Source organism: Pavona decussata, unplaced genomic scaffold, assembly GCF_977016875.1.
Source record: "Pavona decussata unplaced genomic scaffold, jaPavDecu1.1 SCAFFOLD_19, whole genome shotgun sequence".
Taxonomy (NCBI): Eukaryota; Metazoa; Cnidaria; class Anthozoa; order Scleractinia; family Agariciidae; genus Pavona; species Pavona decussata.
In genome coordinates, this window is record NW_028145442.1 from 2,631,541 (window position 1) to 2,741,668 (window position 110,128).

The window sequence follows — 110,128 nt, forward strand, 5'->3', positions numbered from 1 at the left end:
TCACTATTAAATTTGCATAAAGTTGTTTTCAATGTTGTTGACAATGGGTTTTCTTCTTCCTCACAATAAGAGTTTGAAATAGTTAATACTAGGTATTCGTAATGTGGTAATTGAAACCACAAGTTTTCTCTTGATATCGCCTGGAATCACAGATACAATTTAATTGAATTTTTGGTTCAGAAACTGAAGCCGACTGAAGCATGCGAGGAGTCCTTGGATCCCAGACATTCTATGGATTGTGTGCGTGTATAAAACAAGGGGTGAAAAGAAATAATTTTTGTTTTCATCCAATGCGTTGTTCTAGTTTCCTACTTTTCCTAAAGGAGTTGAATGGCACAAGAAAACAAAGAGGAGTAAAACTGCCGTAAATGGTGTTTATTATTATAGCCAAATTCGGACTTAAAAATAAAATTTCACAGCCTGGCCACTAGCGGTAGGTTTTTCTTGTCGCTGAAGAGTAAAGCGCCGCTACATCACAGCCCTGAGGAGGCATAAATTCATGTTCGTTTGTTCATATAGGCGTTGCTAAAGTCGAAAATGTACTTCCCAGAAAAACTGAAAATTCTGAAGGGGAGGGGGGGGGGGGGTTCACGATTATGGAATTCTGAGGGCATGGGGGGGTAACGCATTTTGGAATTTCCGAAGGCAAGGGGGGGTTAAAACATGGAAGCCGTCCGTTGTTGGGTATGGATATTTTCTGGAATTGCCCAATCCCAGGTAATCACACTGGAATATTGCTTAGTAATCAAATCATGGGCTATGTTAGGATTTAAGTGTAAAAAGCAATGAAAAAGTGATTATTATTTCAACACACTTGCACTCTCTATTCCCACGGCTCACAGCTTTTATCATGTCACTTATTAGGTAATTTAAGCAACAACAACAACAACAGGAACAAGAATTTCACAAAATAATAGGTCTACTAAGCTCAAAAATAATGTAATTATCCCTTTCACCTTGTCTTGTAAAGTTCTCTGACATTCTCCACAAAAAAAATGTGAAATGACCAAAATTTCTGTTGAACGAGGGGAAATTAAGCCAGTGCAGTTCAAATGACATGCCCTTCTGTTTTCAAGGGGCATTTTCGCTGGCATATTGCCATTGCCGTTGCTCAAGGTTTCTATTAATTTTGTTGAGAAGGATAAGAGTAGACAACATGGAAATGACTCAATAAACCATAACACCAGTTTATGTAGGTTAACCACAAGATTAAACAATTTCCATATACCACTGTTCCTCATTATGAAGTAGCAAGAAGAGAGAAGAAGCAAGCAAGTCCATTAGTCGTGATAAAAACATGCAAACTTGAAGAAATGGCAGACAAAATCTAAGCCTGGTCTCGGTTTAATAGTCACAAAAATTAGTTTCTTTCAGTTTTAAGCATCTTGAACGTCTTGACGATGGCATTAATAAAGATAATTATCTACACTGTAAAAATATTTAGCTGCCACTATGTGACGTTTACTATCGAAACGTGGTAGACTGCCACAGCAATATGAAGAAGTGTTGCCAAGTTGCAAAACACAAACAGGCATCGTGGAATTTACATTGCATGAACCTACTACGGCACATGTACATATATTAGCATTAAAATTATACACGTGTTTAGAAGCACAGCTAGTACAGTCAACATGATTTCTTGAACATTTGTTACTCCAGGTTGCTACTGTACAAATTACACATGCTGTCCTGTTAACGACAACAGAATGGAGATGAGTGATAATTTCGATTCTGCCAAGATAAAGGTAACTACGTTAGCCTGGGAGGATCGGGAGAGAGCCATATACTGGTCGTCTGGAAAAGCCTCAATATATCAGAAAAAGCTTAAAAGCTTTGATCAGCCAATTATTATCTCAAGTATACTTAATGTCCTCTTTAGCTGCTAAAAACTGAGAGACGCAGGTAAATGAATAAAATACGCCATTTCAAAGTAACTAATAAGTTTGACGGTCTTTTCGCTGTGCTTGCTGAAAAGAAGCGATACTTACACGACTTGTAACACCAAAATACGCCCTTAGCAAACGCTAGCTTGGATCAGAATCCAGTTTGAATGTGAACTCGAACTTTTCCTTCTTCAGGAAATCGGCTTCTGGGCAGTTGGAGTAGATCTTCGCGGTGTGGCCGCCCTAGAATTAGAAGACGTTACAGAAAGCAATTCAATGTACCGCCATATTGTTTTCAATCAACGTGGCTAGACAATGTCTGAATTAATTCTCCTGAAAACTCGCTATTCCTTGGTTCAAAACAGCTTACCTTTACAGCCGACTCGCAGCAGACAATTCTTCCCTCTTTTAAACGCGGAATGATGGCTGTTATAGGGTAAACTTTTCCGAAAAATAACTAACGACGGACGAACGTTTCGACAGGAACACGCTCGCACATCAGAAACCTGCGCTGCTGGGTCGCGGGTCAACCATGTGAGAGCTCCATTCTGATTGGCTCATTGGTGTGTCGCCATGATTTCGTAAGCGCGGGCCGCGGGAAGAAGAGAAAAGATGGAGAATGAAGCAAATGTAAGAATGAACAACACAGGAGACTTTTATTTTGTACCCAAGTGGTTCCCGCGAAATGAAAGTTCAAGAAATGTAAAAATAAAGAGATAAAAATGACAGGCTGACCCCAACGGTGGAGGTGGCGAAAAATAAACAAAATGACTAGAATAACTGTTATTTCACCGTTAGGGTCAGCCTGCCGTCTGTATTTTGCATTGGAAATAATTTACTGATAAAGGTCTACAACAGATCCGGCACCACCCATCAGTTTGTCGCTGTGGTCCTATAGACTTTAATTGTACAATATACTGGGGTCAATTTACCCCATAATCGTTTGCAATATTCGCTTTCAAAAATGAGTTTACATCAGAACTCATAAGAACGTCATAGATGAATGTATGAACCATAATCGGCAATTAAAGATAAATTTCTTGGCAGGGAAGCACAGTACAATATGAAGTAGCATCGACCAAAAACGTTTGTGGCGTGCGAGTTCTCAGTATCACTATTTTGTTTTTTGTTCGGGTGGGCAAGCTCGTCTTTCTGCCAATAGCTCATTCGATTATAGCTAAGCTAAAAAAAACTAGACGAAAAGATAGGTCACGGTGCTCGTTTAGGAGAAAATAACCAGTTAGTAATAGACTGGGCGGCAGCATCAAGAAAAACACACCTTGTTTTCAACGAGGCGCGCTGAACGTAACAGACAGAGGGTGTTAATTATGAGGTTAATAGTTTCAATGAGCAAAACTAATTACCTCATAATTAACACTCCCTGCATATCACACTGCATGTATTTTTAATCACATGCAACTAAACTTTCGCATGCTTTTCACTATATAACTACCCGCATTATCGGACCTACACGAATTTGAAAATGATGACATGGAGTCATCGAAACGTCATTCAACATTGCTGCCGTTTTTTTTAAAATTTTAAACAGTTTTCTTTCCTGTGAAAATTTGCCTATATTTGTCCGCTACTCTCCAAAAGGTGTCCAAAACAGTTTGCAAAACTTTGTTGATCACATGAGCCGGTCACACCACTCGATAACGTCAATCGTGCGTGTATACTCCAATCACTAACTCCCCTACACCAATCAAAACGCGAGGTTTAGGGTCTCCACAGACTAGGCAAATGGTTATCGACGTCGAACTGAAAATACGTTTCCACACACGAAAAGTTTAGTTGTCTAAAACCTGTATGTTTGAGGGAGCCTGGAAACTTGCTGGTAATGCGCATGTGTACATCGTGCAGAAAATGGGTAAATAGACTTTAACTTACACACGGGAGAAAGTGAGTTATCGATAACAAAAATCATTTTCACACGAAAAGCTTTGAGGTTCGAAGCAACTCGGAAATGGCCTAGAACAACTCTACCTTTGGGCGCAAAAAAGCAACGGTTTAACTTGGATGGTCAAGATAATCAAGCTAATGTCCTTGTTAATATTTGCAATTTATTTCAGGACACTTTTGACACTTTTGGCCGGAGAAATTGTCGTTTCGTATTTTTCCACTGATGATGATTCTGTAGGCGTTGTCATAGCAGATGATAATTTTTTCGGATTAATTTATCGGGTTGTTTTTCTTTGTGTGTGCTGGTGAAGAGTCCAAATGATCTGACATCACAAATCCTCAAAAAAACTTGGCCAAAGATAAAAAAAACTCTCCCTGAGTTTACTTTGAGCAGCCACTTACATGTGTTGATCTCACTTTCCATGCAGTGCAAAGTGAAATTGAACTAGTTGTTTGTCAAGTTTTACTGCCTAGCAGTTTTTTAATTTCCTAAAAATATGCATTTTTACAACAAAGGATCGCAATTTTATGGAGGTAAATCTATTAACACGTCACTTCTCATATTTGTACATCCCTCGGAATCAGTGGCCGTATTGATAACGGCGTCAGAGAATAGCCCGGGCCGTCGAGATTTCAAAAAGTGGCCATTGGCCGCATCAACGGTGTTTTCAGATAAAAAAATAACTCGACGTTAGATCAGGGTTAGAGACGGTTTCGGTCAAGTCTTTCAGTCTTCGCCGCTCGTGGGTTCGGCCTTCGGCCGAAAAAGTGTTCCCCGGCGCCGCGCGCGAGAAAAAACCTCTGGTACCCAAGGTAGGATTTAAGCAAATGGTCAGTATAAACACAGGAGTGTCGAAAGAAACTTTCGTTTGCTTTGGTTTTGCTTAACTTCCCTCTGTGATTGGTTTTCAAAACTCGCGCCACTTTCTCAACTAACGAGAAGATGACAAAGAACAAACATAATCGAAGAAGTTCCTCACGAAACCTAATGTAGAACACTGACATCGCTTGCTGGTTCATAGCTCAAGAGTGAAGTCGAAACATCCAATCGCTCTCTCTTCACTGAACGCATAATTTACGACCAGATATATAAATATCTAACTAAGAATAGCCTCCTTACACGTCATCAATCTGGTTTCCGCTCTCTACACTCCACGGTTACGGGACTACTTGAGGCTACTGATAGCTGGGCTTTGAATATTGATCGTGGTTTTGTCAACGCTGTTGTCTTTTTAGACCTTAAAAAAGGCCTTTGATACAGTTGATCACGGTTTGACCTGGTTTGCAGCAAACCGGCTCTCCTTGAATTTAGCCAAGACTAATTTTATGGTATTCAAGCCCTGGCAAAAGAAGCAATCCTTTGAATTTCAAGTTTTCATAAATGAGCAGCCTATCCTTCGTGTTTCTGAGACCATGTTCTTGGGTGTTTTACTAGATGACAATTTGACCTGGAAATCTCATATATCCTTAACAGCAAATAAATTATCCAAATCTATAGGTATTATTCATAAATCTAGGTTTTTTCTCTCTACTCACTCCCTTCGTACTTTATACAATTCTATGATCCTTCCATATTTATATTATTGCAATTTAGCTTGGGCTGGTACCTATAAGTCAAACCTTCAAAGAATTGTAACCTTACAGAAACGTGCGTTAAGAATAGTAAGCAATTCCACATACATTGCCCATACTGGCCCTATCTTTAAGGAACTTAAACTCTTAAAATTTCATGATATCCATTCGTTTCAATTAGGCTTTTTTATGTTTTCATTCAAGAACTCTACACTCCCTTCCAAATTCAATAACCTTTTTTTTACTGAATAGTCAAATCCATAATTATAATACTAGGAATGCTCAGTCCTTCCGCTTGCCACTGTGCAGAACGAACACCAGGAAGTTTTCAATTTACTTTCAAGGTCCAAACTTTTATAATTCGCTAACTTCTGACATAACTAGTTCTCCCTCCTCCGCTTCTTTTAAAAGAAAGCTTAAAGAATTTCTTCTTTCTAGGTATTAACTTCTGTAAGGCTGTAATTCTTAACTAACTAACTTACTTAATATGTGTATGTGTACGTGTGCGCGGTCAAAGTTAATTTACCATAAGTCCATATTGTAATTCTAATATAAGATTAGTTAAGTGAGGAAGCCTGACTTGTTATAAGCCTCGTGGTTTCTTTCAGGTTTCCTCGCCATTTATTTTCTTTCTTCAATTTTTTTTCTTCATTTTTTCTTCCCATCTGTAAATGTTGTGTATATGGCGAAATAAATATTGTATTGTATTGTATTGTATATTTTGTTACCGTAAATTATAATACTATGGAATACGACGGACAAGTCTTAAATGGTTTGCTTCAACCCCGAAATTATTGTCATGCGGTGTTCCTCAAGGAACAATTCTAGGACCTCTTTTTTTTTTTTTTTTTTTTTGTTATATATCAATTACTAACCGAATTGTTTGCAGTTTTCACAGACTAGGATGTATGCTGACGATACCAGCTTGACGTTTGTTAGTACTGACGTTAACCAATTAAATAATTGTCTTTATTATGATCTAAGCAAAGTGTAAACTTGGTTATCAGCCAACAAGCTTACTTTAAACCTAGCAAAAACGGAATTTATGCTAATTGCATCTAGGCTGAAGTTATCGAATATTTCAGAGAGACCCTCTCTAACTATAAATGACATGGCCGTGGAGCAGGTAGCATCAGCGAAATCTTTAAATTGGGAATGTCATATTGAAAATATCTCTAAAAAGATTGCTTCCGCCATTGGTGCAATTAAGCCCATAATAATATGTTTACTATAGCCTTTTTCAACCTCACTTTGATTATTGTAATGAGGTGTGGGGGAAACTGTAACAAAGGCCTTTCTGATAAGCTTCAGAAGCTTCAAAATCGTGCAGCCCGCATTTTGATGTCCGCTGGTTATGATAGTAATTTGGATGATTTGCTGGGCACTAGGGTGGCGAAAACTCTGTCATCAAAGATTAGATAAGAAATCAATTATGATGTATAAAACGTTAAATGGGATGACACCAGAATATTTAAGATCGACCTTTGTTTTTCGCGATAATTTGAATTCTTATCATTTGGAATACTGAAAACACGCTAACTCTTCCACAACCGCGTACTGACTATTTGAAGAAAAGTTTCTCATACAGTGGAGCTCAGTTGTGGAACAGTTTACCAATAGAATTACGGCAAGCAACTTCCTCGAATGATTTTAAGACTAAATTGAGACCGGCGCCACAGTTATAAGTAAGATTTTAAACACGGCCTCCAAGAAAATCAGTATTTATTGTTTTATTATTTTTTAACTTTTTATAATCCTAGTTAGGTAGATAGATAGTTGATAATGATGATTATGTAGCTGATGGAAAAACCGTGTATAAATAAAGTTATCCTATCCTATCCTATCAAGAGAGGATGCATCCTCTCTTGATCCTATCCTATCGTTTCCTGATCAGAAGAAACCCCAGACGAGAACACATGCAAAAAGAAGCAACTGCTCTAGATGTCCAGAGCCAAATAGCGGCATAAACTTGATTTACCGGTGCATGATTACTAAAATGAACAAATATTGCAGGAGCTCTTCTAAACAAGAGTACGCGATGACCGCGCGCGCAGACTTCGAACTCAATGAAAACCTGAATAAGCGCGGACTTTTGAATTAATTTTCCCGCGTTGGTAATGTCCCAGAATGTCTACTAGTCATGCCACAAATTTCAAGCAATACATTTGACTCGATTTTATTGACAGACGACCGAGAGAGAAAAAATATCTTGGCTAGCAACCGTCACGGATGGTCATGACAAAATGCTCTTCTGAAGCCTCTTTCGAGTATTAAACCCGATCGGTTCGGTTCAGTTTCCCCAGACCACGAAAAAATCTACGTGCGGAATAAGAAAAAGGGGGCTGGATCCGGGAGGGGGGAAGGGTTGGGGTTCTGCAGTTTGCCCTAGGCAACACTGCTGGAATTCCATGTTTCCCACTGCTCGTGCGCAGACTATAAGATCACCGGCCACGGCAGGTTTTCCGCTCATCACGCGGTCCAATCCAAGGCTTACTGCACTGCCATCCACTCTTCCACTTGTCGAGTAAGTGAGGGCAGGGCAAGATTCCATAGAGCGCTGAGCAATAATTCCAAATTTCGAGAGATTCCGGAATGTTCCAGGTTCAAAGATTATTAGCGCACATCAGGAGCCATAATCAGGGGTCCATCCCTGATTGTGGCTCCTGCGTACATCCTAAACGGACTTTCAAACAAATCAGACTTTCACAGACCTCACCAGGAACATTCGCTCCTGCCATAGACCATCTGGGCCACGACAAATCCAATCAATTCCTACGTAAATATTTTCCGAAACATTACCTTGGGCAACATGGATATTCTTTCGCAAACCTAGCGGCTAGTCGATTTAGAGAGGTAGAATTTAGAATTTTTCTGAGTTCCTGCAAAATTCCCTGACTTTTCCGTGACCGAGAATTTGAAAAAAAGAATGTTTTCCTCTGACTTTTCCCGTAGCCTTAAAAATTTAGAGGGAGTTAAGCGGGTTGGAAAATGGCGGGAAACAGAACGCGCTTTGTTTGGTAGGCTTGAACTGAGAACGTTTTGAAATATCCTTCTGGTTGGCATAGTACTGAGTACGATAAGGATCACCAGCAAAAAGGATTTGACTGGCGCGTAGACTTTCCTATAAGTCGAGTTTGAAACACATAAACACGAAAACAACCCAAGCGCAAAGTTGAGGGCCAAACACATTCAGGGGGGGAGGGGAGGGTGGTGCATATTCCTTGTTCCCTATAATTTGGAGTTTCTTACTTGATCTTACTTGTTCCCCCAAAATGTTTCAGATGTTCCCCATAATTCAATTTTATCAAGTTCCCCTAGCTGTTCCAAGAAATTCTGCCCCATGTTCCCTTGATCCCCAAAACTATTCCTCAATGTTTCCCACAGTTTCTATTAAATTTTCCTTCCTCAGAATGATCATTTTCATAACCCGTATATCGATTTTACCTCAATATAGTAAAGATTACCCTCAACGAAAGGCCTTTCTTTTTCTTGTTAAATACCGTGTAACCTCAGGTTTATCAGCGGAGAAGTTAAAATGGGGTTGACAAACCGTGAACAAAAGCCTTTACAGTTTTGCTTTTAGAAGCATGCCTTAGGCGATTTTCCTTTTCTGTAAGAGGTCAAGGAGGTTCCTTGAATGTCTCTCTGAGTAATGGCTGGTTTTGTACTTTGCCATTTGTCCATTAGAAGTGTTTTTCGTGTAATAAGGGTCCAATAACACAAGTATAGGGATGGCATATTCTTCCAAGCTAGAAAATCAATGTTCAACTGTCCCCTAAAAAGACCCAACAGTTCCTTTATTCTCTGAAAGTGATTTCAATATATCCCTTGTTCTCCACCTCCTTGAATGTCTCTCTGAGTAATGGCTGGTTTTGTATTTGGTCATTTGTCCATTAGAAGTGTTGCTCGTGTAACAAGGGTCCAATAACACGGGTATAGGGATGGTATATTCTTCCAAGCTAGAAAATCAATGTTCCACTGTCCCCTAAAAAGACCCAACAGTTCCTTTATTCCCTGAAAGTGAGTTCAAGATATCCCTTGTTCTCCAAAAGTAAATGGCTATGTTCCCTTGTTCCCCAAAACCCCTGGGAGGTTCTCAAAAGTTTTCGACGGGAGCTCGAGGACCTTTTATAATGAGCAAAAAAAGCAAACAAAGGGCGACGGACAAAAACAAAAAATTGCACCCATAAGAGGAGGGCGTTGGTCTAGTAGGTCTAGAGATCAGTATTCGCCTTAGTAGTTTCCTTGTGGGTGACACTAGGGGTAAATTCCGGGCGACCGTTCGGTAAACTTTCAACGTCAAATGCAAATTTCTTCTGATAAAGCATTTTATTTCTGTACAACATTGCTAAGCATATCGAACTTTTAAAAATGTATAAATTAATTTGAATTCTCCACAGGGCAATGTACGTTGCGAGTCCAAACATTGACTCTGAGCAAGCCGTGTCTCTAAATAATTTACATGAATGAAAAATCGTACATAAATACTCAGAATGTTAGCGCAAATGAAGTGCTTTCTGATTGCAACAAAATTTGGCAGTTTGTAGATGATTGAGACAATTCTCTTATCTTTAAATGGCATAGTAGCGTTAATTTTTTTTTACATAAAATAAATCTTACAAAACGACTATGAAACACCTACACATATTTTACAACCTGTCTGTACTCAAGACGACAATGTGTAGTAACTATTTTCAACATAAAATTTATACTCTCGCCTTTTTAGCCTTTTACACTGTATAGTTTTTAACTCTTGTCTTATTTTCACTCATATCTCTCCTATTGATCAAAGCAGTGCAATCACATTTAACACTTAACATTATTTTTGTCTTATTGGGCAGAAAAGCAAAAACTGCACAGTTGAATGTAAAACTTCATAATATTATTTACAATGAATAAATTAATTGTATCTTCTTGGAAATTTAACACAAAACTGGAATGCTAACAAAACATATTATCAGGGCTTATATGGGCAAGACCAAGACTTATTTTGACTTCCTCATGCCCCACAAAAAGAAACTAAACAAAACAAAAATAACTGCAACACATGGGCAACATGGCTGAACTTGATATGTAGAAAAATTGTTGAATGATGGCCAAGAGAGGCTTACAACTTTGAAGTGAAGACTTCACTCTTCTGAGCGAGCCCGCATGAAAAAGGTATTGTTGTCTGAGTGACTTATTTTGCCCTATTAGCCATCTTAACAAGCTTGATCAAAGTCACATTAATATTGAGCAACCTATCAAAATGGCATAGTTCTAGCAGGGTAGCTTTCTCAGTTGTCTTTCACAGTTCATTAGGAGAACTGGCCAGATGGCACTATTCATTGGCATAATGCCCAGCTATTCACAGCATCACCCTTCTTCGATATCAAGTTACTATGAACTGGTGGGAGACGCGGCGGCTGCATTTGGACCAGCCAACACCATACTTGGCATATTTAATGATGACGGCTGCATACTTGTAGCAACCTGGTTCAGTTTGTTCATTTCCAGTTGCCAGCCTGGAACCTTTTTTGCTGTCATGTGTCTTCTTGCATGCTTGGTCAAATGATCTGACCTCATGAAACGCCGCCCACAAAGAGGGCAAGCAAACCGTTTTTCCCCAGTGTGGGTTCTTCTGTGCCTTGCCAGCTCATCAGACCTCGCAAAACGTCTGTCACAGTTTTCCCAAGTGCATGGAAAGGGTTTCTCTCCTGAAAAGAACAAATGAAACAGTCTATTAACACTTACATGTAAAGTCCCAGAACTTAAGTAGTTTATTATAGCTTAAATCATTAGCTCTGAGAATGAAATTCCTTAGTGTGACCATTTAAAAAAGCTATGAAGAAGCTTTTTCAGCACTGTATATTATTGCAGTCAATTTTTTTTGATAGGTGAAAGACCATCAAAAATTATGATCCCAACTTCAGAAGCTTCAAAAAGATAAAATAATCAAAATTCACGCTTGCAAGGGAGAGATGTATATAATAATATTTAAGTTTTAAAAATATGCACTTGCATCTCGCTGGGAGGTAAAGAGGTATGATCATGCTGATGGGGTTTATACAAAAATGTGAGAAATGGAGAACCACCGCGAAATTCGACACTAAACCGATCGCGCTCAACGAGGTCAAAACACTGTCAAATTAAGCGACTCTTCTTTTTATTCCTGACCATCGGAAAATCGAAACTTGCGATTTTCTCTTTTCAAGAAACAAAAACATGAAGTTGATGACCTTGTAGAGTGAGGGCGGATTTCGCGCGAACAATCCATAGCATTGCATCACGCACTGGTTCCGACTTTCACGTGATAGGTGGGTGTAATGCAGGCGTGTGTGCAGGCTTGTCATGCGACGTAAATAGCAAAAATAATTCCCGCGAGATCATAAAAGCAAAACACGATAAATGTTCACGAAATGAAACTAAAATATCACCAAAAAAATCTTTCCTTGACCAAAAGGAAAACAATAATTCTCCTATTGTCTGATTTTAGAAGGAAAAGAAACATTTTGTTATGACATAAGAGGCTTACGTACCTGTATGCGTTCTCATATGTGCCTTTAAGTGGGAACTTTTGAAGTATGTTTTGCCGCAATTTTCAAAGGAACAAACGTGGTTTCTTCGTCTATTCGACTGGTTCTTTCCACTGTCGTTAGATTCCTGTTGATTTTGGGTTTGTAGCTGTGGAATAAACCCTGCCTGTGTAACGACAAAATTCCTTTGTAACTGGGAAAGGTTAGCCACTGTTGCCGGTGTAGTTCCGTTTGTAGCTAGGGGGCAAAGTACAACTACAGCACCGGCTGGTAAATTTCCTCCGCCATTGGCCATCAGAACTTGGTTCATATTTACTCCTCCTGGAAAAACTTTAAGAGGCAAGCCAGCTACAGAAGTTGTTTGGGTAGTTGTGTTGGAAAGCGCTCCCAAGGATCCCGCGACTGACGTACAAAGTACAGTGCTATCCCCATGCGTTGGTGATAGAACAGGTGCCGCTGTTATGGTACGGAAGCAGTTGCTTTCAGGCTGTAGAATTGAACAAAAATCCTTATTAGGAAACTGAATACGATAAAATTATTTAAGATCTTTAATGTAGCAGCAAATTTTATTTGGTAGTTCGCTGGTTTTGTCAAACGAATCTTCTCACCTTCTCTTGTTCGTCCTCAGCGGAAACGGTACTGCTCAAAGAAGCGCTCGACGAATTTCTGCTTATGGATGAAACACCAGAATCCGGGCTAGGACTTCTTTCATGACGAGGAGGCGACCACTGACTCATTGCCAGAAGTGATTGTACAGCATCCAAGTCCACGTTCTCTTTCGTTTCGTAGTCACAACTCTCGCAGTCTGAAGCGACATTTGGATCGTCCTGTCAAATTGTAAACACAAAGAGCGTAAAACAATCAGTTACTAAAATACCTTCTTCGTTGAAAGATTCTCTTCCGATTTTCACTTACATCCATCTCTTTACAAGACGACGAAGGCGTTGTAGGTGGAGACAGAGGAAGCGTACATTACTTATACTCGTGTAAAAACTCTGAGCATAACTGGATGAGTACGAGATTTTTGTTATCGTTGTGTAGAGTGAACTTAGGTCAGCAATGGTGATCATGCAGTACAGAGGGCGTCGAAGGGGTTGGACCAATCATAGGAGACTTCCGGTAAAATTGACCAATCAAAGCGCTACTTTCATGTGAACGGCGCGTGAATCAAACCGTTCTCACGTGGAGTCAGAAGCCGAAAACGAACTTTGTCCCGCGAAAACTAACAGCGTTTGTTTACGTCTTACATCGCTGGCCAAGGCCAAAATAGAAGACACGTGATTACACAAAGGCTGGTGCAGCCATTTTCGTGACCAAAACAAACGGAGAGACAATTCTCTTTTGATCGGAGTCACGCACAAAATAAACGGGCAGCCAGGAAAATATTTTGAACTAGTAAAGCTAATTTTTCTGGTAGATCGTAACGAATGTTCGTAGGATTACCATCGCGGAAAGTTGAAAACGTGCGTTATTGTCTCGCCTACATAAAAAGGCGTCGAATTTTGACCAAACCCAAACTTACCCAGCCCTTCCCTTAGATCACTCACTTTTACGGGGGTTTGACTCAACTCACAACCAAACACACCCTGGATTAAAGGATTTAACTTACAACATCTGCAATGAAAATGAAAGCGGAATCGGAAGTGTAAAAAACTAAAGTGAATTTTACGGTTGTGGTGTTTCCCCGGGTACACGTTTTCAATTTTTGATAGTTTCCGAAAGTCTTTTCTTAATTTGACGGATGTGTTTTGTTATTGACAAAGAAAATTTCCTCGTTGTGATATTGCTTCGCTAATTCAAGGCTGTCCTTTACAAAGTTGCCGTTTCATTTTAAGATTGAGATAGAAATTCTCCTTGCTCAGCGCAACATTCCTTGTCGATTATTTATGAGAATTGATATAGACATCAAGGTCAGGGCAAGGTCCCAGGTTTTTGTGCTCGAAAGATTTCACTTTAATTCTCCTCACTGGTGTGGTTCAATGGCTTTCAAGAGTGAGATGGAAAACCGTCAGTTCTCTTCGTCAAGAAGAAATAAACGGGGTGAAAAACAAAATATGTAAGAAGTGGCTCACTTTCACAGCGCTGAAAGTCGGCGTAAACGCTTAATATTTTTCGTAGCGCTTGAAACAAAGAAATACAAAGTACCCCTGCTTGTTCTCGCCGAGAATTGAAAGAAGAAAACGTTCTGTTCATTGTCTTCGGTGCCATTTTGTCGCTTTTAACTTTCAAAAACCCCTTAGCAGTTTCAAGCGAAGTAAAATTTCAGATTGATATACGATTCAGTACTGCGCTCGAGCTCGTAGTCAAACAAAAGAATCACTAATTAATGATTTTATTTACGTCGACTTTTGTGAATCTTTTGTTCAACTGTGTGGAATAAATTATGCCTGTCTGAACCCGCACGAAGTCTAATTTGGCTAAAAAGGCAGGTTTTGTGAATTGCAGTGGTGGAAAAGTAAATGCTTCCCGCGGATCTTTGGAACATTCTCGACGGCAGCTTTAAATTTTCGCGAATTAGTCCCTTTTTAAAGAGTAGACGGTGTAAATGAGTCCAAACGGTGACTTCAGTCATATACTTACTGAAGTTTTCAATGAGAACTTGAACTACGGAATCGACAAGAATTCAAACCCTCGCTTGGTCAGCCGTGATCAGCAAGCAACCACGTCGTCCCTGAGAGCTCTTATGAGCACTGAGCGTCGAGTTCGATCGAATTTGCCTCCCAACGAGAGCGTAAAAGCTCGCCATAATTTATCTCAGTACTTGTAATTTTTTTCTGTGGCCTGTTGTGGAAGTTACAGTTTAGCCTTCTTATGCAAGAACTGAATCGGTTAGAAAAGTATCAAAACAGCTCTAATCGAAATTATCACAGTACGGTAACGATTGTAAAAAATATTGTCTTCGGCAGTAAACTCTTCGCCTGCGAGAGAATTACGGACAAAAAGCCAGATAGGAAAATACTGAAACTGCTGTAGTAAGCAAATAAATTTGCTCAAAAGACGCGAACGAAATTCAGTTATGCTTTCAGATTTATAGGTTATGGAAAAATTCCACATTTTCTTTGTCTTCGCATGTTGGAAGTTCAGTATTATATGGAGTGAAAAGATTCGAGCTAAAAGAGGAGAAGGAGGCTTTGGAAACTTCCGCCCCAATGCAAATTATACACTGTTGCATTGTATTCCGAACGACTGATATTCGCGGTACAAAGTACAACTCACCACAGTGTTAGATCGCCTCAACGTAGACGTCTTGTCTGCGTTGGAAACTGTTCTCGTTTGGCTCGCATTTCTCTGGTTTCGTCTCATTTTGGCTTCTCAGGTAAAACACCGAGTCGACAGAGCTCCTGAATCCAAGAAAACAATGCGCAAATGAAGAAACAGGAAGGGGCTTGCTTTGTTTTCTGTCCGCTTGCTTATCCGTTTGCTCTCGGAATCAGTCCTAATGGGCGTTTCCTTGGTAATGACGGGGGTGTGTACAGGGCTGGTGCCAAAGGTCGTGATTATTCGCTTGCCTGATCTGACTGAATACTTACACTTTGAAAAGGCGGATACTGGACGTCTGAGAAGCTTACAGTATTGCAGTGAAAATACAAACACGCGTCAGTTGAATGGTTCTTCTCCTTTTCTACGTTCGCGAATTAGTTTTGCTTTTTCTTGCGTCGAAATTGTACTTTGTTCTCGACGATACACCTACAATTAAAAGAAAATTTGTTACGTAACGAGTTTGAAAACGAAAGCAGAGTAAATAATCTAGCCAGTTAAGTACTTTTACCTAGAAAACTAGCGTCAAAGCTGACACAGTTTTTTGTTTGATAACTCTTGAACAAACTTTTCTCTGTCTATGACCAGATTTGAAAACAATTTGCTAAGGAGTATAAAATTATCCTAGCCGTCGGCTACCCTCACGCTGAATTATTGGACAATTATAAACAATAAGACTATATCTTTAAACGGCGGAAATTGGAATTTCGAGCATGAATGCGTTTTTTTACCAGGAGACGTCTAATTTCATCAGGAATCTCGGTTTCACATGCACAGCATGCCGCCGCGACTCACTTTGTTGAAACTTTTGCATTGCTTTCTGATTCACGCTATTAAAACTTATGTAATTTGAAAACCATAAAAACTGTTTAATATTTGAGCAGTCCAACCATCTAGGTGAGTTTAAATGCAACTTTTTATTTTTATTAAATTGTCTAAATTGTCAGGTTGTAAAGAGTTGCGCAATCTTCTTACTTCTTTTCCGGTCAAGGACACGTGAAGTTTGGACCTTTGAACACAGTAGACAGAATCACCTGATGTAACTGTCTACTTCTGTCATTCTATTACATAACAATTCGTGTAGGCTCATTGACAGGTATTCTCACTGTCTGTGGTAGTGTAAATATTTATTGCTGACACTTGTTTGGACCCCGCGCTGACTTAATACTACACGGCGTCTATCTGTGAACCCTTTTGATAGTGCTGTGCACAAAGATACTGAAAGCGCTCAGTTTTAAACTTTACAGCAAAGTATCTAAACCTATATGTTGTTTAAAAGCTTATAAAATGGTAAAACGTAGGAAATTTCATTCATAAATTAAAAACTAAAGCAAAACTCAAAATCCTAACACGGTAGAACGAGGTTTTGTTCAACCACTGAAGAAAGTTTAAGCTTTAAAATGGTGTCTTTGCGAGCAACGTGGTAAACTGATTTATTCAATGTCAATAACACGGGGAGTGCTTGCGCAATCTCCCGAGCCAGAGGCTCATGATAACGTGCTTGGCAATACTGATCCACATCGAATGGAAACGTCGGTTTTTGAGGAGAGGAGAAAACCAGCGCACCCGGAGAAAAACCTCTCGGAGCAAGGAAGAGAATCAACAACAAACTCAACCCACATATGACGCCGAGTCCGGGAATCGAACCCGAGCCACATTGGTGGGAGGCGAGTGCTCTCACCACTGCGCCATCCCTGCTTTCCCGACGAGAGTGAAAAAATGGTCAAACTGAGAGATCTAGTGTATAAACCTTAAGAAACACTTGTTCGGACTCTGTAGCTAGCTCCTGGTGGCCCATCCACTAGTGGCGAAGCTTTTGTCCCGGTTTCTGTCGCATGAAGCAGCTGGGGTATTGTTACACCCTCTGGATGAGATGCTAGTCCATCGCAGGTTCTCTCCCTAGCACTTAGTCGAGTTTTTTGGCCTGGCAGTTCGCCAGTACCATTTATATCAGTTCCTGGGTGGAGAGGGGCCGCCGGGCAATGTAAGAGTAAAGTGTCTTGCCCAAGAACACAGCACAATAACCTCAAACCGGTCTCGAAATTGGACCGCTTGTTCCTCTCGCACTCTGTATTACATCATGGTTAAATGTTGCGGGCGAAGTTCTGTTGAATTTTGTCTCTGTGGCTATACAAGTCTTATCCGTCCCTCATTTTCAGTATAACGGTAGCCCCCGGTAGCTACTTAGACGTGTTGTATCCGGTTTCTAGCTGGCTCAACAGGTTCAGGACCTTACTTAACCTTGCTGTTATATAATTTGTCAGAATGAAGAGTGCGTTTCAAAATTACTGCCTTCTTCAGAGTACACACCCTTCTCCAAACCAAACAAATAAATACGAAATGGCTTGGTTAACGGGGAGGCGATCAGTTTGACGCATGTTTGTGTTTCGCTCGCTCTGCTCCCCCCAGGAAAATTCGCAATCTAGCCGCTTGGGCCTGTCGATCTTATCAATGTTGGCAGTTTCACCTTGGGGCTGTCAATCATATTATGTTGGCAGTTGTGAACCGCAAGAACCATATATAATTGGGAATAGTCTAAAGGTCAGAACAAGAAGAATTTGAGTAATATTGGAGCCGACTCGGAGACTTGGACCATTGGACTGTAATTGGAACAAAAATGGACTGGCAAGTGTTACTGCTACCATTTGGAGTTTTCGTATGGCTTTACGAGTGTCCATGCCTTAGCTTATCAAAGGGGCTTGAAACTTCGCCATAAGACCCCATAAGACTGAGATGTGATGTGGCCGTACGTACAGAGCTCGTCACTACTTTAAAAACTGGAAACTGAGCCGTGAACGAAGATCCTGCTTGCTTGTACTTTGGATCTCACAGGAGATCTAATCAGCCAAACTTGAAAAATAGACGATGAGAGGTCCAAAGACTACTGCAAAGCTGACACAACGTAGTTTTAAAACAATATTTCGGCTGGCCAAACCAGCCTTCTTCAGGTTTAGATGTTACCAAGAGAGGATGCTCTTACTCTCTTGATGTTACTAAAGTACTGCTGGCACTCCCCACTTGCTTACTTGCTTTCCATCCTTACACTACCCACTAACAAATAAACAGAATTTTTTTTAAATTTAAACTTCACGTTAATTTAACTAGTCAAGTAAATTTCTTTGAGTATTGACTTCCGAGACCTTACATTCAGGAAAGCGGCTCTATTTTCTATCACTCCTATACTGGCCAAACAGGAGGCTTTCTAAAAATACATCTAGTATATTTTAGTTTAAGGATATTTCAAGTGGACAATCAATCTCATAAGTATCTTTCTCGTCATCAGTTCTTGAATGTGGGGCAAAATATCTGTGGCATCATCAAACGTTTCGTCCTCCATAGGAGCCCATGTCCTCGAAATAAAAAGATATCCCCGCAACTGCGTAAAATTTCCTCATTTGAAATTATTTTCTCTTAAAGATTCGCGCCGATTTCCTTTATTCGTTCAATTGGCGCGTTAATTTCAAATATTGAATGCCGCAAGCGTTGATTTTCTATATAAGCAAGGTTTACGTGGTTTACGTGAGAGAGATTTTAAGACTGAAACGATTCCGCCTTAATGAATAAATCGATTTCTGCTTATTTTGAGCACGCATTGTGATGTTGTTAACTAAGGGGCTGGATCATTTTGCAGAAATAAAAGGATTCCCTCCCTTCTTTGCTTGGCACGGACTATCAGCTGTTTTTACGAGTTTTCACGCTCGTTCAGTTTCATGACCCCGCGAGGGTATGCTTCGCTTCAGTTTCCACTCGTGCGTTTGGAGAGGACCGACTTAAAACCGTAAGTACAAGGGCCAATATGGTTATCTTCGAAATGCCTACGAAAACATTGAACTGGGTTTAAAACTAACCAATTTTGCGGTTTCCCCTGGTAGCAGAGACCTCCATCCGCTAGCAGGAATTTGCGGTTTCGCAAATTTCCATTCTTGAGGATAGGTCATGTCAAATTCTACAGAAAGACCAGGGAGTTTTCTTAAACCATGATTCGTAAGAAAAAATTAATTCTTTAAGCTTTCAATTAATCCTATCCTTCGTGAAATCAAAACACTTCAACTGTGGTATCCTTTGTTTGCAAAACCTTTGTTGGCGTTTTGAAGAGACTAATACAGTATGATCTGCTCGGAATGTTCGTTTTAGACTTTCTCAAAGTCCATTTTTGTGGGAGTCGCTCGTTTGTCTCTCTTTTCGGCGCGCGTAAAAAGACGACTTGGGGCAAATCTAACTTCAGGTAGACTTTCTCAAAGTCCGCTTTTGTGGGAGTCCAGTCGCTCGCTCGCGACTTCTTCGCTTGTTTGTCTCTCTTTTCGGCGCGCATAAAAAGACTACTTGGGGCAAGTCTAGGAATGTTTTAGCTGACAATTTTAAAAGTCGCAGGAAGTTTTGGGATACGAAAGTAATCTTATTTCCTGAATTAAGTTATAACGAGTTGTTGTTGGCGAGATATAGGCCCCTCAGAAAATGAAAGTTTTTCCGGTGTTACGAAATTTTGAGCCGCGACATGTTACCGAAGAACAGTCTAGACTTGCTTTAAAACTAAATCCGAATTTCCGGACAGATCGCCACCGAAATCAACCGTTTGGTTCTCCTGTTTCAAACTCAGTTGCGTCTCAGTGTACTGTTTACGAATTACTAATTACGACTTGATAAAATATGATAGGTTGATAAGTTTCAAAGCACGCTTATCGAGCTACCGTATTTCTCAAACAAGCACTCTTGGTGGCCATTGAAAATTTCAGTATGTTTGCTTTTCTAACATTGTAAATCTTATCATTACTTGAGTTTTGGAGAACTTTATTGAGCGGTTTTCAATTAAGTGTCGAAAGTTTGCCTGTGTTTTTGGTTTATGCTTTACTGCGATCTGTTATTGAATGCCTAGAAATCTCACGCCACTTTTTCAACCAGTAAGAAAATACACCAAAACCAATCGTGATTTGCCAGCACGCATTTTCCCGCGCTTAGTGCCGACTACATGCTAGCATTTGATTCAAGTTCTGATTGGTTCATTCAGCTGTTTATGTCTGTTGTGATTGGCCAGAATAATTAAATTACTTTGGATTTTGTTTCACGACGCGCAATTGAAATCCGCTCTAAAACTGGCTTGAGTGAATTCAACCTTTCCTTACCTCGTGCATTGCTAAGCTTGTGACTAGCCTTCAGTGGGAAGCGACTGGTCGATATTTTAGTTTACACGGCACCAACCCTGGTGGCCGTTCCCTGTTTGACCATAGGAAGTACGTCAGTGAATCGACAGAACCAAAGTAATTACTCACTGGCCAATCACGACATGCAGAGAGCGCAATGAACCAATCAGAACGCGAAGCAAATACATGTCGTTGGTGCTAAGGGCGGGAAAAAGCGTGCGAGCAAGTAGTAGTTTTGCTTCTCATTGCGGTTGAAGAAGTTGCGCGAGTTTTGCTAACCAATTACAGAGCGAAGTAAAGCAAAACCAAACCAAACGCGAAATTACTTTCGACACTCAAATGAAAACCGCTCTAGAGTGCAAATGACTGTTTATCCTGTCGGTGTGGCAGACGCGATAAAGAAATGGAAAAGGAGCTTAGCTCGGATCCCACTTCCTGATGTGGTTTTCTACGTATGTCACGTTTATCAATAATTGGATTTCTCATGGTTACACAATACGCTTTAAACGGGAACTGGTTTTAGATGTGCATTTTCCCCATTCTTGCGTAGCATCCGACGCAGTCGTTTTTAGGGGACCAGGGTAAAAATACATAAAACGATGGCATTGTTTGGAATTGAAGCTAACTTATCTCTGAAAAGTGCGTGCGTGATCTCCCCAATTTTTTCAGTACTGTTCCAATGTAACCCTGGCTAAGATCTGCTTTTCCCGCATAGTTATAAATCGTGCAAAAATGCCTTTGTACTTGTAGGAAACACCCGAGTGTCTTGGACCATCTCGTAATGCGCAGAACGCATGTGCACTAACGGAGTAGGCACTGTCCTTAAACGTTCGTCAACTCAGTTCGTGTCGTTCGTGTCGGGTTTCAAATTGGTGGGAGTTCATATATTTGTCGCTCTCGTTTAACCACTAACTCTCCTGAGCGCTCATTGACTGCTCCCGCGCCTTCAAAGAGTATGAATTCTTTCCAAATCTCGCTGGGGCTATGGGCAATAGCATGAACTGAGAGGCAACAAAAATAAGCTCGCGTAGCTTCGCGTGACAAACGGTCAAGCTGTCACGATATTCAGCTGCAAGAGTTCTTCAAATACTGCGGTAGAGCTGAGGTGTGGAAACTCTCGTTTAACAAAACAGTTTGTTTTGGCTTTCTCACCACATAACGGCAATAAGAGGTAGTGTAAAGAAGGGCAGGTGTATTTTGAACAAACGTGTAATTAAAGTTGATACTCTTCCTTTTCAGAACAAACTTCAAGTCAAGGTTCCGGTGTCTTGGCGCAAGACAAGCACTACTATGGCACTTCATATGTGTTATTAGAGGAATCATCGATTATGTGAAAAATCTGTGTAATATCCAGAGCAACAAGGAACAAAATAAATTACTTTTTAACGGAAGAGGGAAAAACTGAAGCAATATGCCAAGATGGTTTTTCTTTTTTGTCAATAGAAATTTCAGTTAATTAGTCTCCATCAGGGGGCATTTTATTGCCAGCAAAATTATTTTTGTAGGTGGGTTAAAAACGTCAGGCTGAATTTTTTTGCAATTGCAACTCTTCGACGGTTCGTAATATTAAATATACTTTAAGAAGAAGGCCTTGAAAAACTGGCGCAATTACTTGAGAATTTCAGTGGGGACGAAGGAGCCGCGAGGCGTTGAAACTCTTGCTATATAGCAGTAATGTTATTCAGAGGCAGATGTTCCTCACAGTGAGCCTAGCCCAGCATTATTAAAACTTATTGATACATTCTGGAAAATTTCATCTAGACTCTAAGAAACTAGTGTCAGTTTGTTAATTACATCGCAAACGTTTTAGCTTGATCTTTTCCGGTTAGCTTCTGTTTGTACTTGGCTGTGAAAACAACTTCGTCATCTGTCCCGGCCATTGCGGCTAAAAGATGCAAAGATGTAAAATCGAAAGAAAGGGCAGCTTTAAGAAAACTAATCTTAAATCTTGAAGTGCCTCCACGATTTCAGTTTCGAAGGCTGGGAAACTGCGCTGTTGGGCGAGTTTTAGGGTATGTATACAAGTTGCCTATTTGAAACTAGCGAATCTTTTGTCTTTTTGCAACATTTGTCATTGATTAGAGCTAGCTTTGACAATTTCATCATGCCTTGTGAGAAACTCGCATCGTGGAACATGTTAAGCGCAGTTGCGTTGTGTCAGCTACATTCTCTTTGCTGCTAAGAATTTTTTTGCTGAACTGTGAACTATATGGTAAATGTCTTAGAGTTTTGGGGTATGTATAAAAGTTGACCCTCTAAAATCTAGCGAATTGTGTCTTGTCAGTACAAGATTTCTCATCGATCAGAACTACGCTTTGACAGTATCATCAAACTGTGTGAAAATCATCTCCTGGAACATGTTTAGCGCACTTGCATTGTGTCAGCTCTTCTCTTTGTTGCTAAGACGTTTTATTCTCGAACAGTAACTATATATAGTATATGCCTTAGAGCTGGTTTAATAACACTCTCAGCAACCGAGGAAACGAACCAAAACCTCAATTTGCTGGCTTTATCGGTGAGGTTGTGTTAAGAACCCAAACCAGTCTTAATGCCTACTGTTCTCGCCGGGTTTAGATTCAGAGAAAATCGTCCAAAGTTGGCCGTAAGATTTTTGCTGTTTATTCTTGCGATCATTCGATAGGTCACTAGTTCGCAAAGAGAAAAAAATCCTGAGAAGGTGCAAAGCTTCAAGGATCTCCCAGCCCCAAATTAGCAAGAACAATTTCATCTTTTCGTATTCTTTAATTTATCGTGAAAGGTACACCAAAGATTTCCAATACGTCAACGGCGTGACAGTGCATTTGGATTCCTACGAAACCGCTAACTGGCCGCTTCGATTTTAGAGGATTGTCAGGCAGGTTACAGGGAATGCAGAATACTAAAAGTAATCTATTATAACTAGAGACTCTACCTCAAAAAAGAGTGATTTCCAAAACATGAAAATACAGAAACACGAAGAATGCTTCGACGTTTGTGGCTCTGTAGCTTATTTTGATACATTGAGTATCGTCGATAGGGAAATATCATTTCAGAGAAAACAATTTTCCTCGCCACTTTCGTCAGTACCTGCTACAAGAGCTAACAAAGGTAGGCTAAGCAGTGTTTGTTTCCGAGGACAATTAAAATTGGTTAAGTACAGAAAGGCAAAAGAATCGGATTGAATCACGATCTGCAATTAGCAGAAATAGACAAAGATAGAACAACAGGGTTACCAAAACCGATTTTAACTAAGAATGAGATCAAGACCTATCCAGTGTCTATCTTACCGAAAACTGAAGACAATTAGCGAAAATAAACTAAAAAAACAACGGTGTTCTGTTAATTGGGTATAATGAGCCCAAGAACCGCCAGAAATCAGTTCGTTTTGAAAAATGTAAAATATTTCTAGTAACGTTACACTGAATCAGTTCATCAAACATGAGTCCGTTATTCTTTCGTATCGCCGGCAACGAAAATACTCAATTCCAATGACACGCCGAAACCGACTAGTGATTCTTCAAGGTAGTATTTGGTTCTAAAGACTGCATCTTGATTACATTGAGCAATCTAGTAACTCGGTAACTTGAATCCAAATCGCTCCCCGCGCTGTGTTGAAACACAGTAGAATATTTGAAATCAGAATCGCCGGCGATTAGGGCGAGTATTTGGGGTTATTGTGTGCAGGGAAAATGAATTATTTTTGTAGGTTGCTTTGTTGCCTGTTTGAGAGATTTAAGGAAATATAAAAACGTCAGTGTATGTATCACCTTGGGTGGGCTAAGAATTTCACTACCTTCCTTACGACACAAAATTTTTGCCATACCAAGTTTTTCCCTTTTACAAAATGAAGAAAATCCGACGAGACGAAAACAGCCAAAGTCGTATAAGAAGACACTTCGCGAGAAACTTATTGTCGTTAAATATCTTCCCACAAAAATCAACAAATTCATTTAATTTGACGCGAAATTTCTTTAACACGCAGGATTTGGGATCCGAGAACGCATGAATTTTTCGCACGACATGAGGAAGCCAGGCAGGCGAAGAAAGACCACAAATTTTATACAAATACTGCAAGCGGTGTTTGATTAACCTTTCTTCAGTAAACACTTGTTTGAATTGATTAGCTTTGAGGATGTTCCCTAGAGAGGAGCTTTCATTTCGGCGGAAGAACGGAATCAGGAAATGAACTTTCAGTGAGTCAGTTTCTAAAGTAAATACGACCAGTTACTGCATGACCGATGATGGAAATATTGAAATGAGCAATGTGTGAATTTAATTATCCCATTTAAGTTTCAGCAAATATGAGGCCACTTTATTCAATCACATTCTATAAGGTTCAAAAGACCAAATACGTTTGACAGTTTTAATCTGTTGCCAAATTCGTAGGACGTAATTTATTAATGAAAAAAAAAAGTCCTATCAAACTTCATTTTACAAAATTGACACCGAAAACCAACTAAATACTACTCAGAGCTTTCATTTTAAACCGTCTCATCGGCTTTAGAGCTTCATGTCAACATTTATGTGTTTTAAAACTCTCCGTTTTAGCGAACTTAACACAAACCTTTTCTTTCACAAAAGCGTTTTCGTATCGTTTTCGCTTATTCATTAAAACTATCGAAAAGCCGCGCAGTGTTGCTTTCAGAAGTCTTCGGTCGTTTTCTTCCGTTCACACACAAACTGTGAACTGATCAACGTGTCTACTGATCAATACTTACGATGCGTTTTTGTAAGTCCGCTATGTTTCCGAAAGTGTTCTCTTATCGTGCTGTGTTGTTATTAACTAGCCAGGTAGCTCTTTAGTAGAAACCTTTAAATCTGTCTTAATTTTCTCACCTCTATATATCCTTTTGTTTATTCTAAGTGAAGTCTTTTACTTGTATGCTATTTTCTATACTCTGCCTTTCACATTTTATGTGTATGCCACATATGTCTAACTCATGTTTCATGTAAGTTATTTCACTCATTTGTATGCATGTGTCGAAAGTAATTTCGCGTTTGCTTTGGTTTTGCTTTACTACCCTCTGTGATTGGTTGGCAAAACACGGGCCACTTTTTCAACCAATGAAAAACAAAGCAAAATCAATCATGCCTCGCTCGCACGTGTTTTCCCGCGCTTGGCGCCGGCGACATGAATTTGCTTTGAATTCTGATTGGTTGATTGTGTTGTTTGTGTCTGTTGTGATTGGCCAAAGAAACTGCATTGGCTTTGTTTTTACGGTGGCATTTACACTTATATTCACTTCAGTTCCTGCACTTCGTTTAGCCTTTGCTACCTGCAGATTGGGTGAAATTTTGTACTAGGCAATTTGTTTCCCTCAGAATTTCAGTAAGGAAAGTTATTCTACTGTTGTACTGAGTTCTGTATTACTTTAGTTAATTTACCGGATTTTGACGGTTTTTGATGTAAGGACAATTTATTTAAGTTTTAGTAAATTGATATTTGTTCTTGTTTTCGTTTTTCTAAAGAAAATGGGTTGAACATTTTAACTTAATGCCTTAGCTGAAACTTCGGGGACCGAGATAGATATACCAAGATACAGATCATAGTAGATACAGATACTGAGCACAAGAATAACTCGGGATCATAATTTCTCGTTTTCCTAAAAACTGTATTATTGGATAATAATCCTCGAACTTTGATTGGCTTAGCGCCCATCTGATTTCGGCCATTATACTATGACCGAGAAATAGCGGCCATTAAATCCTCTCCTGGTCGTTTTGCAGAAAGAAATCAACAAGATCTAGCAATATATTTTTGGCTGTTTTTAATAAAACAATTACTCACACGCGCATGTTGGTTGATAGATAATTGTACCCAAGTCGGCGCGTTTCTTTTCATATCCAACGCGCGCTAATGGGATAATTGTTAAATTATTCTTGCAGTAGCAGCTTTTCAATGACAAACATCTGTTCATCTGGGGCTGCTATCTATAATTGTTTATTTTGATATTATTACGATATTCCAATTAATTCATTCGATATCAAAGCGGCGTGTGAAAAGACAAGTGAATTTTCTTTGCGGATTAAAACTAAAATGTTCATTATTTCTTGACAAGTGAATTTTCTTAGCAGATTAAAACTAAAATGTCTTTCTTATTTCTTGAGTAAAAGAGGCGCGGGCAAACAATCTACGTATGTTAAATGTCGTGCCATTTATACTTAACAGAAATTGAATTCCCGCCTTAAGCGAATAGGAAAGTACTGCTGAAATTAACGGGTTTCCTTTGAACGATAGCTCTGAAAAGCTAGAAGCAGATTACATGAAGCAAGCTTTAGCTCGAGCAGTAAGATAATTTATCCAGAATGTTAATAAAATTCAAGCAACTTTGGTACGCCTACTCTCTTCAGTACAAAAGAGAGTCAATTCGATGGCTGATGACCTTTTAAATTAAATAAAGTCTTTAATAGGCCTGTGCACAAGATGATCATTTAGTCCAAAGAGGTGAATCTCGATGAAGAAAATTGAACTACGACAATAAGGGGTGATCTTCGATACAAGTTTGCTTAACAAACTTTCAAAAACACAAGCGCAAAGATACGCGTGCGATGGCTGAAAATATTCTGTCTTTTCGATACAGTGGCAGGTCGATCTTTTGTTTTCTTTTTTCCGAATACTGATCGGCTACAAGCGACATCTGTTTTATTGTTTTAATAGAAAAAGCAAACAAAATAAACCAAATACGAGCCAAATTAATTCAAACCGCACGGAAGGCTTCAGACTTGAAGTCCGGAATAAATATCGATTGAATAATCTTTTTCTTTTCAGATCCGGAGGTGGATATTAAACTCCTATATTACTTTGATGCTTTTTTTTGCTCTGCAAATACGGTTTTTGTTCGTATCCGTGGGAAAAACGAATGATACCGATTTTCCCACTGGAAAACCTAACATTCTATTTCTCTTCTTTGCTTTCATTGAAACTGTTTGTTTGACAAGCAAAAATTTATATCAGTTGTACTGAGCTGGCCGGAAAGAAAGGGAAAAAATTAAGGGAATATTGTGTCCGAATCATTTCTTTGAAAGGGACTACGTAAAGTTTCTAATTAGTTTTGAAACTAATAAAAGTACCTGTACTTTGGGCCGAATTATTATTGTTGTTATTATCATTATCAAGTTATTATTATTATTATTATTATTATTATTATTATTATTATTATTATTATTATTACTATTATTATTATTATTATTATTATTATTATTATTATTATTATTATTCCGCTTTAATCTCTGTTTTCGGTGATGCGGGTATTACATTAAGAACTGGCAGATTTCAAAATCGCTAAGTCGCGATGCTCTCCATTCGCTTCTGACTTGTGATCCTTTATGAAAGAAAAACCCAAAGATTGGGAACTACGGCCTTCTCAATGCTTTTTGCTTCTATTTGCACTTATTTCACAAGAGAGATTAACCCGTGCAGCATTGCGCAAGCATGTCATCTTGTTTTCTCTGCTCAGAGATGGAGAGCTCTTTTTTTTTTGTCTCTGGCGCGATGTTGCGTTAAAGATCGTTTTGTGGAATATCACCTATAATAAAGGCACTCCCGCATAACTCGTGGCTTTGCGGAAGAGTAAGCCAGTCGCTCGAGACCCAAGCTCTGTAGCTAGTTCACAAACGTGTACAACGTGCTGTTATCATTCAGACAAACATGCTTTTCTCTCACCCAATCAGAAGCAATCAGAAACCAGTAACGAATTGGCTCAGAGGCATTTTTCCCGCGCTTTGGAATGGTGTCACGCTTTCCCACGCTTGTGCCTTGCAAGTTCCGATTGGTGCATTAGAATATTTTAACGAGTTTTTAATCAGCTAATACTTCAATTCTGGTTTTACATCAGCCATTACAAAAGCCGCACTCTATCAGGTAATAATTACATAAGACGCTTATTAATAAATACGACATTCAAAGAGCCTTAATTTTCACTTTGAATTTACAGTGGTGGGAGGCTACCTGACCACTGCAATGAAAGATCTTGTCATGTTTGATTGCTGTGATCTGGTTACCTCGACTGCTAAACTCCAATTATAACGATTATCAATTTACTTTAAACTAGAAAGTCCTGTCACAGTTTTTGCCACGGGTTGTTTGGACGAAGTGGCACCTGACATTTCAGGTTGATAACAGTTGCTGAGGCACCCCACCCTCTCTACCCCTATCCATCCCTTCTAAAGTGGGGGGAAGGGGGGTGGGGGAGAGGTGCAGATGACAGGAACCGACGAAAGGCACAGAAGACGGTCGGTTGGAGAAAATAACATTTGCAAAACAGCGGGAAAATGGATGAAATTCAAACACATTGCTTTAGTATTGCATAAAATGTTCTAATACCAATGATATAGATACTTGGACAGCTAAGGTTGTTCAATAAACTGGACACTCGTAAGTACTCGTAGCCTTAATATTTCTACCTACAATTTCTAATGCTGAAAATAACAGACGTCTGCGTAAATGAAATCCGACTTTCATTTCGTACGCTAGGATGATCCTAGTGATAACATTATTTTTCTACAATCAGGGACAACCAACGACAATAGGGAATTTAAGAAACGAGGACGGCAACGGTAACGAGAACGCCACAAAACAATGGGCTTAATGAGCAAAAACAATCGCTTTGCACGTGCGTTTTACATTTTGGTATATTTCTTTACCGTCCTCTGCAAAACAACAACGTGGAATGACCAAATTTTAGGTTTTCTCGAGAACGGGAGCGTATGACGCAAAATCTTCTTTGTTTTTCCTTACTTTGGCGTCATTCATACTAATTTAGTTCCTGGAGAGTTCGCCAGCATTTTCCAAGTTAAACAAATTTTAATGATTGCGAAGGAGTTACAAAAACGAGAAGTTAAATTTTTAAATGACGTTCTCGTTAACGTTTTCGTCCTCGTTTCTTAAACTCCCTAATATTTTTGAAAGCAAATACTAAAAATATTGTTCTCTGTGTCCTCAAATTGTTCTAGTATGTTCTATGGCCCCTCTAAAGACATACAGTTGTATAAAGGGAGGGGTTCACATTTCAGCGCATGTGCATGAATCTAAATGCTTTTTTCTCTTTCTTATCAACTTTATGGCCTTTAAAATCTCACTCACGTGTACAGTGGAACCTCGATTTAACGAACTTCTATTTAACGAAGTCCTCGATATAACGAACGATATCCTATGTCCCGGCCAAAGTTACAGTAAAATGTATGGAATAGAACCTCGATATAACGAACCACGTTATAACGAATTCTTCGATATAACGAACATAATCCGGAATCCCAACCGTAAAATCTACCTCGATATAACGAATTACAATGTCAACACTTTTAAATCGCTACTCTGAAAGTGTCGTTTCTTTGTAAACAAAAGCTGCGCGTCTGCTCAAAAGTGAAAATAATTGCTACTGAAAGCCACCATGCTTAATGGATTGCATCTCAAAACGCGGCACTTCTGGGTGACGAAAATTGCATTGAATTGCGTGAGAGAAGTCACCTGTTTTGCAAATCAATTATTAACTATGACCTCGATATAACGAACATTTTGGTCATTTCCCCTCAAGTTCGTTATATCGAGGTTTTCGATATAACGAACCCTCGATTTAACGAACAAATTTGGCCGGTCCCCAGCGACTTCGTTAAATCGAGGTTCCACTGTACTTCAGTAATCACATTCTATGATTAGTCCAAGCAAAATGACTGATGACCAAAATTCACAGAAAATGCTAGTGGATTGTACCCATATTGTCGATATTGAATTTAGCGTTGACCCGTAGGATTTATTCCACGGTTTATGTGTTTACAGTTATTTGCATGCGAAATAACGCAATCATATGAAAAATTAAACCACCCGAGTTACCTATTCCCTTCCGAATGGTTCATAAACAACGAATTAAATGAAACAGGCTTGGGTCATAACGAGCAAAGGCGAAAAAGTATTTTGATTCATGGACATGCGCAGAACCGTGAACCCCTCTCTCTAAGGTAAAAAATAATCTGCTCGGATTCTTAAACCTAAAGTTCAAGTCGCAGAAAGTTTTAGGGAAGGGAATCTTAGTCCTCTGATTTCCGAGCTGTCGTTGGCTTCCGAAAATGCTGTCTTCACTTATTTCGTACTCTAAGTAACGTATTTGTCGTCGGAAAACAAAACGAAATACTTTTTCCGTTGTTTAGAAATTATGAGGTAACATTTCCTTAAAGAAAACTTCAGTTTCTCATCACATTTTAATCTGAGTTTTGGGGGCGGGTGTTCGGAAGAACAAGTTTTCCAGCGAAGCGAACTGTTAGATGTCGTACCATGTAAAAAATCCTTAAAGGAAGAGCGGGAAGCGTGATCAGGAGCAAAGACCTGGTTCATTGGCGGTGAGACAGTTATCACATGACACTCTCCACAATCTTGGAACCAGGTGGGTTGTTATCATCCATATGAGGGGAGTTTATCTGCCTCTCCCACCAAAGTAGGCCTCTTAATAAGCGGCCTCTTTAACGTCGACACCTCTTGAAAACAAACACCTCTGTATTTCTAGTTCGCATCTGTCATAGGTGGACACCTTTTAAAGGTGGACATGCACCGTTAAGAGGCAACTCTATGGCGCGGAAGTCTTTGAAAGACGCACATCTCTCCTTACACGCAGATCATGAATCTTACAATAGTCGCAGATGATCTTGATCAAGTTCGTTTAAAGAATCAACTGGACGAGCTGTGGGTGCGCATGAGCATAGCGCCTTCGGATGCCGTGGTGGGTTGATAGACAGAGTGTGCTGTGGTGACGTCGTCTTTGAGTGGGCGGCAGAAAATAAATCTAAGAATGTTCTTGAATTCGTGGTTGAATCTCTGGTTGAGGAAAATGTAAAGACACGGATTAATGGCGCTGTTGGCGTGCGACAAGAAGAAGAAACTCGATTCCACGTGTCCGACAGCGACCAGCTTTTTATAAGTGTCCGTGAAAAAATAGACCAAGAAATGCATGATGTGCGATGGTAACCAACACAGTGCAAACGTCACTACGACGATGATGAGCATGCGCAAAACCTTCCGCTTTGACACCTGACTTTGGCGTTTTTGATGAGCGGTTGTTTCCCCAGGGATCTTACGTGACCAGAGCCGACGGCCAATAGGAATGTAGAGCCCCGCTATGGCAGCCAGTGGGATCAAATAGAGGACAACAAACGTGGTCATGAAATAGGCCCTGGCGATTTGGAACCTCGTATTACGATCGTCTGACAGATAGCTCCAGACCATTCTGCATTCCCACCTTCCGTCTACAGCCGGAACGCTGTCAAAAAGAACGAAATACAGAGAGAAGTAGAGGGAGGAAGAGATCCAGATTACAGCCGTGACTAATTTGGTGTTGCGAATGACGGGGATGTGCACAAATGGATGGAGGATGGCGAAATAGCGGTCCAATGAGATGAACACGAGGGTGATGATGGTCGCAGCTATTGACAGAACTCCGGAGAAATTGACAAACTTGCATGTGACTGCACCAAAACCACCTGAAAACCAGGTCGTCCCAGCGTAGAGAAATTTCACCTACAAAAAAGAGCGCAGACATTAGAGAGGTTTCCAATTGAGTGTCGTAAAACCAAAACCAAAGTAATTACTTTGGCCAATCGCAACAGATGTAAACAACACAACGAGCAAACCAGAATTCGAAGCAAATACATGTAACCGGCGCCAAGCGCAGGAAAACGCGTGCGGCGAAAACACGATTGGTTTTGGTTTGGATTCCCATTGGTTTAGAAAGTGGTGCGAGTTCGGTAACCGCTCTCTTACTTTCCACACGTAAACATTAAAAAACATAACGGTGCATTCTTGTGGGACAATTCTGGATACTGATCGGTTCATTCCAGTTCAGGAATAACAGAATAATATCAAAATTTCCCAAAAGCCGAAAAGTCCTTCTCAAAGACATTGCAGATTCAAAACAAACATGGCGACCAACTGATGAACTAGTTTTGTAGTCGCATATGTAAATTGTGTGTTGAAAGTAAATGCAAATTAGGTTTTTCGGGAACAAGGTGATGTTGAGCAATACTTTCTTGGCTTCGATAAACAGAATTTCACAGAAAAAAAAATCAATCCCCCAAAAACGCAAGTCCGCTTATTCCCATTGACTTAAAAACCATCCCAAAAGAAAGAAATTCCTTTTATTCTGAGAAAACTATATTCTGTTCACTCTATTATTAGGGCCAGAAAGAATCGAACACTATTTCATTCCGAATAGAGAACAGGTCCCATATCGTCTGTTCCCTGTATTCCTATTTTGGAATAGTCCCAAACAACGCGCTCTAAGTTTTTGAAAACAACGACCTGACAGCATCGGAGTAAGTTCGTTTTGAATTGTTTGTTTGTGCAAAGGGTAAACAATTGAGACGCCTCTGTGCAGACGGAAAATCTTCTTGAAAAAGTGTTTTTAAAACTGATCCCCGCGGCCTAAGATATAGCTGGAGGGGCAGTCATCAGCTTTGAAAAACATGGCTCTTTAAGAGGAGGGAAGGCCAAACCGTATAAAATAATAATGACTAACCATTTGTTCCGTCCAGACAAAAGATAAACCACGATCCCCTCAACCTTGGACAATATTCTATTTACTATTTGTGCACTCTTCGGTTGTTTAGGCGTGAATCATCGCCTCCCCGTATAAAAATCTTCACTCTAAACAAAAGCTACCGAAAACGGTCAGGGGTGTCGTGCAACGCCACAGATCACGAGTTCGATCAAGCCGACAAGAAAAGTGAGACATCTTTGAATATCACACCGACAAATCATTTTTTTTTTTTTTTTTTTGCGGTAAACTTTGAACTGATGGCCAAAAGGGTAGCAGGTGTACGATAATTAACGTCTCCAATTCTGTTACTATTAGTTTTCACCTTTGGCTATTTAAGGCAGTAAACGGCATGAGTGCGGGACAGATATCGCTGCTAACCTTAGTCATGGAAATTAATAACACACGAGGATCAAAAACCCCAAAAAGAAAAAAAAAAATGGAAAACGGTGACAGGCGTTTTCTCCGCTTCAAACGTTTTGGTTTCAAATCTCTTGCCAAGGTAGAAATAAAACACCGTAAAATATAACTTGTAATGTTTTTTTGCAAGCATTATTTGACAATCGCTGCCTCGATGGGATTACCATTGTGTACATATTTTTTATTAAAAAAGTCAGCCGTTTACTTGTTAAAATATATATTAGGAAACAGGAGTTTTTTTCTGTACGATAAGGAATATCAAGTCAAGATAATAACTACATGTATAAAATATTGTGTTTTAATTAATACAGTTTGGAATAAACAACTAACTGGGTACCTCCTTTGTTCGGCAGCTGGGAAAAATAAATGTCGTGTAAAGGTTTCAATCCTTTTCTTTTTTTCGATTAAAATTAGTTTTTTCAAGCAGATATCAAAGAACGCTTTTGATATTTGATATTTTTCGCAATTTCCTAGGAGGAAATTTTCAAGAAAGCTAATAAAACTGGAATTATTCAAAACTTGTCAGCTTTGTGCGGCCTTAATTATCAATCGCGAAATACTGGTGACAGCTTTGGGTTATTTAATTTCAGTCATGGTAATAAAATTAGTAAAAAAAAAAAAAAAAAATTGTGGTGGAAAAGTCCACTGATCGAAATAAATCGGAATTGATCTAGTGAATATTTTCCATTCTTGTCACAGTTTTTAAACTTCAACTTCGCAAAACGACAAAGAATAAAAGTAATGGAAACTCAGCAGGTTTACTGTGTATTTTTTCGCCACACGACGCAACTTTAATTTAAAATTTAAATACAATACTTACTATTGGAAACAATGAGACAGTTTCAACGACAGACTTGAAAAAAAAGGATCGGCTGTTTCAAATTAAACTAAAATTTCTCAGAAAAATCGGCAAAATGTCTGGAAAATTAAAATAGTTTCTTTTGTGAATAAAAGACTCGATTTAAATCCTTTGTGAAACGCAACAAACTGAGACTTACAAGCTGGGGTTTTTTTTCTCAGAGGAAAGGATTCTAGTTTTAATTAAAGGGAACACCAACGTCATTGACTATCTTAAGTACCTTAAGTTGAGAAGAGGAACGAGACTCGATCCAGAAAGAAGAGAAATTAATTTTTTTAAGAGAACTTCAATCTGACATCAGTTGAAGGAACTTCTTTAATCTAAACTCTGTGCAACAGCTCAAGATCTTCTCTAGCGCCAGTTAACTGCCTAGAAGTACATTAGTTTAGACTAGATACTTGTTCTGTCTACTGAAGCAATTTTTGCTGTTTTCATATCAAATGAGACTTTTCGCGGGAATTTGCAAAACAGAAGGGGTTCTCTAAATATACACTGAACTACACAAAGTTATGCAGAGAAAAGAAAACGTTTTCAGCGTGGGAACAACGCCAAGAAATAGCGAATTTAAATTTTTATCAAAGGGTATGTTGAAACCTGACGTACCTTCGTAAGACGTGTTATTTGTCGCCATGTTGATTAATGTCGACCTCCTTCTTGAATTTCCGAACACTTGCCCCAATGTTTCGCTTCTGGTTGTTGTGATCTAAAACAGAACAAGGACGATTACTGCCCGGATATGAACGACAAGCGACACAGCAAAGAGCTAAGCACATTTGAAGTAGACAAGCCCCTCTGTGGAAGATTAATGCTACGTCTTCCAGTAGTCATTAATCATTTTTACAGCTGAGCTAACACTGAATCGTGAGTTGCTAGCTAAATGTCCTCCTACACAGTAAACAAGATTGTCATTTGCTCTTACGCTTGTCAGCATCAATGGCTTCTTACTCGCTAGTTCTGTTTTTAGCCAACACGAGCTTGCGACAGTAAATATCAACATAACTTTCTGCTCCCGTAGTTTGGAACGATACCTTCAAGGCATTTTAATTCAACGGGGACGATGAATTATGGCATTTAAGCATCCAGACAGAATAAATTAGTTTCAAAATGACCAAGGAAAGCGAGGGTAAATGACTTACAGGGAGCATAATTGAAGACGACAGCTTATCAAAGCGGGTAATATATTTTGCGTAAGTTAAGTTGTTTTCTGACTCGTGAATGTGCCTGAATACCTGTAAATGCTGCTAAAACGTTCTGCATAACAAAGAAAATCTCAGTTAAGTTGAAATAACGAGATCATAATGCAAACGAAATAATCAGTTATTTTCTCGTGTTATTAGAAAGTGATTTATGCAAATAAGAGATTAAATGCTGTTTTAAAAGACAATTTACCGCCAAAACAGCAGGGGACTATCATTACTAAGGTTATATCTTTGGGAACAAGTAACGACATCTCCTGCTAACTTGTCAAAACTGAGATCATGGGATAACATCTATCCATACAGCCCTTTTTAAAGGCGCAAAGCAAGTCAGATTTAACAAGATAACAACATGGACACAACTTAGCTGGTTTCGACAATGGATTAAGTTCGTAGGAATCGCTAACCCGTCGTAAATTAATTGAAAACATAAACGTTTATTGATGTCCAGACTGGTGATCGATGCAAAATTGATGTAAACCCATTTGTAGATTAGTCGGAGGCCTTGAATCACCCTTATAACTCCACGTCCAATAAGAAAATAACTCGAAATCCCTTGTAGTCAGTTTTCGCCTGAAATCAGTTAGGTTTTAATAATCAAATCTTTATTGAAAAAAAAATTATTAAGAGGTGGTTCGGTTTACACGAAAGTCCTACTGAAAAATTAAATAAAGCCTAAAACTAGATAGGCTTTTAAAGACGTGCCCAGCATGGAAAGACAATTTTACCTTGAGGACAAAGAGGAAAAGATACATTAGTAACAACGAAGCCTAAGGCGGTACAACACCCTGATATAAAGTAATCAAAATGGGGCAAATTTATCATGATGTCCACATATGTTGTGAAATACACGTATATAGAATTTTCGAAAAAGTAGGAAATTTCACCAGCGGAACAATTTAACCATTTTGTATGACAGTAAACGCGAAACAGAGTAGCTAGTCAGCTAAACTAACGCCAAAAGCTGTGAAAGTTAATTGAAACTACACGAAGAACACTTCAACCCTGACTACTGTCAGGCTTTTCTTTCCTTTCACCCTCCCCTCCCCCGCCTGATACTCAGGTAATACCGGCCGCTAATGGGAAGCGGTTGTAATTGCAGGCCAGTGTAAACTGTGATCAACGTTTTAAATTTACCTGCTTAAAAAAGGCAAAGATTGATGAGAAAAAGAGATAAAAGAAATCCTTTGGATAGCCCACAGACAAAAGCACTTATGTAAATAATCAAGAGCAGATTTGACAACGAAAATGCAAATAAAATAAATTAGTTTGCAATTTCTTATAAGCGACGATAATTTATTGTCTGTCAACGCTATATTTAGAAGGGCGACCTGCGCCATTTGCAACGTCTTACATGGTTGATCGCAAGGACAAAAAAACGAAAAACAGAACAATATTTCCAGCCCTAAAACACAATGCAGCTGCAGGTTATCAGAGTGAGCTGTGCAGGTCTACTGATTTTAGAAAGCGCGCCTGTAGCTAATATAGTGACATAAAGGGGAAAGTAGAAGATAAGGTAAAATGGTATTAAACTCAAGGGTAAGGCAGCGTTAATTCCAGCTGCGAACTTGTACGAAAAAAAGCCGAATAACAAGAAGAAAAAAAGTAAAGCGTAATATTCCAGGAATAGTGCTATACTGGTTAAATAAAAACTAGTACACACGAAAAAAGCACAGTAAGATCTTCCAGTAATTTCGTAATGTGTCTCATTCAAAGATCAACTAAAGAATTGTAACGCAATGACCAATTTCTGCATCTTTTATATCCAACAAGGCATCAGATAAAGCATTGCCGGACGTACGAAAGTAAGGTAATATGTGCCCCATGAGTTGAGCTGGGTTGAGACTGGCCTATAGCCGATACTCGATGCAAACTGCACCAAAGAACGATTTCCGTCCCTTCGCAAAATCTTCAATACGCTATTAAAAATCTTGGCAGTTCAACTATATCTACATACGCAATGTAAAACGCCTTTGAATTCTGTTGTGTTGCTGCTGTGTGATGGAAGTCTCTTACGATCCGTAAAACGTTTAAGAAGCCAAGTGCTAATTATTTCATCTCCTCCTTTATTTCCCTCTACGTCAACCTTGTTCCCAGGCGTGGTCAACACGGTATGACGTAAGACGGGAAATTACACTATAGTTAGGTAAGCACGTTTCGTAACAAAACTAAATTTAGTTACTTATATCCAAGAGGAGAAGGGGCGGGGAGGAAGGAAGAAGAGTTTGGGCATTTATGGAAAGGAGCAACGCTTTTCAGTGAAAATCAGGGGAACTTTTTTTATTAGCTTCACTTAGGGGGTCTCAAATACTGGTAGCATACCCCAAACAAGCTGTGAGCTGAGTGAAGATGCGACGCTGAGTACGACAGAAAAAGAATAGCTAAGTTTAAATAGTACCTAGCTCTTTTCCATTAAAAGGTGGTTCCGTAAAAAACGCCAAATGGTCTTTTCGCGTGTTCCCTTGCGGTAAAACGTTTGCTAGTAACCACAACTTCGGGGGGTGGGGGAGGGAGGGGGCGGGGCGGGGAGAAATACTTTTATAAGCTATACAGGTATGTGCGGCGTGCCGACTCAAGTGTGGAGCGAGTATGGATTTTAACTATCTTTATACAGGGTTCTGAAAAAATTTGAAAACGGGTTTGGATAATATTATAGAGGCCAGCTCTAGCTCCTTAAACGGTTATTGGAAAACTAGCCGCATTGAAAAAGGCTCCGGGCGGCACTCCCCCATCAAAAATTTGGAGCCCCCCCCCCGGAGCAACAGGGTCTTTTCGTTTTTACATATTTGTAAATTTTTTGCTCTTTCTAATTGCCAGGCAAAAACACATTTAAATATATAAAAGTAGACGACCGTTTGATAAATCCGGGTTACATTTCAAAACGTAAAACCAAATGCAAAGCTGATCGAGGGAAAAGCGAGTTTTAGATTACGCGCATGCAACGTTTGGATGACAAGAGGAAGGTCTGGTCTTGTCTTGTGTCATTCATCGCCGACAAAGAGGCAGTTCATTTCATTTTCAGGTTTCCGTGTTGTGACATTTAAGTAGGTTGTAACCTTCGTCGGCTACAAACCACCTTGTTAGGACTGACCTGGTTTTTCACTTAGGGGAGCAAAATGGTTACCGCCCCCTCTAAACGTTTGCTCCGGATGTCGTCTGAGGAGTTTCTCTTTGTTCCCGGCACGATCCTTGAGAAGGAGGAACTCGAATATACGTATGCGTAAAGGTAATTAATTTTTGTTCCCGTTAGAACAAATGAATGCACCTAGATATTTACTCGCACGCGGGCGTGCCAAAAGCAACAACGTAGACGATGATTCTTGCCAAAAAAGCCGAACGACAAAAGTCGCCACAGGAATCGGTCGTGAATGAATGGCCAATCTCGCTTTAATCTAAATCTCGCATCTTAAACCACTTTAAACCAAAAGTACCTATACCCCTTTGACTTGATGAGCTACGGTTTCAGATCAAACCTGCACAGTGCAGCGTCATGAACTCAGTAATATATGAAAGTATTGCTCAATGGCTTTCACAGAAGGATTCGGGAGGCTACAAACTCAAAAGCTAGAACCACCATCAGTTCTTTTATACCACAGAACGCACTACTCAGTAGCTTTTATTTGAATGGTACATCAGATATAACAGATAAACAAACAGAAACTGATTACTCATTGGTTCTGGAAGAAGGGGATAAACAAATATGAAAGATGACTCTGATTGTCAAATAATAACGGGGTCCGGGACATAATGACTAATGGTCTTTCGTGTGCGTTTCAGGGGCAGTCAGTTTCATTAAGAAAACAAAACAAACATATTATAATCTGTTCGCGGATAAAATATTGTTAAACTGTGAAGATAAACAATTACAAACAAAAAGTGTTTACTCATGGGCAACATACCTATAAACGATTATCCGAAATCTCCAAAGATTGTAAAAAGATTCCCGTTTGTGCTTGCACCTTTGAAGTACCTTGGAGCTCAGGGACGTAAAGCAAACCGTTCCTCGATGCTTACAGCTTATGCGAGGGCCAGTTAAATTCAACACTGAATGTTCTCTACTGAAACACGTTCCTTCTAGAAGCTTTATCACAACTGTCTGCTATGTAGTGAAGTGGATCGTGGTAGAGCTGTCAGGAGATTATAACTACGTCAACTGTGCGTCACTTATCGCAGCATGTGTGTTTTCCTAATTGCCCGTCATCAAGAAAGCCTTCAAAACAACAAAGTCTGCCGAATAATCTGCAGACAAAAAATCTTCGAAACTATCCCGCACACAGCTGAAATTTGAATCAACACTTCAAACTGCGGACGGCAAACGGTGCTCACCCGTCTGATCTGATTTGGCAGGGATGCAAACAGACGATACAATGTACGCTATCTGCCCGTAGAGAGATCTTTATCAGATAAGATCATTGGTCATTTTCCAGGATCTAAAAACACTCTGGATTAAATTCGTAATAACGTTAAGTGATGACTGACAGTTTCCTCGTGTCAGTAGCTCTGAAGAATAGTAACCTCGTTATTTCAGTCTTCCCATGGGGAGTGTGGTAGGGGTTGTTTTTGGCCTGTTTAATGGGCATCAACAGCGGTAGCCTGTGAACAGGCTCCCGTAGCCGGATAGGGCGAAGGAAACGGCGAAGGAAAAGGCCGCGACCGAAGCGAGCCGAGTGAAGCTGGCCAGTTCCTCCTCGGCCAGCTCCCCTCTCGGCACAGTTTCCCCCCGGCTCGCTTCGCTCGAGGTGCTTTCTTTCGTCCTATCCCTAACCGTAGCCTGTTCACAGGCTACAACAGCGGAAAAATTTAAGGGGCTCCCTTTCTGGAATAGGGTATGAAACTTAATTCCAGGAACCCTTTAACAACGCTGGTAATTTCCTATTGTTCCTTCTGTTATCTGTTAAAATCATCATCATCATCATCATCATCAGTCATCATTATTCCTAGTATTATTTTTATGATGATGGCGATGATGATGACGATAGTAGTTGAGCGCAATAGCCGCCATCTTGGATGTTAAAAGCAGAGGAAAATTGGAGAGAGTCGGAAAGTGCGACCAACTCCCCAAGATTTTGAAAATCCAACACGGCGACTACGACTAACGTCTCACCGAGATCTGGCTTTTCGCGCGCCGCCCGAAGACGCCTGCATTGCAGGCTAGTCACTGGTGGAAAGGAAAAGGGTTTGTGGATATATCGAGAGGTCATCAAATAGCTATAATGATAATTGCTACTGGCCTCAAGTGGCGAACAAAACCATTATTAGCAAATGAAAATTATCTTGACGAAGTTGCCAATTATTCTTGACGGTTCTCGGCTGTTGAGTTTGATAAGCATCCGTTCCTGACTCAGATGACCCACATATTTCTGAGTCGCGAGCAGTACTGCCAGTCAATCGCTCATTTTCGGTCATCTCTTTGTACAATCAAAACAATTTTTTCTTTGTTCACAATTGCAATCAAAGGGAACAAGCTAGAGTCTCCCATGGTTAGGGAAACTCCTGGTCTATCAAAGTCGTTTGCCTCCCTGACAGCATTCAATTGCTATTCCTATTGTGTCCTGCTTCACTTCAATAACCCAAAGTCGTATAAGATTATTTTGTTTTAACCTTTTGAAATCCTAAAGTGTGATCATTCAATGAAAGCTACCACCGAATCGATCTGTTCCTTAGCTTTTTGTTTATTTGTTTTGTGTACAAATCTCTTACAACATGAACATAATTTGTTTTTGCAGTATTCATTTGAGTGTTTTGGGTCTAAACAGAAAGGATAATACCTTCCTCAAAGTGAACCGGAGATTTCATTTTTTTTTTATTCTTATTCAGCCTTCTTCTTCCACCCCGTCTTTTACCCAATGACCTTTTTTCATATCAGGTTGTCTTTTTTCAGGCCCTGGTCTTGAAAGCACCGACATTGAAGGAGGAAGGGCAAAGAGACATTGTAACACGTCGCAGCCGCTATTTGGAAATGGTTGGGAGTGGATTTCAGTAATCGTCGAATTTTTTAACAAAAGTTCCTAACCTCCATGTGTGACCACCTCTCGTAAGCGACCACTTATCCAAAACACCAAATCTCTCCCAATCAAAAGCCTATAGTTGGAACCTCTTGTAAGCGACCACGACCACTTTTTGAGGTGACACTATTATTTTTCATTGTTTTTAACCTCTTGTAAGCGATCAATTGACACATGGTCTGATCTCCACGTTCGCTGTATGTACTACGCTACTCAGAGTTTACGAGGAACTTTTAGTGACAACCTAGCACTGCTCGTATTGTCAGACTAGGAAATATATGCAATAAATTATCTTCGAATAAGTAGATGTGTCAGACCAGTACCTGGAAGAGACCCCCTCTTGTTCGACTCTCGTGAGTGACCACCTCCCGTAAGCGACAACTACTGACATCTTGGTGTTTTGGGTGGTCGCTTACGGGAGGTTCAACTGTACAAAACTGCATGGACGTCCGCGTCCCACGCGCCACATACCTACTGACACGGGAGGGGAGGAATAACTATATGCCTCTTCTTAATCTTTCAATTGCTTTTGGTCTTAGAGATAACTTGAGAACAGAAAAATGTCGTTCATAGTCTGATCTTGCGCCATAAAAAGCCATATTGATAGGGATATCGCGCACGTCATCAAGCTTGATCAGTAAAATGTTTGTTTTTGAAATACAAAACGTGTATAACATAACTTATCTGCTTTTCCATGCGCTTTTAATTTTCTTAAAGACCTTAATATCCCTGCCAACGAAAACCGCGATCTTGTAATCTGGGAATCATGCACAGTTATTTTCAACCTGTTCCATTTTTAGTCTGTTTTTCGTCCGCAGAAGACATCAAAATTTCCCGCTCAATTATGTTTTCAGTTTGCGTGCGTTTACAGTGATATGTTAAATCTGATATCATTGGGATGAACTTACTGTTAAGCATTTGTTTATGTATTAAAGGGGAATACTTTACAGTTTTCTTCCGTTTAAGTTAATTTATCAACACCGCTTATGCATGTCGAAACGGCGTCACTCAAGCCGTTAGTATCGCAGTTTTCCAGAGAGAATGTAAACTTCAAATGTAAATGTCATTCTAACGTGTTTTCAGCTTTTGAGTCCAATAACAACCACAACAACCACACTTTTCTATGGAACGATGACATCCTTAAGTATGACCATTGATATGAAAGCTACTGAGCAGCAATTTCCTGTAATGCTGATAACAACGCGATATATTAAAGGCGGCTTTAGAAATCAACGTGTCACCTTTCACAAATTAAATCTCTTCTTCGCAGTGACACTGGTCAGGCGCGTCGATAAGCACTTGCCTATAATAACATTGTTTTTTCTTTTTTTAATTTTTGACAATCACAAATCTGACAAATTCACATAATTCAGTGTAAAAAAAGGCATTTAAATGAAAACCTAAAAATCATGAACTCGTGCTTGGACCGTCTTTCGCTGTTAACAATATTGAAACCTATTTGCGCCTCCGTCTTGCCAAAATCTGCGTCGAATGGGTTATAGTTTGATGAAAGTGAACCGAAAACAATCCTGGAAATAAGCTGACGCACGTCTATGCTTCTTCTGCAGAAAATGGAGACTTGATTGAGCATACCAACAGTGGAAAACTACTCAGGATTTCAAACGGTAGTTCCGGAATGTACGCCTTTCCACGCTTGCAATGAGTTCAAATGGACGTTCATATCGGCAAAACTGACTCGTGCAAAAAGGTGATAACACGTTTTATGTATTTTCATAAGATACAAGCTTTGATTTCACCCTTCATTCCATGTCATTAAAAAAATAAATTAACTGTAATGCGCGAAAACGTGCGAAAAGAGTATCGCTGTAAATAAATAAATGATCGCATTGCATTCATTAAATTTCTTTGGCCGAACTTTGCGTACTTTATAACGAAAAGTACAACGCACTCATGTACTCACCAACTTGAACGGGATCCGTGCGAGGACTTTTTCCTGTATTGGAGAGTGATGAAGTCTGTCGGGCTTGTCGCTTGCTGTTCAGGCGTCAATACAGTGCGTGGACGAAATAAAACACAAGTTAGAAGGGTCGACGCTTCGGGAAGGTGATATCACTCGTCAAAATGGTTCTCTTGGAAACCTCAGTCTTAAAAAAATGCTAATACGACACTAGGCGCATTATTGAATTCATGCCCTCTGCCAACTCCTGCCACCTTAAATCAACACCATGTCGTCGAAAAGTGCTTTAGTCTCTTTGGAATCTGGCTATTGACTTTGAAAATTGATTAATCAATGGAAAATGCCGTAATGACTTGCTTCTGGGGACATTTGGACAAACTCTCATTCTTTTTTAATGGCCGTTGGGTCAGTTTGATAAACTTTAACGATTATTTTATTTGATTTCAGATCCTGACCGATCGTATCACGCAACAATAGTTTTGGAAAGAGTGACTGCCATATGTTTTATAAGCCGTTTCTGATGGAAATATTCTATTATCCCAGAGCCAGATTCCAACTAACCGCCGTCGAAATTCTTAACTGGAGAGAAACTTTATTCCACAGTCTATTTTGCGAAATACTCAGAAACACACCATAGGCAGATACGGAAATAATTCCGGCGTGAATGGCTGTCGTTAAGGAATTTTTTCAAAGTTTCAGAAGTTAGATTCACCGGTTTCACTTCAAGAGTAAACTGGCTGGGACCACAAATTTTCATCGTTAGATTTTAACTGTTTCGATTTAAGCTGAAAATGCTTTGTGGTAATTTACACTAGTTGAAACACTTTTGACTTTCGAGTACAATTAAATTGTCATTTTAAACATGGATTCTTTTTCAGGCCGGATGAAATGCAAAACATGCGTTTCGGATGCACGTTTAAACAAATTTAGATCAGGGTCAACCAACGGTCTGATTTCGGTGGGTATCTGTTCGGAGGACGGGCCTTAATCGCCTTAGGAATTCGGATTACGTTGTAAAGAAAATCTTCAGTTTTCTTCGAGAAAATGTCCACTCAAAATTTCGCAACATTGGAAATTAATTCCCTTCGTTTTCCTAACTTTTCCAGGGGTCAAAACGGTCGTTAAAAATCGGCGAGAAAAGGTCAGCTACTAGTATTTTCGTAAACCAGCAACATTGGAAAGGTCTCAAGTTGTGTTTTAACGCATAATAGTCAGCGCCAGTATTGTTACAACAGAAGAAATGATGCCAGGAAAACAAAGCTGCGTTAGCAATTTCACTGACACTTCCTTTAACTAGTTAAGTAAACAGAGAACAAAAACTATTCTTTAAAGAGTAATTATAAAGTGCGTTTTGAACAAATATCAATAAAGGGTTTCAATTCCGGATTTAAAGCTTGTTGAAAGCTTGCTGACAAATGTGTCGGTGGGATAAAAAGGTTCTATTTTATCAACAGTCTCCACAGTTTTAAGTAAAGTTTAAGTGAGATTTTAAACCGCACCACCTCCAAGAAAAGCAGCCTTTGTTGTTTTTATTTTTTTCTTTAACAATTGTAGTTAGGTAGATAGATAGTTGATAATGATTGATTTATAAGCTGATAAAATTACCGTGTTAAAATATAAAGTTATCGTATCGAATCGTATCCGATCGTATCGTACATTGCGGAAAGGCTCGCAGAGTCGCAGAGCAAAAATACTGTGAGATTTTCCCATTTCATTTTTCAGCTTGCAGCATCTTTTCCTTCTGTAGCTATTTTGAAATATCTAACATCTTTTGGCTTTTAGTGAAAGAAAAATGATTGAAGGGCTTTTTCATCAACTTTATTAACTTAAATGCCGCTAATATAGCTTTTTTGGCCCAGAAGCCCCGAAGAGGCATCCTTGTAGTCCTTGCGTAAAAGTATAGTACGTACTTACAGTGGGAACAAATAGTTCGTAAACCGTCTCACAGAGACAGTACCTGAGACTTTTTCTATGCAGTCATTGAAGGCTGTTTTGGTCCAACTTCGAGTATTATTGGCTCTCTTTAACGAATGACAAGATCCAATTATCACTTCAAGATGTAGTAGTTAGAATAATTTCCTCTCAAAACTCTTCCCTTGTAAACCTTCTAAATTTTTTTATTATCATCGGAAAATTGTATCTATGGGACTGCAGGAGAGATCACATGCACCCTGACTTACAGAGATTTAAGGTCAGATTGAAATTGAAGTATGAAATTGAACGTTTCATAAGTTTAAAAACGCAAAAAATATAGTTCGGAAACCAGAAAAAAATCTTGATTTTGCTAAATTGGGATCGCAGGGTGGTACATGGTATCGGGAAAAATGTTTGTAGGGCCGCAAGTGGTATTGGGGGCTGCAGTTCATTGGTTAAAAATGACTTGGTCTTACATGCGTGTGATTGGCTACTGATGGCGTATGACACACCAAGAGCGGGCTCTCCCCCTTGGAAATATTCATATTAAAGCCATAAGCGTTTCGCGTCATGCTATTTCGATTGCAGTGGAGAGATTTTGAAGGTTTCAGATACAGAAGTTCAGAAGAAGAGGTAAGAGGTCTTAGGTTTTATCTGTTGCCTTTCCGTCTCACAAATTGAAAAATTTCAGGAAGGGATGTAGGTACTGGAGACGATCTTTTGAACATATGTTTTGAAAGCCTCAGTTCAAACTACAAAATTATCGCGAGATAAAAAATTATCTCGTGATAAAATTTTCACGAGATGAGATGACTGGTCCGGAAACATAATTGCGAGGAAAATTACCACGGGAGTAAAAATTATTGCAAGATACAAAATTATAATGTGTGTGTTTAGGGATGGCACCTATGGGTTACCGTAAAAATATATTTTTAATGAAGATTAATTGGTTCTTCGTTCTTCGCTTAGCTCTCCTAACAACTTTCTTGAAAGGCTTTTCGTAACAGCAAAATTTTTGAAAAACCCGCATTTTCAAAACTGGAAAGTGTTGCACCGCAAAAAAACTGCGAAAACTGAGCTTAAAATGCCTGTTTTTATCGATTTCATGGACAAGAGACGAAAATACTGATTGCCATCTTGCTATTTCAACAGCGCAACATGATAGGGGCAAGTAGGATAAAAATATATTTTTTGTATTTTTATAGTAGTCCTTGCAACTCGAACTGACTGAAGGTCTGAAGTCCAACTCGCTCTCAGCTCGAACTAGAATCCAAACTAGATGATTCCCTTCCTTCTGTGCCGCGTTCTCTGGTTCACAATAGTTCTGTTTTGGGGCGGATTCCAGTCTGTTAATTGTCATATTTTGATTTCAAAAAGGAGTTATTAAAACCAACTAAAAAGAAACGTCTACATTCATTAGAATGATTTGAAGCTTGAGGTAAGGTCAAGGTAATCACAAGTTAGGCAAAATACTCGTGATTGGTGTAGCGGAGTCTGTGATCAGATCACAGACGCACGAATGACGTCATTGAGTGGTTTTACCAGAAACTAATGAAAGTTCCCCTCAATCGATCCTTTAAATTAAATAAATAAATCGTATAGTTAAAGATTTACTGAAAAACTTCAGTACAAATATTAAAACTAAAGCTGCCCGACGTTTCGATGATGCTATAATTGTTATGAAGGCAAAGTGGCTTGATAATGGCTCAAATAAGTCTGTCCAGTTCAGTTCTGTTTATTGTTTCTTGACATAACTGGCTTACAAGAAATGTGCACTGCCTGCAGTTAGCAAAAGCGAGCAGTGGTTACAAGCAATATTTAAGGAACAAGACAAAGAAAAAATTAAATCAAGTTAAGTATATAGATATGTTTACAGTCAATATAATGTATAATATAATGTATTATGTGAAATAAGGCTATAAGGAGCTTGTATCAATGAAAGCAAACACTAGAAACCGAGGCTTCATAATATTTTCGCTGATAAATTGGGTAAATCATATAGTTATTTTCTACTGAAAGTCTTTGGAGTAAAGCATTGTGAATGTTGGTTTTAAAATTATATTTGGACAGCTGACGCGTTTCAATAAAATAAATAAATAAATAAATAAATAAATAAATAAATAAATAAATAAATAAATAAATAAATCACTTCATTTAAGCGTCAATCAGTATTTAGCGCAGAGTACTAATTGGGGACACTTTCCAGATCGAATTGGAATTTGGAAATGTTGGTTTTTGAGGAGAGGGGAAAACCGGAGTACCCGGAGAAAAACCTCTCGAAGCAAGGACGAGAACCAACAACAAACTCAACCCACATATGACGCCGAGTCCGGGAATCGAACCCGAGCCAAATTGGTGGGAGGCGAGTGCTCTCACCACTGCGCCATCCCTTCCATACCGCTTGACATGTATGAAGTTTCCTTGCTTTTTTAATTCATTTTCTTCGGCGCGGACCGACTGGGGACGCGCCCCCCGAATATCGTGCTTGCTCAGTTTTTTTGCGCTCTCAGTCTTCCCCGCGCATTTTCGAGCAAAAGAGATACTGCTCTTAGTCTACGGTTATTCGGGCCACATTTCGTGTTTGGATCGTTTGGATTCTCTGGTTTGGATTTAAATTTTGTTCCATTTCTTCGCACGGTAAACGTTTGACGCTACAAAGCCCCACAAATTTCAAATTACTGCTTGAATTTAAATTCTATTTGCAATTCTTTCGGTAATCTTGTCTCTTAAAAGTAATCAACACATGTCTGACAGACGTTTTACCCGTCAAAAGCTAGTTTCCAAACAACAGAGGGACAATTAAATACAACTGAGATACCCACCGCATTTCCCGCGTCAATAGTTTGGGAACAAGCTTTCAAGGGGTTTGCCATTTCATTAAAATCTCAAACGCTAATTTGCTCTTTGCAAATTTTAATCGAACTTTGCACAGTCCTGCTTAATCATAAAAAAACTTGACAAAAGAGGGTTGATCTTCTTGAAAAGTAATACACAAATGACAAGTTTCTATCAGTTCACAGTGAACTACCATGGTAGAAAATTGATTTAAAAATGCGCTGGTCGGAGAACGGTGAAAAAGCGAACCATTTTCGAGAAGGTTTGCAATTCGCTAACATCCGAAACTTTTCTTGAAAACATATTGATGCATGGAATTCTCCTTTTCTTACAAAAAAGTCTATATTAAAGTTCCATTTGTTCAATAATTTCAATTCGTAAGTCGGAGTACGTTTCATGTAATTGACAATGTTCAACTTTGTTTCCATATTTAAACATATCAGTCTCAGATAAGACTAAGCGATTGTGAATTTTAGCGCTGATGACGAACGGCGAAAAACAAATGTTAGAAATGATTTTTAGAGTCAAAGAACTCATTTTAATTAAAAAAAAATGTAGTCGGCTTTGAGTTAATGTTAGTTTCGAATTTGAAGTACATTAATGACATTCTTACTGGTACATATTTTCATAAAATCCGCGAGCAGGTGCCTGTTTGTATGAAAGCTTTTAGCAAGGAGTGTTTTTATGCTGTTTCGTGTTTTACTAATATTTTTGCCAAAAAGCTGTTTTGAAGTTTCAAAACAAAGGAAACCCTTTAAAGAAACTAATTAATGTATTTAAAAAACACTCAATGTACACAATTCCAAAATGCTTTTAGCTCGAGATATTTGTGTTATTTCACAAACAAAAATCATTGGAACAGCATTATTTATTATAATCATGAATAGAAAAGACAGTTACACACTTTTGACAATCCCTTCCGAGTTAGGAATTCACGGGAAACCTCAAGAACATAATAGTTATCTTTTATAGCATTTTATCACTTCTTTTTAAAATTGCCTGTGGTATTCGCCAAAGCAAAACAAACAACCCACTACAATTTTAAACAGGAAAGCACATAGTAGATTTGCAATTTCGGTATTTTTTCCGGCGAGAAATTGCCTAAGGGCACCGTGTTTTTGTTTTCAATTTTGGCAAGTACTTTGCTGGTCGACTGCTCACGATTTCAAAACAAACTGCCCACAAAAGGTGGATTTTTATCTTTTTGATTATGCAACGAGATGGTAGAGATAATGAATAAAACGTTATGTCATATGTGGCCTTTCGATTTAAACTTTTATTTTGGGCTTCATGTTTCGTTCACGGCACTGAAAAGGCAAAGAATCATAGCAAAGTATCGGCGCTCATAAATGACCAACAACATGGTCTTGCGAAATTCTGATATTACTCCGTAGAAACTATTGTTCGAACCAGCTAACTTTTGAGAGACTCTTAATAGGATTTCTTAAATGATTAAATAGTATTTGAGCACCAAGATAACATCATTTTATTGCAGAACTGAGACGATATTATTGAAACAGTTGAGTTGAAGAATTAAACCTACCACGCCTGATGAATTACTGTCAAAATTGAAATTTGTGACGATCAGATAAATCATTGAAAATTTGAAAAGGCATCTATTCTCAATCCGCATTGGTTCTTATGAGCGAGATTTCTGATTAAGGCTGTCGGTTCCAATAACAGCGCCTTTCCGTCATTTCAATAACAACACATGAGCGTGCAGTGAAACCTTGCCTAGATCATGGCAACATTTGATCCGCGTTGGAAACAAGGCGAAACATACCTGGAGTATTCGGCTAGGAGACAAAAGTCTGTTTCAATGTTGATTTCCTAAAACAGTCTAAACCCTCAGTTCCATCGACAGCAACTCAGCAAGACTTAACTAACGTAGATCTAAATAAATTGACAAAGTTGTCGATAGTAAAGCCGATTTATCAGTGTCAGCCCAGGGGTTGGGCTACCAGACCCCTTGATTGCGGAAACTTGATTGTAAACAAAAAAGAATAACACCCTAAGTGTGGAACAGTTTCTTAGTGAAAAAAATCGTCAGCTCTAAGCTCTAAGGATATATAAAGGAACTGTGGGGTTCTTAAACATTCATTTCTTGTCAATGTTTGAATCGGTCAAACTACACAGAATTCAGAATGATCCACTTACCAGATTCTTGGCTTTTCTGACCACAAACCAGATCTTTTAGCCAAAAGCCTGTGACAGCAGGCAATACAGACCACTTTCGCTAAGATCGTGGTACAAAATGTTTGCCTGACTTACAAAAGAGACGTCAATGAAGTGCCGTAAACATTACACACCCCAATTCACATTGAATTTAGTGCCAAGGGGCATTTATGCAAAATTTACCGTATGATATTAGTCAGAATGCTTCCTAGGTCTTCACCTGAGTTTTGTCTGGACTGTTTGATCAGCTTATCTAAAGCAGCGCCCGAGACAAATTGGCGAAGCCAAAAGCAATGAATTAATGTAATGAAATGTGAATTAATGAAATTAACCACACATTAATTATTTACATCATATATTAGCAGCTCGGCCCAGGGTGAATAGTTTTCACTGAATTCTAAACCAAAAGATTTGAACCGTCAGAAAATGAGGGAAAGGATATTACCGCGGTGAGGACAATGATTTTTCCCGTGACGGTTAATGGGCGACCGCATTAAGGTTCTTTGATGGGTAAATTACAGGCTAACGAAAAAGTAGGCCCGTGTCGTCATTTGACAGGTTTAGTGCAGTCATTCTGTGCAGGGAAGAAAAAATTGTAATTAAAAGTCTGGTGCTGAGTTGTTAATTGCATGTCCCACTGAATGGGCATTTGATCTAAGCGATAAACACTTTGCAGAGTCTACCATTAAAAGCTGCTTTACGGCTGATATGATTAAATTTGACCTTAATAGGCTCGAATAATTATCAAGCAGTATTTGACCATGGTGTCACGTATTTTTTAAAAGGGCCTAGAAATGCTCTTGAAAGTGCCCTTGACTTGACCTCACTGTAGGGATATAAATATAGTTCTGTTTCGGAACGAAATGCGGCACGAACGTGTTGATCTTGAGGAGAGGGCCTGGGGCTGTCAGGTCACTGCACTCTGACCTGATGATTGTTTAGACCAACACACCGAATTCTATTAAAAATTTACTTTTTCCTGCGAATCTCTCCACCTGTGTGTGTATTTACAGCCCGTGGATGAGACTACAAAGTGTGACCATTCAAGAAAGAGTTCATTGAGAAGTTATTTCCCGTTGTCATGATTTTTATAGCCGTGCAAAACGTTTCAATAATTTTTGGATATGTCAGTGTCCCTGTGATGTAAAACCCTACAATCTACCTAAAACATTGCTTTCCTTTTTTTTCTTTTTATTGTTATTTTTAACGTTGCAATCTACTTTAAAGCACACCTGGCTTGTAAACAAACTTACTATTCAATGGAAATTAGAAAAATGTGCTTAAATGGAATTTCTGCTCTCAATCAAAATGAATGATGTGATGCATTTTTTCTCTTAACTCACATATGTAAGCTAATGCAGAGGCTCGATTTTGTAGTTTTTTTTTTGTTTAACTTCTTTCTTTTGTTATCTTAATAATTTTTTTCTTCTTTTCTTTTCTTTTTCTCGATTACATGGCAGTTGTCTTTTTTTTTTCTCTTTTAACTTAACAGAAAAGTACTTTATAAAATTCAAATACTGTATACGGTGTAAGTAATTTATATAAGTGTAAGCAACCTAAGTGTATTTGCGTATTTAAATAAAGCGTGTTAATGAAAAAAAAATAAAACAACAAAAAAAAAAAAAGTGCAAAATACATGTCTAAAGTAGGTAAAAACTGGATCATTGTATAATGCAATTCAAGGGATTTGATTGGCTGAGCGGCCATGGTATATGAGCAATTATACCATAGCCAAGAAATGGCGGCCATTAAATTGTCTGCTGGTTCTTCTCTCACAGCGAAATCAGTTAGATCTAGCAATATTTCTTGATTGTTTTTAATAAAACAATTATTCCACTTGCGCTTGTTGGATATGAGATGATTATAGCCAACTCGGCGCTACGCGCCTCGTTGGCTACCTATCATCTCATATCCAACGCGCGCTCGTGGAATAATTGTTAAATAGCAAATTCCCCAGCTCCCGCGCAGCCTCATCTTGAGAATGAGACTAAAGACTACAAAAAGGACTCGGGCAAGGCGGGCAATATGGCGGAAGAAGAGCTTCTCGATTGTCATTACCATTTTTCACCGTATTCACAAGAAAAACAAGAAAACAGCTGCAACTAGAACACTTGAAACGAAAACGGTGACTCTTAATGGTGACTCTTATGTTGTGAATGGGTGAAATTTTTGGCGGCATGGAGCCTTCGACACTTGATGACATTGGAGAGTATTACGTCGGTGGGAGAGATACAAGTGAGAATTAACTGTACTGCATTCTACTGCATTCATACTGAATTCTATACTTGGCATCATATGTGGTTTGAGTTTGTTGTTGGTTTTAATAATTGATTTGACTCCCTTGCTTCTAGATTTTTTCCCTCCGGTATTCCAGTGTTCCCCGTTCCTCCAAAACCAACATTTCCAAAAGTCCAATTTGATCTGGATAGATTCCCCAGTTAGTGCAAATTAAATAACATTTGAGCAATAAAATATTCTTTAATTATTTATTTAGTCCAAAAAACGAGCAGTCTTTAAGCATCTTTTAATGATGTCTGTTGGTGTTAATGGTATTAGTCTAAATGAGGTCCCTGATTTAACAAAAGTCTTCTGACTGAACAGGGAGTGAACAAGGTAATGTTAATGTGGCATCAACTAATTAACAACCAGCCAGGGTGTATATGAGATAATTTTTTTTATTTGCTTGATAAAATCTTCATGTTGTTCTTGTATAAAAAGCGAAAAAAACAAAAACAAAAACAAATCTTAATCAATTTTGTCTTCCCCGTGTTTGAGGTGTATAAAAGAGTCAAATCTCACTTCCAGTTGGGTACAATACCGTGCAAGATGGAGGAGTGGGGATAGTAGGGCTGCGATGTCAATACAGGAAAGCCAGTCTCGCGATTCCTCTGCTTATAATAAATTTAAGCAGTACAAGGGTTGAGATGTGTTATGTAGTAGCGTGCAACAGCCTTTACTCTTTCTATATGTTGTTTATTTTCAGTAATATTTTAGATTTGTAACAATGCATTTTGAAGATGTTTATCAGTAGCTTGCAATACAGGTTTAAAATGATTAATGTGTTGTAACAGGGGGATTGGAAAACCACTATGAATTTTTAACTTAAAATGAATTAGTGTGCATTCGTACACATATCTTTTGGTGGAGAGTGTCAGATTTGTAGTACCAGTTCTTTGGCTTGTACATAGCTTCCTAGACATCCTCTGTCAATCCATCAGGCAGTTTCTATTTCATAAACTTTGTTCAGGGGTTGGCTGAGGGTAAGGGAGGAGGAGGAAAGAGATTATAATGATTATCTCTAAATTATAAAAAAAATTGTGTTGTGAAAATCAATTAAATCTGATGGAAAATTAATGATTTTTTTGTTTGTTTACAGCAAGTCTCTTGGATCCAGAAACATCTGATTATGCGAGCAATCATTTGATAGAACAACTTCAACTGGTTCAACCTCAGTTCGTTGAGAGGTATGTTACCCTGACAGACATAACTATGAAGTAAACTCAGCATATTATATCAATAATATACAGAGGGGGGTGAATAGGGGTATGTAAATCCGCCGATCCGCTAAAATTAATAGCTGCATCCGTCGATCCGCTCAAAAAATCAACTTAATCCGAATCCGCAAATTGTTTGCCGCGTTAGATGATACGCGAGATACAAAGCGACTTCAGTTGTTGGATTTGCCTTGCGTGATATTGTGTTTTAGCGCTGAGGATGACTATCAACAAAATATTTATGTAACCAATGTCTGTATTGAAACAAAATCTTGCAGATACGAGAAAAAAGAGCAAACTTGAACTTCTTAACAACCAAAATCCAAAATCCGGGCCCCAAAACTGGATAAAACCGCGATCCGCTGTGATCATAGGATCCGCAAATCCGTTAAAATTTCGTTCTGAATCCAGAATCCGGGCTAAAATATTTACCAAATCCGCCGATCCGTGGGCCTATTCACCCCCCTCTATACAGCAGAACAGAGTAGTGTCGCTCAGTGTCTTTTGGCATTTGAACAATCACACGTTAGGATTTCATCCAGTCTCAAAAGGGAGAAGCACCTTGTACAGCATAATAAACAGTATCACAGGAAAGTACTGCTCAGTAGCTCTTATTTGAATGATCACATGTTAGAATTTCATCCACAGTCTCAAAATTAGAACCACCTTGTGCAGCATTATAACCAGCACCACAGGGAATTGTTGCTCAGAAGCTTTCATTTGAATGGTCACACTTTAGGATTTCATCAACAAACTCAAAAGTTAGAACCACCTTGTACAGCATAATAAATAGCACCACAGGGAATTGCTTCTCAGAAGCTTTCATTCAATTTGTTACATGGAGTTTTTGTGTTTTTACTTTTGGCAGTTCCTGTTGTCCACAAATGGCATCATTGTACCTAATCATGGCTGCTTGTATGGCTGCATTAGGTGGTGTGCTATTTGGCTATGACATTGGTGAGTTATAATCTTACAGATATCTTTACTTTAACTTTAATCATTGACACAGTGAAAGCTTTAATGGCACTGAGTCACTGCACACTCACTGCAAGTGGAGCACCATGTTCACAGCCCTATCAAAAAATTATGTATTGGCAGACAGTGATTTTTCCATCATTCTACAGACAATGATTTGCTGCCTATGAATGTTTGGTTTGATCAACGGAGTTGATAAGGTAATTTGGCCACTGTAAAGAGATTTGAGTGGTGTACATGTATTTGGGCTAACTGAATATGTCAGCACTTAAAGCTCTTTACTGTGTTCAAATGAATTACCTTAAAACCACACATTATTTTGTTTCCACTCCTCACTGACGCAGCAGCACAATTTTTTAGAAACTAAACCCCCTTTCTCCAAGACCCCTTCAGACTTAAGGTAATTCTGTGCGCTACTCGCATTATGCTATCTACTACTTCAAAAGATTTGTACTCATGATTAATGGGTAAGTTACCCTGGGTGCTATAGACTTTCCATGCGCAGTTTCTGGTTTTGGTCAAGTCTTTGTTTCGGTCGTTATTGTGTGTTCCCACCTCATGCGAGAAAAAACCTCTGGTACTCAGGGTAATTGGGTAGATAACTGTACTCATGTGAGTTGCCCTGAATGGCATGCTGTGTCTTCCTGTACATATATACATACATATGTACATTAATTTTGTATATATAGCCACAGTCAACCCTCTAGCATCTGAATTAAGATTGTGCTGTGAGTAGCTTGCTTGCACAGTGGCTTGCGTTAAAGTTTCACAATGTAAGGGTGGTGAATGGCCTTTCAAAAAATCTGTGTATCATAAACATTGAGTCACATTTTTTCCGAATTCGAAGCCAAATTGCTTTCACAAAGTTGTCTTGGGATCTCAATTTGGGATCTCAATTTGGAGGCTAAGATAATGCCAGTCTTGCTGTCTTGCAAAGTCTTGAGGTTACCATGAATTTGCAAGCCCTAATGTCTTGTGGATTATGTCTTTGCAGGGTTTTGATTCTGGAGTTAGTCTTTTTAGAGTTCTTCTTGCTTATGCTTAAATAGCTACATGTTCTTGTCACCCTTTCTCAATTTGTTCATTAACTGGTGATAATTTTATACTGCAATATATTTTTTGCAGGCATTGTATCAGGTGCCATTCTTCAATTAAGGGGAGAGTTTCAGCTGGACTGTATTAAACAGGAAATGGTCGTCAGTTCCATGCTAATGGGTGCAGTACTGGCATCACTTACTGGAGGTATCTAATACTTTGTTTGTGTAGAAAATGTGCCTGCTGGCAAGATCATTAGTATGTAAATTTATAGTGAAAAGAATAGGTTTAGGTTGTTTCCAAAGGGTCTTGATACTAAGAGGCTAGTCAAAAGTTTAAAGAAAACGACAAAAGTTTAAGTTTAAAAGAGATCACGTTTCGACAGAAACTTCTGTCATCTTCAGTTAATTAACGCTTCGTACGTTAACTCAAGATGACAAAAGTTTCTGTCAAAACATGTCTTTTAAACTTAAAAGTTTTGTTGTTTTCTTTAAACGTTTAAGTTGTTATTTTATATTCTGCTTGATTAGTCCCAACAGTTTAGTTTCTCACATATTTGGTTTTTTTGTATATGCATAAATTTACCACCCCAATATAGGAATACAAAAATTATCTGAATTGAATAAATTGAGCTTTAATTTCAAGTACACCTTTACATCACCTTCAAGATAATTTGATTGTATGACATGTGTAGGTATTAATAGCTCCACACTTTTGTTGAATGCAGCCTTAATCTTGTAAATTTGTGTTCAATTTGTGCACTGTACTACCAGAATTTTTTAACATTCCTGTAATAAGTGGAAAATAAAAATGGACAGTCAAATTGAAATGAATATGAAACTGCACTCCATATAGCTAAATTTGTAAAACTTGAAGTGTGTCAAACACCCCCAATAATCTTTGATTACTGCTACTACTATTAATATTATTTTATTCTCCCTTCTAGGATTTATTGTAGATTTTTTTGGAAGGCGTACATCAATCATCATCAACTCTGTTGTGTTTCTTGTGGGAGCCATTATTTTGGCAATTGCACCTTCATTTGCAGTATTGGTTTGTACAATCATATTATTATTTTTTGCCCTTTATTCTAATTTCCCTGAACACAAACTGTATTTCCTCAAACAACTACCCTCACTGTCTATTTCAAATTTCATATTGTTCCCTTGCTATGACATCAGCTTGAATTTGTGACATTGAGTAAATTAATGTGGATGGAATTAACTTTTATTACATTTGCTTACCCATCAATTCATTTTGTATTTTTGACTCTTTATTGTCAATAAACCGACTTGGACATGTATTTTGTCAAGTTATTTTTCTTGGTCGTGTGGAGTAAATTATATCAAAATATGCACAATTTGTAACCTCTTTGTATTGGTGAGGGGAAGGTGGTTTCATGTATTTTGTGACCCATTCATGATCATAATCATGATCATGATCATGATCATGATCATGATCATCAATATCATCACTTCCATCATCATCATCATCATCATCATCATCATCATCATCATCATCATCATCATCATCATCATCATCATCATCATCATCATCATCATCATCATTATCATCATCATCATATCATCAATATCATCACTGCTGTCATCATCATCATCATCATCATCTTCCATATTCTCCAGTGAAGGGCTGGGCTGGCCATCCTCTCTCCTTCCAGGCTCTTGTTTTGTCGGCTGACGTGACCTGTTGGGAGATATGTTATTCAAGGGAGGGGTCCCTGCATGATTGCCAGAGGATAATACTGCCTTTATCAAAAGAATATTGACAATAGAATGTACCGTACTAGAGTTAATGCCCGGCCTCTTTTGATATATGCTTCAACAACCCCTACTGAATGGTCAAAGGGTATAGAAATAGAAGCCCTATGGGATTATATGGAGGAATTGTCTTAATTCAAGGAATTTAGATTGATAAATTAAGGATGAATCATTTTTTTCTGGCCATATAACTCAATTGGCCTTTTTGTCTTCATAATAAGTTATTACGTCTTTGAATAATCTCCCTTGATGAACCCAGGTTTTGATAAAATTATGTCCTGGGCCATTTGTTCAAGTCAATGAAGTACATTCAAATCTCATTTACTTTGCAGTTTGTTGGTCGTTTTGTAGTTGGATTTGGTGTCTCATTGTCTGCCATTGCTGAATGCATTTACATCTCAGAGATTGCTCCTGCAGTGAGTAGATTCAGTCTGAGAAATCTTCATTGAAAATAATCCCTTTACCTCAAGTAGAAATTGTATGTTAATTTCCTTACAAGTCTACACTTTATATTTTGTAAGGAATGTAGAGGTATTAAGCTTGAGTTAGATCAAGTTAAAAATAAAATACATGAAGTGGCACTAAGGGGGCGCCTTGCACCATTTACAACATCTTACATGGTTGGTCAAGAAGTACAAACAAATGAACAACAGAAAAATGCTCCCAACCCTAAAAAACAATGCAGCTGCAGGTTATAACGGATTAGGGAAAACAGAGCTTTTGAAGGGTGCAGGTTACTGGTACTAAGCACTGATGCTTTGACACTTTGTGGTCTGTGTTAAACGGTAGAGTAGTTTGCAACCCGCTGTTGTTAAACTACAACCAATGTAATTTCTCTGACCTCACCTTTCACAACAGACCAACAACACAGTCAACCAAATTATCAGAGTTTGAAGTAAATACAATGTCACTGACACCAAAACTGGTAAAGCACTTGTATGCAAGTCACAGTTGGCCTTGTTTTTGCTTCTTATTGGTTGATAAATTGGTGTAGATTTTTCTAACCGCACAGACTGCAGTAAGGTAAAACCAAAGCAAACATGAAATTGCTTTTGACACTCAGTTGAGAACTGCTCTATTAGAAATAAGCTGTTAGACTTTTTTAGTTATTAGTTAGATATTTTATTGATAAAATACTTGGCTGCCCGAAAGCTGAATTGCATATTTACATATAGAAAACTAGATATGCGAGTATCAGAATAGATAAAAGTCTAAAATATTAAATGTATAATTAATTAAAATGTAGAATCGATCGAAAAATACTAAAAATCTACAAATATGCATTATCGATACAGGATCTTATAATGAAGCTATTTTAAGACTGTTGTTGCTGTTGACTTGACACTTAAATTTTTTGGTACAGAATAGACGAGGATTGTTAGTGTCCTTCAATGAAGTTGGTATCTGCATTGGAATCCTGTTGGCATATGCAGTTAATGTCATTTTCATTGATTTGCCGTCTGGTTGGTGAGTCTTGCTTACTGTTGTCAAGTCTCCATATAATTATTGTTATGCTAGTTTCTCAGTCACTGTCTTTAGAAGCTTTGAGTCAGGGACGTGCACAGTCAGACTGTCATTGGATATCCCACAGATATCCTATGGTGCTTGCTTAATACTCAAATCATAAAGGGGAGCAGGGATGGGACACTACAGCATGGTGAGAGCAGCTGCCTCCCACCTGTGTGGCCCGGGTTTGATTGCTAGACTCGGCGTCATATGTGGGTTGAGTTTGCTGTTGGTTCTCATCCTTGCTCCGAGAGGTTTTTCTCTGGGTACTTCAGTTTTCCCCTCTCCTCAAAAACCAACTTTTCCAAATTTTAATTCGATCTGGAGAGTGTCCCCATGCTGTAAAGCACATTTGATCATTTCGTCATGGAATTATGTGCTAAACAGATTAAAAAAAAAATTATGATGTTTTTGTGATCTGTGTTCAGAAGTTTTCTTTTGGTTGTTGTAGTTCCCCAGGTCTCGTTAGACCACTCGCTGGTACATGTATTCATTACGTGTATGTGAATGACGTCTTTAAATAAACAAAAATAAATACAAATTAGCATAAAAAGGGTTCTATGAACTAGACCGGTTAAGACAACCAGTCAACATCAACTTTGGAGTTATACTCAAAAACTGTACAAGTATTGTGTCAGCAGTCATTCCTGTGTGAAATTGTGAATGTCTCGGAGGCCTGAATATCCACAAGGAGGGGAGGGGGTACTCCCCTATATAAGCTATTTAGGTATGTACGCTGTAAGGCACCAAAGAGTATGAAATAGAAATAGGGTATAAATTTTAACCATTTTGGTTTGAAAGTCTTAAAATGGGTATGGATTCTAGAAACCAGGTCTGAAAATGGGTATGAATTTTGGAGGCTAGGTCTGAAAAAGGGTGCAAAAAAATTGCATATTTTGGTCTAAAATAGGGTGAGGGTTTGAGAAACAGAGCTGCACACCCCCAACAAAATTCTGAGGAGTAATCCCTGCCCTCCCACCAAGGCCCAAAGAAGATATTAAGCTTGACTGGCAAGACACACCCTCAACTTTCATACTTGCATCCTTAACTCTCTTTATTACGTAACCTTATGCAAAATAAAAAAACAATAATTATTTGTCTGATTTGTTGTAGGCGCTACATGTTTGGTTTATCAGCTGTCCCAGCCTTCATTCAAGGTGTCGGCACATTCTTTTTGCCTCACAGTCCTAGGTGGCTTATAGTGAATGGACAAGATGAAAAGGTACCGTTTAGTCTTAATTAATAGTCCTGAAGAAAATACCTGTTAGAGATATGGTGGTCTTGAGGTTAGAAAGAACAGTGAAGTTATGGTCAAATGGTTAAAGTCCTGGTTGCAGTCCTTGGCCCTGTTGTCTAAAGCAGAGTTAAGGCTACTTAGGGATAAATACCAAGTTTATTTTAAGTTTTATATTTTATGATAACTGTCAAAATGCCTGCACGCTGATTAGCTTGTAGGTATTATCTGTAAGAGTACAGACAATAAAAAATGATGTCAGATGTAATGTGTGTGCGCTTTCTCAATGGAAAATAAAGCCAATTCTGCTCATACTTTTACCATGTTATTGTAAAAAATCAAATCAACAGCAGTTTTTTATGGTCTATACTCTTATACACCATAGATAAAAACTTGGCAATGACAACTAACTGTGGTAAAAAGTATGGGTGTGTGGGATCTGTTCAAGATCATGTAAAAACTACAGAGAAAATAGTTTGCCTTGGTACATGAAGTTATGTTTAACCAATACAAATGGTCATTTTAAATTGGGATTCACTGTACTTCTGTTGGTGTACATTACATATACAGTACAGATATACTGCCTTTCTTTTGTGTCTGTCTAGGCTTGTAGGATGATTCAGAAGCTGCGCTGGTCAGGTGATCCATATGAGGAGCTTACAAAAATCAAATCTGGACTTAAAGTGGAATATGTACGTACAGTATAACCATGTACAGGCAAAGGCCACTTTATGGACATTCATCGTTGTGCATGGCGTTCGTGGTCCTGACTGGCCCATACCTTTCCCTTGGAATAAACGTGCTTAACCCTTTAACCCCTAATATCAAAGAACAAATTCTCCTATCTTGTCCCCCTACTTTTGTTATAAAAGTACTGGGGAGAAGGTATTAAAATATCAAGAAAATTCACCTTGGGTGATCATGTCCTCAATTCTCGTGACCTCTGTGGTTGAATAAGCATTGATATTACAAGGAGAAATTTGATGCTGATCACTGTTAGGGGTTAAAGGTTTAAAAGGGCCACCCTGGTTATGTGGACACTTTTCTAGTCCCAACGGTGTACCACACCGCATCGCTTTTGATTTGCTTTTCCCCTCCTCCACCCGCTCCCTCCATTAAGTAACCTTTCTACTGTAGCTAGGAAGGACCCATTGCACATACGTTAACGTAGCCTGCAGAGCGGGTGTTATTTTTAGGGAGGGAAGCGAGAGGGAAGCCCGAGGCAAGAGCGTAAGAGCGCTCGCTTCTCGTTCGAAAAGCGCGCAAAAAAAAAAAAAACAAAACAAACAAACAACGCCTGTTCTGCAGGCTAAGTGGGGCATCCCATTGTAGTTCAAATGAAAGCTGTGTCAACGTTTGGTTTCTTTTTTTTTGTTTGTTTTTCATAGCGCTACAAGTTCACAGACCTGCTGAGCCGCATGGATAACATGAGAAGTAGAATGTTTGTTGGGGGCGGAATAGTCTTTCTACAACAGGTTAGACTTGAAAGTGCGTGGTAAGTCTAGAAATGGACGAAATGCTAAACGTTTTAGCCCCACCTGAAAGAATTGTTCAATAGTATTCCGATTTGAATGGCCACACTTTAGGATCAAGCGTTAGAACAACGTTACAGGACTCTACTCTAGATGTATAGTTGACTTTGAAGTCGCATAAGGGGACACAACTTCTGTTGTTGCAGATGGGATGAACTCTCATGATTGTCAGTCAGTTTTATCTGGTATTTCTATTCAGTTCACAGGTCAACCGACGATTGTGTTTTACGCTTCAACAATCTTCCAAGCGCTTGGTTTTCAGAGCGGTGAGAAGGCCACGCTCGCTAGTTTAGGGATCGGTTTTGCTAAGGTATGTAATCTTTATTGCCTGTGTGTCAAGCATTGTTTCCGTTTTTCGCTTCTTACCAGTTATTCAGTGGGAAATAAAACGCTTACTGAAAACCCCAAAACTTAGGCCCCATCCACACTAATGCGTTTTCGTTTGAAAACGCATACTTTTTGATACGTTTTCGCCTATCATCCAAACTAAAACTCCCGAAAATGCCGATGAAAACGGAGACTTTCGAAAACGGTTTCAAAAGTAAAGACGTTTGAAAACGCATCCTTTTTTGTGATGTATCGTAATTTCCGTTTCTAGTAAACTATTGAAATAGTGCATAAATAAAAAAATCTGCATCTGAATCTGAAGCGCTCTGTTTCTAGTGCGGTGGGCAGGTGAAAACGAAGACTTTGAAAAGGGTGACGTAAAAAGCATCACATGCCATCGGTTCCAGTCCAAATTGGAGCATCTACCCAAGATGGCGGATGGTCTTGTGATGTTAACGCATGCGCAAGTCTCAGTCGTTTTCCTTGTTTTCGAGCGTTTTAGTGTGGATAGGTGAAAACGATACGAAAACACTAGTGTGGATAAAAATATTTTGCTTCGTTTTCGCCGCGATGAAAACGGCTACTTTTGAAAATGCATTAGTATGGATGGGGCCTTTAAATTGCTTTTCTTAGAGGCATTTTCCGGCGCTTGGTACGGGTCGCACGTTTTTCCCGCGCTTGGCACCAGTTGCATTTTTTTTTTCTGTGCTTGGCACAGGTCGCACATTTTTCCCGCGCTTGGCACCAGTTGCATTTTTTTTTTCTGTGCTTGGCACAGGTCGCACATTTTTCCCGCGCTTGGCGCCAGTTGCATTTTTTTTTTCTGCGCTTGGCACAGGTCGCACATTTTTCCCGCGCTTGGCACCCGTTGCATTTTTTTTTCTGCGCTTAGCACCGGTCGCACATTTTCCCCGCGCTTGGCACCAGTTGCATGTTTTTCCGCTTTTAGCGCCAGTTACATGTTTTTTCTGAGCTTGCACCGGTTGCATCACGGTTTTCTCGCTCTTAGCACTGGTGGCACATTTTCTTTCTGCTTTCGTTCCTACAGCTTGTTAGTACAGTAATCTGTCTCAGCACTGTGGACAAGGGCGGTAAGACTGATTTTCAGTATTTCCGTTTAATGATTCTTTGTCTTTCTTCCTTGACTGCTTATCAACTGAATTTACTTTCCCAGGTCGTCGCCGTTTCCTCCTCATAGGCGTGTCAATAATGACCGTCAGCATACTTACGTTAGGAATTATTGCTAATTACACATCGCTCGGACAACCTGCAAGGAAATGCCAGTTCAATTCCACCACGACACTGCAATTTGCAAATTCACCTTCTTCGCCAAGCATACTTTACACCTCTACAGCTATGACTCCACCGAGCTTCTTTACGAATTCAGCAAATTCTAGTTCCAGTTTGTCCCTCATAAACTCAACTGCATCTGCATTAAACACGACGGAATCCAAATCTACCTTAGCTAGCAAAGGACTGCGGTATTTTACGCTCAGTGCCTTGGTTCTGTTTGTTGGTGCCTACTCGTTCAGTTTTGGACCAGGTGAGCTTTTCAACACTTTGCTAATTATCATGACAATTCAGACCATATTCGTATTATCATTGTTATTATGATTATCGGTATTGAACTGGATGTAACTTGCAATGGAGGCTCTTGCGGGGGAATACATTAAAAAAATAGCGTGAGAAAAGATTTCTACGCTTAAGCCTGGTGTGTAGGCTAGTTCCGGTTCAATACGGTAGGTACGAATACGGTCTTTTTAAAACTTTAATACCCCTCGGGTATTTCAAATGCCCTACCCCTAGGTGTTCAAAATCAATCGCTGTTCATTTTTTGCATAAAGAAATTTATGAATGACCAATTTAAAATTGTTTTGAAGACCCTTTTGAGTCATTCGCTTAAAAAGGCGAAATACTGTCTCTGAAATACTCACCAACTCCTCAAAAAACAGGAAAAAACCCCGCGCGAATTCCGCAGAACAAAAGATAAATCCGTTTCAAATTCCTCACCACAGGCAAGGTGCACAGAATTGAAAGATGGCAGCGTGGTGGTGGTGAAAGCAAAAACGATTTGCTTTTTGTTATTGTAGCTCTGTTATTTGCTATAGAGCGGAATGCAATTTAGAGTCAAAAAACCTAGATCGAAGTAATTATTGTGGGCAATCACAACAGACGCAAATAGCGCAACGTAACCGACGCCAAGCCCCGGAAAACGCGTGCAAGCAAATCAAGATTGGTTTTGCTTCTCATTGGTTGATTAAGTTGCTCGATTTTTGCTAGCCAATCACAGCGCAGAGTAAACGCAAAACCAAAGCAAACGCGACATGATTTTTTGTTTTGTACACTCATATTGGAAACCGCTCTAAAACTCAAATTGAACTTTTCTTAGTTTTTGTATCTGGCCCATCGTAAATCGCGAAAATTTAACCGCCAAACCTTAACCTGCCAACAGTTCCAGATTTAGATAAAAGGCCTTGGGATAGGTCCTGATTTTCTGTTCCTCTTCTTTAATTCGCAGTATCCTGGTTGTTGTTGAGTGAAATCTTTCCAGCCGGTATAAAAGGCAGAGCCTTCTCCATCGCTACCATACTCAACTGGGGTACAAACCTTGTGGTATCCTTGACATTTCTAGACATGCTCAGTAAGTGCCTTCTTGATTTTCCAAGCCCCTGTTGTTCAAAGAGCTGATAACTCTATCCAGTGGATAAATCGCTATCCAGCGGATAAAACGTACTCCAACCAATACATTTTATCCGTTTGATAGCGACTTATCTGCTGTATAAAGTTATCCACTCTTTGAACAACTGGAGACTGGCCTGCGATTTTTACTGAGTAGATATCAGCGGTACCTGTTTGGCTCCCGGTTGGCCAATCTCGTCCCCAGAGCCCGCGCGCGTTTTAGGCCAGCGGCGGCCACACGTTGCTTCCTTGGTGCTGATCAAGAAAGATGGTGATGTTTAACTATTTTTCTTGACTTTTTACTTTTATGGTACATATTCAAGATGTGTTATTGATACCAGCCTTCTGCTGAAAGGGCCGCGCCAAGAGACTATGAGGTAAGAGAGCGAATCCCCCATACATGCTCCTCTTCCTATAAAAATTTTTTTTTCAATCTATTTTTGTTTGCGTTGCTATTTTAATGTCGACATCTTATTGGTCAGTTAGAGTGACGTCATTTAATTTTAAACTCAATGGCGGATTATAATTTCCCAAAATAACATGGCGCGAACTAAAAAAAGATTGAAAATAATTATCACGGGGCACAGGGATTCGCTCTCTTACCTCATAGTCTCTTGGCCGCGCTGCTTGACTTGGCTTGGGCCTCTCATTCCCATCCCCACCCCTCTGAGGACGTGTATGCACCCTCAGCCGTTTTGTTATGTTGCAGCCTCCTTCGGACCCTCATGGACCTTTACTTTCTACACGATAATTTGTGTTGTAGCAGTAATTTTCATCTACAAATACGTCCCGGAGACGAAAACTAGGACTTTGGAGCAAATCTCGGAAGAGTTTAACACAAGGTATTCTTGTAACGATCCTTTTTTGTTTCTCACTTCAATTCAATTCAATTCATTTGTTTTGCCATTAACCAAAAATACAACATAAATACATTAAAGATGATACACAATATTCCTACTATTACCTACCTATCCTATTATTCCTACTAAACTATTTTCAAGATTAAATGTGTTAAAGGCTAGGAAGCCTATATAGAAGCCGGGGGCTTTTTTTCCCGTTCAGCTCCCGAGGAAGGTTTGTGTTGCAAACCAAAATATCGGGCTAGTTTGTTATTTACATATATATCAATTGCTCTAAACATTTTGTTTATTTTTCGCCACCTCCGCCATGTGAATTAGTCTACCGACTGTATTTTGTATTCTTCACAAGCTTTGTCTTAATTTTCGTAAAAATCCGAACTTGATTCGTGCCTTCTTTAGTGATAAGATGTTAAGAAAACGAACAGAAAGGCATCAAGGGTGTGTGAAATCCTAAAGTGTGACCACTGAAAGCTGTCGACGAGGGGCGATGTAACAGCTCTCATAAGGTCTCACGTGATTGGCTTTCAACCCTTCTAGAAAACAATTGAAAAACGGCAGAACAATACCCCCAACACTAAAACCAATAGCAGCTTCTACACAATTAAAACAATTACAAGCTTATGAGAGCTGCTATACCGCTGTTCTCATGTTAATTTGCGATATAAGTAATAAATGATGATGATGATGACGATTATTATTATGATTATTATAATTATGATTATGATTATGATTATGATTATGATTATGATTATGATTATGATTATTATTATTATTATTATTATTATTATTATTATTATTATTATTATTATTAATTGTCCAATGGTGCCGTCCATAATGATTATGATGTTGGCGATCGGTGATTTTACCTTTGAGTGTTTGGATAAAGTGTTAAGATTCAAATACAGGCTATTTAGTGGTCCTTCTTACTGATTCTTTTTGACAGAAAACCTCGACAAATATTACCAAAGAAATTTGATTGCTGTGCGAAGAAAGGGAGGCGCAGGTTGAGGGAAACAAGGCTTGCACCAAGTGGATCCAGCACCGACATGCTGCTTGCTACTTCGTGTTAGGATTTGTTCTTATCAAGACTCACAGACGCGTCTGTCCAACTGTGAGAGTGGCTTGCACACTCTTCTATGCCGTTCCGGGTTTTTGAACTTCATGATGATGAGTTGGCGGCCGGGGGTGTCCGCCTTCCCCACCGCTCGAGCAAGTAATAAGTAATGATGGAGTTTTGTCGCGCCTAGGGATACATCAGGTTTGGTTGGTGAAACACTGTCCATTTTTAAAAGTAGACTCAAGACGTTTCTTTTGAAGAAGTGTTATCCTTAATTTTTTAACCTTATAGTGTATATTAGATATTTTTATCACTATTTTTAATTTGTGAGCGTGTTGAGATTGTTGAACGCGCCAGAACTTTATTATTATTATTATTATTATGATTATGATTATGATTATGATTATGATTATGATTGATTATGATTATGATTATGATTATGATTATGATTATGATGATTATTATTATTATTATTATTATTATTATTATTATTACTTGCATTTCGAGTATTCTCTAAAATGAGTAGACTCTAAAACGTAACTTGTTGCCATTGTCGAGCACCTAAAACTTTTCAAAGGTCTGAAGTAAAAATATCGGCGATTTTAACAATTTGCAATTTGATTTCTGATTTTGTAATATGTCCTTTCTGTGTACTCTAATATTAAAGTATCGTATTTGCCTCACTTTACCAAGATACCCGAGTACACCCCCTCCCTCCCCTCCCCTCCCCTTCCCTGTTGAGATCGGATGAGCATATTAAAAGCCTTGGGCCCAGTTGTTCAAAGGCCGATTAAGCTAATCCTGGGTTAACGTAAACTTTGATTCTAGTATATTTAGTAATCGATAAAGATTTGTCCAAAAGATTTTTGTCCCGAAGTTTTGTCTTAGATTTTCCTTTACCATTAGCTTAAAATGAGCCTTTAAAATCATCCTTAATGAGCGAGATGCAAACCTCGGTTAACTTTTAATCGTGGATAAGCGTTAATCGGCTTTCGAACCACCCGACCCTGGGGCCCGTTTCTCGAAAGTCCAAGTAACTTGCCGGGCCCGATAAGTGTCTTTGGTGAAAAATGTTTCATAACAAAAGTCATTTTTTGTTAGCTTTGAATACTAAATTTTAAAATCTTATAATTCTGTGAAAACATTGGCCAAGTACCATGTCTCTAATCACTGTGTAATCGGCGAAAAAACGTTTTAAAATATACTTATCGGGCCCGGTAAGTTACCGGGACTTTCGAGAAACGGGCCCCTGATCTCGGACAACCCGGCGGATAACAAAATGCGTGTGTACGGGCATAACAATCTATTATAGAAACTTCATGAATTCACAGAGATAAAAATACTACCATTAGGATATTGTTCAGCACAAATGATCCCGTTTATGTCGTCGTTCGTCGGAGAGTGAAAGAAACGCATGTTATGGGACATTTTTCAGTGAAAATAAATTTCACTCAGTTTAGAAAATATCGCAGCCTTTGTAACTGTCAAGTAAAACACATAGGTATTTAACACCTGCGGTTCTTTCGAATAAGAAATGAACTTCAGTTTGTAAAGGCGCGAAAACTAACATCTTTAGAATTTCCTCCATTTCCTAACTTTACGCAAGTGAAATCGAGTTGTCGAAATACTATTGGCTGTGAGTCGTATATGACAAATGTTCTTCAGTAAAAGCTCTTGAGTTCTCCCTTTAACTGAATAAGTCAAGATCTGAAATAACCACTACGTTCCTTGAAGAAGATTTGGTGTAAAAAGATCTCGGAAGGTAGTAGGGGAACTCTCGCATAGCCACGGAGCCAAATTCTTCAAAAGCCCCTGTTACACACAGCCTCTCAACTTGAGTTGTGACACGAACATTAAGTCTGCCTGGCCGCTTTATATATACAAACTCCCTCGAGTTTAGTTCGTGTTTTGCCTGATTCAGCACGACAGCATGTCTGTTCTTTATCAAAGGCGAATAGGTTTACAGCAACATATTCCGAATTTCGGAGCGATGAGATTCCCATAAAAGGATTTACAAAAAACCGATCACTTAAAACTTAAACGGAATCCAAGGACACGAGTCACACACAGTACACAGAAACGAGACTGCACGAGAGAACATGCCTGAAAGCGAAGCCGCATGTTCCCAGCCATAAAGTCTACTTGAAGTGAAAGGTCAGCCCCTGAAAACCGACGAGAGTCTCAAATTGTCCTGGCTGGTAAGACACGGTAGCAGTAATCCCAAGACCAGCAACCAGATTAGAATGGCGTTCTCCTACGTTCAAAGTAATTAGGTAGGCACTGTCCTTAAGTTATCCCGTATGTTGCACGCATCAACATTTCATCTTATTGGTCAGCAGGATGCACGTTTTGGGCTGCCGAAAATCTGCTGAATACGAATTTTCTGATTTCTCGTTGTCTCCAGCAGTAAATCAATGGATTAAGAAACGAATTCAACACACCACAAGAGCGAATCGTCGGCACAAAGACATCTTGCATGTTTGACAGCCATGAGTCCGCCCAGGTGTTGGACACCATCATTAAACTTGCGACCAAAAGTAATACAACCGCGGGTATGAAGCAGATCACAACAGCTCCGACAACGTACACAGTCGTCTTGAGGGCTTTGCTTTCTTTAGCGAATCTTTCCACCTCATCTTGCTGTAGCTGATGGGCTTTGATCATCTTTACGTGGCGACGTGTTTCGCGATACAGCATAATGTAGGAAAACGAAACGAAAACGATGCACAAAATCAAAACAGAACCTGTTACTGCGTTAGAAAATACTGCTAGGTTTGGTGCAACTTTCAACACCATGGACAAAAGAGCAATGACCCAAAATGTTGTCATTGCCACCTTAATGTTTTTGCTTGTGACTATACCATAGTAGTGATTAGTAAACTTGATCGCTACAAGCCTCTCAAACGTTACTAACGTCAGGTGAAGCGAGGAAGAAACAAGCATCGCACGGAACAAGTTGCTCTTCATGAACTCTGAAACTGCCCTGGTTTGGTTGTCTAAACCAAGTAATTTCAGTATCATCCAGAGGATGAATGCTGGTTGCACTATCAGACCAGTTGCAGCATCAGTAACCGCTAGACAGGCCAGCAAGATGTTGGCATTGCTTTGGAGTCTTGGTCTGCTTTTCACTGCCATTATCATCAACAAGTTTAGCACAACCGTGAAGGGACAAGTGACGCTGTTAACGATGATATTCAAGGTAAAACTAATCCAAACTGGGCTAGTTAGTTGCATTTCTTCTCCCGTTGAAGTGTTGGAAAAATTTGAGCCTGAGAAATTGGTCATGTTGAGATGAAAACACTGTGGACAGAGCTCTTTGTGACTTAATGCTGCCGTAGTCTTTTTTAAAGGTGTTGTCCTGCCACAATTGTGCAAATGTTTTCCACTTAACTACAGAACTGTTATAAGCCTTACGGTTTCCTTTCAGGCTTCCTTGCCACTTTCTTTCTTTTGTGTAAACATGTATTTTTTATTCTTTTGTTTTGTTTTGTTTTGTGGTAAAATGTAATAAGTGGTTGATTGATTGGGTGCTAATAAAGAAAGTATTCATTTTAACTCAAGTGCTATTTAAAAATTTTCTCGTTATCTGTCAATGTTGCATAATGTGGTGTTATATACCGTGCATAGATGTTACATGACTGTAGCGAAAGAGTATTTTTGCGACTCTGATGGATCAAGAGTTGAGTGGAAGTCTGTCACCGTTTAGAATAAAACGAAAATTAAACGAGAAGTATTCACCGGAGTAAACTGACTTCGATTCGCCCTTGACATACAGTCACTAAACACTAGTGTTTTTCAGTATTTTTTCCCCCATGTTTCAATTGTTCAGGCTCGATAGTTAATAAACATCCTTCCGGATTGATTTGCAGTTCAATGAAAAGTTGGCAATTTGTTTTGTGATGTAAAATATTATTAATTCTTCTCTTTTTGTCCCATTGGAGGAAAAGGCACATCCCTTACGGCTCTTTCGCACAGGCTTCCTGCCTAATAGCACTTCACAAGAAGAGCTTTCTGATTGGCTAAAAGGTCTTCTTTTATTATGCCGCTCGCTGACTCTCAAATTTTCGTTTGCTTTATATATTTTGGATGTTTCCATGCTTTAAAGAAGCTAAGTCATCAATATTGCGCATCGTTTTGAAATGACCAATTAAATGCTTTAGTGTTAGCGGAAAGCTAGAAAGCGAGACAGCAGTCTTAAAAAAAAAAAAATCGATTTTGCGGATATCTGCTAACATTCAGATGGTACGCGTGCGTTCGTCTCACGTGTTCAACATGAGAAGTTACATGTCGTGACCAGTTGTTCGTTGGGCTGGAGTTGTGTTTAACGGTATACATCTTCTTTTACATTGGGTCAAATTGTGAATCACCCATTGAGCCGGGCAAACCATTTGACCATTGAATCAAACCGCTTTTAAGGCTAAACGTTCGACCATTGCGTCAAACTATGAATCACCCGGTCAGGCAAACCATTTATGTAAATTTCGTAATTTGTACTATAATTAGAATATTGCTATCAGGCATTTTTCTTCTCTATACTATAGTGTTAGAAATTGTAATAGTGTTGTTTCTACAGTTAGTGTTGTATTGTAAGTCTATAATAGGTTAAAATAATAAAATACAAAAAAAAAAAAAAAAATCTTGGTTTAACGGTGCACACTGGTCGGCAATAGTCTTTCGATTTTGCAGTTTTTACCTGGAAAAACGGGGAGGGGGATTGTAAATAATAAAAACCACCCAAATCAAATTTTCACTACAAAGCCAAATATTAGCTACAGCTATAGCCTGAATTCAACACCAGGACCAGTAGCAATGCCAAGGTCAAGAACCAAAAGACATGCGAACTCTTTTATGGCGCGGCCCGCAAGGCTCCTTTGTTTATGATTGTGGATTTTTAACTTTAGATCCAATTATGTAAATCCATTGTATATTTATTTTTAAGATGGATGAATAAAGCTTATTATTAATATTAGAGGCGGGGGAAATAACAAAAAAAAAAAAAATGAAATCATAAATTTGGTTCTGATAGGGAAAAAGGCATGTAACTTATTTCCTAGTTTTTATATCATGTTTAAGTAATTTCGAGACTGTTTTTAATCATATGTGACGTTTAAGTATTTTCTTTACTTTTTACTTTTATGGTACATATTTAAGATATGCTTTTCTTATTTTGTAGTAGTAAAAAATTGCGAAGAACCTCTGTTGATACCAGCCTTCATCTGAAAGAAGTACGCTGCTTAAATAAAGATGGCTTGACTTGACTTGGGCCTCTCATTCCCATCCCCACCCCTCTGAGGACGTGTATGCACTCTCAACCGTTTTGTTAGTAAACTTGATCGCTACAAGCCTACTAACGTCAGGTGAAGCGAGGAACAAACAAGGCCAATAGCACTTCACAAGAGGAACTTTCTGATTGGCTAAAAGGTCTTCTTTTATTTTGCCGCTCTCTGACTCTCAAATTTTCGTTTGCTTTATATTTTGGCTGTTTCCATGCTTTAAAGAGGCTAAGTTTTTTTGTTTTTGTTTTTGTTTTTGTTTTTTTTAATTTTTTTTTTATTTTGCAATACTAAATAACTACTTACAATACTTACAATGCTTACACTAAACAATACTTACAATACCTACATTACTACATTACAATACTGACAAGATTCCCGACACTGTTTAGATTAATTAATTTGTAATTACATTACAGTACAGTTGTAACACTATTACTATCACACTACAGTTACAACAATCACGTCAAGTAAATGCATAATGTTTACATTTTTTTCTCATAACAGATACGTGATATTAAATAATTATACTAATTAAACATGCATCCACACCAGCTACCGTTCCACCCACGTGGCACATACTCTGCAAAAGACAAGAAAGAAAAAAAACAAGAAGCAAGTACCTTTTAAAGATTGTAATGTGAGAGGAAAAGGGGGAACGTGTCAATTGTAGGATGAGTCATTTGTATTCTACAAGTCCAGATATAGAGTCTTGCGACTAAGAATAAAAAGTAAAAAGTTTTGCAAAAAAGTGGGTGGGTCTTTAAGCCTATGACCAAGGAAGGGGTTAGCTCAAGAGAACGCACAGAAGATTCGTTTCTGAGCAGCCATTGCCTAAAATTATGCCAGAAACCGGACGTTACCGTACAGTTCCAGAAAAGATGGATGAGAGTTTCCTCTTCAATTTGGCAGAAATTGCAAAGATCGTTATCCCTTAGCTTTATTTTTTTTAAGAAATCATTAGTGGCAAGTCTCCTGTGTAGCAGTTTAAATTGGAAAACGCGAAGTTTTGAGATTTTCGTACATTTAGAGGGCAGCCCTTAAGCAGTCTTCCAGTCAATAGGTTCATTTTTTTCTATCATGCAGTCTTCCGACCATTTCGTTTGGCTATTCACGGGCTGCTTTCGTTTCTTTTCTATAAGTTTTCTGTGTACTATCTTATTTGTAGTTTTGGCCTTTAGAAACTTATCAAGAAAACTTTCGTAGTTGATGCTTTCCTGAGAGGCGTTATTTTTAAAGGTTATAACCAGATGTTTTACAGCTGAAATCACTCCATAGAAAGACAGAAAATGTATCTTGATGTGAAAACGTTCTTTGAATTCAGGGAAAGATAAAAGTCTGGTCTCATTTTCCATCAAATGACCGATATTCTGTATTCCTTGAGAAGACTATAATAAATAGTGTATTGGTTTATTATTAACACGAATAAGAGAATTTAGCCAGAGACTCTGTGACAGTAACTGTTTCTTTGAGCAAATGTTATCTTCGTAGGTAACATTTGACCAAATTTGCAAAATTTCTTGCAAGAAAACATCCGATACCTTAAAGTAAGTTAATATATCCTTCTTGTGGAGATTACCTTTGAAAATAATGTCTCCGCCTAAGTCTCTTAATTGTACATTGAAGAAAAGCTTCCATTTTGCCTCATTTCCTTTGTTAAGGTATTTTTTCACCCAACTAAGTTTCAAAGCTTGAGTAAAGAGCCTTATATCAATCATCTTTAAACCTCCATCTTCATAATCACTTATCATTATATCACGCTTAATCTTGTCGCCTTTGCCATCCCACAAAAACTTAAAGAATAGGGTGTTGACTTCACCAATAGCACACTGGTTTGTTGGCAAAGGTGACAAAATATACGTGAGTTGAGAGGCAATTAAGCTTTTTAATACAGTAATTTTTCCCAGCAGACTTAATCTACGCAATTCCCAGCAGCCCAAGCTTGCCTTAAGTTTTGTCATTTTTTCCTCGTAGTTAACTTTCAACATTATTTCTGGGTCTGTTGAGAGCCATACCCCTAGAGTTTTTACTTTATCTCTCATCCACCTTAAATCGTGCTCGGGGCACAGTTTTTCTTCGCTTCCTGCATTTGCGCCAATCCACAGCACTTCTGCCTTTTTATAATTTAGTTGGAGGCCGGATATCGCTCTAAAAAACTCTAAAATCTGCAGTGAATTTTGGAAGGATGCCCTAGATCCATCTAAAATAAGAGTTGTATCGTCTGCATATAGACTGATTTTAATTTCCTGTCCATCAACTAATATGCCTTTAATATTATTGTGTTTCCTTATTGCGTCAGCAAGAACTTCTGCGCCTAGAATGAACAAGTAAGGTGACAGCGGGCAGGCTTGCCGAACCCCTCTTTCTAGCTTGAAAAGATTACTAGACCAGCCATTGTTCAAGATACAGCTTTCTATGTCATGGTAAAAGAGCTTAATCCATCTTAGAGTGGATGAGCCAAAATTAAAGTGGTCAAAGGTCTTATGTATAAAAGGCCACTCAATTGTATCAAAGGCTTTCTCAAAATCAAGGAAAACTAGAAGCCCGGGAATCTTTTTTGCAGCTGTAAAGTTGATGACACTATCAATAAGTCTAATGTTCTCTCCGATAAATCTACCTTTTAGGAAGCCGGTCTGATCGTTATCAATAAGTTTAGGAAGAACTAGTTTGAGGCGATTAGCGACAGCTTTAGTGGCTATTTTGTAGTCACAATTTAGCAGAGATACTGGACGCCAGTTTTTAACAAGGTACGGCTCCGTATCTTTTTTCGGAATAAGTTTAATGATCCCCCGCTTCTGGGATACGGATAACTGCCCTGTTTGATAAGCATAATTGATTGAGCCAAGAAGAAAGTCGGCAATATCATTCCAAAACATTTTATAAAATTCAGCAGGTAACCCGTCTGAGCCCGGTGTTTTATTGGAATCCATTTCTTTTAATGCCTTTAGGCATTCCGTTTTCGTCAAAAGACCCTCACAGCTGTCCTGGTCTAGTTGATTTAGCTTCTTTGTAGATGCCTCAAAGAAGATATGATCATACTTTTCATTAGGGGAGTCAATCTTTGAACTATAAAGGTTTCTGTAAAAGGCTTCACATTGATTTAAAATTTCTTTATCAGATGTAACGAAGTTCTCATCGTCTACTTTTAGCTGGGTGATGGCGCTTTGCTTAAAATGTCGTTTTTCCAAGTTTAGGAAATACTTCGTATTTTTTTCCCCCTCGTTATACCATCTGCATCTAGCTCTTAAGATTGACCATTGGTGCGATACTCAATAATCTTTTCCAGTTCCCGTTTCCTGGCCTCGAGAGTGCCAGAGATCTCTGTTTTTTCGTTTGGGTTTATTTCATTAGATTCTATAAAATTTTGCGAAAAATTAATTTCTTTCTCAAGTTCTCCTTCACGTTTAGACATTTTTTCTTTTTTAGCCGTCGCGTACTTTATTGACTGCTCTCTTATCTTAAGTTTCATCATCTCCCACAGCAAGCCTTTGCTTACGGTATCATCATCTTGATATTCTTCATGGGTTTTCTTAATAACATTTCTGATCTGAGTAACATAATCGATGTCTGTTAAAAAAGAGGTGTTAAGCTTCCAGTAACCTGGACCTCTAAGGTTCGAGTGAAGGGCTATTTTAATGTCAATAAGAGAGTGATCTGTTTTATAACCAGCTGAGATATTTGCGCTCGTAACACTACACATAAGACACTGGCTTACGAGGAAAAAATCTAGGCGGCATAAGATTTCAGGTTTTCTCCGACGCCAAGTGTATTTGCGGCTATCCGGGTTTATTGTTCTCCACGCGTCTACTAAGTCAAATTGGGCAGCGCGGTCTTTAACAGTCTCTTGGGACTTAAGGTGTGTCCTAGCAAGTCCGCCTTTCTTGTCCATTTCTATGTTCAAAACAAGATTAAAATCTCCACCTATAATGATTTCGTCACACTCAAAGTCGTGTAAATGATCAAAGAAAAGCTCAAAAAAACTTGGGTCATCAACATTAGGCGCGTACAATGTGGCCAAAGTAACACATTTCTGTTCTGTTTCAATGTCGCAAATAATAAATCTACCATTTGGGTCAGAAAAAAATTTTCGGATTTCAAAGCCAAAGGTGTTGTTAAACAAAATGGCAACCCCACACTTACTGCTATCTTGCCCACTAAAAATTGTCCTATATCCCCATTTTGCGGTCCACATGGAATTTGTGCCTTCAGAGCAATGAACTTCTTGCAGCATGTAGATTGAGTGTTTTTGCATTCTAAGCCAGTTGAAGAGCTCTCTTCTTTTCAAATTGTCACCTAGTCCTCTCACATTAAGACAACTGATACTGAGACTCATTTGTAATTGAGTTTATATTGCCCATTGCAAATCGCGCAGCCACGGAGCGGAAAAAGGTAGCTAGGGAAGGTTGGAATTAATACACACGAAGCAAACAAAGATTTAAATATGCACGCAGAAGAACACAAGCACAACATACTAACATTACAATTAAAATATTCCATTAGTGGGCCGTTTTCCCTTGAGGTTTTGTAGGTGTTCAAAACATCCACAAAGGGATTTTTTCTCATACAACTGGGAAATTAATATGCACAAAAAGATCAAGTAAATCTGTAGAGTTTTGTACGACATAATATAGAACTAAATTTGAGACTTCGGAGGCAGTCTAAAGGATAAATATTCAGATAAAACCTCCCGAGCACCATTTGTGTTACCGTACTCATCAAATATGTTTGACGACTGAAAACCTTCAAGACATTTTTACTAAAACTAAAGCTAAAGTCACATTAAATTGTCCGGGATCGATTTGCAATCAAATCTCTCTCCGTTCACCACCAGAAATCTGCCTACTACCTTTACGTTATCCATTCCATCATTTCGGGCCATCATCATAGCTTTAATTAAGATTTGTCTCTCTTTTTGGATCGCCCGGGCGTAATCCTCCGTTATGTAGGCCTCTTTGAACTGATGTAATTGTTTAATCTTACCTCGTTTGGACCATACAAGCTCTCTGTCTTCACGACTTACAAAACGTACTATAATTGGTCTGTGTCTTCCTTCCAAGTTTCTTCCAACTCTATGCACAGCATGGTATCGAATTGTAGATGAGTCAATCCCCATTTGCTGAATTATATCTTGAATAACTGATTTACAGTCCTCATCCTCTATTTCCGATATGTTGTTGAAGCGAAGATTTTCTCTTCTCGTGTACTGTTCGAGTCTGATATTTTCCTCTTCCTGCTGCTTGAGCTGGGTTAAGTTATAAATTTTGCGTATCGTTCCGAAAAGTCCAATTAAAATGCTTTAGTGTTAGCGGAAGGCTACAAAGCGAGACAGCATAATCAAAACAAAAAATCGATTTTGCGAATGTCTGCTAACATTCAGATGGTGCGCGTACGCTCGTCTCACGTTTACCAGCATGAAAAGTCACATGTACAGCATGTATACCAGTTGTTCGTTGAGCTGGAGTTGTGTTTATACTAGTTATACAATGCTTTCGAATGGTATACCGTGAAATATCCCACGAGTGACTTAATTTTTCTTTTTCCGTTTCAATTTTTCGGACTTGCGAAAATTTACCCGCGCGACCCGCAATACGCGACGATTAAATTATCTCTACATTATTGTCCTCTTACCCAGAATACAGCCCATGAAAACTGCTATTCATTTTGTGCGTTAGGACGCTTTGCATTTGTCAGAACTGGCGGCCAGAACGGTCAGTTCGTAAACGGAATGTACCAATTTGAAGGACAAGGCCGGTTTACGGCTAGCCCTTGGATTGTCTTCAAAATAGCGCGTATATCAGTTCGGAGTGATTATTTTTCAAGATTTTGCAGCACCATCCCTTTAAAGTGCCTATGAAGCGAAAATTGTCTTTAGGTAGTTACAAAATTTACCCTTTCAAACACGGGATTTCAAAGTTTGAGATTGCTGGGGTAAAAATTGCCGATTTTGTGAGCGCTCAAAGTTGGGCTATTTTGTCTTCTTAAATGGTATTCGAATCGCGCGGTCAAAATGCCAGGTAACAATAACCGCTGACGTCACTTTGGTGCCAAGAATTGCAATTCATCATGGCGGAAGAGAAGAAAGATAAGCGACAGAGAGGGTGATATTGCGATGCTGGCGTCCGTAACAAAGAGAGCCAGAATCGATCGTTCACAGAATCGCTAGACATGCTTTTCTCTTTCTACAATCCTTTTCGGCGGCAAGAACGGAATAAAAGTAAACAAACTTTTGGCACTAACGTAACGTCACAACTTGGAATTCAGCATAAAACTCGACCCAGTCCTCTGACCAGTAAAATAGCCCAACTTTGAGCGTTTGTAAAATCTACAATTTTTACCCCAGTACTCTAAAACTTCGGAATCTTTCATGTTAAAGTGCAAATTTTATAACTACACAAAAGCAATTTTCGCTTCATAGGCACTTTAAAATGACGGATTCGATTTGCAGACTGGCTGGCTAGGCCGGCTAGTTTTGGCAAATCTAAGGCACTCTTAGATTCGTCATTTTATCATTTTTATCAACTTTGATGGTATGTCAGTTTTTAACGGCGCAGCACTGAGTTGTATTGATATCGCTTCATTACAAAAGTGTCCCTCGCGAAGAACTTGATCTGATCGATTATGCGCCGGCCAAGCCCCGGGTACTTGAACTTTTGAAAACCCGAAAGGCCGTGCCTTACCAAATATTGGAAAAAATATATTTCCCTAACCGTTAAATGAGTCTTCTTCTTTTCTTTTTTTTTTTTTTTTTTGCATTATTGCACTATTCAGGGATAACCTTCAGGAAACCAACTCAGACAAGTTATTGTGTTTGCTAATTTTGTGACGCAGGGAACACATTTCTAAGACAGACCGCGGCTTGTTATTCCTGGAGGGTATCCTTTTTTATGCTATTGCTCTGTGTTCTACTTCATCAGCAAGCGAGGCACCTTGCTTGAGTTATTATAATTATGACTGCATAAAAGCAAGGCGAAGAGCCTTCGTCAAACCGAGGTCAGTATATAGCCCCCTGCAAAAAACAAAAGAATCCTGAGGGGGGGGGGGGGGGGGTAGGGGGGAATAATCTGGTGCCCGCCCGCTCACCTATTACAGAGGAGGCCATGGTTCGATTTCTTACCGACATAATTAGACTCGCGTGCTTCCTTCGTCGAACGCAAGAGCGAGACTTTAGCTGCGAGTGAAAATAAGGAGATGAATTGCAACTTGAAAAAAGTCGGGTCGACTTTTTCAATTTATTTTCCTGGGTGTTAGATACAACGAGTAAAAAGTAACTGAGTCGATCATGCTTTGGAAAAATCACGTGAGATCGTTTCCATGGTAATTAAAGGGAAAGTCTCATGGGGTTTTTGACCTGTTTGGTTACAAATGGTGAGATAAGACCGTCACACAGCTAAAAATTTTTTTAGAACAAGACAGGAAAGAGATCAACTCAATTCTTGAAAAGAACAACTCGTGATCTGTTCTAGCGCATTTTTAAAACAAAAATGCAAGAACTTGAAAAACTTTAGCTCAACATTTTTCAAGTTTCAATCCATACCGGCCTACCCTGTCTCTAGCCAGAGGCTCTAATCGACAGTTTTATTGCACTAGGGTGATAATTTATAACAAAGCTAGACAATTATTTTATGTTTCTGTTTACAGACAAACATTTCTGGGTTTTGAAATGACATCAAATTTGCCTGATACCTCCCCTTTGAAACCCAATCAACGCGTGACCAAAGTACTTTGATATATTTAAACTCAGCAAATTTGTGACCAAAAAAAAAAATATCACCATGGCATTGGAATTGGCTTTTTTCCAGGTTGGAGAAATGGTCCAAGGAAAGAAAATGTGTGAAAGTTTTAGAACCATAAAAGCTGTTGAACGGCCTTATTATCTCACTTGCTTTAAAAGCAATAGAAATGTCATTTTTTACCCTATCCCTTTTGCCCATGTTTGCCATTGACTGTACATGTGCCATTGGAACTAAGGAATTTTCTTTTAGACTGGAAGTAAGCTTTGTACTTTATTTTCTCCGTTTCTTATATGGCTCGTAATGTGACCTCAAACCGATCAAACTAATTTAGAATTTTAATATTTATTTTACATTGCCTTCGTTCGTTACTGCAACATAAATAGTCCACCACTCGATTGTACTGAATGCCATGGATTCAGTTCTATTCGAGTTGTCCTGTATGTTGCGCGCATCAACATTTCGACTTAGTAGCCAGCAGGACGCACGTTTTGGGCTGCCGAAAATTTGCTGAAAACGAACCTTCTCGTTGTCTCCAGCAGTAAATCAATGGATTAAGAAACGAATTCAACACACCACAAGTACGAATCGTCCGCGCAAACACATGGAGTTACATGGTAGAAGCTTGACAGCTGGAATTGTATCCAATGTCCGGACACCTTCACTATGGTACAAATCAAAAGGTGGACCACCACAGGCATGAAGCACATCACAACAGCTCCGACAACGTACACAGTCGTCTTGAGGGCTTTGTTTTCTTTAGAGAATCTTTCCATCTATTCTTACGGTAGCTGTTGGGCTTTTACCATCTTTTCGTGGCGAAATGTCTCGCGATACAACATTAATTATATAAGAAAACACGATGAATTCAGAAAACGATACACAAAATCAAAGTAAAACTTGCTACTATCTTTGAAAGTAATGTTTAGGTCCGTTGCAAGTTTCCACACCTCGGACGAAAAAGCTATGACCCAAAATGCTGTCACTGTCATCATAATATTTTTGTTTGTGACAGTATCATGGTAGTGCATAGCAAACATGATCGCTACAACCCTCTCGAAAGTTACTAACGTTAGGTGAGTAGCGCAGAGGATGAATGCTGGTTGCATTATCAGACCAGTTGCAGCGTCAGTAACCGCTAGACAGGCCAGCAGGATGTTGGCTTTGCTTTGGAGTCCTGGTCTGCTTTTCACTGCCATTATCACCAACAAGTTGAGCAGAACTGTGAAGGGACAAGTGATGCTGTTAACGATGACGTTCAAAATAAAACTGATCCAAACTGGGTTAGTTAGTTGCGTTTCTTCTGCCGCGGAAGTGTTGGCAAAATTTGAACGGGAGAAATTTGTCATGTTGAGATGAAAACGCTGTAGAGAGAGCTGTTTTAGGTGTTGTCCGGCCACATAAAGGTGCAGATGTTTTCCACTTAACTGCTGTTTTCTGTGTTTTGTTGGTTAGCGGGGGCACCAATGGTGCAATTAGAAATTTTCACTCAAGTGCTTTTTAAAAATGCTCTCTTTATGTTTCAATGTTATTTGATTGATGTGGTGATATTTCTATCCATCAGTGTTTTGCTCAGATCTTCCTTGCAGAAATGTTGCACATGACGGTAACGAAAAGGAGTTTCGCGACTCTTATGGTTCAAGATCTTAGTAGACGTCCGGGACAAGTTTTGTCATTGTTCAGGACAAAAACGCAAATGTAACCATAAATATCGACTGGGGAAACTGACTTTGTATCGCTTTTGATATACGATCATTAAACAAATGATTTCCAATAATGTTTTCCCATGTTTCAATACACCATTTCCGAGTTGCTTTGAACCTCATTATGAAAGCGAGGCTAAGTGCAAAGTTTTTGTTGTGAAAAGTAGTTTTCATTCAAATGCAAAGAAAACTAATTTTCATATGAAAAGTTTTGCGCTTAGCCTCGCTTTCATAGTGAGGTTCACAGCAACTCGGAAATGGTCTATTGTCTGTGCGAGGTAATTGATGAATATTGATCTCCCGAATTTAAAGGAAAGGTCTGAATTCATCTTGTAATGTAAAATATTATTAATAGTTCTCTTTTTGTCGTGTTGGAGAAAAAGCAACGCCCTGAGAGCTCTTTCGCCGGCCCATGCAATAAAAACACTTCTCAAGAGGTGCTTTCTTAGTGATGGGCTTAAAGGACTTCATTTAGTATGCCGCTCTCTGTTTATCAAATTTTAAGTTCGGTTAACGTTTGGTTGTTCCCATGCTTTACATGTAAAAAGATAAAGTTATCTATTTGAAGCATCACTTTGAAAATTCAAAACGCTTTTTCCTTAGCGGAAGGCCAATGATGACTGTTTTTGAACACGGAAACTATCCCACTATTGCTTTGTAAGTGCCCTTGTTTATCGTCGCCATGGCAATATGGATGTGATAAAAAAAACAATCACGACTCACTTCAATCCAAGAGAAATAATTGATACAAATTTCAAATGGATCAGAATCGGCAGAGAGGATTGCCTAAAGGCGTAGTTGAAAAAAATGAACTATGGCCCCTCAAAAACTCTATCCAAACATCTTTAATTATTGTAAATATTTACTAGAGATGGCAAATGAAGTATTGTATTGTATAAGAACAAGTAAGAAAGGAACACCTTTGAAAAGCTCCAACGACTTTTACGAATTACTGATTTTCGCGTTCTTTTAAAAGGGAGACTTTGATGAATATTTTTGTTGCTTTTTTTTTCTCAGATTTTCTTAATTCACATCTTAGTACCTCGCTCACAAATTAATCGTTTTTAACTGATTGCCAAGGGAACGACATGAAGTGAATTTGCAAGATGCGAACCTCAAACCGAACGTGAAAAAGCTGATCCGACTCTTCACTGCAAGTCATCGCCATCTTGTCCGTCCTTAGCAATAGACACTTGTAAGTTAATAGTTTAATGGTTTCCGTCCTGTAGAACAACCCTTATTAACCAAAGTGTACCATTATAATATTATAGCCTTCTGCTGCCGCAAAAGCTTTTAATTAAGACTTTTTAATAGCGAAAGAGCTTAAGGGGCGTTGCTTTTCCTCCAACAAGACATAAAGAAAACAGCTAGTAATATTCTACATCAAAGGAAAAATTAATAAATCTTCATTGAATTGGTGGTCAGCAAAGGAGGATGTGCATTAATTACCTTGCAAAACAATTAAAACATGGGAAAACATTACTGGAAAACATTTGTTTATTGGCTCTAACAGTGAAAGGCGACACAAAGTTAGTTTACCCCTATGAATATTTATGCTTTCATTTTAATTTTGTTTTGAAAAATGAATAAATGTTCTCCGAGACTCCGCAGTCAAGCATGGAACCACCAGAGTCGGGAAAACTTTTGCTTCTCTACCGTGAAATGTAACATAATTTCTGCATGTCGGTTTTGGGCTAAACACTTACGGATATCAAGAGCCGCAACATTCTTAAAAGGCACTTGAGTCAATCATTGGTGCTAACCAACAAAAACGCAGAATGAGTTAAGTGGAAAATCGGCACATTTATGTGGCCGGACAACACCCCAAAAAACATACTCGCAAACAACTCTCTTCGCTACATTTTCATCTCAACATGACCAATTTCTCAGGCTCAAATTTTTCCAACACTTCAACGGGCGAAGGAACGCAACTAACTAACCCAGTTTGGATTAGTTTTACCTTGAACATCATCGTTAACAGCATCACCTGTCCCTTCACGGTTGTGCTAAACTTGTTGGTGATAATGGCAGTGAAAAGCAGACCAAGACTCCAAAGCAAAACCAACATCTTGCTGGCCTGCCTAGCGGTTACTGATGCTGCAACTGGTCTGATAGTGCAACCAGCATTCATCCTCTGGATGATACTGAAATTACTTGGTTTAGACAGCCAAGCCACGGTTATTCGTTTCCTGAATAGTTCTTTACGCGCGACGTTTGTTTCTTCGTCACTTCACCTAACGTTAGTAACTTTCGAAAGGGTTGTAGCGATTAAGTTTACTATGCACTACGCTGATATTGTCACAAACAAAAATATTATGATGGCAGTGACAGCATTTTGGATCATTGCTCTTTCCACCTTGGGATTAAGATTTACAAAAGGTGAAGCGTTTTTTTCAAACATAATCACAGGTTTTGCTTTGATTTCGTGCGTAATTTTTATTGCGTTTTCTTATATAATGCTGTATCGCGAAACACGTCGGCACGTAAAGATGATCAAAGCCCATCAGCTACCGCAAGAAGAGGTGGAAAGATTCGCTAAAGAAAGCAAAGTCCTCAAGACGACTGTGTACGTTGTCGGATCTGTTGTGATGTGCTTCATGCCCGTGGTGGTCCACCTTTTGATTTCTACCATAGCCTGGGTGTCCGGATATTGGATACAATTCCGCCTGTCAAGTTTCTACCATGTGTTTGCGCAGACGATTCGCACCTGTGGTGTGTTGAATTCGCTTCTTAATCCATTGATTTACTGCTGGAGACAACGAGAAATGAGAAGGTTCGTGTTCAGCAAATTTTCGGCAGCCCAAAACGTGCATCCTGCGGGCCACTAAGCCGAAATGTTGATGCGTGCAACATACGGGACAACTCCAATAGAACTGAATCCATGGCATTCAGTACAATCGAGTGGTGTACTATTTATGTTACAGTAAAAAACCTTGGCGGTGTAAAATAAATGTAAAAATTTGACATCGTTTTGATCGGTTTGAGGCCATATGATGACAAGTTTCTCTGTCGACTATAGCCGGAGGGTACGATGGTGTATATACAATAAGACATGAAACTTTTGATGGAAAATGTTGATGCGTGCAACATACAGGACAACTAACAATAGAACTGAATTCGTGGCAGTCCGTAAAATTTACTTAGTGTCGTACGAAGGCAGTGTAAAATAAAGGTTACAAATTGACATGAGTTTTTGTCAATTTTAGGTCTGAGCACGAATTCATATATTTAATGACAAAGCCCTCTGTCTATAGTGGGTCCTCGGTAATTCGGCAAGTAAGGCGTGGAGTTTCGATTGAAAGATTCGAAAGTGTCCGTCAAAGCTGATATCTGCGTCTTTTCATTTATTTCTGATACATGAAACGTAGCTACACGTTCTCTCTCTCTACCAAGGTGTACAAAGAGCCACAAAGAAAGAGATAACAAAATTGCTGTCGGGGAGAGGAGTGGGGGAGGGGAAGGGAGGAGAGAAGCGGAGGTAATCCGCTAATGACGATGCAAATTTGAAATTCGATCTACCACGGGTATATTACGAACTTTATTACTCCCGGATGGTTTGATAGCCGAGTTGTTAGAGCACTCTAGGTTATCACAGGGGCTTTAAGTTGGAATCCCTTTCAAGCCCTGAATTTTTTTCGTACTTTCTTATAGCAGCTGTTTAAAGTGCGTACATAACTGTACTGTTCTTTCATCTATTTTAAAAAAGGTTTGACCAGAGTAGCCAGAGTAACACTTATTTAACATCGAGAGTGAGAAAGGTCAAGCCCAGCTCTTCCTTCTATCTTCACTTTCTAATTTAAGTATTCTGTTCAAATGTTCTCGTTGGGTTCCCTGTGTCTTGGAAGATGCAAAACTCTTCACACGCCTTTTATTTGTCAAGATAAAAACGGACGTTTTTATTTAAGTTTTTGCTGTCTACTTTTACGTTTACAATATGTATTTCAGCGTGGCAATCAAATATTCTTCAGTCTTTGTAGCAATGCTTGCGTTCTGAAAGACAAAGGAAGGAAAGAACAAACAAATGTGGATAAGTGAAATTAAAATGGACTGAAAAGACCTGTGTATTAACACTTATCTCGGTCCGAAACCAAGGCAAGCCAACTCAGCTAAATGGCCGGCCCGATTAGCAAAACCATCCCTTAAAAGAGTTTTATCACAATGAAAGAATGGCCAGCCGTAATCTCGTACCCAGATCTCCCACGGTCACATTTCCAAACCTGCAGTGAGATCTGGGTACGAGATAAGGCCAGCCGTTCAGCTGGCTAAGACTATTGGTAAGAAAGGGAAAAGTGTAAAAGGCGAACAGGAGGGGGTACTAATCGCTCCAAGAGCGGGAAAACGTTCCCATAGAACCGTTGCAAGTTATAGGAAAAATCGTAACGGATACCAAGCCGAGGAAAAATGCAAATAATTTAATCGACCACGAACCTTAAATCAAACGCATTAAGACACGTGACCGGTCCAAAGGTGGAAAAACATCGTGGCAATTGCGAGTTCCTTAGAATTGTTAAGTGACAATCGATCTCACTCAATTACTCACCCAAGCTACTTTCCATTAATCCGAACTAATGGCATGTCTTCTTGCTTACCGCAAGCTGCAAAATATGGTGCAAGGTTATTAATAAACTATCTCTGGCTAAGTTCTAATCTTTTGATTGGGCACGCTATGTTTGGAGATCACTTGGGTCTTGACGGTCAACAATGACTTCCGGTGTTGAAACTAAGATCCGCAGTGAAATACGTTTGCATATTTAAAGTCACCCCCTCCCCCCAACTCAAGCGACTTAACAACTCCTCCCCTCCCCTCCATCACCATGGAATTTTTGTGGCTCTCTTGCTGTAGATCAGTTCTATTTCAGTTGATTTACAGGTATGAGTGGATGGGGGTGGGGGAGGGGGTGGAGAGGGGGTTGTAACAAGGATTTTTTCATTTCCTACCTTGGGTGATGGGGTGGGAAACAAATCATGTGGTGAGCAATTTAGCTCTCGAATCTCTTTATGGTGGCCAAATTGCCTTGCTTGTCAACTTAGTCGATAAAACCAAATGTTGATTTCGAGTGAAAAACAAGTACTGAACGAATGCTCATGAAATGATGTTCAATTGTACTTTGACTCTTAGAGCTAATCAGGGGCCCATAGTTAAATTTTCTGTCTGGACAGATTTTAACTTACACGGAGATTGACGGATCAGAGCAAGAGTCCGGGTTTTTACTGCATTCGTACTTGTTCCAGTACTGCATCTGAAAGAAGGAAACAGCACTCGCTTATAATTAATTAAGTCCAGTACATAATTGATTGCTTCTTGCCACAGTGTCAGCTTTGCAATCAGTTTGGTTTATTTACACATCTGGCACGTGCATCTCCGCTACAAAAGATCCGCCAGCAAAAAGTATTCAGAAAAGTTTATTTTTGGGTTATGTGGTCCGCTGCATTCAAAAGGCAAGTAAAACGTCGCCGAAGGGAGGAGGGTGGGTAAAAATATACTACCAGCCAAGGCAGAGCGCGTAGCGTACAGAACTAGCGTAGAGTCTCTGCGGTTAATCACGTCACATGCTCAAAATTTTCAAAATGGGGGCGACAGAAGATCCTGGAAAATGGCAGATCATGTGACCTTTACGCCATCCAAATTGGGTAACAGGACAAATCAACACTCACTATTCCCACTGCTAAAATACTAACGAAATCAGCCGTGCGGAATTTTTGTTTACCTGTCTAAAACACCCTCTGTGAATAGTTCATTACCGTACGGCCCTCTAGGGATCCCGGTTGCCTATTTAAGTAAATTATTCTGGTTCTTTTTGCGTCTTTTGCCAAGTTACGCGCTCTGCCTTGGCTGGTAGTATATTTTTACAATAAAATCTGCAATTCCACAGCGACAAACCAATGAGTGGTGCCGGATCACTTGTAGACCTGGATCAGCAAATTATCTCAAATACAAAATATTAACGGCAGACTGATCCCAACGGCGGAGGTGACGAGCTTGAGAGAACAAACAACAAAAGCTAGAATAACTGAAATGTATTTGTTTTTTTTAAAAAACAAATTTTTTTGCCCGATAATACGGTTTGCAATACAAACCTTCCTCGGGGGCTGAACGAAAAAGAAAAGTGAGAAACACAAAAGGATCGTTACAAAGAAGATTTAAAATATAAAATGCGTGACAATGATTGGCTGTTTAGGACTAAGTTACAAGTGTGAGACATGTCATTGGCGTGTTTCGTCACGTCTATTTATTCCAAGAGGGTGCAATGTTTTAGCTTTGTTGATTAAATGAGCTTCACGAGCCTTTCTAACTGAGTCACGTTTGCTGCGTATAAGTTCAAGCGGGATTAGTTGGACGTCGTTGATTGAGTGGCCAACAAAGCTAAAACATTGCACCCTCTTGGAATAATTAGACGTGACGAAACACGCCAATGACATGTCTCACACTTGTAACTTAGTCCTAAACAGCCAATCATTGTCACGCATTTTATATTTTAAATCTTCTTTGTAACGATCCTTTCGTGTTTCTCACTTTTCTTTTTGGTTCAGCCCCCAAGGAAGGTTTGTATTGCAAACCGAAATATCGGGCAAAAAAATTTGTTTTTTTAAAAAAAACAAATACATTTCAGTTATTCTAGCTTTTGTTGTTTGTTCTCTCAAGCTCGTCACCTCTGCCGTTGGGATCAGTCTGCCGTTAATATTTAGTATATTTTTACCCACCCTCCTCCCTTCGGCGACGTTTTACTTTCCTTCCTCACTGTCTTGCAACCTCCTGCCTAGGCTAAATTTTGCCTCCCACTTGACTCCGCTAAGGCAGTCAGTGGTGTTTTGGCAGTGAGGATGCCGATGGTTTGCTATATATTGAGGTTGATTTTTTTTTTGTGATCCGCCATTTTGAATTCTGCGAAGACACTGGGAACGAAGCTGTAAACCTTTTGGCACATCACGTGATCCTAATCTTTCGTTTAACCTAAACTACTGCTCGGGGAAATAAGATGCCATATTTTTTATGGCTTGTCAGTCACAAAAATACAACAATAACTGGGTAGTCGCTTTCCTGACAACTGTCCCAAGAAAACTCATGCAAACTCGTCCCCAGGGCACCTCCGTTTTCAAGATGATCAATTGCGTAACAACAGGAAAACGGTTTCTGGAAAGTTGTCAGATTGCGCGGCCTGTTTATATGGACAAACATTTTCAGAGGTAGGAGGGTTGCTCTGGAAGTTTAACTTTTTTTAATACGGTAAAGAGTGTGGATCAATAGATAATGGTATTCCAGAGGTTTGATTGGCTTAGCGACCATGGAACATCAGTCGATGGATCATTATACCATCCCCGAGAATTAGCAGCCATTAAATCGTCTTCTGGGATTTCTTGCAAAATGAAATCCCCAAGATCTAGCAATATTTCTCGGGTGTTTTGAATAAAATACTTATTTCACTCGTGCGTGTTTAGGTATTGGATGATTAGCATAGCCAGCACGATGCTGGCTATGCTAAACTGACGCTCGCGAAATAATTGTGAAATATCGCATGCAGACCACCCACGCGGCTGGAGGTTAACCGGGCAGTTCTTTAGCATGAAGCAACTATTTCAAAAGTTTTGAATGCAGGGGACCACACACGATGCGCAAATAAACTGTTGTGAATACTTTTCGTTGCCGGATCTCTTGTAGTAGAAATGCACGTGCCAGACGTCACTTTACGTGTAAATATTGAAACCAAACTGATTGCAGGGCTGATCTGACAATTAGCCCATGCAGTATGTCTCCGGTTCCCATTATATTTATAAACCTGGGTGAGGAGACAAACATGGGGGTGGGTTTATTGTGAAAGGAAATAACGCGACAGCTGGCTTGAATGTCTTGAGCCACCGACCTTCATACGCGCTAACCACTAAACCATGTGACTTCCGCGTGTCCACCACCATTTTTATCCGTATATAAACAAAAACAAATTCGGTAACTTTTTAGAAAGACAGGAAGTAGTTATTTCCTCGAACTGGCGAGTTTTTAAACAGAAACAACTCCACCAAAATGACCATTTTTTTTTCAGTGAAAGGTATCGGTTTTTGAAACAGGAATATGCTTTCCTAATACTGACCATCCGGGGAAAAGAAAAGTTAACCCCAATGCAACCCAAACAGTGTTTCTTGTGGCTTTTTCGTTAAGCATTTTCTGACAACACAACACCGGGAACTACGTCCCCTACTCTTGCGAACAGTGTGCATTTAAATTTGCCAACACCTTTTTTTTAATTCACGTCTCAAAAAATTCCGTTTTCCGTTTACTCAGACCCTCTCCCCCGCTTCCTGTCTCACCCTCAAACCTCAACGTGCAACTAAAATAATTTAGTTTCCCGATATGATTCCATGGCGTCAGAAATATACTTTACCTCCTAATTTCTTTCATTTTGTCTTAGTTTTCATGCAATTCTACTTTGTAACGGTGTGGCATGGTGTAAGCCTGGAGGACGCGTGAAGGCATGTGCACGTGCATGTAAATATTTTAATATTTAAATTTGACGTCACGCAATTTCTGAGAAACCTGTCCACAGGGAATGAAAAGCAATCTCATTGGAATCGCAGCTCAGAAATCTAAACACGCTGATGAGACGACAGTGTGTAAATTGCACCTTCAACAATGAGACATTTACTTCATTTTCTCCCGTTTTTATTGATTTGGCATCACTCGGACGGTGCATGGAAGTCTACATTGTTTATTTCCACGAATGGAAGCGACACGCGAACGTGTGGGGAGCGAAATGAACCATGTCGAACGCTCGATTACGTTTATGACTTACATTCGTCTTCCGGCTTTAACTCCACTCTGTTATCTCTCGGAAAAGGAAAGTACAATCTTAATAGAAGTCTAATTTTCGAGAATGTGGAAGATTTCACTATAGTAGGCGAAAGCCAAGAAGGTGGGAGCGATGCGGTGGAAGTAACCTGTGAGAACGATGCAGGCTTTGCGTTCTTTTTCAGTCAAAACATTACTCTTCGAGGTCTTAAACTTTTCAGATGTGGAGCCTGGCAAGATTACGCTGTCCTTCTTCAAAACGCTACGGTTTTGAAATACAAGACAGCGATTAAGTTTGACTACTGCAAAAATGTCAGGATACGAAACGTCGAAATTTCAGGATCAGTTGGCCGAGCGGCTCATCTTTACGAGGTCGGAGGTGTGTTGGAAGTTACAAATTGCCGCTTTGAGAACAATTCAGCAGACGTTAATGCTACAGGAAACGTAAAACAGAAAAAAGTCGTTTCACTGGTTTCTGGAGGGGGTGTATTCATAAGTTTAAACAAGTACACTCGTTACCGACCTACAAGTTTTATGAATGTCACGCAAGTCGAACACGAGAAATACATTCATGGTAACAATTACTCCTTCACAAACTGCAGCTTTCTCAGAAATCAACTTTCTAGTACATCAGCAGTCTCCTCGCATGATTTCCAGGAAACCTTCGATCGTCCATTTACTCGAGGAGGAGGGCTTGGACTGTTTTTCGTCGGTGATGCGAGCAATTCCACCGTCCTCATTACTAATTGTACGTTCTCGGACAACATGGCCCGGTGGGGCGGGGGACTGCAGGTTGAATTTGCCGATTATACCAGCAGAAACGTCCTCCTGGTGAAGGACAGTTTGTTTGAACGCAACTCTGGATATTCAGCGGGTGGTGGAGCTCGGGTAGGCAACATGTTAGCGCGTGGTGCCTCTCTTCCAAAGAACGAGGTGCGTTTTATGAAGACAGTGTTCATAAATAACTCGGGGAGGTGGGGTGGAGGTGTCTCTCTCTATGGCACATCAATTTTCTGCAACTGCAAACATGAGTTCAACTCTCGTAGTATTTTCAGTTTTCATTCCTGTCACTGGCTTAATAACGTGGCAACCGTGGGTGCAGCGATTGGTACATTCCTTTTCAATCAAAATGAGGATTACATTGGACCCGAAGTTCCATTCCATGCTGAATTCAAGCAATGCGAAGTGAAGCACAACCGCGTGCTCATAGAAGAACCCAACGTTCGGATCGGAGAAGGCACAATCTACAGTGTTGGCGTATCGATTGTTTTCCGAGGACGATCAGTCATTGCTGACAATGATTTCACAGCACTCGCGCTTGATGGGGCCACTTTAGAACTTCACGACCATGCTGAATTTGTCAACAACAAAGGATTTCGTGGAGGAGCCGTTGCAATGTATGGACATTCGAAAATTGCACTCATGAAAAATTCCACACTTTTGTTCAAGGACAACTCGTGTGTTGATAAAGGTGGAGCAATGTTTATTCAATCTCACGGGTCGCCGCAGGTTAGTTACAACGTCACTGGAAAGGATCCTAAAAACTGCTTCTTCACCTACGAAGATACTGGGACGGACTTCAACGATTGGAACACGCAGGTCATCTTCCAAGATAACCAAGCACCCAAAGATTCGTCTGGGCACTCCGTGTTCGCCACCACTCTCCAGAGGTGCCGCACGGTAGGAGAGACACGTGTGAAAAATTCCGTACTGCACTGGAAGTTCATCAAATATATCACGACCTTAGGGGTAGTCAATACGACCGGTGGCTTACAATTTAACCACACAAGAAGCGAAATTGCCACTGAACCAGTCAGTATCAGCTACGAGCGAGGTGACTGGGATGTCTCACCAAGCCAGCTGTTTAATCCAACGGTTAAGCTCCTGGACGAGAAAAACAATTCAGTCTCTGGGGTTGTAAATGTCTTGGTGGAGAATTCTTCCGCAGTTCGTTTGCATACATCTTCTTCGTTGTTTCTCGCAGATGGTCACGTTTCACGCCTAAGACTTGGAGGTGAAGTACGCAGGAAATTCTCGGTGGTTCTCCAACACGTTGGACGACAGGTTCTTCAGAGGAAAGTCCACGTCGCTTCCGGCCTCAAACAGTGCAATCCCGGGTTCCATCTCAGAAATGGAAGCTGCGTTTGTCAAGATCAACTTGAGGGTGTCTCAAGATGCGACAGAAATGGAAAAACCGTTTTTCTAAAGGTTGGCTTCTGGGCTGGGATGGTAAACAAAGCCTTTACGACCCATCCCTGTCCACCTAACTTCTGCAACTGTCCTAAGAGTCAGGACCCGGTAGCTGCAAGTGATGAATGTACTTATATCGCTGATAAGATGTGCGCCGGCAATAGGGACCCCGGGAGCATCTTGTGTGGAAAATGCAAGCCTGGTTTCAGCGTGGTTATTGGCGACACTGCCTGTTTTAAGTGCCGCAAATACAGATACCTTATCTGGGTACCGATATGGCTGGCTGTAATCTTTGGACTTGTGATGCTTACCATGGTGTTTGACATTGACGCCTTTACAGGGAGTCTGAACGCTTGCCTTTACTCTTATCAGGTTAGTGCCAAAGCCCAGATTGTGTGCAATACATGTCCAGTCCAACCGGAATTCAATGATCTAGCATTGTGGGATTCAGGCCCGATCCCGTTAGTTTTTAGACCAAACCAAGCCCAATAGGGCCGCGCCGCCGAGATATTTTGTTTCAAGAAGAGAAGTTAGTCAAGCGTTGAAAAGCGGCCCCCCACTTCTCCCACCCCCACCGTACCAGAAGGTCTGGATCTGTCACTGTCTAGGTACCAGTTTTTTTTATATAACTTTATTGGGTACAACTATAAATGAGATTTCACACAAAATACGTATTGCAGCACAATTCACAGCCGGATATTCGATAAAACAGAAAAAGTTATGAACCCAAGAAGGTATATGTGAACGGGAAACGAAGGCTCATGCGAGGCACGCCCCTTCAAGTTTAAACTATTACAATTCTGTAGTATGAAGTGACTAGGGGTGCCAATATACAAACTACATAAAAAAAGTCCGCCATCCTTATCGATTCATACTACAAAAACTGAAGATAAGTATCAAGTCTCAACCGGTTTTTTTGTTTTGTTTTGGCGTTTGCCAGGTGATGTTTCAAGTCGTTGGGGATCAGTTCAGTTTCAGGGATCCCTTCATGCTATTTATCCTCAAGCTGTTTAATTTCCGCCTGTACGTTGGGAGACATCTCTGTTACTGGACGCAAATGGATTATGCAGACAAGCTCTTTCTACATCTCTGCGTCCCTGTTATCATTCTACTCTTCGTCATTGTCTTGTCCAAACTAGTGGTGAGGTATCCAAACTGTTGCTTCAGTAGGCATGTAAAGGCTCCTTTCCGCGCCATGTGCACCATCACTGTCCTCTGCTACACTGAAATCACTTCCGAGTGCTTGTGGATTCTGCACCCTGCAGTAGTTGGTGGGAAGACGGTGCTGTACCTAAGCGGAAGTACGGAGTTCTTGAGCGGCAAACACGCTGTCTACGGAAGCATCGCACTGCTGTTTATCGTGTTTTTTGTGGTACCATTTCCACTCGTTCTGATGTTTCGTCCATTTTTTACACGGAAACTTCAGCCGGTTTTCAACCTGAACCGACTGAAACCCATCTTCGACGTGTTACAGAGCTGCTTCAAAGACCAGCACCGATCCTTCGCCGCTTTTTATTTTGTGTGTCGTCTGGTCTTGCTCGTGATCGCCACATACGTTCCTTCTGGTCCCGTCAAAAGATCCCTATTAGAGGTTGCCTGTCTTATGATCCTGCTGATCTTTTCATACCTGAGACCCTACAAGCGAGCACAAAACGTGAAAGAAGAACAGCCAAGTTACGATTGGGTTAACAAGTCAGATGCGTTTCTTCTTCTCAATCTTTCAGTGATGGCGGTCCTGAGTACCGCAATTCAAAACGATAATATACAAGCGCGCAGCAAGGAGGCTTTCTCGGTACTTGTCCAAGTCTTGGCTTATGTCCCGCTTCTTGTACTAGCCTTGTACGTGTGCCGAAAATACAAAGAGCGTTGCTGGACCGAGTGCTGTGACTACAACAGAGAAGAGGAACTCCCTCCCATAAGTGACACTGTGACTTATGTGGCCGTATCAGGGACTTTGAATATCAAAAACCGTTCTTCTGACGAATTTGATTGACAGTAACGGCTATGCTCATTTTAGCGGCTTCTCTCATTCGAAAGAGGTACATCCTTGTAGTGGTTATTAGCGCATAGGATTTACCCGGATTTTCGATAGGAAGATATCTCAGTTTCTGCATACCGGTGCTTTCTTGACAATGAAGCTTCTCTAGATAATGTGTCTCTCCACCCAGTAGACTGCATAAATGACAACATGCTGATGGCCCTGTTAAACCTAACAATTTGTTGCAGAGCCTGTGAAACTGCTGAAGGTTAGTAGCTACGCACCATTGTACTTCATTTTGGGTATCCTGTGATGTACCATCTTCCCGTCAATGGGGTGTAGTTACCAAGTCGCTTTATGCCGAGTTCAACTCCATTACAAAATCGGGTTAACGTTAGGGGCTACGTCGTGTCAGTTACTGTCAGGAGCCCAAGAGCCGGAGCCTCTATCTCTTACACTAATCCTTGGAGTCAATCCTTTCACAGTAGATTTATTTTCAGAACGGGTCTCCGCAGGGGACCTTTGGAGCGTCCATAGTTCAAATACCCAATCAAAGAACAGCAATGATAGATAAATTGTCATACGTCATACCTTGTCGCGGGAAAAGCATTTCTAAAATTAAATCTACATGGGAAAAGGTTTACTCAAGGAATTAATACAGATAGAGGCTCTCAGTCATGGGCTTCTGGTCGTGTGGATCGTTACATTTTTGGTTCAAAACTTAGCTGAAATACAATTAATCACCTTTTATTCGTTACGAAATGGTTGAAGAGCACCAAGGGAAGATGTTACGTGATCTTTTCAAGGGGAGAACAATCCATAATTTTTTCCAAAACAAAAATAAATAACTCTAAAAAGTTGGCCTGTTTTTTTCTTAAAGTCGCAATCCATTTTGATCATGGCTATCCGAAGACAAAGGCAATTACACCTTTTGCTGTTCATTACGAGAAAATACGCATCCATTTGCGTAAAATGGCGACCAATTGCGCGAAGACACATTCATTAGCGCCAAACAACGAACATTTGCGCTTAACTCAGATTCAATAACGATTTTTGCATTTTTATCAACATTCAAAAACACTTTTGGGCATTCTTATGCGTCATTCGACATACAAAAGAGAAAAATATACTTTCATTTGCGCCAATATTCAAGTCATTAACACCATCTTGAAAGTCAATAGAGGTAATAGACAAACATTAACGTGTATAAACCATTTATTAACATTTTTATCACACTGTTTGAAATTCAATAGCATTCCTGGACGGCATTAGTGTGGATAAGACAAATATTAATGCGCTTGTACAAACAATTGAGCGTTCTTTAGATTCAATATACAAAAATCGATTTTCAATTGAACAGTACAATTTCAAAACATTATTTTGTTCTCAATTTTAGTTTACCCTTTAATAAGCTCTCTATTCAAACATCTTGGCAGATAGGTCTGCACGAAGCGGTACCATTGCGCACTTTAAGCTTCGTGGCATTTTGCCAGAGGTCAGGAAACCCTTACGAAGTGAATGAACTGTACAAAATTTTCTGATGCTTTTATCCCATTCTGCACTTGACAAACAGGTTACGTAACCTTCGTCAAGTGCAGAATGGGATAAAAGCATCAGAAAATTTCGTGTACATCCCACTGTCAATGCAAAAGTCTTGTAAATTAGGTATTGTTCAATTGAAAATCGATTTTTGTATATTGAATCTAAAGAACGCTCAATTATTTGTACAAGCGCATTAATATTTGTCTTATCTACACTAATGCCGTCCAGGAATGCTATTGAATTTCAAACAGTGTGATAAAAATGTTAATAAATGGTTTATACACGTTAATGTTTGTCTATTACCTCTATTGACTTTCAAGATGGTGTTAATGACTTGAATATTGGCGCAAATGAAAGTATATTTTTCTCTTTTGTATGTCGAATGACGCATAAGAATGCCCAAAAGTGTTTTTGAATGTTGATAAAAATGCAAAAATCGTTATTGAATCTGAGTTAAGCGCAAATGTTCGTTGTTTGGCGCTAATGAATGTGTCTTCGCGCAATTGGTCGCCATTTTACGCAAATGGATGCGTATTTTCTCGTAATGAACAGCAAAAGGTGTATTTACCGTTTATTAAAATCCATTTAAGAATAAACATACAATTTAATTTACACAGAAGTAAAGGGAAATGCCAAAATTCAATAAAGGTACAACTTCAAAATCTACTAAAAGGTAACAGATATGTTTATCATTAAGATTAAAGATTTATCTTAATGATATTAATGGTCAAGGAACAAAGCTACTTCTGTCCAGTTCCGTTCCAGAGAAAGGCAATTGTTTATATGTTCTTTATAAGTATAATTCCGGGAAAAGTAGGCGGCTTTGATCAAGTACTGTTTTGTTTGTTTAGTTTTAAATAGGGCCCACTTCAATTTTGCACTGTGTGAAAGTTTTTCTACAATCTTTAAGATTGTCACTAAAATTTCAGGCCAAACGTTTACTCTCTACTAGCCATCTTAGATTTCAAAATACAATTAAAATCTGCAAGACCACAGTGACAAACCGATGAGTGGTGCCGGATCTGTTGTAGACCGGGGACAGCAAATTAATTCAAATGCAAAATACAGACGGCAGACTGATCCTAAACGGCGGATGTGGCGAAAAATAAACAAAATGGCTAGAACAATTGAAATATATTAATAACAAATTAACCCGATATTTCTGTTTGCAGCACAAACCTTCCCCGGGGGCAGTTAGGTAGGTAGGTAGGAAGGATCTAAATTTCGATTCGGATTAAAGAATAGCAAGATAATGCTATTATCTCAGAATACAAAGTGTGTAAGAGTAAAACAATTATGAACTAAAGCAAAAAAAATAGCTAAAACTATTTGCAGTAGTGACAGTTCGTATTTCATCTGTAAGAAAATCCCATTTCCTTATTGATTATTGACTGAACAACAGTGTCTGTTGTAGCTAAAGAGAGTGCTATCGTCACTGCAGTGTAGAAACTAGTAAGAACATTTGAATAGAGCTCATTCTCAACTCCAGAGCTCTTCCCTTTTGCGCATGACCGACGGCGTATGACGTAGTCAAAGCCGAGCGGCTCTGGGGTCAAGAATGAATATAGCGGTTTTCACTCGAAAGGTTTTCCGTGTTTACTTTGGCTTTGCTGTAATACACTTTGTGATTGGTTAAAAAGCTCGCGCCATTTTTGCAACCAATTACATGTGAATCTAAAACCAATCGTGGCTTGCTCGTTCGCATTTTCCCGCGCTTGGTATTATTTGCATACATTTGCTATACCTTGTTCCCAGGGAAGAGAGAGGTCCCTGGGAACGAGGTTGACATTTGCCTCGAGTTGTGATTGGTTCATTGCACTGTTTGCGTGTGATTAGGGTGATCACTTTGCTTTTGGTTCTGCGACACTTGATTGAAAACCGCTTCGTCATTAATTCTAAACTTTGCAGATGAATAAATTTCGAGACAATTCGGCTGCTGTTGAGTCCCGTTAGAATAGGCGCGTTTACGCTGTTACGTTATTATTATGTGGAATCTTTTTTGTATTTTTGATAAAAAAAAAAAAAACGATCACTAAACTAGAATAAAAAAAAAAATTAAGATTCTAGAAAATCTGCGGTAGAAGTCTAATCTCGCTCGTCCCCAGAGATTCTTTATTATTTGGGAGTTGCGGGACATTTAGGGACGGGACGGTTTAGGTCTGTATTGACGCGGCCAATAATTTACTGGTCGAGAATAGGAATTGTGTTGTTGAAGTAAATAAAATCAGTGTGTATTGTTATACGAGCTCTTTCCTCGCGTTTTCTCTCTTGTTTAATTTAAAAGGGAAATTAAGCAGCGACGACGGCAACGCCAACGAAAACGTCACTTGAAAATATAACTCAACGCTATTTCAAAGACGTCGCGATTAATCCAACTTGTACAAATTGCACACTGTGGCCGAACAATCCAGGAACAAAATTGGTAGGAACGGCGTTCAAATTAAGAAAGAAAATGGAAACATTTGGGCCTTATGCTCACGTACTCCACATAACCTTGAATTTGGTCATTTCACGCTGTTGTTTTTCAGTGTACGGCAAAGAAATGTACCAAAATTTAACACGAACATGCAGAGCAATTGTTTTTGCTCATTAAACCTTTTGTTTTGCGGCGTTGTCGTTGCCTTCGCCGTCGTCTTTGCTTAAGTCAGTCCCTAATTTCTGTCCGAAAGAGGGAAAGGACGTTGGCATGGCAACAAGTCTTGTCCAGGAGCTCCACGGGTTCTGGCTGGAAATGTCAACTTTGTTTCAATCGAAAATAAAAGGAAAAGCAAGCAAAGCGAAAAGAGACAAAAATGGTGATTGTTAATTTCTTCCTATGAGCTGAATATCGACTTCGGATCTAAAGAGTCGGAAACTAGGTGTTTCTGTTAAGCTACAAGGGTTGTGTTTTGTTTCGACTTGAAAAACCATTGGTAGTCGATCTCAACAGCCAAGCGATACTTTAGATTCCAGGGGGGCGTTTCTCGAAAGTCTCGGTAACTTACCGGGCCCGATAAGTGTCTTTGGTAATTAATGTTTCTTAACAGAAGTCAATTTTTGTTAGCTTTGAATACTAAATTTTAAAATCTTATACTTCTATGAAAACATTGGCCAAGTACCATGTCTGTAATCACTGTGTAATCGGCAAAAAAACATTATCAGGCCAGATAAGTTACCGGGACTTTCGAGAAACGGGCCCCTGGGCCAGATTCACGTGTTATTCCAACAATAGATTATTGTTAAATAATAGAAATATGTAATGAAGCAAGGTACCTAACTCACATGAAGATAATTAGACACCTGATTTTAAGGACGGTGCCTATTTTTGTTACTGCGCACACGTTCTGCGCGTTGCGAGATACTCGGGTTTCCTATGGGTGGTGCCTACTGATACAGGGATATTTTTGCGCAGTTCAAAACTATACGGAGAAAGCAGAACTTAGCAAGTGCTTTTGGTAATTAAAAAGAAAATTGAGAGTAACCATGCATTTTTCAGAGATAATAAAGCTTCAATTTGAAAAAAAAAAAAAAAACGCCATACGTTGCTTTGTATTTTACTTCTTTTCAGAATAATTGTTGCTTAATTATCTCTAAAAAATGCCCCGCTACCCCTCCATTTCCTTTCTGGATTCCAGTAGCCCATACTAAGATCTGCTTTTCCCGCATAGTCATAAACTGTACAAAAATACGTTTTTATTAGGAGGCAGTGTTTTACTCACAGCTCCGTCGGTATCGTCTCCATAGTACTCCATAACCTCTTCCGTTACACAGCCTCCTGCTTCCACGTAGCACTCTTCATTCAAATCCTTGTTTGATATCAGCTCGCCCATCCAGCCACGTTTCCGTAATTTTCCGTCTTCTTTGTGGGCAAACGATCGAGCTTCGTTCGGGTTCATTACAATTCTGCGAGTAGCTTCGACTTCCACTGAGGAATAGATAAAACTCTTCGTCTACTGGATAGCATTGTACCATGAATTTAATCATTCTGTTACAGTTTTTACTAATAGCAGTTCTATGTACTTACTATAAATTCAACTTTGTACTTTACAAGATCTGTCGAAACACGTCTGAAGGTCAAAACTGTTGTCGTTTTCTTAAACTTATAACTTGCTTGCTGCTATCCAGACCTTTTGGCAATTCTTTAGGGCCATTTAAAAGGATTTTCAGATTCTTTCATTCTTTCCCTCCGATTCAAAGAGATCGAACTTAGACTAAAACTAGGACAAATGTCCTTTTTCTGGTTTCGCAATCAATCAATCAATCAATCAATCAATCAATCAATCAATCGATCGATCGATCGATCAATCAATCAATCAATCAATCAATCAATCAATCAGAATCACCCTTGTTGTCTTTTAAAGATATATTTGACACTCTCATCCTCTTTCTTGTTCTTCAGTTAACCGTTAAAGTGGTTACAAATTATAGGGAAATGAAGCTTTTCCCTCGAATTTAAAAATTAAGAATACTGAAACTAACTATAGGGAAATGAAGCTTTTCCCTCGAATTTAAAAATTAAGAATATTGAAACCTTTTAAAACTATTTGCCGCCGGTACTCCGAAACCGGCATCTTTTTTCCAGCCAGAATTTATCCACAAACATTCCCTTGCATTTCAAACGGAATTTCTCTCAAGAAAATTCTAGTTTAACTCCAACAGATATTTTACCAGAATCACCTGTCCGGGTGGGAATGACCTTGACTATGTAGATTCTCCCAAGTTACATTTAATTTATTTTCGGCTAATGAAAACGGCATGTGCTTTGCCACACCCCAAGAGAGCAACAGTGGCACCCCAGCGGTTCATTTCGATGAATATCTGTTTGGAACGCTTAAATCGCCTTTGAAATTTGCATTGCATTATCAAGAAAAACTCACATTATCTTGGGTGACAGCATGAAATGGGAAAATTTATTCCTTACGGTTACGAAAAAAGGCTAGCTAGGGTTTTCGGAAAAACCGACAGCAGCTCGCAAATTCGGGGGATAAAGATTTGTTCCCTAAAATTGTTTGCGACTTAAAAACTAAAGAACCGAACAGATCAAACTGAACAAATTATAGTGACTCCAGCGATTTCATATTTTAGAACCTATGGTCTTTGCTAAACAAATAGAATCAGCTCTATTAGCTTACATTTATCTTCTGCATAAGCTTCTTGTACAAGTTTACTGACTTACCTGTTTGTAGGTATAAGAAAGCAGCGAACAAACCGATGAAAACATCGAGAAAAAGATTCATCTTGTTTCACCTGAGTTGCCGAGACAGGAGTCAATCAGTTTCTCTGTTAACAGCTTAAGCCAAAAAGGTGTTGACCTTTTCACTGAGTTATGGACGCAAATAAACACTCCTTCGTATATTTAGTATTTTATTGTTCAATTTATCATAGGGTAAGCTGCCCGGAAACTGTCTTCGTGCAATAAAAAATGCTATTGTGTTTTGTTTTTTTCACTCCGGATGTAAACTGGAAAAGTTATAACACTTTTACTCATGTACGCGTTCTCGCGTTATTAAATTAAGGTCGCCTTAATGAGGGATTTGAGCAAACAAACGTGATTCGGAAGTATTTCTGGGATTTCAAGATGGACTAAAATTTGCACCTAAATGGTAACAAGAAAGCTTGTTAAATTGCGTTTTTCACCCGGCTGGATATAACTGTTGTAATAAGTTTGTCACGGGTCCAATGGCAGGCGGTTTATTATGATAAATGAACGCCTGGGATAGTTTTTGTTTGGCAAGGGGTTTGAAATAAATGATTGGATATGACAGGAAAAAACAAGTTCCGCAATAAACATTTTCTGTGAATATGAAAGTTAAAAGTTTATTCTCAGCAACAGATGCTGTTCGCTAGACTGTAACTTAAGGTGGGGGTATACGTGAATTTGAATGGAATTTTAAGAGGTTTAAAGAAGGGATAAAAGAAAGAAATTATTTTTGGAAAACCAACAGACAGTTGCCCCAACCCAAGAGCACACCAGGTTGGTAGGGGACTGTTTGGGTGTCCATATATCAATTTTTAACTTCAAATTCTAATTTTTAAACTACATCAAATCTTAACTATTTCTTATTTCTCCAAATTTTACTACTCTTGGTTTTTGCATTGCTTGAAACGCGAACGAGATCAGTTCCATTGAATCATTTTTAAGCGGCGTGAAAACGGCTTTCAGGTGTACCCCCGCCTTAAGCTAGTTTACTGCGACAATACATCTCTCAGCCTGCCGGTCCACATATGTGATGTTTAATTACTATTCTCTTTCAAAATCTTTCCTTTTCAGTCTACGAAATGAATTGTACGTGTTTTTCTATGGGTGTCTGGTGTCTGGGCGCTTATTGATTGCATGTAGCTCGCTTTCAAGATAGGTGGCTTGTTATATTTAAAATACAGGAAAGGAGCGCCTATCAAAATGTTTCTAATATGAAGCTCTACGAAGTAAAATTGCACAGCAGAATCGATACTCAACAACAACGAAAATCCAGTTTTACCGTAATAAGTAAAAACAAAACAATACTGCGAAAAAAGGAAGCTTCTAAACCTTCGATCAGCAAGCATTAGTCCCAAGTCATAAAAAGAAACTGCTGGCGAAACTGGAGTTTTGAAAAGTTATAGCGCGCGGACAAGGGTGTATAGAAGTGTTAGGTCCCAACTACCACTGCATGAAATTATCCATATACGGTCCCTTTCTCAGGCATTGTACACAGTCAGTCTACAAAGTCGTATACGGAAAATAGAAGGGCATGATACATAAAGTCGGTATAAGGAACAGTGTAAGTTAGGGTATGCCAAGAAAATATCACGATGTCATATGTTTCTTTTAGGATCCGTATACACAAGTATAATAAGAAATCAAGCGTATACCGTTGTGCATTCACGACAAAGTCGTTCGATCGTTATAGATCGATGTCCTTATACGCCATTATATACGTTATGTATATAGACTTATTGCACCACCTTAAATTTGTTTAATATCATGTAGTGCATACATAAGTGATGAATTCATCGTGAATCTTCACCTTTAATCTTTAATGGATACCATCTGTGTGGCTTTATTTTCTAGCAGAAAAAGGCTGGACGATAAATTCAGTCGATAAATTCGCCTGCTAATTCACTCGCAGTAGTGGCTTCTCGTGCGATCTTAAAATCCAACAGTGAATCAGGACTCGATCGTTTCTGAAAAGATCCTTTTCACTTTATTCAGCGAGTTACACCGCTTTCTCTTTACTGAAAAAAAAAAACTCTTTCGTATGCCGTGTAACCGCTATCAGTTCAGTTATAGCACAATCAAAACATAAGAGCTAACGGGCCAGGAGTTTGCTCGCCAAATCCTGTGTTTGAGGCTAAAAGCTTAAAGTCCTGTTCCTCTCCGCAAGCTATGATAAAATGAACAACGTTAACAGTTCGATAATTTCTTGCTTTGTTTCCAGCTGTGCTTTCACTGAATACGTCCCAGGCTCTTAGCATCCTGGAAATGTCGTCTGAACAACGTGGAGTATACATCCGGGTCATCTCCTCGGGGACCGGGCTCCAACACGTTCTGACGTAATAATTTCGGGACATTTCCCGCTGGTTTATAAAGAGCCACCACGTACATGGGTCCCGCTTGGCTTATCGGGTCTTTAGCGCATCCTATCCCGACCTCTTTTGTGTTTTTCCATATCACCTTCGATTTAAAATAAAGAACGTATGTCAGTTCATAACAGTACCAAAAACAAGAACCTTGCCGTTGTGCTATATAAGTATTTTAAGTTAGTTATCAGGGTCCATTGGAAATAGAGCTTAGAACTGAATGTCCGTGCTCCAAGGGAACAAAAGTCCCGTCGTGTTACGCTGTTGTTTTACTGAACGCAGTCGGTACAGAATTGCAGAAACGTACCAACAAGTTGTCCTAACCTGAGTGAAGGTATCAGTGTCCGCGTTCAGTCTCGGATCGGAGTAGCTGTAGTTTCTTGCTTGGCTGTACCATAAGTTTGTTGCTATTTCCCCTGCGTCACTACACGCCATAGAACCTGAAATGTATGGAAAATGGACGTTTTTGTTGGAAATTGAAAACACGCAATGACTGCTTGTTTGTCAAATGTAATGAAGTATTCGCTTTGGCATTCTCGTCCCCAATCTCGTACCCAGAGTCCTAACGTATCTTGCCACAGGGTCAGTCTCAAACATACCCTGAAGAAGAAAGGCCGTGCCTTTCGAAATATTGGAAATTTTCCTTTCCGACCGTGAAATCAGCCTTGCTCTTTTTTTAGATTATTTACTCTGGGACTGGAATTTTGTTTAAATTTTTTGATTGGCTGCCCGAGGGCTACCCTGTAACGGCTTCCAGTGTTTTACCGCAGAAATCCTACGGTAATGAAATTCCAGTTCCCCAGAGTCTCTCCTGACGCCCACACGCTGACCAAAAAGCCTGAGGACTCTGGGTACGAGATTGGTAAGTCAGACGTTTTCTCACCCTTGGCACATGTGTCACACATTATACGTTTTATTTCGCCTGATTGTTATCTTTATTTTGTTTAATTTTACTTAGATTCGCCAAATATTATTTCTTCTGTTAATATTTTCAGACGGCTAGAAAACATGCGTAACGTTTGCCTTTAGGCTGACAACGTGAAACAAACGAACGTGTTTGTGTAAGAAACATGGTCGTATGGTGAAACTGTAAACTGAAAAAAAAGGAAAAAAAAGAAAATGAAAAGAAAGTTAAAAGAGCAAAAGTTGTTTCACCACTTCCAGTTTTCGTACGGAGGTCTATTCATTGCTTTATTTATGCACTAGCCATTTACCATAGTATTTATCGGTACAAACCTGCCAGCTTAGCCAGGTTTTGGCCCAAGTTCAAAGCAGAATCCTTCCTCCCAGCGAGTGCAGATTGTGTTGCTAAACTCTGAGCAATCGAGCCTGCCTGGGCAGCCAGGCCTTCTGACCAGTTCAGTGCAGGAGAATGGTGCAGAGCGCGGTATTTGTTATGAGCCTGCAGTGCTTGAGGTGGTATATTTGCTGCTGCAGCGGGAGGACTTAATCCTGGTCAACATGAAAACGTTTAATATTTGTCACTGTAGTGATACAGACGGAACTTATATATTGGCTACTCCACGTGCTGTCAATTTGCTTGGGAGTTTTGTTACAACGTTCCTACCGTGAAAGGTACGGGTAGTTTGAACTTTTTCCAAAAATAACAACAACAAAACAAACAAACAAACAAACAAAAACAAAAATAAAACAATACGATCGGTCAATAACACAGGCTTACCATCCTCTGTTTAACTGGGTAGAGCGTCATAATTTATCGTTTCAATTAAATTTTTATGTAAATAGCGCTTTTGTATCGTCGAGAAAATGCGCCCTTCAGATTTGTAATTACTGTTACTTTTAATTGTGATTTTCCGAGTGAGTGAAATCCTGAGATCGAGAAGGACTGTTTAGGATGTCATTGTCTGCTGTACGCTTCGACAACCTGACCGCGGAAGTCATGACCATACTGACTGGCTGTGAAAACTTTTAAAAGGTGTCTAGAAATAGCGATATCGATAATCACATTGTTGAGCGCCCATTTACAAACAAAATATCAGCGTTCGACTGGGACTCTGCTAAATGCGTTACCTACACTAAAGGGCAAGGTTTTTCATTCTAAGTATTCTAACCAAGGACAAAACCACTGAACCGTTGACAACAACTACCTGCATCTTGCCAACGACTTACTGAAGACAACCAATGCACTGAACAAAACGACTTATTTCACGAACAATAGTTCGATGGACAGAGCGGCTTTCGATTGAGTTTCGAAAAGCCAAAAAAAACTACTCTGACTGATCACAACAGATGCAAACAGCGCAATGAACCAATCAGAAGCAAATACATGTAACCGGCGACAAGCGCGGGAAAATGCGTGCGAGCAAGTCACTATTGGCTTTGGTTTGGATTCCCATTGGTTGAGAAAATGGCACGAACTTCACCAACCAGTCATGTACCAGATTAAAGTAAACCAAAGAAATATGAAATTACTTTCGACACTCAATTGAAGACCGCTCTATTTGACTATTAAAATAGAATCACTTCTAGTCCAGCACCATGTTTTTAGAGGGTTTATCAAACGCAACTTGTTCCTTTGAATGTACAAGGAAACTTGAGCTCAGCAAAAGTGTCATAAGTAGCCCTTGAAAAACTTACCTGGAGCAGTTCTACTGAGTCCAGCATTACCAATAACTGCGAGAAGAAAATGAAGAGCAAAATAAACATACATTCTATTGATGAAAACGTTCTTTTGTCATGAATTTGCTTCGTTATTCCGTTTCTATTCACCTTATTTAAGTTCAGCGCTAAATAACTGAAATTACTCACCCATCAGAATAGCAAGGGCAATAGAGAGATTCATCAATTTTTTCCTTAACATCTCTTCGTCTTTATGTCTTGCCAAGGACAGCTATTAACAACACGCAAAAGCTCGGTTAAAATATATTGGTATACACCAAACCAATCGATAGTCAGTGGTAGATATTTACCTAGCTCGTCGGCTCGCCGCTTGGTAAATGTCCACCGCTATACACTTACGGTAACCTGCCGCTTATAAGCCCTGGGCTTACTATATAGTGTTGTAAAACCAAAACCAAAGTAATTTCTATGGCCAATCACAACAGACGTAATCAGCACAATAAGCCAATCAGTACTCGAAGTAAATACATGTAACCTGCGTCAAGCGCGGGAAAACGCGTGCGACCAAGCGCGATTGATTTTGGTCTTGTTGTTGATTGGTTGAGAAAGTGGCGCGAACTTTGCCAACCAATCATAGAATCTAGTAAAGCAAAACCAAAGCAAACGCTCTAACAGTAAAAAGTTACTGCTGTAAGTCTACTAATAAGGAGAATTAATTATTAGTAAGGCTTTAACACCAGATTATCGGCAAAATGTTAACAGCACAGGAGAGTACGTAAAAGAGTTCGAAGAACGCACATGCCGAGCGAACCCCGAATTAATCGTGTATCCCCTCAAAATGAACTGGAAAGAAGGGCTACATTCTTATTAACAAATATAGAGAAGCGGTCTCTGGTTGAAATGATCTGTAAAAGGATTATGAGCTTTCCCTAGCCTGTCTGCTACCTTCAATCGACGGATGAAACATGTTTGGTGAAAAGTGAACATAAACACACATCACTTTTATCCGTCGAAGGAACCAGACAGGCTACCCAGTACCGAAAGCTCATATAGACTGTATAATTAACAATTAGATTATGAGCTCGAGCTTTCTATCGCGTGATAGTTGATGAGGGCAAAGCCCGAATCAACTATCACGCATAGAAATCGAGAGCGAATAATCTACTTGTTTTAGTATAAATCTACCAGTCGTTCAAAACTAAACAAGTAAATTATCTATTTCCTCATCGCAGACACTTCGAAAACGTGAAGAAGCGGGCGCCATTTTGTTGAAAACCGCTACTCACTATCTATCACAGAATAGATAGCGAGAAGCGTAGCCAATCAGAGAACGGCATTCGTGATAGAACACTAGTAGATTTATACTAAGTATTATAAGTATTACCGTTATTGCTAGCATTACTTTAGCATTAGAATCAGAATCGTGTTTTTCTTAAGTTGTAACACGACACCCACGGAGCTATTACTTTAAATGCATCGTGTCTAAGTAAAAGTTATGATATGATACGGCATTGTATGGTACGCTTAAAAGCTATTGACCAACTTAGCTATAGGATGATTTCCCGGCGGCATTTTTATAATAACTAAACTAAAGCAAATAACTTTCTCGGTGCAAACCCGAGTTTGTGTTCTTAATCTTAGTTGAGCGCGATGATTAAATTCCAAAAACACTTCAAAGGCTAAATTTAGGATTAAACAAAGCAGTGACCCGAGACAAGTGCATTAGCTAAGTTCAGTTGAAACAATGAGAGTAATAAATCTTTACTTCACTAATTTTATTAATCTTGTCGGAGCGTCGGGAAACGCTTGTATTTCTCAGATTAAGGAAAAAAGATAAAAGAAATATTTCTTTTTCCTATTTATTACTTCTGACAAAAAAATACGACAGAAAAATTAACTTAAGGAAAAGTTCAAGGTAGTATTTAATAACCTTCGATGGGTAAACACAAAAACCCGTTAATGAATTCGGTCACCTGATGAGAGTTTGTCTTGCTTTTACGTAGATCTTTCAGTCCCAGGACACTCACTCCCGATTAAAATTGAAAATAAATTCAAAATATTATTTTACTAAACATCTGGCGACAAACAGAGCCAAAGGAAAGTACTGTTCAGTAGCTTCCAGTGGATTTGATTTTGTAATCAACTAATGCCAGCCGGGTTGAACCCACGGACTCAAATGGTGTAGCTACTGGGATTTATTTTACCTCTAGGAGTCTGAGTAAAATTTCGAAAAATTTACCTTACGACGGTTATTTTAAACCAGAAATTCGTTATCTTTTGCTTTTTAGTAAAGAAAGATTTTTCTCAGTCCTTATTTCAGGAAACGATCCGTTCAACTCTAAGCTAGTTGAAACCGAAAACGAGAAGCTTTAAAGCGGCAATAATCTGCCCAAGACTAAGAGAGTTAAAATTGGGAGCAGACATACCTCTATATAATTACGAAGTACGGAAACCACATTCTTCCAGAAGAATTTATGCCATTTTTGGCTGACCACAATGAAGTAAATCCTTTTCACAAATCGACGATTAGTTGATTATGGATGCAAAAATTAGATCATCAAATAATCATTGATAAGGGTGGACTGATTCTCAATACGATACGTCTACGATATTCGACGATATTTGCCATTTAATTTCGATCTCGAGATTGCGGGGTAGTCATGCATGTCTCAAAATTGTGAGTTCATCGAAGGGTCTAGTACTAGTCGAGAATGCCGTCGAAATGTGGTGGACTAGCTGGCCAAAAAGTCAGGGTCTTTGAAGGATTACGCTTTATACAAACAACAGTTTCGTCAAATATAGTGTTGCATGTACTCGGAACTTCTTCCGAGAATCGAGTCACGTGAGATATAAAAATATGAAAGCAACCGATACCCGCTCACGAGAATCGATATTGATGGGATAGAGTATCCGGCATCGATATTGGTAAGTCTCGAAAAGGCAAAATCGCCGATCCCTTCATGGTAGATGCTTCCTGGTAACTCGGCAACAAGAGTCTCGCCTTGTAAAAACTGACCACATGCAGGAGTCATAAAACAGGGATGACTCCTGTTATATACTGATAAATCGCTCATAAGACACGGTGGGGAATTTTGAGGTATATAGAATGTCGAGTTTTGCTCTTTGCCCTGAATATGCAAAACAAAAACAATTTCCTATCAATTTAGTATTTCAGACTCACGGTATTAGTCGGCATGTAATTTTGGAGTAACACCAGAGGAATCTTCTCTGACCTTGGAACAAGTTAATCCATAGTATGGTTAATCAAAGTTAATCTTAAATTGGTTGGGTTTTCATACGAGTCTGCTGGTGGTGGAGCAGTGAAGTACAAGACGGTAAGAGAAGTGAGCTGGTCGGGAGAATGCCTCCTGAGAAGCAAGGGGTGTTCTATTCACCAACAGGCTTTTCTCGCTGGATAGTAAATCATGGCTCTGTTGCCAAGAGACCCATTCTCAAGCTCATTAATAATTCATGAGGAGAGGACTACCATGAAGGATACTAATAAGGAGGTTTATCGATATAGTCACTGCACGTGATGTATTATCGACCATTTGATAGGTCAATGGGCTTATGAATTATTATCGAGTTTTTGAAAAGTATGTTAGATGACTTTGTGGGGGGGGGGGGGGGTGGTGATAGAGGAAATGAACCAATTGAAGGGTTGACAGCATAACCATCGTTTGTTAAATTTAAGGATGATTTTTCGTTTTGATCAAAAGTGCCATACTCCCCCCACGGAAGGTTTTTTGTTTTGCTTCCTCCCTTCCCCACAGGAAATTCCAGTTTAGCTTAATACTTTGCTTCTAAAATTTTGGCTTCGAAGACCTCCCTCCCCCTAGGAATTTCTGATGACCCTCCATGGGGTGGGTATGTTTTTTTTCTGGAACTGCACAATCAACCTAAAATTCAACCTAAGACAGTTCTGCTCTCAGCCCTTCAATTAGAGGTGTTTTTCTCATGCATTTTTTTGAAAAGGGAGTCAGGCAGGCAAGTCTCCCTCGCAGCCGTTCTGTGTCGTGGGGAGAAGCGTTGTGCGACGAAACATAGAATAGCTGCGAGGGATACTACAGGCAGGCAGGCAGGCATACAAGAGATGCATGTTCTTTATCACAGACATTACAAAATGTTCACTAGCCTCACCTCAGTGAGATGTCTGTCTAACAGGAAGTACCTAACTTCAAAGTTAGATGCATAATTTCCTATAGTAAAGGCTTGTTTAAATGGTTTCAACATATTATGACCAACAGTTG

At 39.3% G+C, this 110,128-nt stretch overlaps 8 protein-coding genes, 1 long non-coding RNA gene and 1 pseudogene across 11 annotated transcripts in view; 4 read left to right on the forward strand and 6 right to left on the reverse strand.

The window, feature by feature from the left end:
* Positions 1–2,400, reverse strand: part of LOC146487053 (ornithine decarboxylase-like) — a 13,219-nt gene extending 10,819 nt beyond the window's left edge. The window contains exons 1-2 of the mRNA XM_085091778.1: positions 2,254–2,400; positions 1,989–2,126 (exon numbers count right to left, since the gene is read on the reverse strand). The gene's annotated coding sequence lies outside the window, so the exon portion shown is untranslated. The remainder of the gene's footprint in view (positions 1–1,988; positions 2,127–2,253) is intronic.
* Positions 2,401–9,667: 7,267 nt separating this feature from the next.
* On the reverse strand, positions 9,668–15,741 carry LOC146487054 (Krueppel-like factor 11). Of its 2 annotated transcripts, none has more exons than XM_085091790.1 (4): positions 15,089–15,741; positions 12,481–12,699; positions 11,876–12,359; positions 9,668–11,053 (listed from the first exon to the last, which is right to left on the reverse strand). In XM_085091790.1, exons 1-4 carry the CDS (start codon positions 15,173–15,175, stop codon positions 10,737–10,739), a joined length of 1,107 nt encoding a protein of 368 aa, XP_084947916.1. In that variant the 5' UTR covers positions 15,176–15,741; the 3' UTR covers positions 9,668–10,736. The 2 variants fall into 2 exon arrangements, with proteins under 2 accessions (XP_084947916.1, XP_084947923.1); XM_085091797.1 differs by lacking the exon at positions 15,089–15,741 and adding an exon at positions 12,788–13,344.
* Positions 15,742–22,155: 6,414 nt separating this feature from the next.
* On the forward strand, positions 22,156–44,068 carry LOC146487055 (uncharacterized). Of its 2 annotated transcripts, XR_014858478.1 has the most exons (3): positions 22,156–22,280; positions 42,814–42,953; positions 43,611–44,068. It is a non-coding gene; the product is annotated as an uncharacterized LOC146487055 (long non-coding RNA). The 2 variants fall into 2 exon arrangements; XR_014858474.1 differs by lacking the exon at positions 22,156–22,280 and having other exon boundaries at positions 40,988–42,953.
* Positions 29,338–32,065, reverse strand: LOC146487056 (substance-P receptor-like). The gene is made up of 2 exons (XM_085089527.1): positions 31,994–32,065; positions 29,338–31,750 (listed from the first exon to the last, which is right to left on the reverse strand). Exons 1-2 carry the CDS (start codon positions 32,063–32,065, stop codon positions 30,905–30,907), a joined length of 918 nt encoding a protein of 305 aa, XP_084945653.1. The 3' UTR covers positions 29,338–30,904.
* Positions 44,069–52,108: 8,040 nt separating the features above from the next.
* LOC146487057 (solute carrier family 2, facilitated glucose transporter member 12-like) lies at positions 52,109–67,173 on the forward strand. Its single transcript, XM_085091843.1, has 16 exons — positions 52,109–52,322; positions 53,464–53,551; positions 54,450–54,538; positions 55,682–55,798; positions 56,538–56,644; positions 57,702–57,785; positions 58,733–58,836; positions 59,989–60,097; positions 60,715–60,801; positions 61,498–61,584; positions 61,841–61,951; positions 63,017–63,059; positions 63,143–63,511; positions 64,487–64,609; positions 65,357–65,489; positions 66,451–67,173. Exons 1-16 carry the CDS (start codon positions 52,244–52,246, stop codon positions 66,575–66,577), a joined length of 1,857 nt encoding a protein of 618 aa, XP_084947969.1. The 5' UTR covers positions 52,109–52,243; the 3' UTR covers positions 66,578–67,173.
* A 12,948-nt stretch (positions 67,174–80,121) lies between these two features.
* On the reverse strand, positions 80,122–80,916 carry LOC146487058 (uncharacterized; annotated as a pseudogene).
* A 2,228-nt stretch (positions 80,917–83,144) lies between these two features.
* Positions 83,145–84,098, forward strand: LOC146487059 (melanocyte-stimulating hormone receptor-like). Its single transcript, XM_085089544.1, has one exon. The coding sequence runs from the start codon at positions 83,145–83,147 to the stop codon at positions 84,096–84,098; it is 954 nt and encodes a 317-aa protein (XP_084945670.1).
* A 1,038-nt stretch (positions 84,099–85,136) lies between these two features.
* LOC146487060 (uncharacterized) lies at positions 85,137–101,130 on the reverse strand. The gene is made up of 5 exons (XM_085091934.1): positions 100,915–101,130; positions 99,458–99,663; positions 86,443–86,510; positions 85,811–85,865; positions 85,137–85,260 (listed from the first exon to the last, which is right to left on the reverse strand). The coding sequence occupies exons 1-4, from the start codon at positions 100,973–100,975 to the stop codon at positions 85,856–85,858; spliced, it is 345 nt and encodes a 114-aa protein (XP_084948060.1). The 5' UTR covers positions 100,976–101,130; the 3' UTR covers positions 85,137–85,260; positions 85,811–85,855.
* Positions 89,808–98,004, forward strand: LOC146487061 (uncharacterized). The gene is made up of 2 exons (XM_085091799.1): positions 89,808–92,611; positions 93,180–98,004. The coding sequence occupies exons 1-2, from the start codon at positions 89,894–89,896 to the stop codon at positions 94,230–94,232; spliced, it is 3,771 nt and encodes a 1,256-aa protein (XP_084947925.1). The 5' UTR covers positions 89,808–89,893; the 3' UTR covers positions 94,233–98,004.
* A 954-nt stretch (positions 101,131–102,084) lies between the features above and the next one.
* LOC146487062 (Golgi-associated plant pathogenesis-related protein 1-like) lies at positions 102,085–108,412 on the reverse strand. Its single transcript, XM_085090180.1, has 6 exons — positions 108,305–108,412; positions 106,068–106,149; positions 105,897–105,932; positions 104,535–104,750; positions 103,623–103,738; positions 102,085–103,392 (listed from the first exon to the last, which is right to left on the reverse strand). The coding sequence occupies exons 2-6, from the start codon at positions 106,117–106,119 to the stop codon at positions 103,165–103,167; spliced, it is 648 nt and encodes a 215-aa protein (XP_084946306.1). The 5' UTR covers positions 106,120–106,149; positions 108,305–108,412; the 3' UTR covers positions 102,085–103,164.
* Positions 108,413–110,128: the final 1,716 nt, after the last annotated feature.

Excerpts from the sequence above, each read along its gene's own strand:
- LOC146487062 (XM_085090180.1), bottom strand. The coding sequence starts at position 106,119 with ATGTTAAGGAAAAAATTGATGAATCTCTCTATTGCCCTTGCTATTCTG. Across the intron at positions 103,739-104,534 it reads AAACCTGGCTAAGCTGGCAG|GTTCTATGGCGTGTAGTGAC; the intron begins GTTTGTACCGAT and ends CATACATTTCAG. Across the intron at positions 103,393-103,622 it reads ACACTGATACCTTCACTCAG|GTGATATGGAAAAACACAAA; the intron begins GTTAGGACAACT and ends TTTAAATCGAAG.
- LOC146487061 (XM_085091799.1), top strand. The coding sequence starts at position 89,894 with ATGAGACATTTACTTCATTTTCTCCCGTTTTTATTGATTTGGCATCAC. Across the intron at positions 92,612-93,179 it reads CTTGCCTTTACTCTTATCAG|GTGATGTTTCAAGTCGTTGG; the intron begins GTTAGTGCCAAA and ends GGCGTTTGCCAG.
- LOC146487056 (XM_085089527.1), bottom strand. The coding sequence starts at position 32,065 with ATGAACCGATCAGTATCCAGAATTGTCCCACAAGAATGCACCGTTATG. Across the intron at positions 31,751-31,993 it reads TTAATGTTTACGTGTGGAAA|GTGAAATTTCTCTACGCTGG; the intron begins GTAAGAGAGCGG and ends TCTTTTTTGTAG.
- LOC146487059 (XM_085089544.1), top strand. The coding sequence starts at position 83,145 with ATGACCAATTTCTCAGGCTCAAATTTTTCCAACACTTCAACGGGCGAA.
- LOC146487057 (XM_085091843.1), top strand. The coding sequence starts at position 52,244 with ATGGGTGAAATTTTTGGCGGCATGGAGCCTTCGACACTTGATGACATT. Across the intron at positions 55,799-56,537 it reads ACTGGCATCACTTACTGGAG|GATTTATTGTAGATTTTTTT; the intron begins GTATCTAATACT and ends TCTCCCTTCTAG. Across the intron at positions 61,585-61,840 it reads GAATAGTCTTTCTACAACAG|TTCACAGGTCAACCGACGAT; the intron begins GTTAGACTTGAA and ends ATTTCTATTCAG.
- LOC146487060 (XM_085091934.1), bottom strand. The coding sequence starts at position 100,975 with ATGAATCTTTTTCTCGATGTTTTCATCGGTTTGTTCGCTGCTTTCTTA. Across the intron at positions 99,664-100,914 it reads TTTCTTATACCTACAAACAG|TGGAAGTCGAAGCTACTCGC; the intron begins GTAAGTCAGTAA and ends TCTATTCCTCAG. Across the intron at positions 86,511-99,457 it reads GAGACGATACCGACGGAGCT|ATGCAGTACTGGAACAAGTA; the intron begins GTGAGTAAAACA and ends TCCTTCTTTCAG.
- LOC146487054 (XM_085091790.1), bottom strand. The coding sequence starts at position 15,175 with ATGAGACGAAACCAGAGAAATGCGAGCCAAACGAGAACAGTTTCCAAC. Across the intron at positions 12,700-15,088 it reads TGAGGCGATCTAACACTGTG|GACGATCCAAATGTCGCTTC; the intron begins GTGAGTTGTACT and ends ACAATTTGACAG. Across the intron at positions 11,054-11,875 it reads ACATATGAGAACGCATACAG|GAGAGAAACCCTTTCCATGC; the intron begins GTACGTAAGCCT and ends TGTTCTTTTCAG.